We start from the raw sequence: 144,179 nt of genomic DNA on the forward strand, positions 1-144,179 counted from the left end.
GAACAACCTGATCACACAGCTGAGAAACCATCATCTGAGGCAACAACTCAGATTCAAGGACAATCAATCAGAAAATCCTCAAGACACGTGGGCCTAGAAATTCGGTAAGGCCCCGCCAGCTGGCTTGCACCCAAAAGTTACCGCTGGGCGCGGAGCCAGTTGCGCCCGTCAGATATTCAGTTTTTGCGCTCCAAGTCGGAACCGGGCGCTATTCCAGGGTGTGCCCGCCCCCGCTTGGAGCGCTGAAACTGAATATCGGCACGCTAGTTGCCGCAGCGCCACCCGCAGCGGAGTGGCAGGCTGTGGTACTGCAGGCCTTCCTCCCTCTCTTAAGGGGGAAGTGCCTGCAACAGCCGGAGCCCCGATCGCGAGTGCCGGCAAAAGAGCCCGGCACAACGGAGAAGTGCCGGGCTCCCGGAAACCAGCCGGCAATGCCGCGGGGGGGGGGGGGGAGGAGGCCGGGGAAGGAGGTGCGGGCAGGCAGCCGCCGAAAAAGCGGCCGGCCGCACCTCCACCTTAAAGCGCCCCACTAAGGCTGCATGACGGCCACGGTTGCAGAACGTTGTTTGCGGCCGCCACGGAAGAGGCGGCCGCTACTGAAGATGGGGGTCGGGCCAGTCTCGGGGCGGAACCGGGGCACTGCGCACACCGATGACGTCATCAGTGGCGGCGCAGCGCTACCGGCTACCGCCGCCATTAACGCAGCGCTGAATACCAGCGCAAACTCCTCTACTGGCGCAGAAGCCCTCTTTGGGTGGTAACTGGGTGCAGGCCCTACTGAATTTCTAGCCCATGAAGCCTCCTGAGAGACTCATTGAGCAAATTTAAGGACTATTGTTATAGAAGGAAGTAGTGTTATCTTATTCTTTCTTCAAGTTCTAGTGTATTGACATATTTCATGTGAACACACAAAGCAAGGTTAAAAAACCTTGATCATGATAATGATAATGTAAGTTCATTAAGTGCTACAGTTAAAATGCAGATTAATACAAAGAAAACATGTTGTTAGTTAAAAGTAAAATAATTTTGTTTTAAGAAAAGGAGATGTAATGATATCAGCAAATAGTGATGTTATTTGCCTGTTTGATTATGATGCCTTACCAGCATGTTTGCAGGTATTGATTACTTATGCCTGACCAGCAGAGGTCATGTGACAGAGACAAGCAGGTGAGTTTAGTTTCAGTTTCGTTCTAGATGCATCACTAGCATGATGTCTCCTGTAAATGCTGTATAAAGAGTTGAACAGACTTTAGATTAAAAGACATTCTCTTTCATAAATGTCTCGTCATTGAACCCACAAAGAAATCAATACAGGGGGCGCTAACGACTCACCGCCCGTGCGCGGCGATTCTAGCGCCGCCCGCGAAATTGAACTGACGGTTTGCGGTGGTGCTAAACACGACCGCCATGATCTCCTGCACCCGGAGATCGTGACATCATCCAAGCGTGCATCACCCCGGTCGCACCCAGGACGGGAAATTGATTCTCGCCCCTGGCCTCAGCGCCTGGCGCAAGGAACGACAGGCAGAGGGGGACAGTTTTCAGTCGGCTGGGAGCTGGGGGAAGCTATTTAATGGCGTGCACTTCCTGCTTTTTCCTTTCGACAATCAATTCTACACACGCAGGTTGAGAGAGGGAGAGAGGCGTCTGGAGGCATTTAACGCTGTCCTACTTGAAGGAGTTTTGGTCGTCAGCAAGACTTTTCAGGTTCCCATTTCTGTACCCTTTAGTACTACCACATTTAAAAGAGTTAATGGGGGCTGTACTAACACGGGGCCTCGCCCTCCAGCTTCACCGTCGGAGGAGCGGAGGTGGAGAGAGAGAGTGGAAAACATGGCCAGAGGGAGGAGGGCCAACAGGCCTCTGCACAGGACACCTTACCCTCCCAGGGTATTCCGGGAGCAATTCCCATATATCCATCTGTCCGAGGAGCAGTGTTTCCACAGGCTCCACTTCAGCAAGGAGGTGGTCACTGAGCTCTGCCACCTCCTGCAGCCAGAGCTCCAGCCTCAGCTCAGGACCAGGAGGTCTCTGTCGGTGGCAGTGAAGGAGACGGTGGCTCTCAATTTCTAAGCCAGCGGCTCCCTCCAGGCTTCCACAGGGGATATTCTGAACATCTCCCAGTTCGCTGTTCATTGCTGCACCCGGGAGGTCACAAATGCTCTATACCAAAGGAGAAGGGAGTACATCTCATTCCCCATGACCCGAGACAAACCGCGTGAATGAGCATGTGACTTCGCAAGGTTAGCGAGCTTCCCCATGGTTCAGGGCGCAAAGGCTTCCACTCTCTGAAACGCCCAGTTGGTGTGTGACCACACACAGCACATCCTCGCCGTCAATGCCCACTATCCTGGCAGCAGCCACGATGCATTCATCCTGCGCCAGACTGGTGTCCCAGACCTGTTCCAACCACCGCATCAACCTCGTGGCTGGCTCCTTGGGGACAAGGGTGATCCATTCTGCACCTGGCTGATGACACCGCTCCGTAACCCCAACACTCCTGCTGAGCTCGCCTACAATGAGAGCCATAGCACCACTAGGAACCTCATTTAACAGACGATCGGCTTGCGGAAACAAAGGTACCAGTGTCTTGACCAGTCTGGAGGAGTCCTGCAGTACTCCCCTGATCGAGTCTCGGTTTTCATTGTTGTGTGCTGCATGATTCACAACCTCGCCATTCTGAGGACCCAGACATTGACACCAGGAATTGGTGACCCACCTCTGGAGGAGGAAGAGAGCGAGGAGGAGGTGGAGGAGGAGGAGGAGGAGGAGGAGGAGGTGGTGGAGGAGGAGGAGGAGGTGGTGGTGGTGGAGGAGGAGGAGGTGGTGGTGGAGGAGGAGGAGGAGGATGAGGAGGAGGAGGAGGAGGAGGATGAGGAGGAGGATGAGGAGGAGGAGTGGAGGAGGAAGAGTAGGAGGAGGAGGAGCTGGAGGAGGGGGAGGAGGAAGTGGAGGAGGTGGAGGAGGAGCTGGAGGAGGAGGAGGAGGAGGTGGAGGGGAAGGAGGAGGTGGAGGAGGAGGTGGAGGAGGTGGAGGAGGAGGAGGAGGTGGAGGAGGAGGAGGAGGAGGTGGAGGAGGAGGTGGAGGAGGAGGAGGAGAAGGAGGAGGAGGAGGAGGAGGAGCAGCAACAATGTGGTAGGGAGCCGCTAATGTTGCTTCTGCAAGGGCCGCTCGTGAACGCCTCATAACACAGCACTTCCGATGAATGAGAGAGAAGATGGCATTTGGGATCAACAACCACCTCATTACAGCCAGCTCGCAGCCCCTATTACCGGCCAAAGTTCCAATGAGAAACATGAGGAAATTTGCAACGTTTAAATAAATATTTTTATTCTTCTGAACAACTGTCTTATTCAGCACAAACAATAACAAACAAACACAACAATTTATTAATAAAGACAACTGGTGCTTAGCACATCAAAATCATTCTTAACAAAGTGAACAATGTATTTATAACCACATCCAGCTTTGGTACAAACACTCCCCCCATTTGGTCGTCCTTTTTCAATGATCTCCCTCCCTTTCACACTTCCCCCCTCCCAACCCTTCTGCTCCTCCGTAATGTGGCCCCAGTGGCTGCAACAAGGCTGGCGGAAGGCTGCTGAACGCTGGATTCAGAGACTGGAGATAGCCTTGAAGGAAGCCCTCCACCAGCTCTGGGCCTGGAGGGCCTGGCTGCAGACTGCACCAACTCTGCATGGGCGGCAGCAGTCTGGGCTGGCTGGGTTACAGGCTGTGGCAAGTGCAATGGGGAAGTGGCAGTGTTGGGAGCAGGAATGCTTTCATCCTGAGAGAGGACAGCACCTTCCTGCTCGACCAACACATGGCCACTCCCTTGGCGCAGCACCTCAGCATCCAGGGCAATCTGCTCGAGCACAGATTGCTGGCCTGCTGTGGCACCGTGATATCCCCGGTGGATTGTGGGCAACCCAGCGATGATGGCAGCAGTCAGCGCTGGCGTGGCATCAATCTGAGTCTGCATGAGAGCAGCCTGAGACTGGATGGCACCAACCAATGACTCAATTCCAACACTAAGTCAGTGTGTTGACTCGGCCTGTGCTGTAATAGATGCTGCCACCACAGCCATTACACGTGGCATGGGGTCTGCGTCCCCACGGTCTCTCTGCAAGTCAACTATCATAGAGTCATATAGTCATAGAGTTATACAGCACAGAAAGAGGCCCTTCGGCCAATCGCGTCCGCGCCGGCCATCAATCCCTGTCTAATCTAATCCCATTTTCCAGCATTTGGTCCGTAGCCTTGTATGCTATGGCATTTCAAGTGCTCATCCAAATGCTTCTTGAATGTTGTGAGCGTTCCTGCCTCTACCACCATTTCAGGCAGTGAGTTCTAGATTCCAACCACCCTCTGGGTGAAAAGGTTCTTCCTCAAATCCCCTCTAAAACTCCTGCCCCTTACCTTGAATCTATGCCCCCTTGATATTGACCCCTCTACTAAGGGAAAATGTTCCTTTCTATCTACCCTATCTATGCCCCTCATAATTTTGTACACCTCAATCAGGTCCCCCCTCAGCCTTCTCTGCTCCAAGGAAAACAACCCCAGCCTGTCCAGTCCTTCTTCATAGGTGAAGCGCTCCAGCCCAGGTAACATCCTGGTGAATCTCCTCTGCACCCTCTCCAAAGCAATCACATCCTTCCTATAGTGTGGCGACCAGAACTGCACACAGTATTCCAGCTGTGGCCTAACCAGGCCCATCCTCTGCAATGACTCAAGGATGGGCTCGAGGCTGTGCTGGTGGCGGATTCCTCCACGCTCCTAGCCAGTGCATCCATGCTCTTGGGCACCCTTGTCATTGCACCCATGAGCTCAGTATTTATTCTCATTGCCTGAGTGTTCATCGCAACAATATCAAGGTCCTTATCCGAGTCCTGTGTACAGACTCGAGCGTACTCACCCTCCAGGGAGTTGGCCCCCGAGCCTACCTGTCCCCATGGCGTTGCTGCAGCCCTCTGGGTCCTGGAGCTTCACCCACATCAGAGCCAAATCCTCTGCACTCTGCTCCCCTCTAGTGACCGTGTGGCCCCAGTATCCGATGTGTTGCCCTCAGGCATTGAGGCTCCGGCTTGGTGTTCCTGATCCTCTCCCGCGTCGCTTCCACTGGGAGGCTGAGGGACAGGCGGTTCAGATGGTGGCTCACTGAAAGCAGGAAGGCACAAGAGTACTGCAGGTGGGACTGACCAGAACTGGACCTAGTACTCGAGGTGGGACTGATCAGAACTGGACACAGTACTCAAGGTGGGACTGACCAGAACTGGACACAGTACTCGAGGTGGGACTGACCAGAACTGGACACAGTACTCGAGGTGGGACTGAGCAGAACTGGACACAGTACTCGAGGTGGGACTGACCAGAACTGGACACAGTACTCGAGGTGGGACTGAGCAGAACTGGACACAGTACTCGAGCTGGGACTGACCAGAACTGGACACAGTACTCGAGGTGGGACTGACCAGAACTGGACACAGTGCTCGAGGTGGGACTGACCAGAACTGGACACAGTACCGAGGTGGGACTGACCAGAACTGGACACATTACTCGAAGTGGGACTGACCAGAACTGGACACAATACTCAAGGTGGGACTGACCAGAACGGGACACAGTACTCGAGATGGGACTGACCAGAACTGGACACAGTACTCGAGGTGAGACTGACCAGAACTGGACACAGTACTCGAGGTGGGACTGACCAGAACTGGACACAGTACTCAAGGTGGGACTGACCAGAACTGGACACAGTACTCGAGGTGGGACTGACCAGAAGTGGACACAGTGCTCGAGGTGGGACTGACCAGAACTGGACACAGTACTCGAGGTGTGACTGACCAGAACTGGACGCAATACTCGAGGTGGGACTGACCTGAACTGGACACAGTACTCGAGGTGGGTCTGACCAGAACTGGACACAGTACTCGAGGTATGACTTACCAGAACTGGACACAGTACTCAAGGTGGGATTGACCAGAACTGGACACAGTACTCGAGGTGGGTCTGACCAGAACTGGACACAGTACTCGAGGTATGACTTACCAGAACTGGACACAGTACTCAAGGTGGGACTGACCAGAACTGGACACTGTACTCGAGATGGGACTGACCAGAACTGGACACAGTACTCGAGGTGGGACTGACCAGAAGTGGACACAGTACTCGAGGTGGGACTGACCAGAACAGGATACAGTACTCGAGGTGGGTCTGACCAGCACTGGACACAGTACTCGAGGTGGGTCTGACCAGAACTGGACACAGTACTCGAGGTGGGACTGACCAGAACTGGACACAGTACTCGAGGTGGGACTGACCAGAACTGGACACAGTACTCGAGGTGGGACTGACCAGAAGTGGACACATTGCTCGAGGTGGGACTGACCAGAACTGGACACAGTACTCGAGGTGTGACTGACCAGAACTGGACACAATACTCGAGGTGGGACTGACCTGAACTGGACACAGTACTCGAGGTATGACTTACCAGAACTGGACACAGTACTCAAGGTGGGACTGACCAGAACTGGACACAATACTCGAGGTATGACTTACCAGAGCTGGACACAGTACTCAAGGTGGGACTGACCAGAACTGGACACAGTACTCAAGGTGGGATTGACCAAAACTGGACACAGTACTCGAGGTGGGTCTGACCAGAACTGGACACAGTACTCGAGGTGGGTCTGACCAGAACTGGACACTGTACTCGAGATGGGACTGACCAGAACTGGACACAGTACTCGAGGTGGGACTGACCAGAACTGGACACAGTACTCGAGGTGGGACTGACCAGAACAGGATACAGTACTCGAGGTGGGACTGACCAGAACTGGACACAGTACTCGAGGTCGGACTGACCAGAACTGGACACAATACTCGAGGTGTCAGATTTCACTGGTCTGATAATCCGGCGACATGAGTTCAAATTCCACCACGGCAGTTTCAGAATTTGAATCCAGTTTTTAAAAAATCAATTGATTAAATCTGGAATAAAAAGCTTGTCTCAGTCATGGTGACCATGAAGCTATCGGATTGTTGTAAAAATCCAACTGGGGCACTAATGTCCGTCAGGGAAGGAAACTTGCCGTCCTTACCCGGTCTGGCCTATATGTGACTCCATTCCCACAGCAATGTGGCTGACAACTGCCCTCTGAAATGTCCGAGCGAGCCCCTCAGTCGGCCAAAATACAAATGGCCGCCCGACACCTGCCCTTTAAGTAGCGTCACCGCCGCTGCAGAAACGCCCCCTGATCCTGTCGGACACATCGTCGGGCGTTAGGTCAGGGGGCGCAAGGGAAGTTTGCGGCCGGAGCGCGAGTGGTGATGACGTAATTGACAGCTCAATTTCGCAGGAGGTGTTAGTGGCGCCGTGCCCGGGTGCTAACGAGAGGCGCAAACCAACTAATTTTCGCCCCAAAGAGTTTTTCTACAAAAGAAGATAAAATGCAGCTTTGAAGAATCCCAAGTTCCAGGTGCAGGACGGGGTCGGGTTGTCCATCAATTTGAACTTCTTCAAAGCACTTTGTTTGAATTGGATTTCAGATCAAAACTGCTCTCGCTTTCTGCAGTTTAAATATAAGAACATAAGAAATAGGAGCAGGAGTAGGCCTTTGGCCCTCCATTCACCATGACATTTCTGCAGGTACCGATCTGCTCAACCACACCCTCACCACCACTTTTGATGCCCGAGTCCCTATTAAAAGCATTACTATCCCTCTCACCCTGGCCGTTCCCCCAGTATGGCCCTCATCACCGCTCCCTTAAGTCCAAGGGACGCAGACTTGAACGGATATGGCGGACAACTGCCTCAGGATTCACTGCCAGTTCTGGCTGGAACTCATAAAGCACTATCGGGTCCGGCTCTCGTCTGCCAAAACTGCTCACTATTCCAGGATTATTCTGGAATGCAAAGATAACGCCCAGCTTCATTTCTCTACTGCAAACTGTCTTCTTAAACCCCACTTCCTGTCTTCTCCACCCTCAACTCCAATGACAATTGTGAGGAGACCATCCAATCAGCTGCCTCTGTCACTTCCCTCCTTCCCCAAGCCCACAAGGGTTCGACCCGAAACGTCAACTCAAATTTCTCTCCACGGATGTTGCCTGACCTGCTGAGTTTTTCCAGCATTTTCTGTTGTTATTTGGGCCAAACTTCCTCTAATGTTCCCCCCCTGCCCTAGCCCTGAACTCACATCTTTCTCCAGTTTCTCTCTGATCTCCACTCTTGACCGCTCCGAGTTCATCTTGTCCATGAGACCCAGTTTCTGCCCCCTCGACGCTATTCCTCCTAAACAGCTGACCACCCAACTTCCTTTTCTGGCTCCCATGTTAGCTGACATTGTTAACAGTTCTCCCTCCTCAGGTACTGTCCCCCTCTCTTTCAAATCTGCCGTCATCACTCCTCTCCTCAAAACATCAACCCTTGACCCCTCTGTCCTTGCAAACTACCGCCCCATCTCCAACCTTCCTTTCCTCTCCAAAGTCCTTGAACGTGTTGTCACCTTCCAAATCCGTGCCCATCTTTCCCGGAACCCCATGTTTGAATCCCTCCAAACAGGTTTCCTTCCTGCCAAAGTACCGAAACGGTTCTTTCAAAGTCACAAATGACATCCCAAGAGACTGTGACAAAGGTAAACTATCCCTCCTTGTCCTTCTTGACCTGTCTGCAGCCTTTGACATGGTTGACCACTCCATCCTTCTCCAACGCCTCTCCACTGTCGTCCAGCTGGGTGGGACTGCACTCGCCTGGTTCCATTCTTATCTATCTAATCCTAGCCAGAGAATCACCTGCAATGGCTTCTCTTCCCGCTCCCACATCGTTACCTCTGGTGTCCCCAAAAATAATAAGAAACTTACCCACGGGATCCTCTTCAGCCAGGCTGCCAGCTGATTGCAATTTTTGCCTGAACTGGGATCACACTCCATCAGTTTAGTCCAAAATGACAATCACAGTCCTCGTCACGTCACAGGACCCTGATTTACATTTTAGATGGGCCTACCACCTGACTCAGAGGGCCGCTCAGGCTGCCAGTGGTAGGCCCGGGGGACATTGCCGTGGACCCAGCGATGGAGGTATCGGGGTAGTAGGTCACTGACCACTATTATTGGGGCTCTAGCACCCCATTTCCACTGACTCGGAGGCCTAAAAATTCACCATATATTTTGTCTCCATTATGAAGTCGTTTTAAAAAGTTAATTCAGACTCTTATTATCAAAAGCATTAGGAGCTTCCTCATGGAGTCAATTGACTGCAGAACTTGCTTTGTTCAAAACAAGCTCACAATTTACAAAAACACTTCATTTTATATGAGAACAAAAGAAGTCTTGTGTAAAAGGTCCTTAAACCTTGCAGCGTTTTGTACAGTTAGCAGATTGACACAGCTTCACATGAAGAGCACAGTTAATACTGACTGACATAAACATCTGTGTTTGAACTGAAACATGTCGACTTGTGTTAGAGTTTCTGAAGCGAGCTGGCTTCTATTGGTTTGGCTTGTGGTTTCTCAGGTGCAAGGTCTTCATTGGCATCATTATCTCTTGTGCAACCCGACCACTTTGTTTTGTGTTTGTCCAAAGCCAAAGTGCAGTCAGTGAGGAGTGCCGGCTTAGGCCCATTCTGACTCTGCAATTCCTTTTCCTTCTGTTCCAACTTTCTCTTCAGTTTGTGCTATTTTCCATTTTGTTCCTCTTTTGTTTCCTGCACTTTTGTTCTGCTGCTGGATTCTCAAATCCAAATGCCCCAGAATCTGGGGTTGTGCCAGCCTGTGACAGACAGGCCAAGGTGTTCCCATTTTATACGGAGAGTCAGTGTTCCGAGCCCAGGATCTGCTTGTGTGCATCTGATGTTGAAAATCAGCAGACTGGGCCTGAGACCAAGGACCCAGGACCAGGGTCAGAGTGACAGCAAATAGTGGGAAACAGTTTCCCCAGAACCACATTCTATTGATCAGTTATGGAGAAACAAAAACTTATCACATTTAATCTGAAATCATTGTTTGATATTGTATTGTGTAGAAAAAATAGTGAATTTCTACCATAAAAACAGATTGCAATTGTTCCAATGTCCCTTATTTTAGAGAGCAGTTTCTCACTCCATGATCCTGCCCCAGTTGCTGTAAGTAGGCTGTGTCCCCACTATCTGGAAGCTGTATCTTTACTGTAATCTGTCTTTACACAGCAGCATGAACTGCAAGGTTAACAATGATCCAATCTGCAGACTGAATGAGCTGTAGTCTCCCAGTGCAACACTACTGCAGAAATGGCAGAATATTAAAATGAGGAAAAGGATTTTAAACAGAGGCTGAAGCAACTAAAATATATTGATTTATATTTCATTAAAACTGTGAAGCAGGAAATAATTAGACAAAAACTAGCAACACAACACAACACGGAAATATAATGAGCAAGGTCCATAATGAATTATATTATCCTTTAGAGAACAGCCTCTGGAAAATGAAATCCCTGTCTTGGCAAAATGTGCCTGCCTTTGTCCTGTTAGTTAAGGTGTCAAGTGGCACAGAATTCTGATGTACGGAACACAAGCCTCACATTATAACAAATTGACGGGCAGGAAAAGCCCAGCTGGTCCATCAAGCCTGGCGCACACTATGATGGCCGGAGCATCAATGACTAAACAGTTCTTCCCTCCCCCACCCCTCACTCCGCCGCCATGTAATCTCCTGGGGATGATCATTTGTTTAAAGGGTCCAGGCTAAGTGGTTTCTGCCCAATGCGGTGGATCAAAGAAGGAAGGTTTTCGGGGATATAAAATTGAACATTGACAAGTCCTGCCAGTCCCACAATACTGCTCTCTGGATTCGGGATAATTGTGAAATGATAAAATAAACAAAAATGTGTTGATGACTTGGCCCAAGTTGGGAACGTTTACTCTGTGTTTTAAGGGTTGATGATAATATTGTATTGGACAGTAAAGTTCCTCCAGGGCTCAGGAATGAGATGAAATGGTAATTAATGGGATGAGTGAAATGGTGTGAGAGGCAGTGATTGAAGGGATGTGGTGGAAGCAGAGAAAGTGCCCCACCAAATGGGGTCGAGGGGCATTGCCCCAGGTGATTGAAAGATGTGTGAGGGCACCCACGAGTACATTATAGTGAAAGTCAGGAAAGTGCAGGTGAGAATCATTAATTGATAGCTTTCTCTTGGAGATGTTTGTGTCGCCACCTATACTGAACAATGAGAAAAGTGTATTCGATAGCCTGGCCGCTACCCGAGACATCGGGACCACACGGGGGAGATAAGCAAAGACCTCCAGACACCCCCCCGATCTTCTGATCAGATAATCTGGAGAGAGAGAAAACCTGGAGAGAGAGAAAACCTGTTAATCAAAGCCCAACAACAACAACTTGCATTTATAAAGCGCCTTTAACACAGTAAAACATCCCAACGTCCGAAAAGGAGACGTCTACCCTTGGGAATGATGCATGGTGGGAGATGGTTAACAACACAGCTCAGCACCCAGGGGCTAGAATAATATCAGTGAGTTTTGTCACAGCCCAGATAATTGTCCTCATCATTCTAATTGGTGCAGTGTGTTGGTTCAAACGGTTAATTAAGAGACTGTCACAGAAAACCCAGAGCTTGGAATTGTCTGCTTTGATTAAAGGATGAGGGGAGTTGGAACATCCTGAACCCTCCCTACCTGAGGAATAGGTGAGAACCATTAAAAACACCAAGAGAAGGACTTGGAGTTGGAAATTCCCAATGTACATGTGTGTGTGAGGGACTGAAAGGGTTAATTTCAAACCAGTCTGTGAGCCGCCAGCTCCAACACAGAGAGAGAGAGAGAGAGAGAAGCTCGAGTCTCTCGCATGTTGCTGGCTGCTCGCCAGCTCCAAGAGAGAGAGAGAAACCTCGGGAGATGAGGCCGAGCGAGTCTCTCGCAGGTTGCTTTCAGGGTTTGTCTCAGTTAAAGAGATTGTCCGACAGGGTCAGGGTGCCGTGTGTGTGGCCGGGGCACCGCAAATTAAAGGGCAGGTGCCGGGCGGACTTTTTATATTGGGCCACCTGCCAGCACCTGCTCCCTCTCGCCGCCTCCTGTGGGGTGCCGGCCGCGATCGGTCAGCCCGACACTCCTCTTGAGTGCCGGGCTCTATTGCCGGCACCCCGCTCCCCGGTGGTCCAGCAGGACCCCGGTGCGCTGCGCTAGGCCCCTCCCTTTAAACAGGGGAGTGAGGCCTGCAGTACCGCCTCGCCCTGTGCCGACACACATGGCGCTGCTACACGTGGTGCCGCGATACTGAATGGGAGCCCCGGCGAAGTTAGCACCACAAAGGGGGGCGACCCAATTTTTCCCCCATTATTCTTAACTTAGATCATTTAGTGAGATTGTAACCGTGACTTGTTGTCACACAATAAACAGACAAGTGGCAACCAAAAAGGTGACAGATTCGAATTCCTGTATACTTATGTTCCTAAGACCAGAATTGGACACAGTACTCGAGGTGGGACTGACCAGAACTGGACACGGTACTCGAGGTGGGACTGACCAGAACTGGACATGGTACTCGAGGTGGGGCTGACCAGAACTGGACACGGTACTCGAGGTGGGACTGACCAGAACTGGACACGGTACTCGAGGTGGGACTGACCAGAACTGGACACGGTACTCGAGGTGGGACTGACCAGAACTGGACACGGTACTCGAGGTGGGACTGACCAGAACTGGACACGGTACTCGAGGTGGGACTGACCAGAACTGGACACGGTACTCGAGGTGGGACTGACCATAACTGGACACGGTACTCGAGGTGGGACTGACCAGAACTGGACACAGTACTCGAGGTGGGACTGACCAGAACTGGACACAGTACTCGAGGTGAGACTGACCAGAACTGGACACGGTACTCGAGGTGGGACTGACCAGAACTGGACACAGTACTCGAGGTGGGACTGACCAGAACTGGACACAGTACTCGAGGTGGGACTGACCAGAACTGGACACAGTACTCGAGGTGGGACTGACCAGAACTGGACACGGTACTCGAGGTGGGACTGACCAGAACTGGACACGGTACTCGAGGTGGGACTGACCGGAACTGGACACAGTACTCGAGGTGGGACTGACCAGAACTGGACACAGTATTCGAGGTGGGACTGACCAAAACTGGACACAGTACTCGAGGTGGGACTGACCAGAACTGGACACAGTACTCGAGGTGGGACTGACCAGAACTGGACACAGTATTCGAGGTGGGACTGGCCAGAACTGGACACAGTACTCGAGGTGGGTCTGACCAGAACTGGACACAGTACTTGTTAGATCCGTGTATCTTCATGTTGTGTCCTTCAATAATCAGACAACAGACTGCAGGGAACGATCAACAGGCGTTGACTGAATGAGGGTTCAAACTGCAACTGACTGTACAGATCACTACTCAGGGTTTATATACAGGTGTGGTCACTGCCGGTACTACAGGATACAGGAGCTGTAAAAAGTAGTTCTCCCCCTTAAAGGTACATACATTACAATTCCTCCCCTTTTAGATTAACAGTACCATAACACTCATTTAACAATTAAATATCAAACCAATTACAATTAACACTTTTAACATGCAACATTAACTGAAAATAGTCTATTTATAAATTCAGTCTTTGGGGAGGCTTCCTGATTCTTTCTGGATAACGCCTTTCCCGAGTGTCTCGCTCTTGGTGCGGAGGCGATGCTAACACCCTGTCCTCAGTTGATTCATCAGCTTCCAATGCTATTGTTTCTGAGGTAGATGCGACCTGTACGTCGGGTTCCTCACCAGGTACGTATGGCTGAGACATGGGGTTGACTCGTTCCTGTGACTCTAGGATCTGGTCAGCATGGCGTCTCACAATGTTCTCCCCAACATCCACTGTGTACATTAGTGGCCCCTGCCGTGTGCATATCGTTCCTGGTTGCCATTTCTCTGTTCGGTAGTCGTGGGCCAAGACTGGTTGCCCTACATTGAAGCTCCTTGTCGGCTTCTCATTGATGTGCTGGAATTGCTTACTCTCAACGTCTCTTCGTACATTTGGTCTGAGCAAATCCAGACGAGATCTCAACCTTCGGTTAAAGAACATCATGGCCGGGGCCAGGTTGGTGACTGCATGTGTCGCATTTCTGTAGGCTAACAGGAAATTGTCCACCTTATGCTGCAGTGGAATGTCGTCATCGCACATGGCCTTTACTGCTTTTTTAAAGGTTTGTATGAACCTCTCAGCCAATCCATTTGTGGCTGGATGATACGGGGCGGATGTGTAATGCCTTACCCCATTCCTTTTCATAAATCTTCGAAACTCTTCGGACACAAACTGTGGTCCATTATCAGAGCAAATCTGCTCTGGCAAGCCGTTCCTGGCAAAAATGGTCCGTAGGACTGCAATAGTTTTCTCCGTGGTGGTGGAGGACATTTCGATCACCACAGGCCATTTCAAGTGCGCACCCACGGCTATTAAAAACATTGAGTCCATGAATGGACCAGCAAAATCAATATGCACCCGTTGCCATGGAGATGAGGGCCACTCCCATGGGTGTAGAGGGGCATGTGGTGGTGCATTTTGGACCTTCTGGCATCCTGAGCAGCTCTTTGTCAGGTCCTCGATTTGCTGATCGATCCCCGGCCACCACACATAAGCCCTAGCAAGGCTTTTCATTTTCACCCCTCCCAGATGACCTTCGTGAAGCTCATTGAGCACTCTCTCCCTTAACTTGGGTGGAATTTCCACTCGGGATCCACACATCAAGGTCCCATGGTATACTGACAGCTGTTCTCTTCTGGATGAGAATGCTGGCAACAGTGAGTCGCCATGTGCTGGCCATCCCTTCACCGTCAAATCATATACCTGAGACAGTGTCGGGTCATTTCGGGTCTCCTTCTCTATACCAGCGTTAGTTACTGGCAAGCATTCAATTATAGTCGAATGAAATATTTTGACAGGATCCACTGCTGGTGCTTCCTCCGCAGTAGGCAGTGGCAGGCGTGATAGCCCATCAGCGTTTCCATGCTGTTTCGTGCCCTTATACTCGATTTCATATTGGTGCGCCCCTAGAAAAAGGGACCATCTTTGTAGCTGTTGCGCAGTCATCACCGGAACGCCCTTCTTTGGATTAAAGATGGAGACAAGTGGTTGGTGGTCAGTCAGCAAGGTGAACTTCTGCCCATGCAGATAGTGATTGAACTTTTTCACTCCCCACACTAGGCTGAGGGCCTCCCTGTCAATCTGGGCGTAGTTACGCTCGGCTGAGGTTAGTGACCGAGATGCAAAGGCTACTGGCCTCTCTGAGCCGTCCGGGAATTTGTGCGACAGCACCGCTCCAATGCCATAGGGTGATGCATCACACACCAACCGAATTGGTAGTGCTGGGTTGAAATGAGCCAACACCTCTTCTGATGTGATCAATGCTTTGCTCTTCTGGAAAGCTCGTTTACATTCATCACTCCACTTCCATGGTACCCCCGTTTGCAGTAGGGTGTTCAGTGGGTGTAGTACGGTAGACAAATTCAGCAAGAACTTATGGTAGTAGTTCACCAGCCTGAGGAACGACCTCAGTTGTGACACATTTTCCGGTGCTGGAGCCTTGACTACTGCCTCAATCTTTTCAGGGGACTTATGTAACCCCTCTTTATCAATAACGTGGCCACAATACGAGATCTGCTTCTGGAAAAACTCGCATTTGTGGCGATTAGCTCGGAGCCCATATTCCTTCAATCTAGTGAGCACCTGCTCCAGGTTGGCGAGGTGATCACTGTCATTTTCGCCCGTGACCAGGATATCGTCCAAATAACACTGGGTCCCTGGAATCCCTTGCAGGACTTGTTCCATTGCCCTTTGCCAAATAGCCGGAGCTGATGCTACCCCAAACACCAGCCGGTTGTATTGGTAGAGACCTTTATGAGTGTTGATCGTGAGGTACTGTTTCGAGGCTTCTTCTACCTCCATTTGCAGGTACGCCTGGGCCAGATCAATCTTAGTGAAGCGTTTCCCTCCAGATAGCGAGGCGAAAATATCTTCAATCCGCGGAAGCGGATATTGTACAGTGTGAAGGACTGGGTTCACTGTCACCTTAAAGTCCCCACAGATGCGAACCTTCTTTGGTTCCTCAGGCGTATTACTCAACGACCTCTTCATTACAGGAATGATGGGTGTAGCCCACTCGCTCCAGTCCACTTTGGACAGTACTCCTGAACGTTCCAAACCTTCCAGCTCTGCTTCGATGGCTGGGCGGATCGCATAAGGTACCGGTCTGGCCTTAAAAAACTTTGGGCTTGCATTTTCCTCTATTTTGATCATCGCTGTTATGCCTTTTAGTGTTCCGAGTCCCTGCTGGAACACTTCTTGTGCGTCAGTTAGCATTTTTGACAGTCGTCCAGGTGTGACTTTGTCATCCTTTTTGGCATCTACAGTTAGTGCTTGTATGGAATGCCAATCTAGCTGTATCTTCCAGATCCATTCACGTCCTAGTAGTGGTGGTCCTCCATCTGGCAATACATATAGGTCCATTTTTGGTGTTTCCTTGCGGTTATATATAACGTTCACCCTTATTTTTCCTTTGGGGTAGACTTTTTGCCCCGTGTACGTCTTCAAGACAATCTTTGTATCTCTCAAGGGTATATGTGAGAATAGCTGCTTGTAGTCCCTTCGGTTTATGACTGTTAGGGCTGATCCTGTGTCCAATTCCATTTTCACTTGGACTCCTGCTATCTTGAGCGTGACCCAGATAGTTTGGTGATCCTCCGTTTTGATCACATTATGTAGTTTCAGACAACCCAGCTCCTTGCTTCCGGAGTCTGTATCACTCTTCTGTTCGTCTGAACTACTCTCCGTCACCTTATGTACCTTCTTGTACTTCTCCTGTGGAGATTTCTTGCTGCTGGTTTTCTTTCCCGACCTGCAGACTCTTGCTATGTGTCCTACTTTTCCACACTGTCTGCACACTTTGTCCTTGAACCAGCAATCATTATGGTCGTGTGTTGTTCTGCCGCAGCGATAGCACTTCACTGTTCCGTATGACATTTCATTTGTGCCATATTCTTGCGGTCTCCGTTGTATCTCTGCAGCGCCCCGTGCTGCTGCTTCGTGTGATACTGCAATGCTGAAAGCCTTGTCCAGCGTAAGATCCTTTTCTGATAGAAGCCGTTTCTGGGTTCCTTCACTTTGAAGCCCACACGCAAACTTGTCCCTTAAAGTATCTGGTAATCCCGTTCCAAACTGGCAGTGTTTCGATAGCTTGCGCAGTTCCGTTAAATACTCATCATTACTTTCATCTTTATGCTGGTTCCTTTTGTGAAACTTAAATCTTTCTGCTATCAGCAGCGGTGTGGGGTTTAAGTGGTCCTGTAGGATTGACACTATGTTTTCAAAATCCTTTTCTACTGGCTTCTCTGGGGTTACTAGGTTTCGTAGTAAGCCATACGTTTTTGCACCCATTGAATTCAACAATACCAGCGCTTTATTGTCATCTGGCACTTCATTCGCCTTGCAGTATACTTCTATGCGTTCGACATATGTCGTCCAATCTTCGACTTCATTGTCGAACGCTGTGATACTGCCACTCTTCGGCATTTTTGGGTGTGGTTAGACTGGCTTAAAATGGCATCTTCCGCGCTTTCCTTTCTTCCCCGCTGCGGCTTAAAATGGCGTCTCCCGCGCTTCCCTTTCTTCCCCGCTGCGGCTTAAAATGGCATCTCCTGCGCTGCTGCCAACGCCGCTCTCGGCGGTCCTCGTGGCAAATGGCGACGCCCTGTGGGTTTCGTGCGCTGCTCCTGTGCTGCTGCCAATGCCGCTCTCTGCGGTCCTCGTGGCAATGGCAGCGCCTCGCGTTTTCCTGCGCGCCTCTCTCCCCCGTTGACGCTGCTCGGCCCTTGAACACCGGCTGCGCTCTGCTCTCTCTCGTCTCTCTCCCCCATTGACGCCGCTCGGTCCTGAGCACCGGCTGCGCCCTGTGCACTCTGCCCTCTCTCTCTCCCCCGTCGACGCTGCTCGGCCTTTTTCTGTGCCGCTCAGTCGGCTCTAGCCGCCGCTGTCCGGGAAGGGTCTGCGCAGTACCTGTTGCCAGCCCGTTTCGCTGGACCACCGTGACTGGAAAGCCAAGCCTGGCTCTCGACAGCCTCCCCTGCGATGTTCAAATCTCCGCTGGATGACTGGGCGGTTGCCCGTGGTCGACGCCCATGCTTCTGGACTCGACCTCCTTCCACTGTTCTCCAGGAGCGAATCCCTGGGAGGTGATGCAGAGTTGCAGGTAGGTTCGAATCTGCTCGTCGCCAATGTTAGATCCGTGTATCTTAATGTTGTGTCCTTCAATAATCAGACAACAGACTGCAGGGAATGATCAACAGGTGTTTACTGAATGAGGGTTCAAACTGCAACTGACTGTACAGATCACTACTCAGGGTTTATATACAGGTGTGGTTACTGCCGGTACTACAGGATACAGGAGCTGTAAAAAGTAGTTCTCCCCCTTAAAGCTACATACATTACAGTGCTCGAGGTGGGTCTGACCAGAACTGGACACAGTACTCGAGGTGGGACTGACCAGAACTGGACACAGTACTCGAGGTGGGACTGACCAGAACTGGACACAGTACTCGAGGTGGGTCTGACCAGAACTGGACACAGTACTCGAGGTGGGACTGACCAGAACTGGACACAGTACTCGAGGTGGGTCTGACCAGAACTGGACACAGTACTCGAGGTGGGACTGACCAGAACTGGACACAGTGCTCGAGGTGGGACTGACCAGAACTGGACACAGTGCTCGAGGTGGGTCTGACCAGAACTGGACACAGTACTCGAGGTGGGACTGACCAGAACTGGACACAGTACTCGAGGTGGGACTGATCAGAACTGGACACAGTACTTGACATTGGACTGACCAGAACTGGACACAGTACTCGAGGTGGGTCTGACCAGAACTGGACACAGTACTCGAGGTGGGTCTGACCTGAACTGGACACAGTACTCGAGGTGGGACTGACCAGAACTGGACACAGTACTCGAGGTGGGACTGACCAGAACTGGACACAGTACTCGAGGTGGGACTGACCAGAACTGGACACAGTACTCGAGGTGGGTCTGACCTGAACTGGACACAGTACTCGAGGTGGGTCTGACCTGAACTGGACACAGTACTCGAGGTGAGTTTGACCAGAACTGGACACAGTACTCGAGGTGAGTTTGACCAGAACTGGACACAGTACTCGAGGTGGGACTGACCAGAACTGGACACAGTACTCGAGGTGGGACTGATCAGAACTGGACACAGTACTCGAGGTGAGTTTGACCAGAACTGGACACAGTACTCGAGGTGGGAATGACCAGAACTGGACACAGTACTCGAGGTGGGTTTGACCAGAACTGGACACAGTACTCGAGGTGGGACTGACCAGAACTGGACACAGTACTCGAGGTGGGACTGACCAGAACTGGACACAGTACTCGAGGTGGGTCTGACCAGAACTGGACACAGTACTCGAGCTGGGACTGACCAGAACTGGACACAGTACTCGAGGTGGGACTGACCAGAACTGGACACAGTACTCGAGGTGGGACTGACCAGAACTGGACACAGTACTCGAGGTGGGACTGACCAGAACTGGACACAGTACTCGAGGTGGGTCTGACCAGAACTGGACACAGTACTCGAGCTGGGACTGACCAGAACTGGACACAGTACTCGATGTGGGTTTGACCAGAACTGGACACAGTACTCGAGGTGGGACTGCCCAGAACTGGACACAGTACTCGAGGTGGGACTGACCAGAACTGGACACAGTACTCGAGGTGGGTTTGACCAGTGCCTGTACAGTTTGATCATGACTTCCTCTGACTGGATTCTCCTGTTCAGGATTTTTAGTCCAACATTATTTTGTCTTTGTTGTTGTAGCTCTGCGTTGGTTGGACATGATTCGTGTTGAGTTTACTGAGACTTGTAGCCTCTGCTGCTTTGCTTTTTTCATCTCTCTTTGCCCCTCTGATGAACCTTTAACTTTTTCTGTATATTTTTCTATTCCTCCCAGAGAGCTCATTCCCCTTCCTCTCTGCAGGGTTTGTAAAGGTTATTTTTCCTCTTTATATCAGTTTTAATTTGTTTGTTGAACTATTTTGTGTCTGATCTGAGCTGATTAGTTTTGGGTCTGTGTTTCCTGAGCCCAGCTTGCTGTATTCTGGCTCCATATTGTAAAATTGCAATCTTGTTTTTCTGATTTTGGTTCTGAACTGCTACTGCAGGCCTGAAAGGGTTAATCGTCAGCCAAAGTGAGTCATGAAAGTGAAACTAACATTGTCACTCCCTGCACGGACTGTTTATAAGAATTTCACTTCCTGCTCTGGCTCCTCGCTCTCTCCGGTGCTGTGTGAAAACTCTTCAGGTGCTGTAACAATGGAGCCCGGAGCTTTAGAGGCTGAATTAACCTGTGCTGTGTGTCTCCACGTGTACCAGGATCCTGTGGCATTAGCCTGTCTGCACAGTTTCTGTTTGAAATGTATTGAGGGAGTTTGGGCCCAGACAGCAGGCCCGGGAGGGGTTGAGTGTCCTCAGTGTCGTCGGAAATTCAACCCCAGGCCCAGACTGGAGAGAAACTTCACGCTGTGTAATATAGTGGAAAAATACAACCGCTCACAGCCTGCTGCTGATTCAGCCGGTGTCATGTGTGAATACTGCATCGAGAATCCAACCCCAGCTGTGAAGACGTGTCTGAGATGTGAAACATCTTTTTGCTCCCTTCATTTAAAGCCACATTTACTGAAAGAGGCCTTGAATGAACACACCCTAATCGAACCTTTGACCAATACTACAGGCAGTATGTGTCTTGAACATAAGAAATTCCTTGAATTCTACTGTAAAGATGATGCAGAGTGTGTGTGTGGATCCTGTATAACAGGGAAACATCAATCCCACAAACTGCTGAGCCTAGATCAGGCACAAACTGCAATTAAGGTGAGTGACACAATTTCCGATATTAAATACAGTGAGGGAGAGTTTTCCTGTTAATGACCAACACTAATTGGATCTGATTGCAGACAGTGTTGCTTTAGCCCAGTATATTTTGTTGCCCTGGGTTTGGGTGTTTGTTTTCTGTCAGTCAGATTTACTCCCTCCCCTTTCTCTTACAGTCTGTCTGAGAGAGCAGGGTGGGCACTGGGAGGGGTGTGAGAGTGGCCCCGGGTGACTGCCCCTCACCCACACTCAGCCCCTCCTGGGGAGGGCACTGTAGAGCTCAGTAATTCACTGTGTGGGCACCTGTGAGAACTGGCACTCCATGGCATAGGGCTGGAGAGCAGAGCATGTTGTGGCCCTGTGTAACGCTGGGGGATTCTGCCCTCTGAGCAGCAGGGAGAGGACCATCACCGGTGGGGGAGTGAGGGACACCCACAGGGGGAGACTCAGGGGCTGGGTGGAGAAACTGTTCATTACAACAAGAGGGAATTGTTGTTTGAGAAATGCTGGTGTGTCTGAGTCTGTCTCCCTTTCCCCGCGGCTGATTGCTGGAAATGGAGGAGCTGAGTCGGTGTGAAAATGCAGCACACGGTGTGTCACTGAGAAGAAGCCGGTGTGTGTGAGCTCACTCAGTTTATACAGGGCAGGAGCCTCTTTACTGAGAGACACAGAAGGCAATATTTCTGCTCAGGGCCCAGACACTGAGGCCCCGAAATTCATGGGAAGGCAGGGAGGGAGCAGGGGGCCTGTCAGTGACCGGGAAACACGGAAATTCCGGGAACACGGGGGTCCGGCCGAATTTAACAGCAGAACCTCATTAGAATTGTTTGACTCTGTTTCCCTCCCGGCAGCGGAGCCACACGGAGAGGCTGAGCGCTGCCGGGCGGGAAATCCTGCGGGACAAGGCAGGAGCCCGGGGAACGCTGGGGACAGGGAATCAAAGATCAGGGCTTGTGGGGTGGGTTCAGAGCACAGGGGGGAGAGAGATGGCGGGGAGAGAGATTGTGAGGGAGAGAATGATGGTGGAGGAGAGAGATTCACCGAGGGGCACGACGCTGCCCAACATGCCAGCGAGCAATAAGTTCAAGGGTCAACCGCGGGAATATATGCTCTTGTTTAATATCTGACAGCAGTGATTGTTTAGGTTGCAAGCATAAAATATCCATAATCGTTGTCTAAATCAGTGCTACAATCTCACTAAATGATTTAATTTATAGAATAATGGGGGAACAATTGGGTGGCGCCCCATTTGGAGCACTAACTTCGCCGGGTCATTAATTTTAGCCCCTCAAAAAAGTTATTGCCCCCGCGCCGGAAATGGAATGGTAACAGCCCTCAGCAGGAGGCGGGGCTCCTGGAAGCACTACCCCTCCCTCTGGGGGGCTCCCATTCATTATCGCGGTGCCACGTGTAACAGCGCCATGTGTGTCGGCACAGAGCGAGGCGGTACCGCAGGCCTCACTCCCCTGTTTAAAGGGAGGGGCCTAGCGCAGCGCACACCGGGGCCCTGCTGGACCACCGGGCAGCGGGGTATCGGCAAAAGAGCCCGGCACTCGAGGCGTGTCGGGCTGACCGATCGCGGCCGGCACCCCGCAGGAGGAGGCGAGAGGGGGCAGGTGCTGGCAGGTGGCCCAAAATAAAAGTCCGCCCGGCACCTGCCCTTTAATTTGCTCCGCCGCGGCCGCAAACACAGCGTAGATAGTTTACCTTTGTCACAGTCTCAGAGGATGGCATTCGTGAATTTGATCAGAACCGTTTCGGTACTGGGGGAGGAACCTGATTGGAGAGATTCAAACATGGAGTTCCGGGAATGATGGGCACGGTTTTGCGAGGCGACAGCACGTTCCAGGACTTTGGAGAGGAAAGGGAGGTTGGAGATGGGGAGGTAGTTTTGCAAGGACAGAGGGTTCAAGGGCTGATGTTTTGAGGCGAGGGGTGATGACGGCAGATTTGAAGGAGAGGGGGACAATACCTGAGGCGAGAGAACCGTTAACAATATCCGCTAACATGGGAGCCAGAAAAGGAAGGAAGGTGGGTGGTCAGCAGTTTAGTCGGGATAGAGTCGAGGGAGCAGAAAGTGGGTCTCGTGGGCAAGATGAGGTCGGCGATGTCAGGAGGGGCGATCGGAGAGAAACTGGAGAAAGATGTGAGTTCAGGGCTCGGGCAGGGGGAACCTTAGACAAAGTTTGGCCTGGTTTTCTAGGAGAAGGAAGGGAAGTGGCAGAGGCAGCTGATTGGATAGTCTCAACCTTAGGGACAAAGAAGTCCATGAGCTCCTCGCACTTGTTATTGGAGTTGAGTGTGGAGGAGACGGGAAGAGAGGTTTAAGAAGACAGTTTGCAGCAGAGAAAAGAAGCTGGGCGTTATCTTTGCATTCCAAAATAATCCTGGAATAGGAAGCAGTTTTTTTCAGACGAGAGCAGGACCCGATGGTGCTTTACGATAGCAAAATACTGCAGATGTTGGAAATCCGAAATAACAACACAAAATGCTGGAAAAACTCAGCAGGTCCTCTTTTTTTATTTGAACCAAAATTTAAAATTTAAACCAGATCAACTGTAAATAAACAAAAGTTCAACTAAACCTTAATGAATCAAATTAAAATTTGGTGTTCCAAATTGACAATGCACTCCAGCCCCCGTGGCGCCCAACGGTCGCGGAAATACTCAAGCGTACCAGCGGACACCGTGTGCTCCATCTCCAGGGCTACCCCAAGCAGGTCAGGCAACATCCGTGGAGAGAAATTTGAGTTGACGTTTCGGGTCGAACCCTTCTTCAAAACTGGAAGATTTTCTTTCCAGTTTTGAAGAAGGGTTCGACCCGAAACGTCAACTCAAATTTCTCTCCACGGATGTTGCCTGACCTGCTGAGTTTTTCCAGCATTTTCTGTTGTTATTCCCGATAGTGCTTTGTGTTCCAGCCAGATCTGGCAGTGAATCCTAAGGCAGTTGTCCGCCATATCTGTTCAAGCCTGCATCCCATGGACTTAAAGGAGCTGTGATGAGGGCCATACTGGGGGAATCACAGAATCACAGAAACCCCACAGTGCAGATAGAGGCCATTTCGGCCCATCGAGCCTGCACCGACACATATCCCACCCGATCCCCGTAACCCCACGTATTTAATGACCAGGGTGAGAGAGGTAGTAATGGTTTTAATAGGGACTCGGGCATCAAAGGGGGTGGTGAGGGTGTGATTAAACAGATCGGTAGCTGCAGAAATAACATGGTGAATGGAGGGCCAAAGGCTGGACAGTAGGGATTTTGGAAGTGCAGTTGTAAGTGAGATGGGAGAGAGTTTTTTCAAGGGGCGGACACAGAAGGAAGTAGAGTTGCGGGGGGGGAGGGGACAGGGGTGGAAGGCGGATGTGGGTGGAGAGCGATACGAGGAAGTGGTCAGAGATGGCCTTATCTGTCATTGACACGATGGGAGTAGCGAGGCCACGTGAGATGGCCATGTCAAATCATAAAATGGCCATGAATGGGTTGAAGCCGAGCCTTTGAGAGGCAAAGTCTTGGTCCAAATCGTCACCACGCTGTGACATTTGATGTCTACTGATGTCTGCAGATGAGGTCTGGAACTCTAAACACTGCTGGATCTCCACCCGCACCAACACTTTTCCAGCAGAGGTCGCTTTGTAACTCTGTGAAACCATTTTTATGTCAAGGCTACTCTCGGTAATCCTGCACCATTAACACTCGCAGTCCCGAAAAACAGAAAATCCACTGTGGCTCTTCTAGATAGTCCAAGGGGTTAATTCGTCAATTCATGATTTCCTTCTGTCGCCCTGGGGAAATATCCACTCAAATTAAGAAACTTCAAATTTAACAAAGCCCAATATCTGTCTCCATTCAGCAATGTGAAAGTTGTTGCTTGGTGAATTAAAGCAGCTGTCAGCAGAAGGGGTTAACTGCTTTGTGTGTTTATAAGGAGGCGGAGCCAGATATGGTCAGACTGGCACAGCTTGTGTAACACAGCTTTCACCTGAAGCTCAAAACATCGCCCAGAGAAAAGGAACCAAACTCCAAAAGTCTCAGTGCCGTCAAAACCTGCACAAAGATCCTGATACAATTCAATTCTGGATTAACTTTAAACACAGTCTTGTCAGGAAAGGCAGCTTTTCAGTTGGTTCATCTCATTTAAACTGCAGAAAGCAAGAGCAGTTTTGAGCTGAAATCCAATTCAAACAAAGTGCTTTGAAGAAGTTCCAATTGATGGACAACCCGACCCCGTCCTGCACCTGGAACTTGGGATTCTTCAAAGCTGCATTTTATCTTCTTTTGTAGAAAAACTCTTTGGGGGGAAAATTGGGCTGGTTTGTGCCGCTCGTTAGCGGCCGGGCATGGCGCCGAAAATGCCTCCTGCGAAATTCAGTGGGTGGTTAGCGGCGGCGGTAGCCGGTAGCGCCCCGTGAAGCTGCACCGCCGGCAATTACTTCATCGCCATGCGCAGCGCTCCGGCCGCAAACTTCCCTTTCGCCCCCTGACCTATTGCCGGACGATGTGTCCGACAGGATCAGGGGGCGTTTCTGCAGCGGTGGTGATGCTACTTAAAGGCCAGGTGTCGGGCGGCCATTTGTATTTTGGCCGACTGCCAGCACCAGCCCCCTTTCCCTTTGTTTCTCGGGGTGCCGGCCGCGATTGCTCCTCTTGAGTGCCGGGCTGTTTTCACCCACCCTGCTCCCCGGTGGTCCAGCAGGGCCCCGGTGCGCGCAGCGCTAGGCCCCTCCCCTTTAATCAGGGGGGAGGCGAACAATGACGCGGTGCTACGAGCCGCCATGCGTGGCGCTGCTATACGTAGCGCCGTGAAATTCAGTCGTGGCTCCCCAAGCAGGAGGGGGGAGTACTTTCCAGTAGCACACCACCACCTGCTGGGGGCGCTACCACTGAATTTATGAATTCAAAACAGAAGGACTCAATATCTCAAAACTAATACCCACGTGTGTGTACACACACAGAGAAAGCAATGAACAAACTGAAGACAGCCTATGCTTATAGAAAAGACATTGATTAAAATGCTTGAAATACTCCCAACATGATGGACAAGACGACAGAGGGTTAAACTGCTTTTCGCTCTGTGAAGGGAAAAGAGGGCGGAGCTGACACCACAAACAAACATCACACAGACACATTGTTAAGAGAGACTTTCAAACAAAAGGAAAGCTGCAGCTTGCTAAACATTCGTAGCATTCTTAATGTCAAGCCCTCAGCCAATGGGGACGGTAGGATAGTGATTATGTTACTGGACCAGTAATCCAGATGCCTGGACTTATAATCCCGAGATGTGGTCCAAATCCCATCGTGGCAGTTTGTGAATTTGAATTTCAATAAATAAATCGGGATTAAAAAGCTATCGGATAGTCGTAAAAATCCAACTGGTTCACCAATGTCTTTTAGGGAAGGAAATCTGCTGTCCGTACCCGGTCTGGCCTATATGTGACTCCGGACACACAGCAATGTGGTTGACACTTCACTACCCACAACAAAATGAAGCCTCTCGTTAGCGCCCGGGCGAAATTCAGGAGGTGGTTAGCAGTCATGCGCAGCGTACTACGTCCAGTTCTGGTCAGTCCAACGTCAAGTCCTTTGTCCAGCTCTGGTCAGACCCACCTCGAGTACTGTGTCCGGTCCTGTTCAGTCCCACCTCGAGTACTGTGTCCAGTTCTGGTCAGTCCCACCTCGAGTACTGTGTCCAGTTCTGGTCAGTCCCACCTCGAGTACTGTGTCCAGTTCTGGTCAGTCCCACCTCGAGTACTGTGCCCGGTCCTGTTCAGTCCCACCTCGAGAGCCGTGATTGAGTCGGCCTCCACCACCCTTTCAGGCAGTGCATTCCTGATACTAACCACTCGTTGCATAAAAAAGTTTTTTCTTTTGTCGCCTTTGGTTCTTTTGCCAATCACCTTAAATCTGTGTCCTCTGGTTCTCGACCCTCCCGCCAATGGGAACATTTTCTCTCTATCTACTCTGTCCAGATTCCTTATGATTTTGAACACCTCGATCAAATCTCCTCTCAATCTTCTCTGTTCTAAGGAGAACAAATCCAGCTTCTCCAGTCTATCCACGTAAGTGAAGTCCCTCATCCCTGGAATCATTCTTGTAAATATTTTCTGCACCCTCTCTAAGGCCTTCACATCCTTCCTAAAGTGCCGTGCCCCAGAATTGGACACAATACTTCAGTTGAGGCCGAACCAGTTTTTTTATAAAGGTTCATCATAATTTCCACGCTTTTATACTCTATACCTCTATTCATGAAGCCCAGGATCCCTTAAGCTTTTTTATCTGCTTTCTCAACCTGCCCTGCTACCTTCAATGATTTGTGCACATATACCCCATGGGCTCTCTGTTCATTCACCCCCTTTCAGTCAGCATGTTATTTCCAGACCCAAGGGGAATTGAGAGAGCTGCTCATTGCACGTGTCCCATTAGGAAACGCAGAGTGTTCTTCGTGTCTCCCATATAGGGTTTGGCAAAAGGCTCAACGTCCTTGTCTTTACTGGTGTTCACTCTGTCTGAGACCACTTGATAGCTGATGCTGTGCCATTGGCGATCCCTTTACCGATACACATACACGTCAATCGAAGCCCTTTCCCTGCTGGTCCGTGTGTGAACCGCCCCGTGTTGACCATGGCCGGGTCTCATTGCTGGTATAACTCGTGACGACACAGTGCCAGTCGCCCGAGAGGTTTCTCGATTCACCGAGGGGCACGACGCTGCCCAACACGCCAGCGAGCAATAAGGTCATGGGTCAACCACGGGAATATATCTGAAAGAGGGAATATATGCTCTTGGTTAATATCTGACATCAGTGATTGTTTAGGTTGCAAGCGTAAAATATCTATAATCATTGACTAAATCAGGGCTTCAATCTCACTAAATGATCTAATTTAAAGAATAATGGGGAACAATTGGGTCGCGCCCCCTTTGGAGCATTAACTTTGCCGGGTCGCTGCTTTTAGCCCCTCAAAAAAGTTATTGCCCTCTTGCCGGAGATTGAATGGTAACAGCCCCCAGCAGGAGGCGGGGCTCCTGGAAGCGCTACCCCTCCCTCTGGGGGGCTCCCATTCAGTATCGCGGCACCACGTGTAACAGCGCCATGTGTGTCGGCACAGAGCGAGGCGGTACTGCAGGCCTCACTCCCCTGTTTAAAGGGAGGGGCCTAGCGCAGCGCACCGGGGCCCTGCTGGACCACCGGGGAGTGGGGTGTCGGCAAAAGAGCCCGGCACTCAAGAGCAGTGTCGGGCTGACCGATCGCGGCCGGCACCCCACAGGAGGCGGCGAGAGGGAGCAGGTGCTGGCAGGCGGCCCAATATAAAAAGTCCGCCCGGCACCTGCCCTTTAATTTGCGGCGCCCCGGCCACACACACGGCTCCCTGACCCTGTCGGACAATCTCTTTAACTGAGACAAACCCTGAAAACAACCTGCGAGAGACTCGCTCGGCCTCACCTCCCGAGGTTTCTCTCGCTCTTGGAGCTGGCGAGCAGCCAGCAACATGCGAGAGACTTGAGCTTCTCTCTCTCTCTCTCTCTCTCTCTCTGTGTTGGAGCTGGCGGCTCACAGACTGGTTTGAAATTAACCCTTTCAGTCCCACACACACATGTACATTGGGAATTTCCAACTCCAAGTCCTTCTCTTGGTGTTTTTAATGGTTCTCACCTATTCCTCAGGTAGGGAGGGTTCAGGATGTTCCAACTCCCCTCATCCTTTAATCAAAGCAGACAATTCCAAGCTCTGGGTTTTCTGTGACAGTCTCTTAATTAACCGTTTGAACCAACACACTGCACCAATTAGAATGATGAGGACAATTATCTGGGCTGTGACAAAACTCACTGATATTATTCTAGCCCCTGGGTGCTGAGCTGTGTTGTTAACCATCTCCCACCATGCATCATTCCCAAGGGTAGACGTCTCCTTTTCGGACATTGGGATGTTTTACTGTGCTTTATAAATGCAAGTTGTTGTTGTTGGGCTTTGATTAACAGGTTTTCTCTCCAGATTATCTGATCAGAAGATTGGGGGGGGTGTCTGGAGGTCTTTGCTTATCTGCCCCGTGTGGTCCCAATGTCTCTGTTAGCGGCCAGGCTATCGAATACACTTTTCTCATTGTTCAGTATAGATGGCGACAGGAACATCTCCAAGAGAAAGCTATCAATTAATGATTCTCACCTGCACTTTCCTGACTTTCACTATAATGTACTCGTGGGTGCCCTCACACATCTTTCAACCACCTGGGGCAATGCCCCTAGACCCCATTTGGTGGGACACTTTCTCTGCTTCCATCACAACCCTTCAATCACTGCCTCTCACACCATTTCACTCATCCTATTAATTACCATTTCATCTCATTCCTGAGCTCTGGAGGAATTTTACTGTCCAATACAATATTATCATCAACCCATAAAACACAGAGTAAACGTTCCCAACTTGGGCCAAGTCATCAACACATTTTTGTTTATTATATCATTTCAAAATTATCCCAAATCCAGAGAGCAGCATTGTGGGACTGGCAGGACTTGTCAATGTAATCCAATCCGGCCAATAACCGCCCCATCAGTCTACTCTCAATCATCAGCAAAGTGATGGATGGTGTCATCGACAGTGCTATCAAGCGGCCCTTACTCACCAATAACCTGCTCACTGATGCCCAGTTTGGGTTCTGCCAAGACCACTCAGCTCCTGACCTCATTACAGCTTTGGTCCAAACATGGACAAAGGTGCTGAATTCCAGAGGTGAGGTGAGGTGAGAGTGACTGCCCTTGACATCAAGGCAGCATTTGACCAAGTATGGCATGAAGGAGCCCTAGTAAAACTGAAGTCAATGGGAATCGGGGAAAACTGTCCACTGGCTGGAGTCATACCTAGCACAAAGGAAGATGGTTGTGGTGATTGAAGGTCAATCATCACAGGCACAGGATATTGCTGCAGGAGTTCTTCAGGGCAGTGTCCAAGGCCCAACCACCTTCAGATGCTTCATCTATGACCTTCCCTCCAACATAAGGTCAGAAATGGGGATGTTCACTGATGACTGCACAGTGTTCAGTGCCATTCACAACTCCTCAGATAATGAAGCAGTCCATGCCCGCATGCAACAAGACCTGGACGACGTTCAGGGTTTGGCTGATGTGTGGCACGAATGTTACCTGCCACTTAAGTGCCAGGCAATGACTATCTCCAACAAGCGAGAGTCTAACCACCGCCCCTTGACATTCAATAGCATTACCATCGCCGAATCCCCCACCATCAACATCCTGGGCACACCATTGACCAGAAACTTAACTGGACCAGTCACATAAATACTGTGGCAACAAGAGCAGGTCAGAGGCTAGGTATTCTGTGGCGAGTGTCTCACCTCCTGACTTCCAAAAGACTTTCCACCATCTACAAGGCAAAAGTAAGGAATGTGATGGAATACTCTCCACTTGCCTGGATGAGTGCAGTTCCAACAACACTCTCGAAGCTCGACACCATCCAGGACAAAGCAGCTTGCTTGTTTGGCACCCCATCAACCACCTTAAACATTCACTCCCTCCACCACCGGCGTACCGTGGCTGCAGTCTGTACCATCTACAAGATGCACTGCAGCAACTCGCCAAGGCTTCTTCGGCAGCACCTCCCAAACCCGCGATCTCTTCCACCTAGAAGGTCAAGGGCAGGTTTGTTTGAGGGTTCGGGGGAAGCTCTCCTGCTCCTCCAGGCCCACACGCAGTGCTGGAAAAACACTTGCCTGCTGGATCTGGCAGCTCCCACCTCCCTTCAGCTGTGGGGATTCCCGAGCCCCGGGATAGACGGCCCGCAGCCGTTAAATCCAATCGCTGCCAAAATCTGAGGCACGGAGCCTGATTTAAATATTATAATTACCAGCCCGCCTCTCCTGAGCGGGTTACTCGGCCCAGACCCAACCCGCTGCCGTTAAACTGGAAGGAGGCACCTTCCCCGCTTCTTGTCTCCACCACCAACAGTCTCCTGAAACCCCTCTCCTCTGCCCCACCTCCCTCACCTCCAACAACAAATGCCAGAAGCTCAGGGACTTCTTTCTCAGCAAGATTGAGGCCATCGTTCAGCTCCCTCTGCCACTTCCCTCCTTTTCCCCCAGCCCACCAAACCAAACCATCCCCAAGGTTGCCCCTGCTCTAGCCCTGAACTCCCATCTCTAATTTCTCTCCTATCTCCCCTCATGCCCTTTCCGTGCTCATCTTGTCCATGAGACCCACCTTCTGCTCTCTTGAACCTCTTCCCACTAAACTACAGACCACCCAACCTCCCTTCCTGGCCCCCATGCTCACTGATAGTGTAAATGGTTCTCTCTCCTCAGGTACTCTTCCGCTCCCTTTCAAGTCTGTCATCATCGCCCCACTCCTCAAAAAAAACTCACCTTGACCCCTTGGTCCTTGCAAACTACCGCCCCATCATAACCTCCCTTTCCTCTCCAAAGTATTTGTAAGTGTTGTCGCCTCCCAAATCTGTGCCTCTCTTTCCAGCAACTCCATGTTTGAACCTCTCCAATCAGGCTTCTGCCTCTGCCACAGTATTTAAACAGCCCGACTAAAAAGTCCCAAATGACCTCCTGTGTGACGATGACCCTGGTGCACTATCCCTCCTCATCCTTCTCGACCTGTCTGCAGCCTTTGACACGGTGTCACACCACCCTCCTCCAACGCCTGTCCTCTGTTGTCCAGCTGGGTGGGACTGCCCTCACCTGGTTCCACTCTTACCTATCCAGTCATAGCCACAGAATCTCCTACAATGGCTTCTCCTCCCGCTCCCGCACTGTTACCTCTGGAGTCCCCCATGGATCTATCCTTGACCCCCTCCTATTTCTCATCTACATGCTGCCCCTCGGCGACATCATCTAAAAGTCACAACGTCAGGTTCCACATGTACACTGACGACTCCCAGCTCTACCTCACCACCACCTTTATCGACCCTTCCACTGGCTTTGATTTGTCACGCTGCTTCTCCGACATCCAGTACTGGATGAGCAGAAATTCCTCCAACTAAATATTGGCAAGATCGAAGCAATTGTCTTCGGTCCCGGCCACAAACTCTGTTCTCTAGCCATCGATTCCATTCCCCTCCCTGGCCACTGTCTCAGCCTGAGCCAGACTTATCGCAATCTCGGTGGCCGATTTGACCCTGAGCTTAGCTTCCGACCCCTGATCCTCAGCATCACGAGGACCTCCTACTTCCACCTCTGTAATATCGCCCGTCTCCGCCCCGCCTCAGCCCATCAGCTACTGACACCCTCATTCAGGTTTTTGTTACCTCCAGACTTGACTATTCCAAAGCTCTCTGACCGGCCTCCTACCTTGCACCCTCCATAAACAAAAGCTCATCTGAAACTCTGCTGCCCGTATCCTAGCTCGCACCAAGTCCCGTTCTCCCATCAGCCCTGTGCTCACTGACCTGCATTAGCTCCTGGTCCGGCAACACCCTGATTTCAAAATGTTCACCCTTGTGTTCAAATCCCTCCATGGCCTCACCCGCCCCCATCTCCGTAATCTCCTCCAGCCAATCCCACTCCGAAAACTCGATGTTCCTCCAATTCTGGCCTCTTCTACATCCCCAACTTCCTTTGCCCCACCATTGGCAGCCCCACCTTCATCAGTCTAGGCCTTGAGCTCTGGAATTTCCTCCCCAACCCTCTTCGCCTCTCCCTCTCCTCCTTTAAGACGTTCCTCGAAACCTCCCTCTTTAACCCAGCATTTTCTCACCTGTCCTAATGTCTCCTCCTTTGGCTCAGTGTCAATTTTTGTCAGATTTCGCTCCTGTGAAGCACCTTGGGATGTTTTACTGCGTTAAAATCGCGATATAAATGCAGGTTGTTAATTTAAACACTTTCCAATGAACTTTACAGGAAGAATTGGAGAGAGAAATCGAGAAGCTTCGGCGAGTCCAGCAGAATTGTTCCAGCAAAGAGCGAGACTTGGGGAGATCAGAAGCTGAAATAAAGGTAGGGAAAAGTGGAACTGGATTTCGAAAGGGTTTCTCTCCCCACTGAGTCAATGAGCACATCAGAAACAGGCCTTCCAAACCAGGTTGGTTCTGTTGGGCTGAGTCCCAACTGGGAATGGTAGCGTAGTGGTAATGTCACTGGGCTAGTAATCCAAAGACCTGGACTAATGATCCAGAGAAGTGAGTTCAAATCCTACCACGGCAGCTGGGGAATTTAAATTCTGTTAATTAAAAAACCCCATCTGGTTCACTAATGTCCTTTAGGGAAGGAAATCTGTCGTCCTTACCTGGTCTGGCCTATATGTGATTCTGAAGTTGCTGCAAGTGGAAAATGCTGCTATTGTTATTTAAAGGCTTCTGCTCACAGTCACGGCGGCCTCGCAGTCAAGTATCTTTGGGAGAGGGAATGGTGGAAGTGAAAAAGTGGAGAAAATGTGCGCAGAGGGAGGAGGAGGAGGGCAATGAGAGTTCTCAACAGGAGGCCTTACCCACCTCGGGTCTTCCCAGAGCACTCCTCTTATGTCTAAGTGAGGAGCAGTGTATTAGGAGGCTACACTTCACCAAGGAGGTCGTCACAGAACTCTGCCATCTCCTGCAGCCTGAGAGCAGGGTGAACACGGCTCTCAGTGACAGTCAAGGTCACCGTGGCCCTCAATTTCTTCGCCAGTGGATCCTTCCAGTCTGTAGCAGGAGACAGAGATAACATCTCACTGCTCACCGTCCATCTCTGAATCCGGGCGGTCACTGAGGCTCTCTACACCAGGAGAAGGAACTACGTTGTCCTCTCACTGAGCAGAGAGAAGAAGGACAAGGACGCATGTGGCTTTGCCAGGATAGGGGCTTCCCCATGGTGCAGGGCGCCATCGACTGCACCCACGTGGCTTTGCAAGCGCCGTATAACAATCCTGAAATCTTCCCTAACTGCAAAGCCTACATAGAAACATAGGAGCAGGAGTAGGCCATTCGGTCCTTCGAGCCTGCTCCGCCATTCAATATGATTATGGCTGATCCTCTATCTCAGTACCATATTCCCGCTCTCTCCCCATAATCCTTGATGCATTTTGTGTCTAGAAATCTGTCTATCTCCTTCTTAAATATATTCAGTGACTTGGCCTCCACAGCCTTCTGTGGTAGAGAATTCCACAGGTTCACCACCCTCTGAGTGAAGAAATTTCTCCTCATCTCAGTCCTAAATGTCCTACCTCCAGCCTTCTAGCCGTTCTATTGGCCAAGTCCACTTCCGTTCTTCCCCGTGAGGGCCTGTTTACTTCGTGCAATTTATTCCATTGTGGCATTTGTTGTGTTTTGAGTTTTGCTTCAATTAAGTTTGTCCCAGTGCCCGGGTGTTACCTGAATGGGGTGCTGGGGGGCTCGGTTTTACTTTGACTTTGACTTTCAGTTTCGGTTCTGCCCTGTAGACAATGTGCTGCAATGTCCAACCATTTACTTAATAAATAGTAAAAGGTACGTTCCGTCTCCTCTATTCATTACTGTTCGGTCAAGATGCAATACTGGCGACGAGGCGGCTGTTGAACTCTCTAGAAGGACGGAGATAAACATGCGAACCTACAGCCGTGATATTGGAAATTGCGACGAGCGGGCCACTCAGCTAGCAACATCAACGGCATTTTGATAGTTGGCTAGTTGCGACGTAGATGGCAGACAGAGTATTGTGCGGGCCAGGCAACTACCGTGAGTGTAGCTACCGTAACTCTGGCCGGAGGAGAAAAAGAATGTTTTTTAAAAAAAAGAAAAAAAGTCTGTGGATCTTAAAGGGACAGTGCACATTAAAACTATGACGACCTTGGGACGTATTGAAGAGTTCTCTGGGGATAAGGACAGTTCATGGGAGGAATACGCAGAAAGACTGGGGTGTTTCTTGGAGGCCAATAATATTGACAAAGAGAAGAAGTGCTCAGTGTTGCTAAGTGTATGCGGAGCTGCTACTTACTCCGTCCTGCGTTCATTGGTGGCTCCTCGTAAACCTAGTGAGGTGGATTATGCTGATTTGATTGAGAAGCTGCAGAAACATTTTCACCCAAAACCCTCAGAGATTGTGCAGCGTTTCCATTTTCACAATTGTAAACAACAACAGAACGTAATTACGCCCAGATTGACAAGGAGGCCCTAGCCATCATATTTGGGGTAAAGAAGTTCAGCCAGTACCTGTTAGGGAGACAGTTCGTCATCTACACAGACCACAAGCCACTCTTGGGGCTCCTGCATCACTCCAAGCCCATGCCCCAGATCATATCACCGCGTATGCTTCGGTGGAGTCTGATGTTGGGGGCCTACAGTTATGAACTTTGCTACAGGCCTGGGAAGATGCTGGCTAATGCTGATGCTCTGAGTCGCTTGTCTTTGAACCGGCCGATGGCTGAGACACCACCACCCCTGGAGGTGCTGCTACTGGAGGAGGTTCCGGAGGCCCCACTCCATGCCCAGTGGATTGGCAGCCTCACACAGAAAGATCCAGTCTTATCATGGGTGCTACGCTGGCTGCTGCATGGCTGGCCCTCCGAGGTCCAGGAGGAGCATTTCAAGCCCTTCGTTCAGAGGCGCCATGAAATGTCTGCACACAAGAACTGCGTGCTCTGGGGAAGCCGTGTGGTGGTTCCTGCCGCCGCAAGAGAGGAGGTGCTGAAAATACTGCATGACTCACACCCTGGGATTGTGCACATGAAGGCGCTGGCGAGAAGCTACGTCTGGTGGCCGGGGTTGGACCGAGACGTGGAGGAGGTGGTAAAGAGCTGTGAGACATGTCAGCTGACTCGCCATAGCCCATCCAAGGCACCCCTTCACCCCTGGGAGTGGACCACTCGTAAATGGTCAAGACTCCACATTGACTTTGCAGGGCCATTTCAGGGGAAGGTCTTTCTGATAGTGGTGGATTCTCATTCGAAATGGCTGGAGGTGGCTATCATGAGCTCCATGACATCCAGTGCAGTGATCAACGCGTTGCGTTTGCTGTTTGCCACACATGGGGTCCCCGACGTGCTGGTTTCGGACAATGGAGCAGCCTTCACATCAGCGGAGTTCAAGGCTTTTGCAGGCAGAAACGGGATCCGCCACGTGACCACAGCGCCCTATCACCCCTCCTCTAACGGGCAGGCAGAGAGGATGGTGCAAACCACAAAAGAGGCACTGGTGAGGATATCGGTGGGGGACTGGCAAACCAGATTGGCCAGGTTCCTGTTATCACAGCATACCACACCAAACTCAGCAACGGGGAAGAGTCCTGCCGAGATGCTGATGGGTCACCAGCTGGCGACTGCACTGGACCGGCTACACCCGGACTACAGGGATGAGATGCACACAAAGCAAGAGGAGCTGGCTAAGAAGCACCAGGGCACCGCCAGGCAGTTCGAGCCATCAGAGACTGTGTTTGCCCGTTGCTATGCAGGAGGAGACAAATGGATGCCTGCCGTGGTGGAGCAGGCCACGGGTCCCCTGTCGTACAGCGTCCGTACACCTGATGGCCAGCTACACAGACGCCACGTAGACCAGCTACAGGGTCGTACTCCAGTGAGAGTAACAGAGACGTCACAGGCTAGGCCATTGTCTCCACCACCTCTGCCAGGCAGTGACGGCCTGCTTCATGCAACAACGACCGAAGCCACATCGACAGAAGGTGTCACGGAGTCATTAGCCATGGAGGAAGGTTTTCCTGCGGCTAGCAGTGGCACCCCGACTATGCCTGTCTAGCGGCGCTCAAGTCGGGTTAGATTCTGCCCCAGACGCCTGGAGGACTAAGGGGTTTTATCTGGGGGAAAGGAGTGTTGTGTTTTGAGTTTTGCTTCAATTAAGTTTGTCCCAGTGCCCGGGTGTTACCTGAAGAGGGTGCTGGGGGGCTCGGTTTTACTTTGACTTTCACTTTCAGTTTCGGTTCTGCCATGTAGACAATGTGCTGCAATGTCCAACCATTTACTTAATAAATAGTAAAGGTACGTTCCGTCTCCTCTATTCATTACTGTTCGGTCAAGATGCAATAGCATTCAAGGCCTGTTCCACCGTCACCCTAGCGGCCCTCCCTGGTGTATCGTCCACACTCAACTTGTCATCCCACCATGAGCTCTAGACCAGGCCGGCGAGGGTTCTGCCTGGGAGATGGAAATCACCCAAGGTGAGTCTGAAACTTGAAGGCAAAACATATGATTATTTGCACAAACCAATCCTCTGCAGAAGTAGTTCTTCTCATCGCTCAGAGAACACCACTGAGTTGGAGATGCCTGAATTGCCCTAAAGGCTCTACCATCACCACCACTGCTGAGTCCTCATCTATCGGTTTCAGGGTGTTACAGGTACATATGATGTAGTGCTCTGACGCATTTGTAAGGCGTTTGGTTTCCTCGTCCTTACAAGGATTCTTTGACTCTGGGTTTTACAGGAACAAAATCGTAGGTGACACAAAGGTTTAGGTTCAACCCAAAACTGTTAGTTTATAAAAAGCAACAAAACACAGACAAAATCCTGTTGCGATTTGGCTGAAACTTACAATCACCCATCCGGCCGGTCGTTACCGTTGTGTATTGTAGGCCTGGATCGGAGATGACCTGTCCCCGTCCTCCTTTATCTGACTGCAGCTGCCTACACAGCGCAAACCCCTTGTAGAGTCAGCTGTTATATACAATCACCCATCCGGCTGGTCGTGGCCGGCGTTGATTGCAGGCTGGGAGCTGGAGATGACCGTCTTCCCTTCCTTCTTACACCTGGCAGTCGCTGTAGTCAGAGCTAGCTTCCGAGAGAGAGAGCTTCCGAGAGAGCTTCTGAATGAAAGAGAGAGCTGTGTGTGGTTCCTTCTTACAGTTCTTCCGTCCCGCCTTTTCGAGTCTGGGCCTTCCCCCAACTCTTGTATTCCAATCCACACCCAGTAATCCAAACCACAGGACACGTACAGGGCTGGGGGATGGAAGACAATTCCTTATCTTGTCTCCCCCTCCCTGTGGTACATATTTGATGTGATTTAGTCTTACTGCTGATGTGTTTTACCCAAGGTTAAAGTGTTTTTCATTGAGGCCAGGAAGTCCATTGTTCCAGCGAAATTGGCATCGTTGTCTTATCCATTGAAGATCCATCGAAACCCATTAAAACAGGAAGTCTCAATGTCCAAAGTTAAATCACCTATTCACCGTTAAATCACCTATCGAGACGCTCATTGTCCAAAGTAAATGTCTTTTCCAAAGTTAAATTGAAACTCACAGGTGTGTCTGTGCTTCTAGACCCAACTGCACCTCGCCCCTACCACTGGGCCAAACAGGCTTCCAGCATTTTGCTATTGTACTGGGTTTTTTTGAAATCTACATTCCTCCCTTTAATGTCTCTTTTTAAACTAGAGACATTACTCTCGACGAATTCTACTCCTTCTTTGCCTTTGGGTGCATTGCCGGTCTCAACCAAACCTTTACATTTCACTTTTATTACATACATACATACATTTCGGTTCAAACACTCTGAACCTCCCGTTTCACTCTTTTAAGTTTCCCCCTTCTTGTCTTCCTTTTTAATTTACATGACAAGATTAATAGATACAACATAATACACAATTGTACAATTACCAACACATGCGATGCGATTCGAATCCAAGGAGGGATCTCAATGTTGAGTCCCACATCCCACTACGGAGGGGTAATCATCTCTTCGATTTCCTCCCTTTCTTTCTCATTCTTTTGCTGTAACACGTAATAATGGTTTAGGGACAACTAATAGCTTAACCAAATGTTCGGGTAACGGCAGGATATCGTAGCCAAAACGTGATATGTATTCTTGGAGGTTTGGTGAAGTACCGTTAACTGTGATACCGATGTGTTTGTGGTCTGAGATGGGGATTATCCTTTAAATTACTGCACCCCTCGTTTAACAACCAGGCCCCGTACATGACACACACATCATTTTGGGCAGCCCGATCCGACGCATTTCGGCCCTCCTTTATTAATACATTGATGGTCTGAACATGAGTATCCAGCTTAGCTACCATTTCCTTTAGATAAATCATCATCACCTGGTCTTCCTGCAATTCCTGACCCTCAATGTCATTACCCGCCCCCCCAGTATTTTCCTCAGCTGGTCCCTTAGGGTATTTACTTGTAATTGCAACTGCACGTTGTCCATACTGTTGACCAGTGACATCCCTGCATTAAACACCGTGGCCACATCATTAATCAGTCCCCTTTTTCGTCTTCCCCCCCAGCCCCGTGTGGCTGTTATTTACCGGTATGTATGCTCCCACCTGACTTTTGTCCCCATAATTCCTCTAGTAGAATTGTCTGAACATTCCTTTTAACAACTTTTCAAACAACTTTTGGCGGGCACCACCGGGGCAACAGTAACTCCATTAAATTAAGAATAACCGACGCTACTTCATAATATACGGTATGATACATCGGCCCAGAAATTCGGGTCGGGGCTTCCCGCGTGTGCAAGCCCCCGACCTGCACTTACCTACCGCGCTGGCCGTTGAGCTGTGGGCCCGCATGGGATTCCGATCCTGGGCCTCCTCCAACTGCTGGCGCACAGTGCTTGCGTATCCCAGGGGCGCAGTTAGTTCGATGCATCCCCTGGGATCACGTGGGCCATGGAGAGCCAATGGTAGCAGGGAATGCTTCATTCATAAGTTTGACAGGAAGACCTGCCAAACCTATAAATACTGTAAGCCCCAAAACATCACTAAATCTTCAAATAAATTTTTTAAAAATCACATTTTTTAAATAAACTATGAATTACATGAAATAACTATTTTAAACAATACAGTAATTTAAATTTTGAAAAAATTAATTACATTTTCTAACGGGGCTAAAAATAAACTTACCTTTCTTCAAAGTATTTAAAAATAATAAACCTGTGGGAAAAAATGTTTTAATTTTAATTAATTCACCACTTACTTTGTAAAAAGCAGGCCTTGCGACTGCTTTTTACATGTCTAACTTCTGGAAACTTACCCTCCCAGGAAAACCTGCAAAAAAAATGTAGGTTAGATGCGCACGCGCTGCCTCTCCTGCGCACGCGTTCGACTTCTGAACCCCTTCTTTCAGGGGAACGGAAGTGCCGGTTTCCCACGCATGTGCAGTGCATGCATGAAACCGGCACTTTCATTGGGCTTACGGGCGATTACCCCGTGCGTACTCACCCGTGGAGACCCGAATTTCTGGGCCATTATTTTTCCTGTTGGGATCAACACCAGCCCATTTTTAGGCCCGGGTGCTGTTACGGGACATTTGACCTCTGTACCCTGAGTCTTTGGGGCTTTCGGTAGAGGCTTCTTTTTGCTCGCGACCAGTTCGGTCGCATTGACTGCTTTTGGAGGATCCGGGGTCACGCAAGAGTCAAAACTCTGAGTCCAATTCACTCCTGACCCGGAGTCCTGCCACTGCCATTTGAAAGTAATGGCAACCCCCCCTTTGCAGTTGTGCCCCGACCCGACCATGAACACATAAACTCCTTGCTCCTTCTTCCACCTTTTATCCCAACACAATTTTACCCCTTCCTTAGTTCCCATGGTCCGTCTGTTTGAATTATTATCCAACTTTTCCCATTCCGTGGATGCATTACTTTTACCTTTGTCTGTTTTCCGCAACCACCACCACCATCCCATGGGGGTGCTCCCTTACATTCCAGACAAACCCGTCTACCCTCTTTCACCCGTACCCTCTGAAATGAAGAGTAGATTGACTTTCTAAAGCTAGGCTTTATTAACCTTAAAAAAACCAGCAGCACATCTTCAACACCCAGTCTCAACCAAAGCTGTAGAGAACTGAATTTAAGATGGCCACCACAGATCACATGACATCAACTACCAATGAGTTTACAGCATATATCTCAAGGCAGGAAAACAGGCAACCAATTACAATGCTTCTTATAAAACAAGAATAATCACCACATTCACCCCTCCTTTTAAAACATACTTCAACCTAGGTAGCCTTTACAATTTACAATTTAGTTATTTATGACTAAAACAATACATGTATAATATTTCAACAATTTTAAAATATTACTATCAAATTATTTTAAAAGTCCATTTTCAATCGGTCGACCGGATATCTTGTTCGTGTCGACCTTCTTAACCTTGGTGAAATTCCTTGCTCTCCCACGCCAGGAGACACAGAAATATCTTCTGCAGGGAGGCTATCAATATCCCGATTATCAACGGTTTCCGGATTGGAAATCCCATTAGAAGGTAAACTGGGAGGGTCATGAACATCCATCGAGGGCTGACTAATAGAATTGTAATTGTCTGCAATAGGATTGGAAATATTCGTAGTATCTGTGACGACATCAACATTATCTGAATTATGACTATTGTTAATGTCCTCAGAAGAGGGCTGGCCACCACAAGGAGCCAAGTCTTTAACTGAAACAATACTTTCTTTCCCATCTTGGAATCGAATGTGAGCATATTGGGAATTTGCCTCCAACAGCTCCACCTCCTCCACTAAAGGATCATACTTTGACAGTCTAACATGGCGTCGGAGCAGCACAGGTCCCTGCATAGTAAGCCATGAAGGTACCGAATATCCCGTAGTGGATCTCCGCGGATAGTTGAAGAGCCTTTCATGGGGGGTCACATTAGTAGCCGTTGAAAGCAATGATCTAATGGAATGCAGGGCATCAGGCAATACCATTTCCCACTGTGTATTCTTAAGGTTCCGGGATGTCAAAGCCAACATAACTGCCTTCCAGATCACCCCATTGTATCGTTCGCACTGTCCATTACCCTGGGGATTATATGGGGTAGTTCTGCTAGTAGAAATTCCCCGACTCTGGAGGTATTCCTTCAACTGGGAAGACATAAAAGAACTTCCCTGATCCGAATGGATATACGCAGGCATCCCAAAGATGACAAAAAGTCGAGTCAGACATTTGATAACTAGCAGCTGATACATCTGCACAAGGAAAAGCAAAAGGGAACCTTGAAAACTCATCCACAACAGTAAATATATATCGATTCTGAGTCGTTGAAGGAAGAGGCCCCTTAAAATCAATGCTCAGACGTTCAAAGGGAGAAGTAGCCTTTATAAGATGAGCTCGTTGAGGCTTAAAGAAATTTGGTTTACACCGAGCACAGACAGAGCATGATGAAGTCATCCGCTTGACGTCTTCAACTGAAAAGGGCAAATTCTTACTGCGTACGAAGTGTATCATCCTCGTAACACCAGGATGGCACAAAGCATTATGAAGATTAATAAGCGTATCTCCGTGAATCACAGAACAATAAGCCCTCGACAGCGCATCAGCGGCAACATTATCCTTCCCCGGACGATAAACTATATCAAAATGGTAGCATGCCAACTCAATCCTCCACCTCATTATTTTATCATTCTTAATCTTTCCAAAATGTTTGACATCAAACATGAAGGACACAGATTTTTGGTCAGTTACCAACGTAAAATGTCGCCCCGATAAATAATGTCTCCATTTACGCAGTGCTTCTACTATTGCGTACGCCTCTTTCTCTATTGATGAGTGTCTTTTCTCACTATTGTTCAAAATACATGAGAAAAAGGCCACAGGTCTTCCATTTTGGTTCAGAGTAGCCCCAATTGCAAAATTGGAAGCGTCCGTCTCAATCACAAAGGGAACCTGCTCATCAATAGAATGCACAACTGCTCCAAGGATATCCTTTTTAAGATTATCAAAACACATCCTGGCCTCCCATGATAGAGGATATGTCGTAACCCGAATAAGGGGCCGGATCTTCTGCGAGAAGTTTGCAATCCAATTAGAATAATAAGAAAACAGTCCAACAACTCGTTGCAAAGCCTTAGAATTAGTAGGACAAGGTAAATCAATCAGTGGTCGCAGGCGTTCTGGATCTGGTTTAATCTTGTTTCCCGAGATAATATACCCCAGTAAATTTACCTCGGTGGTTGAAAAGATACACTTCTCTTTATTGAAAGTTAAGCCAACTTTTTCCGCAGCTTGAAGGAATCTTTCTAAATTAAAATCATGCTCCACCCTTGATTTGCCACACACCGTGATGTCATCTAAATATGAAAAGGTGTCAGAGAGAGAGTTACCACTTATAAAAGCATCCATTGCCCGTTGAAAACAGGCGACACCGTTAGTAACACCAAATGGTACTCGACAAAACTGATACAGCTTTCCGCCAGCCTCAAAGGCCGTATATGGTTGGTCCCTCTTAACGATAGGAATCTGATGATAAGCACTCTTTAGGTCAATAGTGCTAAAAACCTTATATTGAGATACTTTACTGATAAGCTCATCAATCTTAGGCAAGGGGTACGCATCTAATTGAGTATACCTGTTAATAGTTTGAGAGTAGTCTATCACCATTCGTTTCTTATGTCTCTCATTAGTGGTGACAACTACCTGTGCCCGCCAGGGCGAAAAACTAGGTTCAATGATTCCTTCCGATAAAAGACGTTGAACTTCAGAATGAATAAATTCTTTATCCTGACTGCTATACCTTCTTGACTTGGTAGCAATTGGCTTACAATCCGGCATCAAATTGGAAAAAAGTGATAATGGAGAAATAGATAAAGAAGTTAATCCACAAATAGACAACGGTGGCTTAGTTCCTCCAAAAGAAAGACTGAGAGACTCGTGTAATTGAAGCACATCATGACCAATCAAAATATCCGCACAAAGATTAGGCAGAACAGATAGGCGTATATCAGTATACGTATTACCTAGAAGAATTAATTTCACAAGGCAACAACCAGCTACTTGTGAGGTGAGTGTCGTCTGAGCCATACACACCTGATAGGTAACAGGCGAAATTTTCAAATGCTTCTCCTTCACAAACTGAAGACTTCTAAAGCTCTCAGTACTGCCCGTATCTATAAGGGCCTTCGCTTCTAACCCATTAACTTGGGCCATAACTATAGCTTTATTTAGACCATGGGCAAAGGCAGCAGAAACTGATGCAATAAATGCCCTATCTAAAGGCTGAATGGTCGCAGATGAGGCAACCGATTTATAAACACGTGCATAATGACCTCTCTTGCCGCATTTACTACACACAGCCTCCCGAGCAGGACACTTCAGACGGGGATGCCGGGCGTTCCCGCAAAAATAACACTTCTGAATCCTAGAGGCAACAGCTGCCGAAGTAGAAACTGTTTCGGAATCTGGTAAACCACTCCTATTAAGTCCACATAATTCCTTTTCATCCGGAACTGCCGAAACCACGGTCGCATGCCGATTAAAAAGAGCATAAGAATCCGAGCTTCTCTGAGCCAAATCCAATGTAGAGGCTTGCTCAAAAGCACTCTTGAGATCCAAAGTCTTATTTTCTAATAACCGCTGACGAATTGATCTAGACAGTAATCCATTAATAAATGCATCCCGTACCGACTCTTCCTTATATTCTTCTGCCGACACGGCCTTATAATTACAGTTAGCACCAAGGCGCCGGAGTGCTTGTAAATAAGCATCCAAAGATTCTCCCGCCTGCTGCCTACGGGCAGATAGAAGGTGACGTGCAAATACCTCATTTTTGGGTTTAACAAAAAATTATTCCAATGTAGCAATAGCCAATTAATAAGTTTCACAGTCCAAAATATACTTGTACACATCCGGAGCAATGTAGTTGATTAGTATATCCAACTTTAGAGATTGCTGATCCAACACACCCAAAAGGTTTTTAAATGTACGATACCAATGTTTCCATTTATCATCCACTCCTGCAGAATTAGGGTCAGCATTAAATCGTTCCGGTTGAAGATATCATTCCATTATAGCAAAAGGTTAATAACTTGAAATGAAGAGTAGATTGCCTTTCTAAAGCTAGGCTTTATTAACCTTAAAAAACCAGCAGCACATCTTCAACACCCAGTCTCAACCAAAGCTGTAGAGAACTGAATTTAAGATGGCCACCACAGATCACATGACATCAACTACCAATGAGTTTACAGCATATATCTCAAGGCAGGAAAACAGGCAACCAATTACAATGCTTCTTATAAAATAAGAATAATCACCACACCCTCTTAGTCCCGATGTTTACCTTTGGGCAGGACACTGACACTTCCCAAATCTTGTCTCCAGTTCACCTTGAATACTTGGCCGAGTTCGACCTTAGCCAACCCGGCCAATTCCCAATGTGGGAGTATGTAACTGTACCATTATCACCCCGTGTTGCCCCCGCTGAGTTACGGTGGGGCCAGTTCCTCCCATACACCTGTATGTAAAGAATGTCTCGGTGTCTCCCCGATCTCCCCACCCTGCTTTAAGCAGGATCATCCACACGCTCAGCCGCAGCGTCCACCTCATCTCGCGTCCTTGATTCGATTCGTTTCTATAAAAACAAAACAAAAGAATAACACTGCTCTGTGAGGGGTCTCCCCTTCACAGGTCACACTTAACTGATACACATATTTACACTTTGGTTCAATCACTGCTTTTGTTTTTTCTTGTCCTGATGTTTGGGATTCTTGAGGCCCGGGGGTGGAGTAGGAGGAGGTGTCCAGAGCACCCTGGGTCTCGGCACCCGACTACTTCGTCTCACCGCTCCACCCTCTGAGTCATCCTCACCATCCCACAGCACGGGAGAAAGGCTCACATTGATCAAACTCATTACGGTTCCTTGGGCCTTGGCCCGTTTTGTGCTTCTCTCTCCGGAGTCGTACAGCTTGCACTGGTTAATGTGAAACCATTTTACTCGCCTCGGCAGCTGGATCGCATCGACCATTGGACTTGCCTTATCCACGATGTTATAGGGTCCTTTAAATAATGGCTCGAATGCCCCTATTCTGGCATAATTCCTGACCATTACCTGGTCCCCTACCTTCCACTCGTGGTTCCAACAGCATTTTATTCTGTTGGTGCTGCCTTCCCATATTGTTAGCTGCCTCCCAATGCAGCCCCCTTAGAGTATGGTACAGATCTCTAACAAACCTGTCCCGTGTGACCTGCTGAACCTGTGTTTGGGTCAGGACCAGGACCAACACATGAGTCGGGGTTCTCAGCGACCCCCCTGTCATTAACTCATGCGGAGAGTGTCCCGTACTTTTAGAGACTGGCTCTGATGCTCATTAGGACCAGGGGTGGGACCTCATCCCATCTCTTCGGGACCTCTCCTATCTCTTTCCTAAGCCTCTCTTTTAAGGTCCGGTCCATCCTCTCTACTATACCCGATGATTGGGGGTTATGCATCACATGCCATTTTCCCTGTATTCCCAGCAGCTTCAGGGTGTCCTGCATTACTAGTCCGGTGAAATGACTTCCCTGATCTCACTCTACTATCAGGGGCAGTCCCCACCAGGAAAAAACTTCCTTCACTAGAATCTTCGCCGTGTTTAACACTGTCGCTGCCCTACAAGGAAAAGCTTCCACCCATTTCGAGAAAGTATCCACTAATACCAGACAATATTTATTGCCCGTACTTGTGGTGGGCAGTGGCCCAATGAAATCTACCTGTATAGACTGCCATGGTCCCTCTACCCTCCTTGTGTGTCCCAACGGAACCTTCCTTCGGTGGGGGTCCGGATTATTCACCGCGCACACTAAACAGTTCTCGCAATAATCCCTTACATCTTCCCTGAGCTGGGGCCACCATCCCACAGCCTCCACTTTATTCCAAGTCGTTTCTGGCCCTGTATGTCCGGCCCCCGGACCCCCATGAGCTAGCTGCAAAAATTCTTCCCTGTACTGCACGGGCACGACCCACCTATTGCCCTTGACTAACATCCCCTGTTTCACTGCTACGTCTGCTGCTCCAAAGGTCCCTCTACAGGCTTCCCACATTCCTTATCCTGAATTACCGTTTTAAGGACTGCATCTTGCAGCTGAGCCTGTTTCAAATCGGGTGGCAATTGTACCTCCTTGGGTCTCTCTTTTCCCTTTTACAGCCATGATCTGTCCAGATCGGTACGGGTCCCAAGGTATCCCTTCCCCTACCCCCATTTTGGCAGGTACATCAGTCTTCTGATTCCCTTCCCATATTGTTACGTTGGCTCCTAATTCTATTGTTAATTCTATCGTTAAGGGTTTCGATACCGCCCTAGCCTGTTCATTACCTGTGAAACCTGCTCGTGTAAATGGGACCCCGCTCGACCATGGGGAAGTGGTCGGATTCGGTGAGTGGACCACCGTGCTAGAGGCGCCTGTATCTACCAAATACCTTCCCCTAACGGACTCCACTTTCACATCTACACATGGTCTGCCCCACTCATTGTAGATGAGCGGACACAGGTACTCGGGCTGGGCGCGGCCCCGTCACAGTGAGGGTGCAGACGCGCTGGGTCCTCTGTCACCCACAGCAGCATCCAGTTTCCCTTTATCCTTGCCCAGAACCTGCTGTAATGCGGCCACTAAGATTTTTATTGGGTCGTCTTCTACCTTCCCTCGGTTTGTCTCTACCTTGGGACCCTCGTGCCCTGGTTTCCCCCCTTTCGGGAGCTTACACTCCTTACTCCAGTGTCCCAACTTCCCACAGTTACAACACGCCTGGGATCGACCCGCATTACTTCCCTCCTGTCTCCATTCCCTTTTACTCCTCACATTCCCTTTCACTTCGTGCACCTTCCCCCTGTGTTTCTCCTCTTCCTCCCTTGTCCTGACTTGAAAGCTCGAGTCAGCTTCCTCAGCACACCCATCTCCGTATTGTGGAGGCCCTCTGGGTCAAACCATGACTCAGCCTTTGCGCTGATTCACGGCAAACTGTTGGACACTACGGTCCTCAGCCAATGATTCCTGGGAGCCCCTCTTAATTCTGCGCGCACTAGATCTCCTCCAGTGGCCCTCACGTAAGTCGGCCACAATCTATCTGCAAAAGTATCTGGTAACTCGCCTGCCTGCTGCCTCGTCTGCTCCACCTGCAAGAACGGACTACCTTGGCTGAGCCCCAGTGCTACCAAGATCTCATCTTTTAAGCCGTGCATGGTTCCTCCCCCTAACTTGGTGGCTGCCGACAAACTCTGATATAGCTTCCCTTCTAGAGAGAACAGCATCAACTTCCTCATCTCCTGCTTGTTGCAGTTATTAATGCCCCTACCTGCTCTACATTGGCGAAATGAACGGAGGCGTCTCCTCCCTGCTTTAATTTAGCCACACTCGTCAGCATTCCCTGTAGCTGAAGCGGTGTAAATGGGAGCACATAATCGTTCTGCAATGGCACTGGGCCACCGCCCACTGGTGGCGGACCGAACTTCTGCTGTCGTAGGGGACACATTGGTCTCGGTGGTCCCGGTGCTTCGGGAGCCGGCCGATGCTCGCTGTACGGGGGCCCATCATCTGATTCTTTACTCTCCATATCCCAGTCTTCCACAACCTCTCCAAGCGACATGAGATGAACCATCCCTCTGGCCCCGGATAGTTTTAAGGTCAACTTACAGATCTTTTCATTACAAGGCCTGTGATCTGCCCCCTCATAACCCGGAGTTTGGGCTACTCTATTCGCTACCCTGATACCTTTCAATCGTTCCTCCGCCTCTTCGCCTCGTTCTAGATTCCTTTCACTTTGTTCGCAGTGAGTCTGACACAGCCTCTTACCCTCTGACACCTGACACTGTAAGTATTCAAAATTGTTCTGCACCCTCTCCTCCTTAACCTTTCTCTCCTGCCTTTCTTCACTTAAATCTTTCGTCAGTCGCTCTATGACGGCGTCCTTATCGCTTGCCTTGGTTTCTAGTTCCCTTTTCTCATCTTCCAGCTGTTTCACCTTTTCCCTGAGAATTGAGGTTTGCTTCTGTGGACACAGTAGCCAAATCACCTTCTCTCTCGTTCTTTTATGGTTAACACTAACCGTCCACTCTGCCGCTTTCTCCTGCGGATCCTCAGAATGTAACATTTCTCGTGCCCATGGCTAAGAAATGTCTAACTTGCTACATATATACGAGGCTACCTTAGCCCCCATAGACTTCCTACGGCTACATCTAACCGCCCACTCTGCTGCTTTCTCCTGCGGAGAGTACATCATTTCATTTGCCCCTGGCTCAGAAATGTTTACTCTGGCTACCTTAGCTACCCTGAGACCACCTTAGCCTCTCTGAGACCACCTTAGCCTCGCTGAGATCACCTTAGCCTCCCTGAGATCACCTTAGCCTCCCTGAAACCACCTTAGCCTCCCTGCGACCACCTTAGCCTCCGAGACCACCTTAGCCTCCCTGCGACCACCTTAGCCTCCCTGAGACCACCTTAGCCTCTCTGAGACCACCTTAGCCTCCCTGAGACCACCTTAGCCTCCCTGAGACCACCTTAGCCTCTCTGAGACCACCTTAGCCTCCCTGAGACCACCTTAGCCTCCCTGCGACCACCTTAGCCTCCCTGCGACCACCTTAGCCTCCGAGACCACCTTAGCCTCCCTGAGACCACCTTAGCCTCCCTGAGACCACCTTAGCCTCCCTGAGACCACCTTAGCCTCCCTGAGACTACTTTAGCATCCCTGAGACTACCTTAGCCTCCCAAGGGTTTGTTGCCCTTACTTTGTGCCTTATTTTGCTCCACACCTCAAGAGTCCTTGCCACAGTCGCCAAGATATGGAAGGTGTTTGGTTTCCTCGTCCTTACAAGGGTACCATGACTCTGGGTTTTACAGGAACAAAATCGTAGATGACACAAAGGATTAGGTTCAACCCAAAACTGTCAGTTTATTGAAACCAACAAAACACAGACAAAAACCTGTTCAGATTCGGCTGAAACTTACAATCACCCATCCGGACAGTCGTTCCCATTGTGGACTGTGGGCCTGGATCGGAGATGACATGTCCCCGTCCTCCTTTATCTGGCTGCAGCTGCCGACACAGCACAAACCCCTTGTAGAGTCAACTGATATTTAAAATCACCCGTCCGGCTAGTCGTGTCCGACGTCGATTGCAGGCTGGGAGCTGGAGATGACCGTCTTCCCTTCCTTCTTACACTTGGCAGTCGCTGTAGTCAGAGCTAGCTTCCGAGAGAGAGAGCTTCCGAGAGAGATTCTGAGCGAAAGAGAGAGAGAGAGAGCTGTGTGTGGTTCCTTCTTACAGTTCTTCCGTCCCGCCTTTTCGAGTCTGGGCCTTCCCCCGTCTGGGCCTTCCCCCAACAATCCACACCCAGTAATCCAAACCACAGGACACGTACAGGGCTGGGGGATGGAAGACAACTTATCTTTTCTCCCCCTCCCTGTGGTACATATTTGATGTGATTTAGTCTTACTGCTGATGTGTTTTGCCCAAGGTTAAAATATTTTTCATTGAGGCCAGGAAGTCCATTATTCTGGCAAAATTGGCATTGTTGTCTTATCCATTGAAGATCCATCGAAACCCATTAAAACACGAAGTCTCAATGTCCAAAGCTAAATCATCTATTCACCGTTAAATCACCTATCGAGATGCTCATTGTCCAAAGTAAATGTCTTTTCCAAAGTTAAATTGAAACTCACAGGTGTGTCTGTGCTTCTAGGTCCAACTGCACCTCGCCCCTACCACTGGGCCAAACAGGCTTCCAGCATTTTGCTATTGCACTGGGTTTGTTGAAATCTACACAGTACAACACTCATCCGTGGTCATAAGGAGGTTGCCATTCTTGCCAGGTGCTACGTATCCGCGGGTACCCACCCGGTACGCCGATTCACTTCTGACCACTCCCAGAGACTCTACTTTACATCCCCATTTATATGTCCCATTCTTGTGCCCCTGCGGCATCAGCATTAGAAATCTAAATGCATCTGCAGGCCCCCCTGCCTGCTGGTCGGGTTACCAGGAGTTCCTGTCTATCTTCCTCCCAGTTAATCAGATTAAGACGGCTGGCTTCCTTCTGCACCTGCCGGGGCACCGTCCCAATCCTGATGTCTTCAATGTCTGATTCAACACTGTCAATCAAGTCCCAAGCCAGCATATCACATGCTCGCCCCTTGGACTGTAAATCACTCGCCTTCATTACGGCTTTCCCTAGGACCTCTATACCTCTCTGTAACCAGGTTCCCTGCACTTCTACTGCCGTAAGCGCATACTCCATTCCCTGAGCTGTGAACCGCAGACCCTTGGCGCTTTCCTGCGCCACCCAGGAGGCATAGCTACCCAGGCCCGTGATTTGCCATGAATTTAGGACCAAGTTGGCACTTCCAAACAAGCCCCCCACGTCCCCTAATATTTTCCGTCTCTGCCGCCCCTTGGGGGCCTCTACTTCAGGGGCTATGTGGCCCTTATAATCACTAAGTAATCGCTGCAATTTATGCTTAGCCCAAGTAATTGATGCTGGGTGATCACCACCATTGGCCTCTAACGCTGGCACTATACTGCTCAGGTTATAGATTACTTCTAAAGTGACAATAGTTACATCATGTAACAGTGCCTTCGGACCCCCAACCCTGATCATGCCATCCATTGGAGATGGCACCGTGGTGGGACATCGCGACGGCTTTTGATATCCACATGTTGTTAAATCAATGCATCTTATATCAGTACATTGCAACCGCTTAAGAACATCGCTACACAATTCTTGGCAATATTGTCCCACAAGTCCTGGTTCCCAAATGAATGGGGGAAATTTAGTCCACCTTGCTATAATGTTGACGGTACTGATGACCACACCCCTCATTTTTCCGCGCTGTCCTTTGTGCAGCGAGCAGGAGTATAACCAACGTCACAGTCCGGCGTCATCATATATGCCGGTGACTGTTATATCTCCATCAGTATTCACGCTAATTTGTAGTTGTGTATAATTGTCACTTCTGGGTCCGATAACAGGGATCCAGACTGAGTTGAAGGAGTCTGCTTACGTGGTGCCGTAGGACCAACCGCCCGGCGCGCCGGACACTGAACTTTCCCTTTGTGATGGGCAGGGAGGCGGTTCCAATCGGACTGGTTGACCGGGGGCGGACAGTTCACGGTTGCTGCCACAGATAGTGTCCCAGTATCCTTGTCCCATTTTACATTTGGGATTTATTTTCCATACCTTGGTCGTATGGGTACGTGCGGTGACCCGGTCCGTGATCCATATATTGGGTTTCTTTATCCATTCCCCTTTCCCCCCCTGTGGCAGTTGCATGTATTGTTCTGGATGTAATCAAGTACTTTTATCGATGTGCACGGTGGGCGCCTCCCACGCTACTGTAATTGTCAGGAGGGTGATCGCCAACACGGCCGTCCACCAGGCCGCCATTATGAGTATTCCGGAACTCGGAGGGTGGTAAGGTATGTGGAACCTCTGCTTTACCACCAGTAACTGACATGCCGTCTTCATGATCCTACCAGTAAAGTGGGTCCCCTGGTCTGTATCTATTTGTAGGAGGACCCGCCCACCGGGGTATCACCTCCTTTGCCAAAATTCTTGCGGCCGTAACGGCGGTGCAATCTCGTGTTGGGAAGGCCTTTACCCAGCGAGTGAAGTGATCCATTATCACCAGGCAGTAGGTCTTTCCCCTACTCTTTGGAAGGGGACCGGTGAAATCGATTTGTAGGTTTTCCCATGGTCCCTTCGGTCTCGGGTGATTTCCCATAAGAACCTTTATCCCCTTTCCTGGGTTATACTGCGCACAGATCAGGCACCTCTGGCAGTGCTTTGCCACGTCCCTGATGTATATCCCCATGATAGATTTCTAGTAAATTCTGCCTGATACACTCGGGGGCTACCACCTGGTCTGCCCCTTCTAACTTCCATACCCCAGTCACATCCTCCTTTGCCCCATGACTCTCCCATACCCCAGTCGCATCTTCCTTTTTCCCATGACTCTCCCATACCTCAGTCACATCTTCCTTTGCCCCATGATTCTCCCATACCCCAGTCTCATCTTCCTTTGCCCCGTGACTCTCCCATACACCAGTAACATCGTCCTTTGCCCTGTGACTCTCCCATACCCCAGTCACATCTTCCTTTGCCCTGTGACTCTCCCATACCACAGTCACATCTCCCTTTGCCCCGTGACTCTCCAAAACCCCTCTCTCTTCCTTTAACGTATCTTCGGGCAGTTGCACCATATTTATTTCCTCTGGTCCGATGGCGCAAGCTACCACCGGGGCCGGAGAAGGGGGCATATTTCCTGTGGCCCCTTTAGCCGCCATATCAGCTCATTCGTATCCTTTCTGTATCCAATCGCCCCCATTCTGATGTGCTTTTACCTTGACTACTGCTCCCTCCAGTGGGAGCCCTGCAGCCTCCACCAATGCCTTTACTAGCACTTCATGTTTAATGTGACCACCCTGAGGATGTTATAAATCCCCTTCAAGCCCATGAGGGCATATAATCATGGACTACGCTGAATGAGTCCCGACTAATGGTGTAAATATTCACTCGTTACCCTTTACAAGCCTGTAATGCTTCGATAAGAGCTACCAGTTCCGCTACCTGGGCGGAGTCCCCTCCTTCCAGAGCCCCTTGTCGGACCACCCGACCATCCTTCCTCACGACTGCCCATCCCGTATGGGGTGGACCACTTCTAAATTCCCCAGAACCATCGACAAGCATTACTTCACATTCCCCTTCAAGTGGGCTATCTTTTACCCCACAACTTTCCTCATCCTCGACCGCTAGTTCACACTGATGTTCTTCTCCTTCCGTTAATATGCCGCCCACAGGGTTTAATCCACCGTCTTTAACAATCTGTACGGACTTATCCTTTGGGATAAGTACGGCTTCCCACGCTGCTCTTCGGCTATCTGATACTGCTCTTAACCATCCAGTATTAAGTAGGATATTGTTTATGTGGTTTGTGGGTTTCCCTCTTGATCATGAAGGGTGTCATATCGACCCTCCCACAATCCTGTTTGTGTCTAGCCCTTACCTCTGGAAATTGGGAACACACAAGCCCAAAGACGCCCTCAGCCGTCCAATCCAAATTCCATGTATCTCTTCACTTAAACTTCAATTTCAATTCCTCTAACAGGTACCAGTGTGTTTAACTCTATTCTGATTGTTTCATTCATTATATAGTTTCTCGGTGGAGTATGTGTCAACATAGAAACATAGAAGATAGGAGCAGGAGTAGGCCATTCGGCCCTTCGAGCCTGCTCCGCCATTCAACGTGATCATGGCTGATCATCCAATTCAGTACCCTGTCCCTGCCTTTTCCCCATATCCCTTGATCCCTTTAGCCTCAAGAAATATATCCAACTCTTTCTTGAATATATTTAATGAACTGGCCTCCACCGCCCTCTGTGGCGGAGAATTCCACAGGTTCACCACTCTCTGGGTGAAGATATTCCTCCTCATTTCAGTCCTAAATGGCTTACCCCTTATCCTTAGACTATGACCCCTGGTTCTGGACTCCCCGGCCATCAGAAACATCCTTCCTGCATCTAGTCTGTCCAGACCTGACAGAATTTTATAGGTTTCGATGAGATCCCCTCTCAACCTTCTAAACTCCAGTGAGTATAAGCCCAATCGACACAATCTCTCCTCATACGTCATTCCTGCCATCCCAGGTATCAGCCTGGTGAATCTTCGCTGCACTCCCTCCATGGCAAGAACGTCCTTCCTCGGGTAAGGTGACCAAAACTGCACACAATAGCCAAGGTGCGGTCTCACCAAGGCCCTCTACAACTGTAGCAAGACATCCTTGTTCCTGTACTCGAACCCTCTTGCTACGAAGGCCAACATACCATTTGCCTTCTTAACCGCCTGCTGCACCTGCATGCTTACCTTCAGCGACTGGTGCACAAGGACCCCCAGGTCTCTTTGCACTTCCCCTTCTCCCAATCTATTGCCATTCAAATAATAATCTACCTTCCTGTTTTTGCCACCAAAGTGGATAACCTCACATTTATCCACATTATAGTGCATTTGCCATGTTTCTGCCCAATCACCCAACCTGTCCAAATCGTACTGGAGTTTCCCGACATCCCCCTCGCAGCTTACCCTCCCGCCCAGCTTTGTGTCGTCTGCAAATTTGGAGATATTACATCCAATTCCCTCGTCCAGATCATTAATATATATTGTGAACAGCTGGGGTCCTAGGACCGATCCTTGCGGTACCCCACTAGTCACTGCCTGCCACTCGGAAAACGACCCGTTTATTCCAACTCTTTGCTTTCTGTCTGCCAACCAGTTCTCTATCCAAGTCAATACCTTGCCCCCAATCCCATGTGCCTTAATTTTGCACGCTAATCTCTTGTGTGGGACCTTATCGAAAGCCTTCTGAAAGTCCAAATACACCACATCCACTGGTTCTCCCTTATCTATTTTACCAGTTACATCCTCAAAAAATTCCAGTAGATTAGTCAAGCATGATTTACCTTTTGTAAATCCATGTTGACTTTGTCCGATCCTGTCACTGCTTTCCAAGTGCTCTGCTAGTACATCTTTTATAATAGACTCTAGCATTTTCCCCACTACCGATGTCAGGCTTACCGGTCTATAATTCCCTGCTTTTTCTCTACCACCTTTTTTGAATAGTGGGGTAACATTAGCTACCCTCCAATCCATGGGTACTGTTCCAGAGTCTATCGAGTTCTGGAAGATGATCAGTAATGCATCTACTATCTCTAGGGCCACTTCCTTAAGTACCCTGGGATGTAGACCATCAGGCCCTGGGGATTTATCGGCCTTCAGTCCCATCAATTTTCCTAACACCATTTTCCTACAAATACTGATTTCTTTCAGTTCCTCGCTTTCTTCCGACCCTATGTTCTCCGGCATCTTTGGGAGGTTATTTCTGTCCTCCTTTGTGAAGACAGAACCAAAGTATGCATTTAGTTGGTATGCCATTTCCTTGTTTCCCATTATAAATTCCCCTGATTCTGACTGTAACGGACCTACGCTTGTCTTCGCCAATCTTTTTCTCTTCACATATTTATAAAAGCTTTTACAGTCAGTTTTTATGTTCCCTGCTAGCTTACTCTCATATTCTATTTTCCCTTTCTTAATTAATCCCTTTGTCCTCCTTTGTTGAATCCTAAACTGCTCCCAATCCTCAGGATTATTGCTTTTTCTAGCCAATTTATATGTTCTCTCCTTGGATCTTATGCTATCCCTAATTTCCCTTGTTAGCCACGGTTGAGTCACCTTTTTTGTTTTATTTTTACGCCAAACTGGGATGAACAAATTCTGTAGCTCATCCATTTGGTCTTTGAATGTTTGCCATTGCCTATCCACCGTCAATGCAGGGACACAAATGTCTCCGAGAGAAAGCTGTCAGTTTACTACTCTTTACACTTTTCTGCCTTTCAATAGAAAGCTAGGAACATTCTCATTTGGTCGTGTAATTTTCCTGCTTCTATCTTACACCCTCAATCACTTCCTCTCTCCATTTTACACATCCCATTAATTACCATTCATATCTCATTCATCAGCCCTGGAGGAACTTTACTGTCCAGTACAATATTTAAGATAGAAAGCATAGATCACATGTTCTCACTTGGTCCAATTTATTAACACTTTTTATTGATCATTAATTTAGAGGATCTTTTATTTTCCCAAAAGTAACCCAATATATAGTGCCTGGGTCCATTTTGTCATTTCAAAATTATCCCAAAGTCCAAAAAGCAGTACTGTTGAACTGACCGGTTTTGTCAATGTTAAATTTCATTTCTATCAATTTATCTTATCAACTCTGTGGTGTATGTGCCTTTAAGAGCAATTATGGTGTATGTGCCTTTAAGAGCCCCAGGTGTGCGTAATGCCGGTAATTGCCACTTGGGCTATATAAGCCTGTGTATTGTGTATATCCTTTAGAAACCCCCCCCAGACTTGCTTAGTAAATACCTATGAACCAACTCCTGTCTTCAGTGTCTTTATCTACACACGGACACTACAGTGGCGACGAAGTGGAAACGGACTTACCTGCAATTCGGCAGCACCTCAAGGACATCGATTCCTCCAGCGTCCAGAAGACTCAAGGAAGTAAGAGAAACTGTGGTTTCACCAGCTGGCCAAGCTGGTGACAGGTACTGCGCTAATCCTTCCTGGGCATCAGGCTGGAGCTCCAGCGGCGGGCTCTACAGCGGAGACAGGCAGCGAAATCGGAGGCAAGCAATAACGGACTGGGAGGGTGCACTCGAGAGACGGCCGGCGCGGCAAGCAGGTCAGCGTTTAGACCTCTGTCGGGAACGAGTCTCCAACAATGAATAAACGGAAACCACAGTAAAACAGCGTTGTTATCGGTAGCAGCGGCGGGAAAGCGCGGGAAGTGCCATATCTTTGCTACAGAGAAAAAAAAAGCGCGGGAAGCGCCATATCTTTTCTGAAATGCCTAAATCTGGTAATATTGAGGCTTTTGATGGCGAAATAGAAGATTGGACCACATACGTGGAAAGAGTAGAGGTTTATTGCACTGCAAATTGAATAACAGATGAAAAAAAAGCTTCAGTACTTCTGAACTTAATGGGCGCAAAGACATACGGGCTGTTACAAAATTTAATCACTCCAGCCAAACCAAAGGACAAGACTTTTAAAGAAATTGTTGATACCCTGCAGGAGCATTTAAACCCAACACCGCTGCTGATAGCGGAATGATTCAAGTTCTTCAAGAGAAATCAACACAAGAATGAAAGTAACGCTGATTACCTAACCGAATTAAGAAAGCTATCAAAGTACTGCCAATTCGGAGCAGGACTATCGGATTATCTTCGAGACAAATTTGTTTGCGGTCTCTTAAGTGAAGGAACACAAAAAAGACTGCTTTCTGAAAAAGATTTAACATTGGACAAAGCTTTCAGTATGGCTGTATCATACGAAGCAGCAGCAAAATAAGCTGCAGAGATACAACAAGAGACACAGGACTTCGGCACCCATAAAATGACACAGGAGTTCGGAAGATGTTATCGCTGCGGCAGATCCACCCATAACCAGAGGGACTGCTGGTTCAAGGGCAAAGCATGCAGGCAATGTGGTAAGATTGGACACATTGCACGGGTATGCCAATCTGGACAAAATAAATCCACTGACAGAAAACAAAAAATCAATAAAGAAAAGTACAGGAAGGTACAAATGATGACGGACAATAGCTCCGAAGACCAGAATAGCGATAGCGACTCCGGGAACAAGAGACTAAGCTGTCTCAAATTACATAATGTACTTGCCAAAGAGGATTACCAAACCATTTGGATTACCCTCACAATAGCAGGGTCCCCAGTTAAAATGGAGCTAGATACAGGATCAGCTCTAACCGTAATAAATCGACGAGATTACGAGAGGCTATTTTCGCATATACCTCTAAAAGACACATCCATTATCTTAAAAACATATACGGGGCAGAAAGTCTACCCCAAAGGAAAAATAAGGGTGCCTGTAGTATACAATGGCAAAGAAATACAAAAGTTGTATTTATACATTCTACAAGATGGTGGTCCACCGTTGTTGGGACGTGAATGGATAAGGAAGATACGTTTAGACTGGCACTCCATTCAGGCACTGACGGTGACCAGTAAGGAAAAAAACAATGATGACATCATACCTGAACGATTAAAAGACATCTTGGCCAATGCCAAAGAAGTGTTTCAAGAGAAACTAGGAACCTTGAAAGGCATCACCGCCTCAATAAAAGTGGAAGATACAGCAATTCCAAAATGTTTTAAGGCAAGACCGGTGCCATACGCAATACGTCCGGCAGTCGAGGCAGAGCTGAAGAATTTGGAAAAGGCAGGCGTATTATCCAAAATAGATTGGAGCGAATGGGCAACACCCATCGTTCCAGTCATGAAAAAAACATTGAAAAATAACTCTGAGGAACAGAAAAAAATTTGCATCTGTGGGGACTTTAAGGTGACTGTAAACCCGGTCCTTCACACGGTACAGTATCCTCTTCCGAGGATAGAAGATATTTTCGCCTCACTATCTGGAGGGAAACGTTTCACAAAAATTGACTTGGCACAGGCATATCTACAGATGGAGGTTGAGGAGAGCTCTTAAAAAGTATCTCACAATAAACACACACAAAGGCCTGTACCAGTACAATCGACTGGTTTTTGGAATAGCATCAGCTCCAGCTATCTGGCAAAGAGCTATGGAGCAAGTCCTGCAAGGGATTCCGGGGACTCAATGCTACCTAGACGACATCCTTATAACAGGAGAAAACGACAACGAGCACCTTGCCAATTTGGAGCAGGTGCTCACTAGGCTGAAAGAACGGGGCCTACGAGCAAATCGCCCCAAGTGCGAATTTTTCCAAAATCAGATATCATATTGTGGCCACATAATTAATAAGGAAGGGTTGCATAAGTCACCTGAAAAAATTGAAGCAGTTATAAAAGCCCCAGCACCTGAAAATGTTTCACAATTAAGGTCATTCCTGGGATTAATAAATTACTATCATAAATTTTTACCGAACTTATCAACTATTCTACACCCTCTTAATGATCTTCTACAGACAGGAGTGATTTGGAAATGGAACGAAGACTGTAAACGTGCCTTCCATAAATGTAAAGACTTAATCACATCCGAGAAAATTTTGGCTCATTACAACCCATCACCACCAATCAGACTGGCGTGCGATGCATCCCCTTACGGCATAGGAGTGGTATTGTCCCATAGATTCCCTGATGGCTCGGAACGGCCGATAGCTTTTGCGTCACGCTCATTGAACTCAGCTGAGCGTAACTATGCCCAGATAGACAGGGAAGCACTCAGCCTGGTATGGGGAGTGAAGAAATTCAACCATTACTTACACGGACAAAAATTTACCTTGCTGACTGACCATCAACCTCTCATCTCCATATTCAACCCTAAAAAAGGTGTCCCCATTATGACGGCACAAAGACTACAGAGGTGGTCCCTTTTTCTAGGGGCACACCAATACAACATTGAATACAAAGGGTCAAAACAGCATGGGAATGCTGACGGTTTATCACGCCTACCGTTGCCAACGATAGAAGAGGCACCTACAGTAGACCCAGTAGAGATATTCCACTCTACCATAGTGGAATGTCTACCGGTGACAAATTCTGCCATTGAAAGGGAGACAAGAAATGACCCTACTCTCTCACGGGTCTACGATTTAACAGTGAAGGGATGGCCAGCACATGGCGAACCACTGTTGCCAGCATTCTCGCAAAGAAGAGAACAGCTGTCAGTGTGCCGAGGAACCTTGATGTGTGGATCCAGAATGGTGATTCCACCCAAACTCCAGGATAAAGTGCTAAAGTAGCTTCATGAGGGGCATCTGGGTGGAGTGAAAATGAAGAACCTAGCTAGGGCGTTTGTATGGTGGCCAGGTATCGATGGAGACATCGAAGACATGACCAAGAGCTGCCTAGGATGCCAGAAGGTCCAAAATGCTCCGCCACAGGCCCCTCTACATCCATGGGAGTGGCCCTCATCTCCCTGGCAAAGGGTGCACATTGACTTTGCTGGTCCATTTATGGACTCAATGTTCTTAATCGCAGTTGTAGTGGCGCTTCTTAGTTTCCAAACAGGCAGGCCACTGAGCTGTGGGGCCTTTAACAACGAGTAGACACGTGTCGAAATAAAACGTTCCCAAACGTAGCTTTGTCTTTTAAATGGTTTACTATAACACTTAACAAACAGAATTACAAAGCAAACACGTATAAACGAACACGGTCAAAAACTGTACTGCTCCAAACCTCACAGCTTCTGCCTCTTTCACCACATGCAGTTTAAAACTGTAAGATGGCTGCACCCATGTGTGGCTTAGGGACTGTTCCATTGTGGCAAGAATGAAGGGGGTGTCGGACTATACCACTGGAGCAAGAAAATAGGGGGTTTCTTAATACAATAAGTCGTTCAGGTAAATTAACTGTATTATGCCATTTAGCCACTATTTTAAAGTATTTTCTTAAGCTTTTATGGCTCTTACATTCCGGCCCCTAATTGACTAGGCACATGAAGCATATCAATTACTCAAACATTCTTAAGAGTCATAAACTAATGAGTTCAACATATTTACAATACAAGTGTCCACTTTTTTCTTTCGTTCAGGAGCTTTTCACGCTGCTTCTTGTAGCAGGCAGAGCTTTGTGATCGGTCTCTCCAGGGTACTGGTCTTGGTTTGCAAACAGACGCGACGAACGACGCCTCTGGAGTCTGGCATGGTCTTAATTATTTTTCCCATCAACCAAGAATTTCTAGGGGCTGAATCATCCACAATTAGGACAATGTCTCCGACGATGAAGTTCCCCTTTATTTTGGACCATTTTTGACGCTCCTGTAGCAGAGGTAAGTATTCTCTTGTCCATCTGGTCCAGAAGAGGTCTGACATATACTGAACTTGCCTCCACTTCCGACGGGCATACAGATCTTCCTTTTTGAAGACTCCCGGGGGCATGGCTGGCTGTGTTTTCAACAACAACAGGTGGTTCGGAGTCAGGGCTTCGAGGTCATTGGGATCATCTGATGTCTTAGTTATCGGTCGGTCATTAATGATGGCTTCGACCTCGCACAGAACGGTTTGGAGTCCCTCGTCGTCCAGCGCTTGCTGCTTCAGTACAGAACTGAGTAGTTTTCTTACGGTGCGTATCTGTCTTTCCCAGACACCTCCGTGGTGGGATGCAGCCGGAGGATTGAAGATCCACTTAATTCCTGTTTGCATCATGGCTTCCTGTATTTTAAGCTGATTCCAACCTTCAATAGCTTCCCGTAGTTCTCTCTCCGCTCCGACGAAATTAGTGCCATTATCAGAACGCATAATGGACACCTGTCCTCTTCTACAGACAAAGCGCCGCAAGGCGTTAATACAGGAATCAGTGTCAAGCGTGTGTGCCACCTCAATATGAACTGCTCTGATGGTCAAACAAGTGAAAAGCACACCATATCTCTTGACAAGGCTCCGTCCTCGCTTTACCTCGAAAGGCCCGAAATAGTCCACCCCTACGTTTGTAAATGGGGGCTTGTCTGGTAACAAACGGTCTTCAGGCAGGTCTGCCATTTTCTGCTCCCCAGCTCTAGCGTGTAACCGTCTGCAAACAATACATTCAGAGAGTATTTTTCTTATTACGGAATTAGCTCCTGGAATCCAGTATCTTTGTCTTAGCTTCGCAAGCACGTGATTCCTCCCACTGTGTCCAATACTCTGGTGTATATGCTGAAGAATGAGAGTAGCAACCCGGAGGTCCTTAGAAAGGATAGCAGGATGCTTGGCCTCCTCTGGCATAGCAGATTTGTTTAGTCTCCCTCCCACCCTCAGCACTCCATCTTGCAGTGTAGGGTCCAGCTTGTAGATATGACTACCTTTCTTGATTGGAGTATTTTGCTGTAGAGCTTCGGTTTCTTCTGGGTATCTTTGTCTTTGACTGAAGCAAACTATCTCCTTCTCAGCCTTGGCCAAATCCTCCATGGTCAATGAATTCTTGCTCAATGTGGTCTCGTGCTGATGCATATACTGCTGTAGAAGCATTCTCTGCTTATCAGGGTTACTTTCGGACTGACTGATCGTGGCTCGGTACTCTTTTCTCTTACCGCTCAGGTGTAGCAGCAACTCTTTCAACCTTAGAAACCATGCAACTGCTTTCCTCAACTGGTGCCATCCTGAGAAATGGTTAACAAGCTTGTTCACTGTGTCAAAGTTCTCTTTCGTAGTTATGAAATTTACTGTGACTGATCTCTTGACTTCGACGTCGTCTTCAGTAATCTGACTTGGCATATCTGGTCTTTCTGGCCATGATCTCTCTGTTTCCAGCAGATAACTTGGGCCTTGTATCCAAGTTTCACTCCTCATGAGGTTTTCAGCCTTCAATCCCCGTGAGGCTTGATCTGCTGGGTTTAATGAGGTGTTTACATACCTCCATTGAGATGGTTGTGTAGCTTCTCTAATGGATGAGATTCTGTTTGCTACGAAGGTCTTGAAGCGTATCTTCTCATTCTCTATATACTTCAGCACCGTCGTGCTATCCGTCCAGAAGACAGATTCTTCTAATGGGAGCTGTAACTCTTTACGCATCACCTGGTCAACTTTAACTGCAACAACCGCTGCCGTCAATTCCAGTCTCGGGATGGTGACCTGCTTCAGCGGAGCCACCCTGGATTTTCCCATGGGGAAGGCACAATGTTTCTGGCCCTGTTGATTTGTCAGCAAGAGGTAGGTAGCCGTGCCATAGCCGTCCTCACTGGCGTCCGAGAAATGATGTAGTTGAGCCGTCTTTGTAACTCCAAAACTCGCGGGCTTGATGCATCTACTGACGTTGAAGCTAGAAAGTTGTTGCAAATCTGTCAGCCATCTGTGCCATCTCTGAGCTTGACCTTCTGGGATATCTTCATCCCATCCTCTCTTGTCTCTACACAGCTCTCGTAGCATCAGCTTCACCGGCAGAATGAGTGGTGCCAGGAATCCGAGAGGGTCGTAGATGGAACTGACCACGGAGAGAATCCCTCGTCTTGTGGATGGTCTTTCGTTCACCATTATCCTGAAGTTGAACGTGTCTGACTCGATGCACCATTGTACACCAAGAGCTCTCTCGATAGGAAGGACATCGTGGCTCAGGTCCAGATCTTTGACTTCAGTGGCTCTTTCCTTTTCTGGGATAGAAGCTAGAACTGCTCTGCTGTTGCTTATCCACTTAGTCAGATGGAATCCTCCATTCGAACACAGAGTTCTAAGGTCTCTTGACAGTGCGATGGCATCGTCTTCTGTTGACACGGACTTCAGACAGTCATCGACATAAAAGTTTCTGAAGATTGTCTCCACAGCCTCGGATGGTGCTTTGCCCTTGCCATCTTCTGCAGTTTTTCTGAGAGCGTAGCTTGCACAGCTGGGAGATGATGTGGCTCCAAACAGGTGTACGGCCATTCTACATTCCACCATCGCTTCACTAACGTCGCCATCTGGCCACCAAAGGAAACGCAGAAGATCAGCATCTTCGTCAGGGATTCTGACTTGGTAGAACATTGATTCTATGTCTGCCATCATGGCAACGAGCTCTTGTCTAAACCTAGTCAAGACGCCAATGAGGGTATTAGTAAGATCAGGACCTTGAAGCAGCTGGTCATTCAATGAAGTTCCTCTGAATGAGGCGGCGCAGTCAAACGCTACACGGATCTTTTTCTTCTTTGGGTGATACACCCCGTGATGAGGAATGTACCAGACCCTTCCATCGTCTCTGTTCAACTGTTCTTCGGGCACTTTTACAGCATAGCCTTTCGCTATGATGTTTCTCATGAAGTCTTTGTAGTCTTCGTGAAAGTCGGGGTTCTTGTTCAGCTTTCTCTTTAGACTGGTGGCGCGTTGCTCTGCTATGCAGCGATTGTTCGGCATCTTCGCGGTCTGTCTTCTCAGTGGCAAACCAATGTGATAGTGGCCATCAATGAACTGTGTAGACCTTGTCATCAAACCCATGAACTGATGGTCTTCTTGTGACATCTCTGTCTTTTCCTCACAGCTGCGTTCTGAGAAGTCTACGTTGAACTGCTGTATCAACAGCTCTTCAATGCTTGCGATAGAGATGTGATTAACTGTGACGTTTTGTCGTTCCTCCTTGTTCGACTTGTGGCCATCATCTCTCCTTACCGGTCCATTGATTACCCATCCAAGGGCTGTCCTGACGGCGTAGGGTCCGTCATCCTTGCTGTTTATCACCTGCCATGGCTCCATAGTTTTGTAGGCATTGGTTCCAATTAATAGGCCAATTTCTGCTTCAATGTATGGGAGACGCACCTTTTCTAGGTAGGGCCATCTATCCACATCCTTCTGCAGGGCTAGGTTCCCTATTCTAACAGGAATCTCCCTCTGTGTGAAAACATTAGGCAGGTCTATGAAGTCCTTCTCTTCAAGTCCACACACTTCTAGGTCTGACAGGATATAACTTTGCATTGACTTCTCGTGACCCATGGTGCGTAATAGGATTTCTGTTCTTCTGCCTCTAACGTTCAGCTGTCGCATGAGTGATTCTGTGCAGAACGTTGCTGAACTACCTGGATCCATGAAGGCGTAAGTCTCCACAACCTTCTCACTCCTCTTAGACTTGATCCTTACTGGTACGATGGCAAGAATACAGTCACTGTCACCGGCCCCAGTGAGTCCACAAGTCTCTGGTTCTAGCGACACCAGAGCACTTGAAACAACCTTCTCGTCGGTATTGTTTTCTTCACTCTTCTTAGAGACTTGTTCTTCTTTATGGATATGCAGCAGACTGGGATGTTTCCGAGTGCACTCTCTGCATGTTGTTCTTTGCTTACAGTTTCTACTCAGGTGCCCCTGAGAGAGACATCCAAAACATAGGCCGTTGTACTTCAGGAATTCGATTCTGTCCTTATGTGGCTGTGCTTTGATGTCGCTGCAGAAATCCAATGTATGATTCTTCTGGCAGAATAAGCATGGCTTCTGAAAGGCATTAGCAGGCGTCACTGTGCTGCTCTTTTTGGGAGATGAGTTCTGGGGCCTTTCTTCCTCGGCCTGAGTGATGATAGTTGCAAAGCTGCTTCCCCTGGAACCACCTTTCCTGAGAGTCTTTGATTCAGCAGGCTTGGCTTTCACTCTTCCATCGGTGGTCGGGCTGACATCCTGGATGTTTCCAAACAATGGGTCCCTAGCAATTTTAGCCTGTTTGTCTATGAAATTCACTAAGTCTGCAAACCTGGCTCTACTTTTCCGTCTCTCCATTATCTCAAAGGCTGTTCTTCTCCATTGTTCTCTCATCCTGTAAGGAAGCTTAGAGATGACGATTCTCATAGTCGTAGGATTGTCCATCTCTTCCATGAATTCAACATCCTCCATGGTGTTGCGACATCCTATGAGGAAGAGAACATATGCGTTCAATGCCTCTCCGTCTTCCGATCTGATCTGTGGCCACTTGGTAGCCTTTTCGATATATGCAGTGGCTATCTTCAGCTCGTTACCATAGTGCTCCTGCAGCAACTTCCTGGCTTCTATGTATCCCCGGTCCGGTCTCATGTGTTCACAGCTTCTGACCAGGTCTTGTGGTTTACCACTGGTGTACTGTCCCAGGTAGTACAACTTATCACTGCTGCTCTCTGTCTTGGAGTCAATGGCTTGTTCAAAGGATCTGATGAAGGGCTTATACTTGAGTGGGTCGCCTTGGAACACTGGTATGTCTCTTTGAGGGAGTCAAAACAGATTCTGTTGTTTTACAAGCATCTCTGTAATTTCGTTCTGACATTGCATCACTCGGTATAGGCTTCTCCCTGTGTCTTCAGGCCTCTGGTGGTCATCAGCAGGGTCTAGTCTAGACCGTCTGACGTCTGGGGTAGCATCACGTGCTCCTGTTAGTGGAGAGGCCACTCTTCCACGCTGTAATGCCGGGGAATTGCTTTCGGGCTCTGTTGTAACTCTTGAAGGTGCCCTGGATCCAACTCTATGTGGCAACGTTGACTGGCAGTGGCTCCCGCCGTCCCGTGAGCCTTCATAATCTTCGTACGCACTCAACCTGGCATCTGAGACCTCGATAGCTGTTTTCATCTCCAGCCGTTCTTTCTTTGCCTGCACCTGGGCCCGCTGGGCCTGCAGTTGAGCCTGCAGTTGGGCCTCTTGGACCTGCAGTTGGGCCTCTTCCCGTTCAAGAGCTTGCTTCTCATCTAAAGATGCTGCGCGTGCCATCAACGCCGCCCGTTCAGCCTCCGCTCTCATGCGTCGCGCCGAGCTTGTGGTAGAAGCGACTGACCTGCGTCCAGAAACAGAGCTACCTTCTTTTCGATTTTTGCTCGGTCTGGCGGAAGTCTCTGAAATGCTATCGTCTGGTCCGACTTCATCGTCAACCTTATCTTTCTCTGCTGTATCCGCATCATGACGAATTTTTAACATCCACTGCTCCGTGGCCTTGATATAGTCCTTAATGCTGGTTGATTTAAGATCAAACCAGTCGTGCTGATCAGTGTTTCCCTCTTCTTCAGACAGAAGTGCTAATACATCTTCATTGAGTATATTAAATTCTTCATGCAGCTTGGAGAAATCGTAATACATCATGTCTTCAGCTTTCTTAATATTAGCATTATCTTCCATGAGACGATCAATTATCTTCATTTTTCCAGTTATCTGAACTAATTTAGCCTTCCTTGCACCTATGCTTCTATGTAACTTCTCTTCCCTTGCCTTTGGGGTGAGCTTTATTTCCCTCTTTTGGCCAGCAATCCTTCTGGCTGGGGGAAGCTCCTGGCTCCGTAAGGCCTCAGCCATTTTACCCGCAGCTCTTATTTAGCTTCTCAACAGAATGAACAAAGCAAGTAACAGTCACTGTACCTTCGCTTTCTTAAATTGTCGTCTGGCTCCGTGACCATTCATGTATACGTTCGCCGACGATTCCGTCCCTTCCTTCTTAGGGAGCTAGTTTTTGACTAATGTCGTGGCGCTTCTTAGTTTCCAAACAGGCAGGCCACTGAGCTGTGGGGCCTTTAACAACGAGTAGACGCGTGTCGAAATAAAACGTTCCCAAACGTAGCTTTGTCTTTTAAATGGTTTACTATAACACTTAACAAACAGAATTACAAAGCAAACACGTATAAACGAACATGGTCAAAAACTGTACTGCTCCAAACCTCACAGCTTCTGCCTCTTTCACCACGTGCAGTTTAAAACTGTAAGATGGCTGCACCCATGTGTGGCTTAGGGACTGTTCCATTGTGGCAAGATTGAAGGGGGTGTCGGACTATACCACTGGAGCAAGAAAATAGGGGGTTTCTTAATACAATAAGTCGTTCAGGTAAATTAACTGTATTATGCCATTTAGCCACTATTTTAAAGTATTTTCTTAAGCTTTTATGGCTCTTACAGCAGTTGATGCACACTCCAAGTGGCCGGAGGTAATAAAGATGTCCTCCACCACCACGGAAAAAACTATCACAGTATTAAGGACCATATTTGCCAGGAATGGGCTGCCGGAGCAGATATGTTCTGATAATGGACCGCAATTTGTGTCCGAAGAATTCAGAAAGTTCTTAAAGAACAATGGGGTAAAGCACTACACGTCCGCCCCATACCATCCCGCCACCAATGGATTGGCTGAAAGGTTTGTCCAGACCTTCAAGAAGGCCATCAAGGCCATGGGTAATGAAGACATAAAACTTCAGCACAAGGTGGATAACTTCTTATTTGCATATAGGAATGCAACGCATATGGTTACTAACCAAACTCCCGCCATGATGTTCTACAATAGAAACCTAAGATGCCGGCTGGATTTGGTCAAGCCCAACATCCGAAGGGACGTGGAGAACCGGCAGTTTCAGGGCATGAATGAAAGGCCAACTAGGGCCTTCCAGATAGGCCAACCGGTTTTGGCCCGGGACTACCGTACCGAGAAATGGCAGCCTGGAACTATCTGCACACGATTAGGACCACTGATGTATACCGTGGACATCGGAGACAGCATAATAAGGCGCCATGCTGACCAAATCATCAAGTCATCCGAAAAGGGACAACCTACACCACCACTCTATACATCTAACGATGAAGTAGAGATACCCATATCCACCTCCGATCCGGTGATACTGGAGCCCGATGAACCTGACACTGGCCTTCAAGCCGAATCAGCCTTGCCAGAAGAACCTACTACACCACCAGAAACTACTACACCCCCGAGGCGTTATCCGGACCGAGTCAGGAAGCCTCCTGAGAGACTAACTTATAATTAATTAATACAGCAATGTATATTATTTTGCATATAACATGTAATTAATAATTACTTAAAATATGATGTACTAGTTAGCTAGAAGGGGAGGAATTGTGGTGTATGTGCCTTTAAGAGCCCCAGGTGTGCGTAATGCTGGTAATTGCCACTTGGGCTATATAAGCCTGTGTATTGTGTATATCCTTTAGAACCCCCCCCAGACTTGCTTAGTAAATACCTATGAACCAACTCCTGTCTTCAGTGTCTTTATCTACACACGGACACTACAGACACCAATTTCAGAAACCAGTGATTCCCAGGCTAGGTGGTTTACACAGAGTTTTATCATTAGAGACAGAAGTGCTACAATTAGTTTACAAGGTGACTTCCATATAACAAAAGAAAGCAGAGAATCCATTGTGGCTCTGCTTCAGAACCCAAGGTGTTAATTTATCAAATCATAATTTTCCTTCATTCACTGTGGGGAAATATTAACTTAAAATTAAGAAACTTAAATTTAATAATGTCCAATATCTTTAAATTTCATTCAGCAACACTAAAGTTGCTGCTTGGTGAACTTAAACAGCTGTCAGTGGAAAGGGTTAACTCCTTTGCAGGTTTTTTTTTAAGAAGGCTCACGGCAACTCTGGTTAAACTCTGTTTTCTCTCCCAGTAGACACCCTCCACTGCTTGTCTATCTTTAACGGGTGATCGAGTTGTGATCTAAACAAACTGTCCCGTCCCCGGAGAGTGCCGTGTGCTCAGGGTAACAGCTGTGTGGAAGGGACGTTTGTAATGAGAGTTGGTTTGGGTTTCAGACACGAATCAATGAGCTGAAAGGAAAGCTATCGAAGAGCTTCTCTGAATGGAGGAGACAGCTGGAAGAAGATGAAGAATACGCACTGAAACTGATCGATGAGGAGGGGCTCCGAGCTCTCTCACAGATTAGAAGCTGTTCTGAAGCATTAAACAAGAGGATGGAACAGATTTCATTAATAGATGGAGAAACCCAGAGTCTGGTACAGAGGGACCCTCTCTCCTTTATTCAGGTACATCTTCAATATAAACAGGGCCATGGCTGGGGAATGGGGCGTTTGTGTGAGGCTGGTGTGAGGGCTGAATTGTTTGAAGATTGTTGGTGGGACCCAGCATTGGTGCTGCCCCCTCCGCCCTGCCCTCGGAGTGTTGGTGCCCCTCAGCCCTGCCCTCGGAGTGTTGGTGCCCCTCAGCCCTGCCCTTGGAGTGTTGGTGCCCCTCAGCCCTGCCCTCGGAGTGTTGGTGCCCCTCAGCCCTGCCCTCGGAGTGTTGGTGCTGCCCCAGGATGGAGTACAGTGAAATGTGGGATTATTCCCCATTCCTGTGACTGGCCCCACCTACTGTCCCACACTGAACTCTTTACTCTCAATCCCAAATTCACGGTTTGGGTCCATTGGGTGTTGGTTTGTTCATTGACTGATTTGATCTCCTCTCTTTATTCACAGAACTCGAAGCAGCTCCTTTCCAGGTAAGTTCCTCTCAGTCATACAGCAGCTGCTGCTGATAGGGAACCTTCAGCTGTATCTGGGAGAAGAGTGAAAGTAGAATCACGGCTTGGAAACCTTCCCAGATAAGGAGCTTTCAAATGGTGGGAATATTGAGTGATGTGTAACTGGGGTTTGAGGGGTTATTGGCTCAGGCAGCCTGTGGGAAATGGGAGATTCTACATGTCCACTGAGGACTCCCAGCTCTACCTCACCACCACCTCTCTCCACCCCTCCACTGCATCTGTCTGGTTACGCTGCCTGTCTGAGATCCAGTCTCCGATGAGCCAAAATGTCCTCCAATGAAACATTGGGAAGATTGAAGCCATTGTCTTTTAGTCCCCGCCACAACCTCCGTTCCCTGGCCACCAATTCCACCCCCCCTCCCTGCTCACTGTCTGAGGCTGAACCAGACTGTTTGTAACCTCAGTGTCCTGTGTGACCCTGAGCTGACTATTCCAATGTTCTCCTGGCCGGCCTCCCATCTTCCAAACTCCATAAACTTCAGCTCATCCAAAACTCTTCCTGTATCCTAACTCGCACCAAGTCCTGTTCACCCATCACCCCTGTGCTCGCTGACCTACATTGACCACTGGTTCAGCAACACCTTGAATTTAAAATTCTCATCCTTGTGTTACAAATCCCTCCATGGCTTCGCCCCTCCCTATCTCTGTAACCTCCTCCAGCCCTACAGCCCTTCGAGATCTCTGCGTTCCTCCAATTCTGGCATCTTGTACATCCCCGATTTCCTTCGCCCCACCATTGGCCGCCGCCCCTTCAGCTGCCTGGTCCCCAAGCTCTGGAATTCCCTCCCTAAACCTCTCCGCCTCTCTACCTCTCTCTTCTCCTTTAAGATGCTCCTTAAAACCTACCCCTTCGACCAAGCTCCTGTAAAGTGCCTTGGGATGTTTTACTACATTAAAGGCACGATATGAAAGCACGTTGTTGTTGTTGAGTGACATGAGCTGTTCCATCGGTGTGTCGAGCTTCTCAGGAACCTGTTAGACAGGAAGTGAGAGAGTGTTAAAGCTGCAGTGACCTGTATCTAACCGAGGCTTCCTAAAGGCTCCATGTGTGTCAGTGACAGCTTTATTCCATTGGGTCAGTAAGTGCTGTGTGATTGGCTTGTTCTGTCAACCAGCCCATGGAGAATGAGGAGAGGGGCGGGTCCTAGTGTCAGTGACAGTAAAATGTGTTGTGATTGGCTCATTCTATCCACTAACAGAGAAATGAGTGGGTGCTGAGATTTCCCAGGAATGTCAGTGTCACTGGACACTATGACCCTGATATTAACGGGGAGGTGGGGAGGGTGCGGGGGAGGCTGTTAACGTGGGAATGCCGGGGACATGGAGGCCCTATTGATTGATGGCCTGGCCGGCGGACAGGAGCAAAACAAGCGGCAGGAGGCTGCAGCCGGGGGCCCGTGGGGGCATTCCCCGTCACTCAGAGAGGGAAGCAGAAGCTCCGGGGCCCACTGCGGGGGGGAAGGGAGGGGGAGGGTGGGAGAGGAGAGGCTCTGGGGGCCCATTGGGAGAGGGAAGGGAGGGGGGGGGAGAGGAGATGGACCGAGGGCCCACTGGGAGGGGGGCGCGGGGGGCTGGGGACGAAGACTGAAAGATTTGGGCTGGGGCAGGCCCAATGCTTCCTTGTGAGGCCTGGGGGTCTCCTGCTCCTCCGGGCCCACAAGGAGTGCTAAAATGATCCGATCTTTCGCACTTACCTTGGCCAGTCGGCTTCTCCCGTCTCGAATCTGCTGTGGGGCAGCCGACAGCGCCGGCCTCCCCCTGACCCACACTCACATTTCACTCACCATCCTGATTATGTCATCAGGCCGTGACTTTCGAATGTTAATGAGGCCCCGCCTGCCTTTCGCAGGAGCCTCGTCGATGGCCTGATTTGTGTTTGTTTAAATTGAAATAGCTGGGAACGGGGTCGGGTTACTCGATCCGGATGTTTTAACCCCAGATCCTCTCCCGCCCGTCGGGGTGTGAGGGGATTAAAATCGAGACGTCTGTGAGGGAAACCCACCGATCCCAGGTCCCTGGGAGGCTGTTCCTTCTCTTCTCCTCACTTCACGTGATTGTAGTGAGTGTGTTCCTGCAGCGAGGGGGAGCACGGACTGGAGACCCTCGGGATAATAATTATTATTAATAATGGAAAGATGAGGCTCCAGGACAGAGACACTGGACTGAACACAGACAGCTTTGAAAATCACAAACTGAGCTGAAGTGGCAGCAAAGCAGGATCCCACTGCACGTGTGGAGATCAGTGTGAATGCAGGGAGACTGACAATCCCGGGATTCTGCCATTTTCAGGATGGGTTGCTGCAGGGTGTCAGTACGAGCATTAGAAGGGCTGCAGGTTGTTGCACTGATCACTCGTTCCCCTTTGGGTTTCTGATCGAAATGTCCCCACTGATAAAAACATTCTCTCCTCTTTCATTCTAGAGTGACTGAGACTCAGAGAATCACAGACCCAGATGTTCCAGCGCTCACCCTCAACCTGTCCAATATATCTCAACTTATCCAGAAGAGGCTGAATGGATGGGAAAAGTACCACTCCGACATATTGGGAATCATCAGTAAGAACATGCAGCTTTTCTCCAATATAAGGGACTGGGAGCAGGTTGGGTTAGTTGTGTTCAGACAGTGAATATCCTGAACTTTAATATCAGCTCCCTGTGTCTGTGGATCAGGAGCCTGAGATTAATCCTCAGCCCCCAGTAACACCTGCTTTAAACATTCCTCAATGTAATGGGCCAGAGCTTCACCCCCCATGGGCCAGGTAGGGGCGGGTTATACTCTGCCAAGCATACCCAAAATAGTGAGGAACCAAGAGACTGATAAGAGTGAGGAGCTTAAAGTCATTAATATCAGTGAACAAAAAGTACTTGAGAAACTAATGGGACTAAAATCCGACAAATCCCCTGGACCTGATGGCCGACATCCTAGGGTTCTAAAAGAGGTGGCTGCAGAGATAGTGGATGCATTGGTTGTGATCGTCCAAAATTCCCTAGATTCTAGAACGGTCCCAGCAGATTGGAAGGTAGCAAATGTAACCCCGCTATTCAAGAAAGGAGGGAGAGAGAAAACGGGGAAATACAGGCCAGTTAGTCTGACATCAGTCATCGGGAAAATGCTGGTATCTATTATTAAGGAAGTGATAATGGGGCACTTAGAAAGTCATAGTATGATTAGGCAGAGTCAACATGGTTTTATGAAAGGGAAATCATGGTTAACAAATGTATTAGTGTTTTATGAGGATGCAACTAGCTGGGTAGATAAAGGGGAACCAGTGGATGTAGTATATTTGGATTTCCAAAAGACATTCGATAAGTTGCCACATAGAAGTTTACTACACAAGATAAGGGCTCATGGGGTTGGGGGCAATTTATTAGGATGGATAGACGATTGGTTAAAGGACAGAAAACAGAGAGTAGGGATAAACGGGTCATTTTCCAGTTGGCATGTTATAACTAGTGGGGTGCCACAAGGATCATTGCTTGGGCCTCAGCTATTTACAATCTATTTTAACGACTTGGATGAAGGGACCGAGTGCAATGTATCCAAGTTTGCTGATGATACAAAGCTAGGTGGGAAAGTAAGCTGTGATGAGGACACAAAGTGCCTGCAAAGGGATAGAGACAGGTTAAATGAGTGGGCAATAAGGTGGCAGATGGAGTATAATGTGAGGAAATGTGAGGTTATTCACTTTGGTAGGAAGAATAGAAAAACAGAATATTTTTTAACAGGTGAGAAACAATTAAATGTTGGTGATCAGAGAGATTTAGGTGTCCTCGTACAGGGAAAACAGAAAGTTAGCATGCAGATACAGCAAGCAATTAGGAAGGCAAATGGCATGTTGGCCTTTATTACAAGTGGGTTGAAGTACAAGAGTCAGGAAGTCTTCCTACAATTGTATGGGGCTTTGGTGAGACCACACCGGGAGTACTGTGCACAGTTTTGTTGTCCTTATCTGAGAAAGGACATACATGTCTTAGAGGAGGTGCAACGAATGTTCACTCGATTGATCCCTGGGATGAGAGGAGGGATTGAGTAGATTGGGCCTATTCTCTCTGGAGTTTAGAGGAATCAAAGGGGATCTCATTGAAACATATAGGAGAGGTTGTTTCCCCTGGCTGGAGAGTCTAGAACTAGGGGGCATAATCTCAGGATTTAAGTCTGAGATGAGGGGGAATTTCGACACTCAGTGTTGTGAATCTTTGGAATTCTCGACCCCAAATGGCTGTGGATGCTGAGTCGTTGAGTATATTCAAGGCTGAGATCGATAGATTTTTGGACTCCAGGGAAATCGAGGGGTATGGGGACCGGGCGGGAAAGTAGAGTTGAGATCGAAGTTCAGCAATGATCTTATTGAATGGCGGAGCAGGCTCGACGGTCCGTAGGGACTAGTCCTGCTCCAAATTCTTATGTTCTTATGTTTAATCAGAGTGTCTCTTAAAGGGGCACCGTTCATCACAGGGCCGTCAGTATTATTAAAGAGTAAAGTAAAAAAAAGGAAGTCTTGCATTTATATAGCGCCTTTCACAACCTCAGGAGGTCCCAAAGTGCTTTACAGCCAATGAAGTTCTATTTTTGAGGTGTAGTCACAGTTGTAATGTCAGAATAGCTAAGTATGGAATATATAACCCCCCCATCGAGTAATATGAAGGAGTCGGGACCTCGCTGTGTCACAATTCCCAATCACCGTCTGCTTTGTTCACAGTGCCAGCTTCCACCGAATACAGGGGCCCATCGAACGTAACTCCTCCCCCACACAGCTCCTCTGGGGCAGCCCCTGTCCCACAGAGCGCCATCAAACAGTCGACTGGGATCAGGGGGAGAGAGGGAGTATCCCAATGTGTGTTTAGAATCTGAAACGGGGATCACACTTGACAGTTTTAAATTTCTATTTAACCCTTTGTCTTTCTGTGTTGTTTCGTCAGTCAGGGTTCAGTGTGAGGGATTTGAGGGTCAAGTTCCTGCACCTGTTCCCTCCTCACAGAGTCTCAGAACCTGGGGCCGAGGGGGTGTTGGTGAATTCAGAGTGAACAGGGAGCAACAGTTTAATGTACAGAAGGGTCCTCAGATTCATCTCAATTCACAACTGAATCCTCACTGCTGTGTGTAAAATGGTGGAGGCTTTAATAAAGCTGAAATCAGGATGAACAGTAACAGGAGGGAGAGAGCCCCGGGCACACTCCTGTATTCAGGATGAACAGTAACAGGAGGGAGAGAGCCCAGGGCACACTCCTGTATAGAGGATGGGACAGTAACAGGAGGGAGAGAGCCCAGAGCACACTCCTGTATTCAGGATGGGACAGTAACAGGAGGGAGAGAGCCCCGGGCACACTCCTGTATTCAGGATGGGACAGTAACAGGAGGGAGCCCAGAGCACACCCCTGTATTCAGGATGAACAGTAACAGGAGGGAGAGAGCCCAGGACAACACACCTGTGTTCAGGATAAGACACTAACAGGAGGGAGAGAGCCCAGGGCACACTCCTGTATAGAGGATGGGACAGTAACAGGAGGGAGAGAGCCCAGGGCACACTCCTGTATTCAGGATGAACAGTAACAGGAGGGAGAGAGCCCCGGGCACACTCCTGTATTCAGGATGAACAGTAACAGGAGGGAGAGAGCCCCGGGCACACTCCTGTATTCAGGATGGGACAGTAACAGGAGGGAGAGAGCCCAGAGCACACCCCTGTAGTCAGGATGAACAGTAACAGGAGGGAGAGAGCCCCGGGCACACTCCTGTATTCAGGATGAACAGTAACAGGAGGGAGAGAGCCCCGGGCACACTCCTGTATTCAGGATGAACAGTAACAGGAGGGAGAGAGCCCAGAGCACACTCCTATATTCAGGATGGGACAGTAACAGGAGGGAGAGAGCCCAGAGCACACTCCTATATTCAGGATGGGACAGTAACAGGAGGGAGAGAGCCCAGGGCACACTCCTGTATTCTGGATGAACAGTAACAGGAGGGAAGAGAGCCCAGGAACATTCCTGTAGTCAGGATAAACAGTAACAGGAGGGAGTGAGCCCCAGGCACACTCCTGTGAGCTGTGCGTTCCCAGTACAGCCAGTGCTGAGATTGTGGGGCTGTGGGATGTGTTGTGTGCCGGTGAATCTCCTCCATTGTGTCTGGGAGAACGTGTGCACAGTGCCAGGGGCTTGTGTGATTAAACTGACTGCTACTGTGTGTCTCACTGCAGTGTTTGGCCTGAGTGTACAGCACTGGGGCCCACACACTGCTAGTGAACAGGGATTCTGATTGAAGGCCATTGATTTAACATGGGAAGAATCCAGTCTAACCGGTAATATGGGGCTGACACTGTCTGGGAAATACTGACACTCCTACCCAGCAGCTGTCAATCATTGATCTGAGTGGAATAACCCTGTCTGACCAATCTCTTCTCTCCTCTCTAGGGCAAAGCTCACCGATGAGCCTGGATCCAAAGACAGCAAACTGGAACTTGGTTCTGTCTGATGATCTGAGATCAGTGACACGGACTGAACAGAAACAGCCCTACCCACCTCACCCAGAGAGGTTTAAAGACCGGCCCCAAGTCCTCTGCTCCCAGAGCTTCTCCTCAGGATCCCATTCCTGGGATGTGGAGACTGATGGGAATCGCTGGATAATCGGGATTGTGTGTGGGAGCGTCGAGAGGGCGGGGGTAAACTCTGTCATTGGGAACAGCAGTAAATCCTGGGGTTTATATTATGGTTCTGGTTATCTCAGGGCCCGGCACAATTCCCAGGTCACTGACCTCGGACGGTTAGGGTCTGGGAGCAGGATCCGAGTTCAGTTGGACTGCGAGGCTGGGACTGTGTCATTTCACCAGGTCACTGACTCACTGACACATTTACACACATTTCAAACCACATTCACTGAACCCGTGTTTCCAGCATTTTATTGTTGGAACAAATCCCTGAAACTGTTAAATTAATCCCGATATCGGAGACTCGGCGACATCCTTCCGGCTCCGGGAATCGGGTAATGTCACTTCCGGTTTGGGGTGGGGCTTCTGAAACAGACCTGTGATGTCACTTCCTGGCTGGGGTCACTGATGATGTCATTTCCTGGCTGGGGTCAATGATGATGTCACTGGTCTGCAGCCTGGTGATGCTGTGGGCGGGGCTCTGTATCAGGCCCCTCCCCTGGTGATGCTGTGGGTGGGGCTCTTTCTCAGGCCCCTCCCTTAGTGATGTTGTGGGCGGGGCTCTCTCAGACCCCTCCCACTGGTAAATTAAGCCCCATAACTGAGACTCGGTGACATCACTTCTGGCTCTGGGAATCTGGTGATGTCACTTCCGGTTTTGGGCGGGTCCTCATAAACGGGTTTGTGATGTTTCTTCCTGGCTGGGGTCAATGATGCTGTCACTTCCTGTTTTGGCACATTGAAGATGTCACTTCTGGGCTGGGGGCACTGATGATGTCACTTCCTTGTCTGCCCCCTGATGATGCTGTGGGCGGGGCTCTCAGCCGCCCCCCGAGTGATGCTGTGGGCGGGGCTCTCAGGCCCCCCCCCCTGGTGATGCTGTGGGCAGGGCCCGATTGTGGTGAGCACAATTCAGATTCCATGAATGATTTAAAGGGAGTTGTTTGATCTCTCACACTCACTGAGGGAGGACTGATGGATCTTGGAATTCTAAATCCCAGTTATTAATTTCCTGTTAAAGGAGCTGAGTTTGTTTAACAGTATGTCAACCAAGGAATTGTTAAGCTGCCTGTTGAGGGGTATGCTGGGAAGGTTGGCCACATTGGGAAAGTTTTATTCAGCAGACTGTCCAGAAGGTTAAAGGTCAGAGCCGCGTGGCCTTGATGGGCTGTGAGAAACTGCTGTAAACATCAGATGCTGTCGTATCAACTTGTTTTAAACCGTGGGAAAGAGAGAGTGGAAAAGTACCAACTGTGTGATTTTGCCAGCAAGAAGGGTATAAACCAGCCATTTTAGTAAGATGGAAGGAGACAGTCCATGAGACAGACCAGAAGATCACCTCACAGGATGCCGATGGAGAATTAACCTCTCAGTCTCCCGAAGCAGAAGAATTGACCATTCTGAGTTGAGTTCTACTACTGACTTAAAGCTTGTATGAATCTCTATCTGTAAAACTACTTGTATTTTAACGTTAATAAAACCAATTAGTTAGAAATGTTTAAAGCCTTGTTGATCTTACCACTGATTAAACAGTAAAGAGTCATAGAGTCATACAGCATAGAATGAGGCCCTTCGGCCCATCGTGTCCACGCCGGCCATCAAGCCCTGTCTATTCTAAACCAATTTTCCAGCACTTGGTCCGTAGCCTTGTATGCTGTGGCGTTTCATGTGCTCATCTAAATGCTTCTTGAATGTTTTGAGGGTTCCTGCCTCTACCACCCTTTCAGGCAGTGAGTTCCAGATTCCAACCACCCTCTGGGTGAAAAAGTTTTTCCTCAAATCCCCTATAAACCTGCTGCCCCTTACTGTGAAACTCTGCCCCCTGGTTATTGACCCCTCTACTAAGGGGAAAAGTTCCTTTCTATCTACCCTATCTATGCCCCATATAATTTTGTACACCTCAATCAGGACCCCCCTCAGCCTTCTCTGCTCAAAGGAAAACAATCCCAGCCTGTCCAGTCTCTCTTCATAGCTGAAGCGCTCCAGCCCAGGTAACATCCTGGTGAATCTCCTCTGCACCCTCTCCAATGCAATCACATCCCTCCTATCGTGTGGCGACCAGAACTGCACACAGTATTCCAGCTGTGGCCTAACTAGCGTTTTGTACAGCTCCATCATAACCTCTCTGTTCTTATATTCTATGCCTCGGCTAATGAAGGCAAGTATCCCATATGCCTTTTTAACCACCTTATCTACCTGTCCTGCTGCCTTCAGGGATCTATGTACATGCACACCAAGGTCCCTCTGATCCTCTGTCCTTCCTAGGATCCTACCATTCATCGTGTATTCCCTTGCCTTGTTAGTCCTCCCAAAATGCATCACCTCACACTTTTCTGGGTTAAATTCCAATTGCCACTGTTCTGCCCATCTGACCAACTCATCTGTAACATCCTGTAGCCTGAGGCTTCCCTCCTCGTTATTTACCACTCCACCAATTTTGTGTCATCTGCGAACTTACTGATCATACCTCCTACATTCGTATCTAAATGATTAATGTACACGACAAACAGCAAAGGACCCAACACCGATCTCTGCGGTAAACCACTGGACACAGGCTTCCAGCCACCAAAACAACCTTCGACCATCACTCTCTGCTTCCTGCCACTAAGCCAATTTTGGATCCAATGTGCCAAATTGCCCTGGATCCCATGGGCTCTTACCTTCTTGACCAGTCTCCCATGTGGGACTTTGTCAAAAGCCTTACTGAAGTCCATGTAGACTACATCAACTGCACTACCCTCATCCATGCACCGAGTCACCCCCTCAAAAAATTCAATCAAATTGGTTAGACTTGATCTCCCGCTGACAAGGCCATGCTGACTATCCTTGATTAATCCTTGCCTCTCCAAGTGGAGACACATTCTGTCCCTCAGAATTTCTTCCAATAATTCCCGACCACTGATGATAGGCTCACTGGCCTGTAATTCCCTGGTTTATCCCTACTACACTTCTTGAATGATGGTACTACGTTAGCTGTCCTCTGGTACCTCCCCTGTGGCCAGAGAGGTTCTGAAAATTTGTGTCAGAGCCCCTGCAATCTCCTCCCTTGCCTCACACAGCAGCTTGGGATACATCTCGTCAGGGGCTGGGGATTTATCCACTATTAAGCCCACTATAACTGCTAGTACATCCTCCCTCTCAATACTAATTTGTTCAAGTATATCACAATCCCCTAACCTGATTTCTATACCTACATCGTCCTTCTCCATAGTGACCACAGATGCAAAATATTCATTTAAAACTTCACCTACATCTTCCGACTCTACACACAGATTGCCACTTTGATCCCTAATGGGCCCTACTCTTTCCCTGGTTATCCTCTTGCTCTTAACATACTTATAAAATATCTTGGGATTTTCCCTTATTTTGCCCACCAGTGTTTTTTCATGCCCCTCTTCGCTCTCCTAATTTATTTTTTAAGTACCCCCCTGGACGTTCTATACTCCTCTAGGGCTTCCACCCTTTTTAGTCCTTTGTATCTGCAAAAAGCCTCCCTTTTTTTCCTAATCCATTCTTGTATATCCCTTGACATCTAGGTTCCCTGGGTTTGTTGGACCCACCCTTGACCTTTGCGAGAACATGTTTGCGTTGTACTCTCTCTATTTCCTTTCTGAAAGACTCCCACTGCTCTGGTGTGGATTTTCTTACAAGTAGCTGATCCCAGTCCACTTTGGCCAGATCCTGCCTTATCATATTAAAATGGCCTTCCCCTTATTTAGAACCTTTATTTCCGGTCCTTCTTTGTCCTTTTCCATGACTACCTTAAATCTCACCGAATTAAGATCACTGTCACCAAAATGCTCTCCTACTGACTCTTCTACCACTTGCCCGGCTACATTCCCTAGAATTAGGTCCAGTACTGCCCCCTCTCTTGTAGGACTTTCTACATGCTGGCTCAAAAAGCTCTCCTGGATGCACTTTAAGAATTCTGCACCCTCTAAGCCTTTCACACTCTGATTATCCCAGTTAATATTGGGGAAGTTGAAATCCCCTACTATTATTACCCTATTATTTCTGCACTTCTTTGAGATTTGCCTACATATCTGCTCCTCCATCTACCCCTGACTGTTTGGCGGCCTATAGTACACTCCCAGCAATGTGCTTGCCCCCTTTTTGTTTTTAAGTTCTACCCATATGTCCTCATTAGAGGAACCTGCTAAGATACCATCCCTCCTTACAGCTGTAATTGACTCCTTGATTAATATTGCGACAACCCCTCCTCTTTTACACCCCACTCTGTCTCGCCTGAAGATTCTATACCTCGGAATATTGAGCTGCCAGTCCTGCCCCTCCCTCAACCATGTCCCTGTGATAGCAACAATATCATACTCCCATGTGTTCATCAACACCTTCAATTCATCTGCCTTACTCGCAAGACTACTTGCATTAAAATAAATGCCATCCAGCCTTGCCATACTCCCTTGTGCCATTACATATTTGCTCTGCCTTCCAGGCTGACTTGTTTTTTCCTCTATATTTGGCTGTGCATCACCCACTACTATAGCTCCACTCCGTATCCCATCCCCTTGCCAAGTTAGTTTAACACCCCCCAAAAGTACGAGCAAACCTCCCCGCAAGGATGTTGGTACCATTCTGGTTCAGGTGCTACCTGTCCGACTTGCACAGGTCCCACCTTTCCCAGAAGGAGACCCAGTGATTCAGGAAACTAAAGCCCTCCCTCCTGCACCAACGCTTTAGCTATGCATTCATCTGCTCTATCCTCCTATTCCTATACTCAATAGCACGTGGCACCGAGAGTAATCCAGAGTTTACAACCTTTGAGGTCCTTTTTAATCTGCTACCTAGCTCCCTAAATTCTTGTTGCAGGACCTCATCCCTCTTTCTACCCATGTCGTTGGTACCAATGTGAACCATGACCTCTGACTGTTCGCCCTCCCCCTTCAGAATGCCCTGCAGCCATTCAGGGACATCCTTGACCCTGGCACCAGGGAGGCAATATACCATCCTGGAGTTATGTCTGCGGCCATAGAAAACGTCTATCTGTTCCCCTTATGATAGAATCCCCTATCACTATAGCTCTCCCACTCTTTTTCCTCCCCTCCTGTGCAGCTGAGCCACTCCTAGTGCCACAGACTTGGCTCTTGCTGCATTCCCCTGAGAAACCATCTCCCCCAGCAGTATCCAAAATGGAAAATCTACCACAAAAGGGAGATGGATCCAGGGGACTCCTGCACTACCTTCCTAGTTCTTTTACTCTGTCTGGCGGTCACCCCTTCCCTTTCTGCTTGTGCACTCTTTACCTGCAGTGTGACCACCTCATTAAACATGCTATCCATGAAGATCTCAGCTTTGCGGATGCTCCACAGTGACTCTAACCACAGCTCCAGCTCTGAAACGCGGATTTCGAGTAGCTGCAGCTGGAGACACTTCCTGTATGTGTTCGCCCTGGACACCAAAAGTGTCCCTGACTTCTCACACAGCACAGGAGGAGCACTCCACGCAGCCGAGCTGCCCTGCCATGTCCTACCCTTAATTTACTCCCTTTAAATTAAATAATATTAATTACACGAGGGACGTCACTTCCCTTTAAACATTACTTGCTCTAAACTAGAGACATTACTTTGCATTTAACGACTGGGCTGTAGAAATACTCACCAGGTCCTACTTACCAATCAGCTCCTTCCTTGGTTGTGACATCACTTTAGCGGTTTCGCAGTTGTTGTTGTTTGACTGGTCCCGCTCTCGGACTCTTTCATTGGTGTAGAGTAAGAACCAATTCCTACAGGGTGAAAAGTTAGGAAAAACAAAGGCGAAGCAAGGGAGCTCCTCCTTCCACTCCTCACCTAACTCCCTGACTCACCCAACTTGCAGCACTCTGTTCAAACCGCACACAGTGCAAAATCACACTTCAAAGCCTGCTTTTATAGGCCTTGAAGCCAAGGAGCTTGCTGGGCCCTGCCCTGCTTCAGGAGAACCAGTTTAATCTAATTCCCCTAATTAACTGCCTTCAGCTCCTCTGAATTGTAGGCCTTGTATATCCCTTTATAACCCTGCTTAAAGCTGGGAAACTTAGATTTTAAACAGTAAAAGTAAAACAAACAAAAGTTTGATTTTAGCAAACAATTAAGACTCCCTGACTCACCCAACTAGCAGCACTCTGTTTATCTGCACTCAGTACTCAGAGAGTAAATTTAAAAATCCGACAGTCACTCTGTCCCTATTAACAGTTTGTAATAACCTCCCCACAACAGACGTTCGACTAATAGTTCTCCTGCAATAAAGAGGGAAGTGTGTCAGTGAGAGTCTTGTGAGGTGTTTGGAGAATGTGGCTACCATGGTGGAAAAGCTGACTGTGTGTGTGTGTGTGAGATGTGAGTTGTGGGTAAGTGAAGTTTGTAATCGTGCTGAGTGTGTGAGGATGAGGAGAAGGATGTTGATTGAAGTGTGGTGCAGTGATTGTAGCACCGTGCAGGGTAGTGAGGAAATCTACATATTATAAGGGGTTAATTTCAGGTGCTTGCTGGGTAAAAGTTTTTCAGACTTGACACCGGTCAAGAGTCGATGTGTAACTAGAGCTATTGTACGTACTTAAATTACAGCCAAGAACAGATGTCTGCCCACCTAATGAGAATGTAGAAGTGAAACAATGGGTTCCTTTGAAGTAACCAGTGACCTGACAACTTGTGACCGTAAGCAAACCTAGCCTCCCAATACATGATTAAGATTAAAGAGGACCTCCGGTTACACAATTCATGCCCTGTTATAGATTAACGGTTGACTTATGTGTCCAGGATCCTTCTGTCAATATGTCATAAGACCTGATGATTAATCTAAAATGTATCCTGATAGAGGAACAAAGGAATGTCAATCAAACTTGTTTGTTACACTGTATAAATATGGAACGCTTACGCTGTATCATTGGAATAGTAGCCTCACCCCTTGAGTAGAGGTGCTGATTCCCCTTGCAAGCGAAATAAAAGGCCTGTCCGTCTGACGAATCCAAGAGTGTATTGAGTCATTACCCAGAGCTAAGAAGTAAGGCACTTCAACAATTTGGAGGTTCCACCGAGATGGCTTGCTGTACCAATTGGTGAGTTAACAGACGCCGAGTACGTTGCTCGGTTAGGAAAATCCCATCGGCCGAAGGTGGTGTTTTGCCACATTTTTGTGACTTTCCCTGCCAGAAGCATAGCTGCGCATAGTCTGTTTATTCCATTGGACAGTACTGCCATCGGGTAATTGACTCACAAGGTTCGGAGGTTAAACTGCCGTTGTGAGTGCTTCCCTTTCAGAAACGGAACAGGGGATCAGCCATGAGGCGCTGACGCCCCGCGAACAGGATCGGGCAGAAAAGGACTGTAGGAAGCGCTGAAATAAAGGTACCAGAGAGAGAAGGTTAAGTCAGGAATTTGATTAACTAAGGAGCTAGCGATTTACTGGAAATTGAACTAGCAGGGTTCCAGCTTACTGAGAGAGAAGGCTAAGTCAGGAATTTGATTTAACTAAGGAGCTAGCGATTTATTGGAAATTGAACTAGCAAGGTTCCAGCTTGAAGTTAGTTGGGACAAATTGAAGGCCCTTTTTGCTAAAGATTTGGCTAAAGGGAGTAGGGTAGAAGGAGAGAAGAGTGGGTGAAGTTAGTTGGGACAAATTGAAGGCCCTTTTTGCTAAAAATTTGGCTAAAGGGAGTAGGGTAGAGGGAAGAAGAGTGGGCGATTGTCTGAAACAGTGTCAATGTTTAATGTTTATGAGAGTGAGTATTAACTACTTGTTATTATCAATCAACTTTGTCCAGTAAGGCTGCATAGGTTGGGGATTTAGTAACACTTTGGTTGTTGTTTAACAAGTGTATTGTTTATTGTTTATTGTCATATGTATTAATGTTTAGTTATGTTTGATCTGTAGAGGCGTCCCACGCAGATCATAGAATGTTACGGAATTGTTGTATGTTTTAACTAAAATATTTAAGCTGAAAAAAAAACTGCAGAAGGGGTTGGAAAAGACCCAAGCCGGGGAAGTGAGTCCCGCGGCGGAATGTATTGTTGAGAAAATAGTGATGTCTTTTACATGATCCACTAAGCTATTGTGGATTCAGTATTTTCCCCAGTTAGAAATACCTTCCACGAGGGTTGAGAACCCTCGAGTTTTATACGCATGTATAGTTTATTAATCTGATCTGTAGGGGCGTACAACGCAGATCACGGATTGTCACAGGAGTTTAGATTGTTTTAAGTGAACCATTTAAGCTGCTAAAATGGGTGCTAGCACCAGTAAGCCACCCAAGAAAGGCACGCCAGCAGCCTTTATGTTAAAGAACTGTGGTAAATCATCCATTGATCACCTACCAAATTGGTCCAAATGGACTGTAAATAAGACTAGACCCTTTCCCTCAGATGGTTCATTTAACATAGAAAGAATTACTTGCCTCGAGGAATGTTTAACGGACAAGAGAGAAATAGAGAACAGCCAGATAAAAAGAATGCCTCTATGTTTGTTGAGTCAGAAGAAAAAAAAAATTTACCCCGAAGAAATACCTTTCTCCTCTATTATGGTAGGATAACAAGGTAACTATAGAAGGATGAATAGAGGGGAATATAGAGGAAGACGTGGTAGAGTAAGAGGGTATGGACGATCTGGTAATTGTTACAATTGCGGACAACCCGGACATTGGGCAAACCAATGCCCTGCGAAAAATCGTCAGAACCAAACCTCCAATAGTGGACCTCCGTTAGAGAATAAAGGTCCTAATTTCACTGTCTATAACCCTTTTTCGGACCAGTCAGGAGGTTACCCTACAGGGACAGGGATTTAGGAGAAATAGAGATCAGAATTACTGACTGACACCAGCAGCCCCAGGCGCCACAGACCACCAAATGCCCGTTGTTTCATTTTAGTAGATACAGGAGCAACCTTTTCGGTGTTAGGGAAAGGATATTCTGAAGGAATGCCTATTAATGGGAAAAAGACCCCGATAGCTGGATTGGCTGGAATACTACAACGCTTGAATCAATCGACTCCCCTCACAGTAAAAGTAGAAGAATTTGAGGAAGAACACTCCTTTCTGTTATCAGGAGATGTCTCTATGAATTTATGTGGCAGTCTGTAAATATCTATACTGACTCTCGATATGCTTTTGGAGTAGCTCATGATTATGGACAGATTTGGAAGATTCGCGGTTATTTAACGTCATCAGGAACCCAAATTTAAAAAATGCACGAGGTTCAAAACCTTTTATTAGCCATCCAGAGACCTAAGCAGATTGCCATTATTAAGTGCCAAGCGCACACGGGGCATTTGGACGAGGTTGCGCTTGGAAACGCTGCTGCAGATAGCGCTGCTAAGTCAGTAGCTATATCAAGTACTGAACGACAAGTTTCAGCCTTCCCTGTTAGGGAAAAGCCAGAGATACCGCAGCCCCCGTCCTTAGATGATGTGCTGACCCATCAAGATAGGGCCAGTTCTGATGAAGTAAAGGAATGGGTTGTTAATCATTGTTTTAAAAACACTGACGGCTTATGGGTTCATCATGACGGCCGCATGGTGGCACCCAAATCATTACTATCACCAATTGCCCGATGTGTTCATAAATTCACCCATGCGGGCAAAGGGGGGATGGCAGACTATATCCTTAAGACCTGGTATGCACCAGGAATCTCAAAATTGGCAAAACAAATTTGTGAAAATTGTATTATCTGCCAGACCATGAATGCAGGAAAAAAAATAAAGAAGGTACAGCCCGCATCCCATCCAAACCCCATGGGTCCTTTTGTACACTTGCAAATGGATTTTATTGAACTACCTGTGTGTATGAGCTTTAAATATGTATTAGTTATTGTTGATATGTTTTCAAGATGGATTGAAGCGTTTCCTTGTAGAAAGAGTGACGCCACTACTGTTGCTAAATGTTTATTGAAGGACATTGTGCCTCGCTTTGGGATATCAGCAAAACTGTCAAGTGACAATGTGTCCCATTTTACGGGAACAGTGATTAAGGAACTATGCAAAGCCTTACAGATTAACCAGCACCTCCATTGCAGTTATCATCCACAGTCGGCTGGACTAGTGGAAAGATATAACGGGATGCTGAAAAACAAGCTTGCAAAACTGTGTAAAGAAACTGGACTTAAATGGGTTGATTTGTTACCCATAGCTTTAATGACAATACGGTCTGCTACCAACAGAACTACAGGATTGTCGCCTCACGAGATCGTCATGGGAAGACCACAAAGATTGCCCTTTTTGGCACCTTTAACAGCTAAACAAATGGACATTCATAAAATGGAGGAAGATATGTTGAGTTATTGCATTGCACTAACCAAATGCATTCCTAGTTTCCATCAACAGGTGAAGGAAGCCCAGGTCGACCCCGCTGAAGGAAAGTGCCATACTTTCGAGCCAGGAGATAACGTCTACATAAAAATCTTCAAGCGAAAGAATGGCCTTCAACCCAGATTTGAGGGACCCTTCCAAGTACTCCTGACCACAAACACCGCTGTAAAAGTAAAGGAGCGACCAACATGGATACATGCGTCCCATTGTAAGAAGGCATCAGTTGAAGACGATACACTGCCAAGATGAACTGGATTTGGACTCTAATAAGACTGTTCCCTTTGTTAACGATAATTGAAGCTGCCATATTGATTTACCCAGATCCCCTGAAGGGCAAACCATGCATAGAAGAATGTGTACTTTTAAACAGTGATTTCTTTTATATTATATGCTATAACGAGACTATGAAGGTTCAGCTTCAGGATCACACTATGCAGGTACCCCCGTATCAACCCCTGAGTCTTAGGATTAGGCAGAATAAGATAGTAGAAGAAGATAGTGGACAGAAGCTTGATAAACTATGGGTTACATGCCCCGATACTGTGTCACCAAGTGAAAGAATTGCGAATGAAGGAGTTATCTGTAGTGGTAATCCAAAGGGAGGACTGGCCCTGATGGCCAGGCCAATGTTTTGTAACAATCCAGTTACACAGCCCTTTATTTCAACATTAGCCACTCAGAAAAGAAAACTTAATAAGACAGATAAGAAACAGGGAAGAAGAGGAAGAAGGCTGTTAAACAAGCATGGCTATACATGAGTTATTTGTATGCCAAAAGACAGAACCTTACTAAATGCTGGATATGCAGCCACATCCCTGTGCACGCAGAGGGTGGAATACCTCTAAGGCCCATTCCCTTCAAAATAGAAGAGATGGTAGGGTGGTTATTACAGTCTAATACCACCTGGAATAAGGAGGCAGCCAGTACATTTCAGACCCAAAATAGTTTAAACCCAGATCAATTGGAAAATGAATGGAAAGATGCAGGATACAACCTTATAAAATTTGAAGGGTGGTTTCGGATACAACCTTATAAAATTTGAAGGGTGGTTTCATCCCCAATATGATAATCAAAGGAATCCAGAGAGTCTATTAGTGACGTCAATGGGAACCGTAAATAAAACAAAAGGAGAAGTCTGTCTGGTAAACGACAATGGAGAAGGATTGATGGTTGGATGGAGTGAGTGCAAATGTAACTACACTTTGACTAAAACTACTACTAAACCACCGGGTGCAGTCGAATGGCCCTATTGGGGACAGTGGAACCTGTCCACAGTACAAAATTTGACTAGTAAAAAAATCTGGAAAGGAGAACAAGGAATAGGAATGATGCACCAGATATGGAACAAATTTGAAGCCTATAATAACACCTATTTCATCTGTGGGCATAGAGCATACCCTTGGTTACCACAAAATTGGACTGGGTCATGTTATTTGGGATATGTAGTGCCCTATATACATCATATTTCATCTTTGGATAGCCACCCTGGGACACGAGCAAAACGAGCCATTACAGAAACTGAAAGGTTCTTTGCTATAGCATTTCCCTGGTATGGAACAGGGAAGTTAGCAAGAGAATCTATAAACATGGCAGCAGTGTTGGAACAAATAGCCAATGATACTGCTGATGCTCTTAGCGATGTAAATGCAGAAATGGTGGCTTTGCGCACTGTTGCCTTACAAAACCGCATGGCTCTGGACTATTTGTTGGCAAAAGAAGGGGGCACATGTGCAATCATAAAAAGCGAATGTTGCACCTATATCCCAGATAGCTCAGAGAATATCACCAACCTGGTAAACCACATAAAGGAGGCTGTAGAGAAACTACATCAACCTGAACCGTGGTCCATGTGGGATTGGATTTCAGGATGGGGAGGAGCACTAGGAAAGCAAATTTTGGAAGCCTTGATCGCAATTGTGATGATAATAATTTTAATTAGTTTATTGATTGGTTGTTTAAAATTATTGTGTACAAAAGTCCTTTCCTTGTTAACGTCAACTCCTCCAGTACCAATGATGTCTGAATATGAGGATATTAAGGGTGAGACCTTTGATGTAGAATTTCTTAAACTTAGCGAAATAGATTGTCCTTAGAAAGGACAAAAGGGGGGAATGAGGAAATCTACATATTATAAGGGGTTAATTTCAGGTGCTTGCTGGGTAAAAGTTTTTCAGACTTGACACCGGTCAAGAGTCGATGTGTAACTAGAGCTATTGCACGTACTTAGATTACAGCCAAGAACAGATGTCTGCCCATCTAATGAGAATGTAGAAGTGAAACAATGGGTTCCTTTGAAGTAACCAGTGACCTGACAACTTGCGACCGTAAGCAAACCTAGCCTCCCAATACATGATTAAGATTAAAGAGGACCTCCGGTTACACGATTCATGCCCTGTTATAGATTAACGGTTGACTTATGTGTCCAGGATCCTTCTGTTAGTATGTCATAAGACCTGATGATTAATCTAAAATGTATCCTGATAGAGGAACAAAGGAACGTCAATCAAACTTGTTTGTTACACTGTATAAATATGGAACGCTTACGCTGTATCATTGGAATAGTAGCCTCACCCCTTGAGTAGAGGTGCTGATTCCCCTTGCAAGTGAAATAAAAGGCCTGTCCGTCTGACGAATCCAAGAGTGTATTGAGTCATTACCCAGAGCTAAGAAGTAAGGCACTTCAACAGTAGTGGGGGAGGGGAGTGTAGTGAGTGCTGTGAGTGTTGTCATTCATGGTCTGTGAGTGGTGCAGTTGTGATGAGAAAGTACTTCAGTGCTCTTACCTTGATGATTCTAGTCAAATCATTGAACTCCTTCCACGTCCTGGGAACAATAATCCTAGCATTGATTTTGTGAGCAATCTCCTCCCACTGCCTCTGCCTCAGGTACCAGAGGGGCTTCCTGCCCCCAGGGGTTAAAGGATGTCCCTTCTCCTCCCACTGCCTCATCAGCTGCCTGGATGGCACCCTGCCAGTTGTGGGGAGGTGGGGGGGCGGGGAGGATGGCCCTCTTCATGTTCACTGCCTGCACCAAGGCCTCCAGTGCAGCATCAGAGAACCTTGGGGCCCTCTCTCTCCCTGCTTCAGCCATTTCTTTCTCAGGTACTTGTAGAACAGGAATTGCAGCCACAGTGCACCTCCCATTTAAGAGGTGCTGGCTGCCTTTAAGTAGTGTTTTGAACTCCCAATACTAGGCCCCACCTTCAGGCCTGCAGCCAATGAACAGCACGGGCAGATTTTACCTGCTGTCTGCACGGGTGTGAACCACAGTGGGTAGCTGCTCTGCCTCACCCCCCGAGCATGTTTCCCCACACTATTCAATTTGTAGATCTTTACTCAGTGCCACCCCAGTCTGGATAGACAGGGCTCATGGGTAGGGCAAGGCACGCTGAGGTGAAAGGTTATTACTGGCAGTAATGTGTGAGGGAGCGGAGCTGTAAATTGATGAATAATCTGCCCTTTACAATCTGTCGCTGAGTTTGCTGATTTGTTGCTGCCCGTTCACTGTGAGAGGAACAGAACAGGGGACCATTGATATCCACGGGAACAGTGCCCAGGGTGGGGCTGAATTTATACTTTAATATGGCCCCCAATCAGTAACCGGCCCTGTCTGGCCCTGAATGGGGTTCCTACTAACCTGTGGCTCTGCCCCTTTCCCTGGATTGTGCTGCTCTGGGCCTTGGACCAGTTCCCACTACAGTCTCCCTATGGGAATGGTAGCATACTGATAATGTCACTGGGCTAGTAATCCAGAGGCCTGGATTAATGATCCAGAAATGTGAGTTCAAATCCCACCACAGCAGCTGGGAATTTAAATTCAGTTAATTAAAAAAATCTGGAATAAAAAGCTAGTATCAGCAATAGAACTATCGGATTGTTATAAAAACCCACGTGGTTCACTAATGTCCGTTAAAGAAGGAAATCTGCCGTCCTTACCTGGTCTGGCCTATATGTGACTCCAGACTCATAGCAATGTGGTTGACTCTTAAATGGCCTAACAAGCCACTCAGTTGTAACAAACTGCTACGAAACACAATAATAAGAATGAAACTGTACAGACCACCCGGCACCAACACAGCAAAGGCAAAGTCGACCCTGCAAAGTCCTCCTCACCAACATCGGGGACTTGTGCAAAAATTGGGAGAGCTGCTGCACAGACAGCCTGACATAGTCATCCTCACAGTATCATACTTTCAGCCAATGTCCCAACATCCTCCATCACAGGAGGTCAGACCCACCAGGAGCGGTGGCACAGCGGTATACTGTAGTGTATGTACTTTGCAGAAGGAACTATATTCTGCAGCCCATGTATACTGCAGTTCCAGTAGTGACCACCCCTGTATATAAGCCTGTGTAGTAACATTTGCATAGTAGTTCCAGGTTGCCTCCATTCAGTAAAGACCTGTTATAACCAACTCCTGCAGTCCGTGTTTCAATTATACACGGACATAATACTGGCGACGAGCAGATACGAACTTACCTACAGTCTGCACCACCTCATGGGGATCCATCCCTGAAGCGAAGTTATCAGAGGTCGAGGCCAGAAGGAAGAAAGAAACAGAAGAAACGAGCGTCGACCGTGGGCATCCGCCTCTGAGTCAGCGGAGTTGAAGATTTGCAGGAGAGGCTGTCGAGAGCGGGGCTTGGTTATCCTGTCGATGGTGCTTCAGCTAATCGGGCTGGTGGCAGGTAGTACACTGATCCTTCCTGGGCTGCGGCGGTCTAGAGCTCGAGCGGGTGGCTTTGCAACGGGGCCGAGCAGTGTTGTCGGGAAGAGGAGAGAGAGAGAGGGTGGAGCACACAGGGCGCGGCCAGTGCTACGAAGCCGGGAAGCGTACAGACCTGAGAAGAGGGAGGCAAGTGTCCCGCAGGGTAGTTCCGACGATGGGGAAATAATAAAAATTAAACGCGCAGAAAGCCGCGAGGAGCTGCAGTTTGCCACGGGAACCGCGGAGAGCGGCATTAGCAGCAGCGCGGGGGGAAGTGCGCGAAGACCATAGGGCGTCGCCATCAACGCATAAAACGCCAGCAACAGCGGAGAAGACAGAAAGCGCAGGAGGCGCCATCTAAATCCAGCGGGGAAGAAGGCAAAGCACGGGAGGCACCATTTTGTTAAATCGGGGAAGAAGGCAAAGCGCGGGAGGCACCATCTTAGATTTCCAAGATGCCGAAGACTGGCAATATCACTGCCTTCGATAATGCAATAGAAGACTGGACCACGTATGTGGAAAGAGTCGAGGTATATTGCGAGGCAAACGAAGTAGCCGATGAGAAAAAGGCATCGGTACTGCAAAACTTAATGGGCGCAAGAACGTACGGCCTATTGCAGGACCTGATTACTCCAGCCAAATCGAAGGCAAAGAGTTTTAACGAAATTGTTGATATCCTACAGGAACACCTAAATCCTACACCGCTGCTGATAGCAGAATGATTTAAATTCCACAGGAGAAATCAGCATAAAGATGAGAGCAATGCTGATTACCTTACAGAACTACGCAAGCTATCAAAGCACTGCCAGTTCGGAGCAGGACTGGCAGATACCTTACGGGACAAATTTGTCTGTGGACTCCTGAGTGAAGGAACCCAGAAGAGGTTACTCTCAGAGAAAGTGCTGACGCTGGATAAGGCCTTCAGCATGGCAGTATCGTACGAAGCAGCAGCAAGGGGAGCTGCGGAAATACAGCAAAAGCCACAGGAATACGACACCCACGAAATGAAACGGGGATTTGCAAAATGTTATCGATGCGGCAGAACAACCTATGACCAGAAGGACTGCTGGTCCAAGGACAAAATATGCAGGCAATGCGGAAAGATGGGACACATTGCACGAGTTTGCAGGTCTGGGAAGAAGACCAACAACAACAAAAAGGCTACGAAGGAACCGTACAGGAAAGTACAAAAGATGACGGACAGTAGTTCCAAAAACCAGATGAGCGATAGTGAATCCGGGAACAAGAGACTAAGCTGTCTCAAACTTCACAACGTAATTGCAAAAGAGGATCACCGAACCACTTGGGTCACCCTCACGATAGCAGGGTCCCAAGTCAAAATGGAATTGGATACAGGATCAGCTGTAACCGTCATGAATCGGCAAGACTACGAGCGGCTATTCTCACACATACCCTTGAGAGAGACATCCATTGTCTTGAAAACGTATACGGGGCAAAAAGTGAACCCCAGAGGAAAAATAAGGGTGCCTGTCGAATACAATGGCAAGGAAATACAGAAATTGTATCTGTACATACTGCAAGATGGTGGACCACCGTTATTGGGACGTGAATGGATCAGAAAGATAAGTTTAGACTGGCACTCCATTCAGGCACTGATGGTGGCTGGTAAAAAGGATGACGACGTCACTCCTGGACGATTGTCAACAATCTTAGCTAACACCAAAGAGGTATTTCAACAAGAACTGGGAACTCTTAAAGGCGTAACCGCCTCAATAAAAATAGAAGAGAATGCAATTCCCAAGTTTTTCAAAGCAAGACCGGTACCATATGCAATTCGCCCAGCCGTCGAGGCAGAGCTGGAGAATCTGGAGAATGCAGGCGTGTTATCTAAGGTAGACTGGAGCGAGTGGGCGACACCCATCGTTCCTGTCATGAAGAAAACGTTAAACAATAAGTCTGAGGAGCCAAGGAAGGTTCGCATCTGTGGGGACTTCAAGGTGACGGTGAACCCAGTCCTTCACACAGTACAACATCCTCTTCCAAGGATAGAAGATATCTTCGCCTCACTATCTGGAGGGAAACGTTTTACAAAAATTGACCTAGCACAAGCATATTTGCAGATGGAGGTTGAAGAATCCTCTCGGAAGTATCTCACGATAAACACTCACAAAGGTCTTTACCAGTATAATCGACTGGTATTCGGAGTAGCATCAGCTCCGGCGATATGGCAAAGAGCGATGGAACAAGTCCTGCAAGGAATTCTGGAGACTCAGTGTTACTTGGACGACATCCTAGTGACAGGTGAAGATGACAGTGAACACCTTGCCAACCTAGAGCAGGTGCTCACTAGACTACGTGAACATGGGCTACGGGCCTATCGCCCCAAGTGCGAGTTTTTTAAGAAACAGATATCGTATTGTGGCCACGTGATTGATGAAGAGGGGTTACATAAGTCCCCAGACAAAATTGAAGCGGTAGTTAAGGCTCCAGCACCTGAAAATGTGTCGCAACTGAGGTCATTCCTCGGATTGGTGAATTACTACCATAAGTTTTTGCCGAATTTGTCCACAATTCCGCACCCACTGAACGCCCTGCTGCAAACGGGAATAGCATGGAAATGGAGCGATGAATGTAAGCGGGCCTTTCAGAAGAGTAAGGACCTAATCACTTCAAGAGAAGTATTGGCTCACTACAACCCATCACTACCGATAAGACTGGCGTGTGATGCGTCTCCCTACGGCATTGGGGCGGCACTGTCACATAAATTCCTTGATGGTTCAGAGAGGCCGATAGCTTTTGCGTCACGCTTGTTAACTTCAGCCGAGCGTAACTACGCCCAGATTGACAGAGAGGCCCTCAGCCTGGTGTGGGGGGTGAAGAAGTTCAATCACTACCTGCACGGTCAGAAATTTACTCTACTTACTGATCATCAACCTCTTCTCTCCATTTTCAACCCTCAGAAGGGCGTACCGATAATGACAGCACAACGGCTACAGAGGTGGTCCCTTTTCCTAGGGGCACACCAATATGACATTGAGTACAAAGGAACTAAACAGCATGGGAATGCTGATGGATTGTCGCGCCTACCGTTGCCGACGGTGGAAGAAGAACTTGCAGTGGATCCAGTGGAGATATTCCACTCGACCATAGTCGAATGTCTCCCTGTGACGAATGCAAACATAGAAAAGGAAACACGAAATGACCCGACACTCTCCTGGGTCTATGATTTAACGGTGAAGGGATGGCCAGCACATGGCGAACCACTGCTGCCAGCATTCTCACCGAGAAGAGAACAGCTGTCAGTGTGCAGAGGAACCTTGATGTGTGGATCCAGAGTAGTAATTCCACCCAAATTGAAGGATAGAGTGCTCAATGAGCTTCATGAGGGTCATCTGGGAGGGGTAAAAATGAAGAACTTAGCCAGAGCGTTTGTGTGGTGGCCGGGAATGGATAGAGAAATTGAAGAGATGACCAAGAGCTGTACAGGATGCCAGAAGGTCCAAAACGCCCCACCACAAGCCCCTCCACATCCATGGGAGTGGCCCTCATCTCCATGGCAAAGGGTGCACATTGATTTTGCTGGTCCATTTATGGACTCGATGTTTTTAATTGCGGTGGATGCACATTCAAAGTGGCCAGAGGTAATAAAAATGTCCTCATCCACCACAGAAAAAACTATCACAGTCTTACGAACCATATTCACCAGGAATGGGCTGCCTGAACAGATTTGCTCCGACAATGGACCACAGTTTGTGTCTGAAGAGTTCCGGAGGTTCTTAAAGAACAATGGTGTTAAGCATTACACATCCGCCCCATATCATCCAGCCACTAATGGATTGGCCGAGAGGTTCGTTCAAACATTCAAGAAGGCTATCAAGGCAATGTGTAATGAAGATATACCCCTACAGCACAAGGTGGATAACTTCTTGTTTGCCTACCGGAATGCGACACATGCGGTTACCAACCAAACTCCAGCCATGATGTTCTTCAATTGTAGACTACGATGCCGCTTGGATTTGGTTAAGCCAAACATCAGAAGAGATGTAGAGAACAGGCAGTTTCAGAATATGAATGAAAGGCCGACCAGGAGTTTTAAGATAGGTCAACCAGTTTTGGCCCGGGACTACCGCACTGAGAAATGGCAGCCAGGAACGATCTGTACACGGCAAGGACCTCTAATGTATACCGTGGACGTTGGAGAGAGCATTGTAAGACGCCATGCTGACCAGATTCTAGAGTCACTGGGAAACGTCAACTCCACACCACGATCTGATACACCTGGCAATGAAACCGAAGTACCAATGGCATCTACCTCTGAATCGGTGATATTGGAAGCAGACGAACCAAACAACGACATTGATCCCGACTCAACTTTGCCAGAAGAAACTGATACCCCAAAGAGGCGTTATCCAGACAGAATCAGGAAGCCTCCTCAAAGACTGAACTTATAATTGCTTAACTTCAACTAATGTATCTAGCAACTGTAATTGTAAATATGTTATTTCATTGTTAATCGAATGTTATGTACTGTTTAGCTAAAAGGGGAGGAATTGTAGTGTATGTACTTTGCAGAAGGAACTATATTCTGCAGCCCCTGTATACTGCAGTACCAATAGTGACCACCCCTGTATATAAGCCTGTGTAGTAACATTTGCACAGTAGTTCCAGGTTGCCTCCATTCAGTAAAGACCTGTTATAACCAACTCCTGCAGTCCGTGTCTCAATTATACACGGATATAATATATACAGTCCTCAACATTGACTCCGGACCCCATGAAGTCTCATGGCTTCAGGCCAAGCATGGGCAAGAAAACCTCCTGTTGATTACCATCTACTGCCCTCCCTCAGCTGATGAATCTATACTCCTCCATGTTGAACACCACTTGGAAGAAGCACTGAGCGTAGCAAGGGCACAGAATGTACTCTGGGTGGGGGACTTCAGTGTCCAAGAGTGGCTTGGTAGCACCACTGCTGACCGAGTCTGAGCCTGCGACAGGTGGTGTGAAAATTATAACAAGGGAAAAACCTACTTGACCTCATCCTCACCAATCTACCTGGTGCAGGTTCATCTGTACAGGATAGTACTGGTAACAGTGACCACCGCACAGTCATTGCGAAGACTAAGTCCCATCTTCACACTGACGACAACCTCCACCATGCTAAATGATAGATTCAGAACAGATCTAGCAGCTCGAAACTGGGCATCCATGAGGTGCTGTGGGCTATCAGCAGAAGCAAAATGGTATTCCACCACAATCTGTAACCTCATGGCCTGGCATATCCCTCACTCTAACATTACCATCAAGCCAGGGGACCAACCCTGGCTCAACGAGGAGTGTAGAAAAGCATGCCAGGAGCAGCACCGGCATACCTAAAATTGAGGTGCCAACCTGCGGAGGCTGCAACATAGGACTACATGCAGGATAAAGAGCGGAAGCAGGGCTATAGACAGGGCTAAGCATTCCCACAATCAACGGATCAGATCAAAGCTCTGCAGTCCTGCCACATCCAGTCGTGAATGGTGGTGGACCATTAAGCAGCTAACGGGAGGAGGAGGCTCCATGAATATCCACATCCTCAATGATGGTGGAGCCCAGCACATGAGTGTAAAAAGACAAGGCTGAAGCGTTTGCAACCATCTTCAGCCAGAAGTGCCGAGTGGATGATCCATATCGGCCTATTCCTGAGGTCCCTACTATCACAGAAGACAGTCTTCAGCCAATTCGATTCACTCCACGTGACATCAAGAAATGGCTGAGTGCACTGGATACAGCAAAGTCTATGGACCCCAACAACATCCCTGCTATCGTGCTGCAGACTTGCGCTCCAGAATTAGCCGCGACTCTAGCCAAGCTGTTCCAGTACAATTATAACACTGGCGTCTATCCGACAATGTGGAAAACTGCCCAGGTATGTCCTGACCACAAAAACAACAACAACAACAACTTGTATTTATATAGCGCCTTTAACGTAGTAGAACGTCCCAAGGCGCTGCACAGAGGTATTTTAAGACAAAAAAATTTGACACCGACCTACATAAGGATAAATTAGGGCAGGTGACCAAAAGCTTGGTCAAAGAGGTAGGTTTAAAGGAGTGTCTTAAAGGAGGAAAGAGGGGTAGCGAGGTGGACAGGTTTAGGCAAGGAATTCTAGAGCTTAGGGCCTAGACAACAGAAGGCACGGCCACCAAAGGTTGAGCGATTATAATCAGGGATGCTCAAAAGGCCAGAATTAGAGGAGCGCAGATTTCTCGGGGGTTGTGGGGCTGAAGGAGATTACAGAGATAGGAAGCGACGAGGCAATGGAGGGATTTGAAAACAAGGATGGGAATTTTGAAATCGAGGCGCTGCTTAACCGGGAGCCAATGTAGGTCAGCGAGCACAGGGTTGATGGGCGAACGGGACTTGGTGCGAGTTAGGACATGGGCAGCCGAGTTTTGGATGTCCTTAAGTTTATGTAGATTGGAATGTGGGAGGCCAGCCAGGAGTGCGTTGGAATAGTCAAGTCTTGAGGTAACAAAGGCATGGATGAGGGTTTCAGCAGCGGATAAGCTGAGGCAAGGATGGAGACGGGCAATGTTACGGAGGTGGAAATAAGCGTTCTTTGTTATGCTGTAAATATGTGGTCAGAAGCTCATTTCAGGGTCAAATGTGACACCAAGGTTGCGAACAGTGTGGTTCAGCCTCAGACAGACGTTAGGGATGGAGTCAGTGGCTAGGAAACGGAGTTTGTGGTGGGGACCGAAAACAATGGCTTTGTTTTTCCCAATATTTAATTGGAGAAAATTTTTGCTCATCTAGAATTGTATGTCGGACAAGCAGTCTGACAATTTAGACACTGTGGAGGGGTCGAGGGAAGTGTTAGTGAGGTAGCGCTGGGTGTCGTCAGCGTACATGTGGAAACTGACGCTGTGTTTTCTGATGATGTTGCCAAGGGGCAACATGTAGATGAGAAATAGGAGGGGCCAAGGATAGATCCTTGGGGGACACCAGAGGTAACGATGTGGGAGCGGGAAGAGAATCCGTTGGGGATGAACAATAAATACTGGCCTTGCCTGCGACGCCCACAGCCCATAAACAAATTTTAAAAAAATGTTCCCAACTCCTGTTTACATTCTCCGCTGGTAAATTCTTGGCTGGCTTCACATGCAGAAACCGATTCATTTGAAATATGCTCTTGGATTCATGAATAATCAGTGGGACTAGTCTCTTGGTCTTTGGAGACAGGCCCAGAGAGAGCAGAGTTATTCAGTGATAACCTCTGCCCTGTCCACACCAAACCCAATCACAAGGAACAAGACAGCAGCTTGGTAAAGGAAGTGGACCACTCCATCCGTACACGGCCCACCCCCATTCCTCATTTATGGCAACAACACTCCAACACCTCGATACAGGACTGGAGCTTCCTCACAGTTGCTGATGACATCACCGGTTGGGTATCCTCCACGAGGTGGGAAATAGCATCAGGAAAGCCCTAGACACGGCTGGATGATGTGAAGGAATGGGCAGCCAATGGGGCCTCCTGCTGAACCCCAGAATATTACAGTGCGTGCTTTACCCCAAAAGAAGCAAGTGAGAGGAAGAGGATGTGAGGCTGGGCTGCTGTCAAAAACCAATCAAGACCTGCTGGCAGCAGAGGACCCTCAGCCAAACTTTCCAGGCGGATGTGGCTGGGACACGCCACATGGACGACATCACCGCCAAGGGACCAGCTGATTGTGAGCCTTCTGTAGACGGGAGCTCGGAGTCAGTTACAGGACTTTGCTCAGACTGTAGAAAACCTTAGAGTTAAATGCACTGGGGCCTATCAGAGGGATTGGAATTAAATAAGTTGGGACATAAGATTTCGATTTCTAAAATTCAGGGTGGACATCACAATGAAGTTGGAATAACTGAAAGTTAGTGGGAAATAATGGCCCAGAAATTCGGGTCCCAATGCGTGAGTACGCACAGGGTACTCACGCGTAGGCCCAACGAAAGTGCCAGTTTCCTGCATGCACTGCGCATGCGCGGGAAACCGGCACTTCCGTCCCCTGAAAGAAGGGGTTCAAAAGTCGAACGCATGCGCAGGAGAGGCAGCGCGTGCGCATTGAACTTACATTTTTTTTACAGGTTTTTCCGGGAAGTTAAGTCTCCAGCAGTTAGACATGCAAAAAGCAGTCGCAAGGTCTGCTTTTAACAAGGTAAGTGGTGAATTAATTAAAATTAAAACATTTTTTCCACAGGTTTTGCAAAGTCCGCGCCTCAATAATACACGGACTTTGGGAGAACAGTTTAACAGGTACTTTACTGAACAAGAGGCAGCTTGAAACTGAAACTACAGAAGCCTGCTAAGGCCTTTTATACAGGGGTGGTCACTGCCGGTACTGCAGTCTAAGACCAGTTATTCCCTTAAAGGGACATACACAACAATTCCTCCCCTTTTAGATAAACAGTACATAACATTCATTTAACAACTAAATAATAACTAATTACAATTACAATTTTCTCAGTAATATATACATCCACTGGAATAGTCATTTATAAGTTCAGTCTTTGAGGAGGCTTCCTGATCCGGACTGGATAGCGCCTTTCTCGAGTATCCTGTTCTGGCGGTGGAGTCAATTCTGGCTCATTGTCATTGGTTGGTTCGTCAGCTTCCAATAACCCTGCTTCTGAGGTAGATGCAATCTGTACTTCGGGTTCATTACCAGGTGCACATGCTTGTGGTACAGGTTTGACTTGTTCCTGTGACTCTAGAATCTAGTCAGCATGGCGTCTCATGATGCTCTCTCCAACGCCCACTGTGTACATTAGTGGTCCCTGCTGTGTGCATATCGTGCCTGGCTGCCATTTTTCTGTTCAGTAGTCGCGGGCCAAGACTGGTTGCCCTATCTTGAAGCTCCTGGTTGGCTTCTCATTTATGTGCTGGAACTGCTTATCCTCAACATCTCGTCTTATATTTGGTTTGAGCAAATCCAAGCGACATCTTAGTCTCCGGTTGAAAAACAGTACGGCTGGAGTTTGGTTGGTTACTGCATGCGTCGCATTCCGGTAAGCAAACAGGAAGTTATCCACCTGGGTCCAATGCAGGTAAAGGTTCAATGATCTCCTGCATTCTGTGTATAAATGCTCACTTACCTTAATTCTGCTGTGCCTGTCATCACATCCACATCACTCTGCATTGCTAATCCTACTCCTGCACAGCCTGACTCAACCTAACATCCCTTGCACCATCCCCCATCCCTTTCTCCCTATGCACAGATTCACTTCCCCATCTTACAATGCACCCCTCACACCCACCCTCAAGTTTATGCACTGATAACAACTAACAACTCAAAAGGAGGGAACTTCGTTATGGGAACCCACTCCTTCACAGTCTCCCTCTAAGCATCTATCCTATCCATTCTTTACACTCATTCCATCACTCTCACTGAAACTCCACTTCTTTCCTCATTGCAGGAAAAGAGAGCCCACAATAAGAGGGAGAGCGAGAGAACAGGAGGAGGACCACCATCTTTATCACAGCTGACCAAAGCTGAGGAGGCCGCTCTGGAAATTGTGGGATCAGTGGAACAGCTCGAAGTGGGGAATGGAGAGATGGGCTCAGTTGAACAACCTGGTGTCAGAATGCTTCTCCATCCATCTTATTTGGCTTTCACCAGTGACACATATGATATCTGATGTCATTAGAAATGGAATGCTCATGATGATGCACAATGGGATGTGTCTGCAAAAAAAACAAAATCCAGAGGACAACTGCCAAAGGTGCCTAAGCAGGCGCAGCACAGAAGTGAGCAGGCTGTCTCTACCTCTGCTGAAAACACAGGGGTAGCACAACGTAGAAGCACGCGTAAGAGAAAGTTGACACATAAATGATCACAAGGGTACTCACTTGGGTGTTCTGATAAAATTCAATGTTAAGTTTCTTTTCTTTTATTATGTTGGAATAAATTAATCTTGTATGAACATTTGACATCGTTGCCATTTGTGTGATCCCAATTAAAAGTGGCAAAATGATGGATGAGGGCGCCTTTTATGTCCAGCAATGCAGGCGACAGTGCATATAGAGTTAACAATAGACACTTACAGCCTCAAGACAGTATCCCAAATTGTGAAATCAGCTACCTCTGACATTTGAAATTGAGCAGACTTGAGAGAGCAGCTTTTATTCTGCATTTACAGCTGTGGCGTTTCCAGCTCGTTGGTCTTCCCGACACACTGACCTGGCGTGTTGTCCGAACGTCGTGAAACCCCAATCAAATGTTGGCAAATTGCAAAAGGCTCTCTAAATAGCAGTTAACAAGCACCTAACAAGGAGTTAAATGCCTTAAATCCATTACCTGCTGCTTGGTGCCGGGTCTTTGGTGAAATCACAGACCAGACACTCTTGAAACTCACACGGAGGCGGGTTCGCGGCGGGTTTCTGACCCGCCGTCAATCATTGCGAGTTTAACACCTGACTCGCCTCTGAACCCGCCCCCTGAGCACCGGCAAAATCGTGGCCTAAATGTATATGATATGATGTAATGCTAACGTTAAAAAGGGGACATCTACCTTTTGAAATCGTGAATGGTGGGTGACAGTTTAAAACATAGTTCAGCACTTGTGGACTAGAATTATCCTGTATAAACAGCTGACCTCATTATAGGAGCATGCATTAGAAGAAGAAATAAAAAGTGGCGGATATGTTGGACATCGTGAAAGTTAAAAGTTGAACAGTTAAACTACTTTATATCTTAAAGCATCAGGTTTTCCTGGAAGTGTCATAAAAGGAATGCATTGTCAGGCTTTCCAAGGTATAAACAGGATGACATTGAAGTGTCTGGGAGAAGGCAGTGCTTGTTTCTGAAATGTAAAGTGCTTGTGTAAGGGAAGAAGTGTCAGTGATGACATCACCCATGAATGGTTAATGTTTAGTTTTAGGACAATAAACATGGGCAGTAGGTGTCCATTAGATGCAGATAACAATTGGTCAAAGATGTGAGAAAATATTACGTCAGGAAGTCTCGTTTAAGGGAAATGGTTCTGAGGTAAACAATTGCAAACTGTTTCCATCGATAATCTGTTTCCAGAGGATTTGGGAAATAGATTCGTCATTTTGACATTTTCCTTTGATGTAGTCAAGATATATTATTATGGTGTATAAAGGAGCACAGTGTCAACAGTCTGTCAGAATGGGCTGGAAAGATAGAGAAAGCGGTAAAGTCACTCTCTGTATTCAGTTAAGACTGATCACCTTTACTGTGTATCAATAAAGTCTGTTCAGTTTACTCCACTACGAAGTCTCGTGCTTACTGGGAAAGTGTTGTTGTGAACCAGAGGAGAAAGGAGGTTGCTGAACAAAAGGCTTCGGAGACTGGGGCAGAGGAACCTGCACAAGGCAGCGAGAAACCCGTCACTGGAACTGCAACCGTGAAAACCAAAACCCTTCTCTCTGCTGTTGTCTGATTTTACATTTTAAACATGTTTTAATCTGTTATAAATCCTCAGGTTTTCTTTTTCAGATTCTAACATTTCTCAGAATCACTAAAACTTGCAGCTGGAATTTTCCTGGTTCCTGCTCCATGTTGACTCTGCTGGGAAGGACCGATCTTGGTGCAAGATCCCTCTTCTGAACCTCGAAACAGCGCCTGGAAATCTGAGCCTACAAAGCATTGCTTGGAAAAAGGACATTTTGTCGTTCATAACCAACCTATAAACATACATATTTATTGACTGCACATAACATAGTTACATAGGCTGGAAATTTCCCTGGGGTCAGCGGGCGGGATTGGTGGCGGGTCAGGTGGGAAATTTGAAATTTTTGACAGTGCGTCGGGACCCCACTGTCAACTCGCTGCAACGTGCCTTTCCCACAGGTGCGTGTATGATCTCCGATCCAACCCAGCCTGCAGAGGTGGGCAACACAATTAAACCAATTATTGGGTTGTTGACAGAAACTTAATAATGCTTTTAACCTTACCGTTTAACTTTAATTGCTCACCCACAGGGTCCCCACTGCTCGGGGACCAAGTCTGTGAACCTGAGGCGGGAGTTGAATTGCCATTGCTCCAGCTGATTACTTGACAGCTTCAAATGTACAGTAAAAGCTCCCACCTGACAGATCATTACTTTCCTCAGCCACAAGCTGTTTCTCAGTCCATTTCCAGCACAGATTCTGCAGGCTTTCCACTTTCCACTCTCCATTCACTCTTACCTCATTGGAAGAACTCGCTCACCATTGACAGAATGCTTCTGTAATCTTCACTTCACCTGCCATCTATTCCATCAACATGGGTGCCCTTTATACTGAATCATAGAAACATAGAAGATAGGAGCAGGAGAAGGCCATTCGGCCCCTCGAGCCTGCTCCGCCATTCAATGCGATCATGGCTGATCATCCAAATTCAGTACCCGGTCCCTGCTTTCTCCCCATACCCCTTGATCCCTTTAGCCTTAAGAAATATATGAAACTCCTTCTTGAATATATTTAATGTATTGGCCTCTACTGCCTTCTGTGGTAGAGAATTCCACAGGTTCACCACTCTCTGGGTGAAGAAATTCCTCCTCATTTCTGTCCTAAATGGCCTACCCTTTATCCTTAGACTGTGATCCCTGGTTCTGGACTCCCCAACTATCAGGAACATCCTTCCTGCATCTAGTCTGTCCAGTCCTGTCAGAATTTTATAAGTTTCAATGAGATCCCCTCTCATTCTTCTAAACTCCAGCGAGTACAAGCCCAATCAACCCAATCTCTCCTCATACATCATTCCTGCCATCCCAGGTATCAGCCTGGTGAATCTTCGCTGAACTCCTTCCATGGCAAGAACATCCTTCCTCAGATAAGGTGACCAAAACTGCACACAATACTCAAGATGTGGTCTCACCAAGGCCCTGTACAACTGCAGCAAGACATCCTTGTTCTTGTACTCAAACCCTCTCGCTACGAAGGCCAAAATGCCATTTGCCTTCTTAACCGCCTGCTGCACCTGCATGCTTACCTTCAGCGACTGGTGCACAAGGACACCCAGGTCTCGTTGCACTTCCCCTTCTCCCAATCTATTGCCATTCAGATAATAATCTGCCTTTCTGTTTTTGCCACCAAAGTGGATAACCTTACATTTATCCACGTTATATTGCATCTGCCATGCTTTTGCCCAAACACCCAACCTGTCCAAATCATCCTGGAGTTTCTCGGCATCTTTCTCACAGCGCACACGCCCACCCAGCTTTGTGTCGTCTGCAAATTTGGAGATATTACATCTAGTTCCCTTTTCTAGATCATTAATATATATTGTGAATAGCTGGGGCCCCAAGGACCTATCCCTGCGGTACCCCACTAGTCACTGCTTGCCACTCGGAAAAAGATCCATTTATTCCAACACTTTGCTTTCTGTCTGCCAACCAGTTCCCTATCCAAGTCAATACCTTGCCCCCAATCCCATGTGCCTTAACTTTACACGCTAATCTCTTATGCGGGACCTTATCAAAAGCCTTCTGAAAGTCCAAATACACCACATCCACTGGTTCTCCCTTATCTATTTTACAAGTTACATCCTCAAAAAATTCCAGTAGATTAGTCAAGCACGATTTACCTTTTGTAAATCCATGTTGACTTTGTCCGATCCTGTCACTGTTTTCCAAGTGCTCTGCTATTACATCTTTTATAATGGACTCTAGCATTTTCCCCACTACCGATGTCAGGCTATAATTCCCCATTTTCTCTCTACCACCTTTTTTGAATAGTGGGGTAACATTATCTACCCTCCAATCCATGGGTACTGTTCCAGATTCCATCGAATGCTGGAAGATGATCAGCAATGCATCAACTATTTCTCGGGCCACTTCCTTGAGTACACTAGGATGTAGATTGTCAGGCCCTGGGGATTTATCGGCCTGTCTCATCTTGGCCCTCAGAATCTGACCACGATCAGCCCCAACACCAGCAGCACCAGGCACACCAGCAGCACCAACAAACCAACCTTTTCCGCAATCACCTGATGCTACACAGGACAGAGAGCATTAGCACCCGAGCACATTGCTGCCCGAGAGGCCAGGAATGCCTCACCATGGCCAGATTTGCTTCACTTGACGCTGTACACCCTGGCTGCCACATGATGCACCAGGTTGGCACCACCATACACCAACATGGAAAAGCATCCCGACAATGCCCAAGCCATTCTTTCCACACGCACCACCATTGCGGGAGGACTGTTATGTCTCATCATTCAGTGAAACTCCCTAAGCCTCTTCCAAAGGTGCACACAAATCTGTCCAAGATCGGAATGTGCTGAAAATAAAGATTTCAATGTTTGACAGCACATTAACAGAAACCTTAAATGAACATTGCATAAAACACCCAAGTGGCTACCCTTGTGTGTTGTTAGTTCATATGATTACACTAGGATGAGGGTGAGTGTGAGGGGTGGCTGGTGAGATGGGGATGTGATAGTGTAGATAGAGAGAGATGGGTGGAGGTGCAAGGTAAGTTGGTGTGAGTAAGGATGTGCAGGAGTAAGGTAGGGAAGACAGAGTGATGGGGATGTGATGAGAGGCACAGCAGGGTGAGGTTGAGTCTGGCTTTGTACTAAGGTTTTGTGATCTAATGAGATCATTGAAAGGTTTGCGCCACTGCACCCAGGTCCTCCTGACCACATCCCGGCTTGTGCCCTCCTGTGCAATGTGGAACCAGGCTGTTTTATTCTCCTGGGGAGGTCTCTTCCGCCCATTGGAAGGGAAGAGGAGCTCCCTGCGTGCTCTGACTCCCTCCATAAGTTTATGGAGGGGTTCATGGGAGATCCTGGGTGCAGCCCTGTGCCTCTGTGCAGAGATTGTCAGTGTTTGCAGCCTTTCAATGATGTAGAACATTGACAGCACTAATGTCAAAAGAAAGTTAGCCCTGGTCCCTCTAAGGAAACCGGCTTCTCTCTGGTGATCGGGATGCCAATGTAGTCCCTTCTTCTGGTGTACAGAGCTTCTGAGACCCCCCGGATGCAGCGATGGATGGTGAGTTGTGAGATGTTAGATAATGGCCTAGAAATCCACTGGCCTTAGCGCCGCTTTTGAGGCGCTAGAGGGCCTAGCGCCGAAGTTATGGCCAGTTTAGAAATTGACAGGGGCCCTAAATTGGCGTTAGGCCGGTAGCGCTGCGCCGGCACCGATGACGTCATCGGTGTGCGCAGCGTCCCGGTTGCCATGGTAACCCGCCCGAACTCGGAAATTGAGTTGCGGCCGCCTCGCCCGTGGCAGCCGCAAGCAACGTTCTGGCAGAGGTGCCTTACAGAAGTTTGCGCCGGCGCATTAAAGCGCCTGGCCGCAGCTCCCTCCCCGGACTTCCCCCCCGCCCCCCCCCCCCGGAACAGAAGCAAGCCCGGCACTTGTCCGAGGTGCCGGGCTCATTTTTAAAAAGATTATCGCAGGCCGTGGCTGGGTGCAGGCAGCTCCTCCTTAACGGAAGGAGGAGGCCTGCACTTCCCGAGCCTGCCGCACCGCAGCAGGCGCCGCAGCGCCGGAATAGCGCCGCAATGCGGCGCGTGGCGCCAGTTTTGAGGCGCTGAGACCCCTCAGTAGCGCCGGCAGCCGTTTGGGCGCGGCGCTACTGAATTTTTGGCGCGCGCAGGGGGACTTAGCGCCGGCACTAACTTCCGGCGCTAAAGCCCTCGCTGCGCCAAAACCGAATTTCTAGGCCAATGTCTCCTGCTGCAGACTGGAAGAATCCGCTAGTGAAGAAATTGAGAGCCACGGTGACCTTGACTACCACTGGGGGAGCTGTGGCTGCCCTGGTCTGAGGCTGGAGGTCCAGCTGCATAATGTGTCAGAGTTCTGTGACCACCTGCTTGGTGAAGTGGAGCCTCCTAATACACTGCTCCTCACTTAACTGAAGGTAGGAGAAGGGCTGTCGGAAGACCGTTGGTGGGTAAGGCTTCCTGTTGAGAGACCTGATGGCCCTCCCCCTCCCTCTGGCCACATCTTCCTTTCTTCCTCGCTGGCTCCGCTCTCCCTGTCGTAGATCCTGGAGGGCGAGGTTGACTGTCAGTACAACTGTCAGGGGTTTTAGATCGCAGAGGTTTCTCTCTCTAGAGGCCTCTCTCTCTTGCACAGTAAAACCTTGAGTGGTTCGACCCACTCGCCCCTTAGATTCTATACTCTGGACTTTGGGGCAGGAACTACAATGTAGAGAAAACACTTGTAGACCAAGTTTGATGAAACAAAATTAAACTTTATTGCATAAGGAAAAATATCAAATCAAATGCAAGCAGATAAGAGAGTACATGGGAGGGAAAAACACAAACAAATCATAACGACACCATACTAACTAAGGCAAATACAGGCATCTTATACTCTACAAAATTCATCATGAAATAAGGAAACACACGGAACATCGAGGGACAACAACTCATGTTAATTGTACCCTTAAATCCACTCCCTTATTAAACCTATCTAGATCTGATTGTGAAGGGCCAGAAACATGCTCACCAGTCCAACTAGGAAGTACCAGGTTTTGAAATCAAGTCTGTCTTTTGATCCCTTCAGGCGTCCTGTCTCCTCGTGGTTTGTGGAGCCCCAGCGAGCTGCGCCACACCTCTCTCCTGAGGTGGGGGTCGGGGGCGGCTGGACACCGGCTGGCCTTTCCGAAGGTTTCTTCTATCTATTCTTGTCTCTTCTCCCGGGCCGGAGTGCTTGGAAGGCTCATTCTGTAGTTTTATTTTGTCTCTTCTCCCAAGTTGGCTCGATGGCCTCTCGTTTCGGCAACGGCCCGGGGATGGTCGATGATCTCCCAATGGTTTTCCCCGGGGTGGGACGCTGGCTTCGAACGACCTTCTTGATGTTGGCTTAATTCTTCTTCCTCCTCCGATGGTGGAGAGGAGTTCGTTGATCTTCTCCCAAACCAACTTCTCTTTGCCCAGCTCAAAAGCTGGACCGGCTGCCAACGCCCCGAGGCCGAATAGCAACTCGACAAGCTGCAACTCCTTCTCAACTGCCAAGAAGCTCACCGCTGCTGAAGCTGCAACAACTGTCCAAGCTTGCCTCAACTGCCGAAAAGTCTTCCAATTATACCTTTCTTCCAGAAGCTTCCACTTCCCGCCCAAAATCAGGTTAGTCTTTGTTTACCTTTTGGCAGGCTGGGAGCACAGCGGGGCAGTTATTATATTTTAAAATATTTGAGATGGCCGGTAAAGGCCCATCTCTGGTCTGGAATGACCTTCATTGTTTTTAATGTCCTGCTGATCTTGTTATTGTGTCCTTGGTGCTGTTCTCATGAATATGAGATTGTCCCCTTTTGTCTGGGTCAACATTTAGATGGCCTCTGTCTCCAGACCGATCTTGACTGGATCTGCATCCAATCCATATGCATATGTGGGTGTCTGGTTTCGTTCTCTCAGAAACGGCTTCCAGAACTTGCTGTGGGTTGAATCCACAAAGCTGTCTGAGGATTCGCAGGAACCATTTTAAAGTGTCCCAATAAGCTGGTCACATGGTATGGTGGCCATTTTGTATGCCCCTTTTTCTGGGCTTCTTTTAAAACAGTCTTTAAAATCATGGCCTCTTCTGCCATTTGGCCCTTATTAATACAAAGTCCAATTTTGCGAATCCTACACAACCCTCGGGACTTTTAGCAAGTGTTGTAGTTTGAAGCATGTCAAAAATAATGAGGGAGTTTTGTACTTGCTAGAATACTCCCTGATACCAACTAACCTTGAAATAACTAAAGAAAACTCTTGCAGTTGCAGGAAGTAGCACACAGCCACTCAAACTGCCAAACCCTGTTGGGTGCGAGTGATTGGTGAGGATCCCTTTAAATCTTGTGTCTGGAGCCGGCTCCCTGCTGCTGCTCGCCAACTCTACCTGTACGGTGCATTCTCTAGCCACTAAATGCACCCCCAAAACTAAATTGGGACATTGGGTGTCAAGTGAGCGTTGCACACTCACTGACATCATGATCTGGGTGATTGTGATGTCACCGGTGATCGAGTTTAGCAGCAGCACAACCAGCAACACCAAAGTGACATGCGCCGCTGGAACCCCCATCAGCTGGCGGTAGAGTGCCGACCGGCATTTTAGCGCCAGCTCGTGCCGCTAACGTGTGGTGCTAAACACACAAATTTCTCCCCCTAGTCTTATAACAATTAGGCTGAGTTCCAATAAATTTATTAGTTTGGTCCAAATTGTTATTGATGAAACCTGTCTCTCCCTTTACTAGTTGTCTCTTCCCGATCCCCATGTTTGATACCCTCTCTGGTTGCCCAGAGTGCCAGATGTTTCATACACTCTCTGGTAGCCCAGTGCCAGATGTTTGATACCCTCTCTGGTTGCTCAGAGTGCCAGATGTTTGATACCCTCTCTGGCTGCCCAGAGTGCCAGATGTTTGATACCCTTGCTGCTTGCCCAGAGTGCCAGATGTTTGATACCCTTGTTGCTTGCCCAGAGTGCCAGATGTTTGATATCCTCTCTGCTTGCCTAGAGTCCCAGATGTTTAATACCCTCTCTGCTTGTCCAGTGCAAGCTGTTTGATACCCTCTCTAGTTGTCCAGAGTGCCAGATGTTTGATACCCTCTCTGCTTGCCCAGAGTGCCAGATGTTTGATACCCTCTCTGGTTGTCCAGAGTGCCAGATGTTTGATACCCTGTCTGCTTGCCCAGAGTGCCAGATGTTTGATAACTTCTCTGCTTGCCCAGTGCCAGATGTTTGATACCCTCTCTGCTTGCCCAGAGTGCCAGATGTTTGATACCCTGTCTGCTTGCCCAGAGTGCCAGATGTTTGATACCCTCTCTGGTTGCCCAGAGTGCCAGATATTTGATACCCTCTCTGGTTGCCCAGAGTGCCATATGTTTGATACCCTTGCTGCTTGCCCAGTGCCAGATGTTTGATACACTCGCTGCTTGCCCAGTGTCCCAGATGTTTGATACACTCGCTGCTTGCCCAGTGCCAGCTTACAGAGCAACACACAATTTCCTGCTGCTTATCGAGCGTGGACCACCCGACTCATTATGGCGCTGGATTGTCGGGTTATCTGGAGCTGACTGGGGAGGATCCCATCCTCTTGTGCCAAGACCTTCTCTCCAATCCCACAAATGAACCACACTGACTGGTCCATCATTAACTGCTCTGGTGTATTGTGGAGCTGCCTGTATTGTATTACTGAAGATTAAGCTTGGTCCCTGTCTCCCATCACCAGATCTTACAGCCAGATCAATCCCAAAGAGACTCCGTTCAATAGAGGAATAAAATGAGCCTGTTTTATATTACCCACATTTCCAAAATCCAAAGAAACAGATAACCATTCTCAGAATGGTCCAGGAGTGACTGCCAACTGAGCAAATGTCTCCGGGTGCCGTCCTGTCACTGAGAAGGTGCTGGTTCTGTGTTAAACTGGGATGTAAGCACGGAAGGAAAGCAGTTTGTTGGATATGTTTCTGTGAAACTGCACATTCATCCCCGATACAGGAAATGTAAACCCAACTTCCTGAGAGGTTGAAGGGGGGGCGGGGGGCGGGGGCGGTGGGTGAGCTCCACCTAAAGCCTCTCCAGGATGGACACTACTGAGACTATTCTCTGCTGGGCCGTCTGGATTCGATATAGTGATGACCTCCCTGTGAACTAACAACAACAAATCCAGTGCTCTCCTGACCCGCTCTCCTATCTTCCACCCGCCATACACTTGAGCTCATCCCAAACTCTGCTGCCCATATTTCTAACTCGTACCAAGACCCATTCACCCATCTTCTTCTTCTTAGGCAGTCCCTCGGAACTGAGGATGATTTGCTTCCACACTAAAAATGAGTTCTCAGGTGACTGATGAGTCCAATGCGGGACCTACAGTCTCTGTCACAGGTGGGGCAGACGGTGGTTGAAGGGGCGGGTGGGTGGGGTGCTTGGGTTGACGTGCGCTCCTTGCGCTGCTTGCGCTTGGCTTCCACTTGCTCCCGGCGAAGAGACTCACGGTGTTTGGCGCCTTCCTGGATGCTTCTCCTCCACTTTGTACGGTCTTGGGCCAGGGATTCCCAGGTGTCGGTGGGGATGTTGCACTTTTTCAAAGATGATTTGAGGGTGTCCTTGAAGCGTTTCCTCTGCCCACCTGGGGCTCTCTTGCCGTGTCGGTGCTCCGAGTAGAGCGCTTGTTTTGGGAGTCTCATATCAGGCATGCGGATGATGTGACCCGTCCACCGGAGCTGATCGAGCGTGGTCAAAGCTTTAATGCTGGTGATGTTGGCCTGAGCGAGAACACTGACGCTTGTCTGCCTATCCTGCCAATGGATTTGCAGGATCTTGCGGAGGCAGTGTTGGTGGTACCTCTCCAGTGCTTTGAGGTGCCTGCTGTACATGGTCCATGTCTCTGAGGCATAGAGGAGGGCGGGTATTATTACTGCTCTGTAGACCATGAGCTTGTTGCTGGGTTTGAGGTCCTGGTCTTCAAACACTCTCTTCCTCAGGTGACTGAAGGCTGCACTGGCACACTGAAGGCAGTGTTGGACTTCGTCATCGACGTCTGCCCTTGTTGACAGTAGGCTCTCGAGGTATGGAAAGTGTTCCACATTGTCCAAGGCCTTGTCATGGATTTTGATAATCGGAGGCAGTACTGTGTGTTGGGGGCAGGTTGGTAGAGGGCCTTTGTCTTACGGATGTTTAGTGTAAGGCCCAGGCTCTCGTATGCTTCGGTGAAGGTATTAACGATGCTTTGGAGTTCGACCTCCGAGTGATCGCAGACGCAAGCATCATCTGCATATTGTAATTCGATGACAGAGGAAGGATGAACTTGGATCTGTACTGGAGGTGACGGAGGTTGAACAGTTTCCGTTTGTTCTATAAATTAGCTCCACTCCAGCGGGGAGCTTACTGAGGGCGAGATGGAGCATTGCCGCAAGGAAGATCGAGTTGGTGCGATGACACAGCCTTGCTTCACGCCGATCCGTACATGAATTGGTTCTGTGTTGGATCCGTTGGTCAGGATCATAGCTTGCATGTCGTCATGAAGCAGGCAAAGGATGGTGACAAACTTTTGATGGCAGCCGAATTTGAGGAGGACACTCCATAATCCCTCATGTTTGACAGTGTCAAAGGCCTTTGTGAGGTCAAAGAAGGCCATGTACAGTGGTTGGTGCTGTTCCCTGCATTTCTCTTGTAGTTGACACCCCTGTTCTCATTGGCCTACACTTGCTTCCGGTCCGGAAATGCCTTGATTTCAATATTTTCATCCTCGTGTTCAAATCCCTCCATGGCCTCGCCCCTCGCTCTCTCTCTAATCTCCTCCAGCCCTATAACCTTCCGAGAACTCTACGTTCCTCCAACTCTGGCCTCTTGTCCATCCCCCATTTCCTTCGCTCCACCATTGGCGGCCATGCCTTCAGCCGTCTGGGCCCTAAACTATGGAATTCCCTCCCGAAACCTCGGCCTCTCCACCTCTCTCTGCTCCTTTAACATGCTGCTTAAAACCCACCTCTTTGACCAAGCGTTTGGTCACCTGTCCAAATGTCTCCTTCTTTGGCCCTGTCTCAGTTTCTGTTTGATTCCTGTTCCTGTGAAGCTCCTCGGGATGTGTTACTGAGTTAAAGGCACTGTATAAATGCAAGTTGTTGTAGTAGTGTCTGGCCTGCTGCTGCGGTTTCAGATTTCTGCTCCTCTGCTGGGAATAGTTCACTCTCTGCTGAGTTAGCTGCGATCTGCTGGTTTCTGCTGGTCCCCATCCTGCTCTGGATTCCGTTCCACTGCTGCCGAATGCCCTTTGCTCGGTGGCTTTCTGCCTTTCCTTCTCGGGGATTTATTGCCTTCCTTTCAGTTCACTCGTCCCTTCGTGCTTTATCTTGGAGCTCCCTCCTGTGGCCATCAATGCTAAAGTCCTACAGTGCTGCACTGCACAGTTTCTGGCAGTGTCGGCCTAGTTAATGCCTGACTATCCAGTGGGGAATATAGTCATTCATTGGCTGGAAAGGACTTTGGGACGTCCGGAGGTTGGGAAAGGCACTATATAAAGGCAAGTTATTTCTTTCACTATACACAGGGAATAAAATGGATGCTGCCACACAGGCTGAATTGTGGTCATTCCCAGACCTGAATCCTGTTCACCCATCACCACTGAGACATTAGGACAGGTGACCAAACGCTTGGTCAAAGAGGTGGGTTTTAACCACCATTTCAAAATTAACTCTGGCTGGTTGAGTTTCTCAGGCCTCGGGTAACCCACCAACTAAAGTGAGGCGAGGCCTGCTGGATCCAGGAGGTAAGTGTAAAGGCAATAGTCCCAGCCTCACCCACTCGCCGCGATTGGAGCCCCCCCCCCGATTCCTCCGGGGTTTTACCCCCCACGAGGCCTCTGACTTCCCCCACCATCCCGAGAGCTCTGAGACTATTTCCCCCCCACCACGTTTCCTCCGATCACCCCCCGTGACCTCCAATTTCCCCCCCGCCCCAGCCCAGGCCTCTGATCACCTTCCCAGACTCCCCCCTCCAGCCTCCAGCCCCGATGCTGTTCCGACCCTACCCCCGCCCCCGCCTTCTCCGCATTTCCCTTCAAAATGTAGCTTCACTTGTAAATAAGGGCCTTGTCAGCCATGACCTTATTGTGGACAATCAGATTGACATCATGTCATTGACGGAGACATGGTTGAGGGGCTTTACTTTCCAACATATTCCACGCCCAAACCACTGTGGTGGTGGTGTAGCCCTTATATCTCAATCACACCTTGGTCTGTCTCCCTACTCCTCCAGCAACTTCTCCTCCTTTGAGCATCTCGCCTTGTTCCAGCCTCCCGTCTCTCTTTTAAAATCCTTATTCTGTACCGCCCACCCAAATACCACACCAATTCTCTCAATGAGATATCTTCTCTGCTTTCCTCCCTCTGCCTCTGCACCGAGTGACTTCTCATCCTCGGTGATTTCAACTTCCATCTCAACTCATCTTGCTCCCTCTCCTCTGAGTTCACTGCCCTCCTTTCCTCTCTTAATCTCTCCCTTCATGTCAACCCCCCCACCCATATACACGGCCACCCCCTCGATCTTATCATCTCACGTGGCCTCGCAATCCTCACCGTAACCATCACCGATAAGGCAATCTCCGACCGTTTCCTTATCACTCTCTACCCATATTCCCCCTCCCCCTCCTAAACCCACTTCTTTTCATATCCGCCCCTGGAAAAAACTCTCCCTCAAGTTCTAATCCCCAACTACCGAGCCTTTGGCCTACTATTCTCCAAGACATCTTTACAGCTCCTGACTTACTAATCACACCCTCTCCGCCACCTTTGATGCCCTTGTCCCCACTAAAATCATTACACTCTCTCACCCGAGTCGTTCCCCGGTATACCCCTCATCTCCACTGCCTCAAGTCCAAGGGACGCAGACTTGAATGTCATTGGCCGACAACTGGTCTAATCCTCCACCACCAGCTTTGTCTCGATCATATAAAGTGCTGCCGGGTCCTGCTCTCCACCACTAAAACCATCCACTGTTCTAACTTGTAAGGCTCGCAAAATTATACAGATTCCCCCAAAGTAAGAAATATTGGACTGTTTGAAATAATATTGGGCCAAAGGGGACCTAAAATTAAAACCCCAGGAAGATTTGGCTAGTTTAAAAGGCATGTTCAGGCCTGTGGAAAAGCTGCAACAAAAGGAATGGGTGGGACAGACAGTTTGAGTATTGGAAAAGGGGCCAGATTGTCTGAGAATGTTCTGGGCCACCCCAGTCATTCTACATAAAGACAATAAGCCCACGGAAAAGACTGTTCCCGCCGAAACTTACAGGGCCACCAAGAACATGAATAATACTCCTCCAATGACATTCAAGTCTGCGTCCCTTGGACTTGAGGCAGTGGAGATGAGGGGTATACCGGGGAACGACTCGGGTGAGAGAGTGTAATGATTTTAGTGGGGACAAGGGCATCAAAGGTGGCAGAGAGGGTGTGATTAGTAAGTCAGCAGCTGTAAAGATGTCTTGGAGAATAGTAGGCCAAAGGCTCGGTAGTTGGGAATTAGAACTTGAGGGAGAGTTTTTTCCAGGGGCGGATACGAAAAGAAGTGGGTTTAGGAGGGGGAGGGGTAATATGGGTAGAGAGTGATAAGGAAATGGTCGGAGATTGCCTTATCGGTGATGGTTACAGAGGGGATAGCGAGGCCACGTGAGATGATAAGATCGAGGGGGTGGCCGTGTATATGGGTGGGGGAGTTGACATGAAGAGAGATATTAAGAGAGGAAAGGACGGCAGTGAACTCAGAGGAGAGGGAGCAAGGTGAGTTCAGATGGAGGTTGAAATCACCGAGGATGAGAAGTCGCTCGGTGCAGAGGCAGAGGGAGGAAAGCAGAGAAGATATCTCATTGAGAGAATTGGTGTGGTATTTGGGTGGGCGGTGCAGAATAAGGATTTTAAAAGAGAGATGGGGGGCTGGAACAAGGCGAGATGCTCAAAGGAGGAGAAGTTGCTGGAGGAGTACGGGTAGCACGGTGGCATAGTTGCCTCACAGCACCAGGGACCCGGGTTCGAATCCGGCCTCGGGTGACTGTCTGTGTGGAGTTTGCACATTCTCCCCGTGTTTGCGTGGGTTTCCTCCAGGTGCTCCGGTTTCCTCCCACAGTCCAAAGATGTGCGGTTTAGGTTGATTGGCTATGATAAATTGACCCTTAGTGTTAGGGGGATTAAATACGTGGGGTTACGGGGATAGGGTGGGATATGTGTTGGTGTAGGGGTTACGGGGATCGGGTGGGATATGTGTCGGTGCAGGCTCGATGGGCCGAAATGGCCTCTATCTGCACTGTGGGGTTTCTGTGATTCTGTGAATACAATACATGCCAACAACCAACAAAAGAGAACCTGGCCCCAGCAGGAAAAAGACAATCAAACAACAGTTTAAAACCGCTCAGAAAGATTTCCAAAACACTTTGCACATTTTAAACTGATTTCAAAACAATCCCGAAACCAGTTAAAAGCCAATTAAAAATAGATGGGACCATCCTCAAAACACGATGAGAATTTTAAACATATTGGCCCAGAAATTCGGGTCCCGACGCGTGAGTACGGATGGAGTACTCACGCGTGGACCCGATGGAAGTGCCGGTTTCTTGCATGCACTACGCATGCGTGGGATCGAACGCGTGCGCGCAGCAGTCTGCGTGTGCGCGTTGAGCTTCCTCTTTTTTGACAGGTTTGCCCGTGCGTGAAGGCCTCTACATTTTACACATTAAAAAACCAGACGTAAGGACTTCATTTTAAAAGTTAAGTGGTCAATTAATTAAAATTAGAACATTTTTTCCACAGGATTATTATTTTTAAATACTTTACAGTAAGGTAAGTGTATTTTTAGCCCCGATTTTTTATAAAATTATTTTTTTCAAAATTTTAATTATTGTTTAAAATAGTTATTTAATGTTATTTATAGTTGATTTAAATAGTGTGATTTTTCCCCAATTTTATTTTAAGGTTAAGTACTGTTTTGGGCGCCCAGAGTTTTCATGAGTTTGACGGTTCTTTCTGTCAAAATCATGAATGGGCTTTTCCCTCCTCCGATTGGTTGCCCAGTGCTCACGTGATCCCAGCCGACGCATCGCACTAACTACGCCGCTGGATCACGCAAGCACAGCGCGCCGGGAGCTGGACCGGGCCACAGACAGGAAATCCACGCAGGCCCAGGCCTCAACTGCCGGCGCGCTAGGTAAGTGTAGGTCGGGGGCTTGCACCGCGGGAAGCCCCCGACACGAATTTCTGGGCCATTATAATTAACAAGCCTGCCAAAATTAACAAAGGACCAGAGGAGGTTTGGCAGTCAGATAAGCCAGGCCTCAAAACAGTATAATTGAGGCCTGCCTGTTCAGTGAAACGGATCATCGTTGCGTTCGAGAGACAGTACAGTTCACACAGTTGAGGCCACAGCTCCAGAAGGTTCAAGTTCAGTACAGGAGAGAGAAAGTACAGTTCAGAAAAAGATATCATCATCACTGTACATAGTCGAAGGATTGGAGACTTGAGGAAAGAAGAACGAAACGGAAGGAAAAGGAAATCGCGGCAGCCAAAGGCCTCAAGAAACCAATAACTACAAATATTACCACCAACTAGGTAATATTGGGCCACCGCGACCAACAAGAAACCAACCACCAAGAAGTCGAATATTCACAAACTTGTCTCCACTCTACAAGCTGTTCTGACTTACCCCTGGGGAAGATTTGACACAAAAGACTCTAAAAAACTATACCTAACCAAAGAAAATTGGGTACTCACCCGATAAATCCAATTACGCATCCAACCGCATCAGCGGACAGGCGAAGACTGAAAACCCAACGCAGGTGCAGTCTTCCACCACGTCCGGGGTATGGCAGACCCCAACCACCATAACTAAAGAGAACTCCGGAATCGCGAACCTCTACAATCTGTCAAGGAAGTCGTTTGGTGAGCATTTCCTGGTCCTCTGGAATTCAGCCTAGCTAGTAAGGTGGGATTGGTAGGGGTGAAATATTTTGTCTATTGTCATTCTCCCTCGTATATTCTGAAGTGTTCCCTCTTTTAGAGTGATAAGATTTATTGTGTTGTGTATATTTTCTTGTCTCAAATAAAATCCAAATTCTTTTCACCAACTCAGTTGTCTGCGGCAATTTCATTACAACCCCCAAATAAGTCCAGGGAGTGGGAGCGATTCGAACCGCTCATAAGTCAGAGGTGAAGCTGACCCACACACCACCCCTTACAAACATCATCCAGGATGGCAAAAATAACACCAGGCTTCTCTTCCCCAGCACTAACCATCTTCTCAAACCATCCTCTCTGCCTCCTCCTCCCTCACCTCCAACAATAAATGTGAGGAGCTCATGGACTTCTTTGTTAAAAAGAACGACAACATCCGTTCAACTGCTTCTGCTTTCAATTCCCCCTTCCCCTAGCCCACCGGACTTTACTTCCTCTCTGTTTTCCCCTGCCCTAACCCTAAATTTGCATATTTCTCTAATTTCTCTCCTATCTCCCCTCTTGCTCTTTCAAAGCTCACCTTGTCAATGAGACCGACCTCCTGCTCTCTCGACCCTATTCCGACTAAATTGCTGACTAACCAAATTGCCTTCCTGGCTCCCATGTTGGCAGATATTGTTAACGGTTCTCTCTCCTCCGGTATTGTCCCCCTTTCTTTCAAATCTGCCGTCATCACCCGTCTCCTCAAAAAACCAACCCTTGACGCCTCCGTTCTTCTATTTTATATTCGTTTATGGGATGTGGGTGTCACTGGCAAGACCAGCATTTATTGCCAATCCCTAGTTGGCCCTGAGAAGGTGTTGGTGAGCCACCTCCTTGAACCGCTGCAGTCCGTGTGGTGAAGGTACACCCACAGTGCTGTTAGGTAGGGAGATCCAGGATTTTGACCCAGTGACGATGAAGGATCGGCGATATACTTTTAATCAGGATGATGTGTGACTTGGAGGGGAACTTGGAGGTGGTGGTGTTCCCATACGCCTGCTGCCCTTGTCCTTCTATGTGGAAGAGGTCGCGGGTTTGGGAGGTGCTGCAAACTATCGCCCCATCTCCAACCTCCATTTCATCTCCAAAGTTCATGAACATGTTGTCGCCTCCCAAATCCGTGAACATCTTTCCCAGAACTCCTTGTTTGAATCCCTCCAATCAGGTTTCCGCCCCTGCCACAGTGCTGAAACTGCTCTTACCAAGGTCACACATCGCATCCTAATTAACTCCGACAAAAGTAATCTCTCCATTCTCGTTCTTCTGGACCTGTCTGCAGCTTTGACACAGAATTCTGCTCCAAGGCCTCTCCACCATCGTCCAGCTGGATGGGACTGCACTCGCCTGGTTTCATTCCTATCTTTCCAGCCGTAACCATCGAATCACCTGCAATGGCTTCTCTTCCCGACCCCACACTGTCACCTCTGGTGTCCCCCAAGGATCTATCCTTGGCCCCCTCCTAGTTCACATCTACATGCTACCCCTCGGTGACATCATCCGGCAACTCAACGTGAGTTTTCACATGTACGCTGATGATACCCAGCTCTACCTCTCCTGCACCTCTCTCAAACCCTCCACTGTCTCTATACTATCGGACTGCTTATCCGACATCCAGCACTGGATGAGTAGAAATTTCCTCCAATTTAATATCGGGAAGACCGAAGCCATTGTCCTTGATTCACGCCACGAACTCCATTTCCTTTCCACTGATTCGATCTCTCTCCCCGGCAACTGTCTAAGGCTGACCAAGTCTGTTCACCACCTTGGAGACATATTTGATCATGAATTGAGCTTCCTACCTCATATCCGTTCTATCACTGAGACTGCCCATTTCACCTGAGCCAGTAGCGCCCCGCTCCACTGCGCTGGTGATGATGATGTCATCACCGTGCACAGCACCCCGTTTTTGCTCTCCCTGAATCTGCGCTGAGCGATGACAGCGACCGATTCAGGGGGCGGGAACGGAGTGGCAGGAGGCTCGCGTGCGGTAACTAAAGGGGAGGTGGCGAGCGGGGAAATAAAGATTGTCTGTCTCACTTGTAGTGGCCCGTTGCCTCTTTGAAAGCGGGGTCCGTGCCACGATCTGGCAGCCCGGCGCTCCTCGTGTGCTGGGCTGCTGGCACGGCTCCCCGCTCCCCGGGTGTCCAGGTAGGGCCCCGCAGAGTTGTGGGCTTGGGCCCTCCCCTTTAATGAGGGGAAGAGCCCTTCCATGCGACAGCGCTACGTGGCCCAGTGCGTAGCAGAATGCACCGCCCTGATATTCAGGGTTAGCTCTCTAAGAAGGAGGTGGAGTGCTTGAATTAGCGCCCCACCTCCCTCTTGGGGTGCTAAAACTGAATTTACTGATCGCCAGCGCTATTTTTTGCCGGGCGCTAAATTTAACGCTCAGGTGATGTTAGCGACCCAAAATGGTCGCCTGCGAATTTCCCTCCACTATGTGGTGCAACACAGAGCTTTCTGCTTTTACTCACAGATAATCACGAGTATTGCTGTCGTTATATAGTCGATTTGTTGTTTCGATGTTTATTTGTCTCCACCCTAACACGGGCTCTTTCTCTCCTGTAATTGGAAGTTCTCACACTCACAGATGTCCGTCCTATGCAGACTTTTCTTCCAACAACTTTATTTGAAAAAGGCGCTTGTCATTATTTCCTGCTTTTGTGAAGTCAGGAATTTCATTGTGACGTCTTGTGGCTCGAGCTGTCACATGACCTGCCAGGGGATGACCTCACTGGTGAGGGTGACCTCACAATTGATTGACTCGTACATTTATGGGTTGATTGTTAAACTGCTTTAAAAATTATTTTTCAGTAAGTTAGTGGAAAATAATCCAGATTTAAGGATGGATTCTATGAACTTGTGTTCCTGACAGGTTGCGCTGGCCCTCCATGTCCCAGATTCCCAATATGAGCTCCAAATGGGTGAAGCTCAGCAATGGGAGTCTGAGCTGGTAATATCTTCCCTTATACAGCATCATTACAGGGGTTCAGCTCCAATCATTAATCCTGGGCTACACAGATTGCAGTCGGGTCTGTCAGTTATACCAGGGCCTCATTTCTTTCTCGCAGTGACTATTGACAATGCGGCCAGCCTGCCTCATCGGTGAAAATTATTACATTAAAAACCATGGAATTCTTATTAATGGCCCAGAAATTCGGGTGCAGTCACTGTTTTTGTCGGCCAACACAGTCGCCAATTTACACGCAGCAAGTTCCTAGAAACAGCGAATAAGATGAATGATTTGCTTTGGGTGAGGGATGAATGTTGGCCAGGATACCAGGAGAACTTGCCTTCTTCAAATAGAGCCCTGGGATTTTTTACACCAACCTGAGAGGGCAGACGGGGCCTCGGTTTAACGTTGAATCTGAAAGGCGGCACCTCCGACAGTGCAGAGCTCCCTCAGTACTGCACTGGAGTGTCAGCCTACATCACGGGCTCAAGTGGGACTTGAACCCACAATCTTCTCACTCAGAGACGTGAGTGCGACCAACTGAGCAACGGCTGACACGACCAGCTCCTCCTCTGATTGTGGGGCTTGTAAACCTCGAACGCAGGCCCCAAGTTTATTTCAGGCTTCTTGAATGGTTGTTATTGCTGTTTGACCAACAGCCTGTTTGGAGAAGATGGGAGGGGCCCCGGTGTTCGTGGACAGGAGATTCCAGCCAGACCTACAAACTAATTATGGGAGAATGTCTGGGCAGACAGAATTCTCCAGGAAGACAATGGGTCCAGGGAGATGACTCATACAGTCACAAGCACCTAGATGAGATAGCCCCGAAAGGCGGGAACTGGACAAAAGAGGTCCATTGTAAATCAATGGGAAGCCACTTAACCCAGGATCAGGTGAGAAGTGCGGCCCATCACCTGCCATTAACACCAGCACCTAGATGGGATAGCCCCAAAAGGGGAGAAACCAGACAAAGAAAGGTGATTAAAAAGACATCACTGCAACTACACAGAGCTGAGAGGATATAGAGAGGGCAGCTTTGGCCATTCGCTCCCTCTCGCTTGCTCTAAACCACCACGAGCGACAAGAGCCTCGCCTTGCTCTTCGACTGTAGGAATGAACCTCGAAACTGGGACTTGGATACGGCATCGGCGATACGGGACCAGGAGACACGCTCTACACAGGGGAGCAGCGAGTCAGAAAACGGACAATGGGGGTGAGCATTGTCCAAGCCCACACATCCTTAAGACCACCGGTACTGTGTGAGGGGGTGTTGTGTGTCCCACCCAATCCAGAGGGGTTTAGTGGGGAGGTTCTGTGTGTATTATATAGTGTATGTTCCGGGGTTTGTGGGACAAGTCCGTGTTATACTCTGTATTGCAACACAGTGTGATTTTAGGCGTCTTATCACAAGACAGGGGCCTGTTCGACGGGCCAAGTTGTATTGTTGTACTGTTTGTTTTACGCCACCAGGCATTTTACGTACTGGAGGCGGGTGTGTGTGTTAACCTTATTAAACACCGTACGGTTGAGTCCAAAAAGCTTGTCCATGTTACCAATCCTGTTCACCGTAATTCCTGTCTTATAGAACTAAGTAGGAGAGGTGATTCGAACCACCAAAGCAAACCACCTACAACACCTCCAACATTCTGGTTCCCTCTTTGTCCTCTGAAGTTCCCCTGCACCATGTGGACTTTCCCCTTTCTGTCCCTACTTTGCTCAGATTTCCTCTCCATCCCTGCAAAAACCCAGGCCTCGGTGTGCCAGTCAGTGGTGGGGTCACATCCATCACCATTCGCCTTGTACAACTCACTACAACCTCCCATAATCGCCCCCAGCCACCTTCACAGCCCAGCCCCCGCCACAGTGATGGGAACTGGTCCCTGGGCTCCGATGGTCAACACAGGCTGAACCTGATTCCACAGCCGCGCCTGGGGCCAAAGCCTGGGGCGGCTCCTCTTTCTCCTGCTTCCAATCCATCATTGCTGGCAGAGCAGCCTGCCCTCCACTACCTCCTGTCCCTCCTGCTTTCCAGACCGCGGCTGCAGTATCCGCCCATTCCTGCCTGCCTCCCCGTCTCCCTCCAGACACACATCTGAATAGCTCGGGGCTCCAGGCACAGAGTGTCATTGGTACCTTCTCTCGCTCCTCACTCCTTCAGTTCCACACTCTGATCTCTCGCTGCTATTGAAGTTCCTGGCACCTCCCTTACAGCCTCCTAAACACTCTCCTACATTCCAAGATATTCACACACAGTCGACCCAGGTTCCCAGGCCATGACCCAGAACATCAGATAACCTCAGTAGATGAAATGTCTCCTGACGTAGGTGTACAAGGACAGTCACACAAACTGCCCACAAGAACAACTTTCAATCTAAAAGGCCCATTCTACTGAAAAGCCTTCGGAAAGTACTTTTCTCACACTTGGCTTTCTATTTGACCCTGAGAGGAGCTTCTGACCCCATATCTGCTCCATCACCAAGACCGCCTACTTCCCCCTCGGTAACATGGCCCGTCTCCGACCCTGTCTCAGCTCCTCTGCTGCTGAAACCCTCATCCATGCCTTTGTTACCTCGAGACTTGACGATTCCAAAGCTCTCCCGGCCGACCTCCCACCTTCCACCCTCTGTAAACTTGAGCTCCTCCAAAACTCTGCTGCCCGAATCTTAACTGGCACCAAGTCCCGTTCACCCACCACCCCTGTTCTCACTGACCTACATTGGCTCCAATGTTCCCTTTAAGCTGTGCGGCCGCGCAGCTCTCTGAAGATCCCACACTTGCCGTCTTGCTGGTTTTAAATGGAAAACCCACATCTGTGCGGTATTTTGAATGGAGCGTGCAGCCCGTTAAAGGGGCCACGCAGCCCCCCAAAAAATTACAGGGTCACTGATTGGTCCCCAGTCCGACAAAACCTCAATTTTAAAATTCTCATCCTTGTGTTCAAGTCCCTCCATTTCCTCACCCCTCCCTATCTCTGGAACCTCCTCCAGACCTAAAACCCTTTGAAATCTCTGCGTTCCTCCAACTCTGGCCTCTTGTACATCCCCGATTAACATCGCCCCACCATTGGCGGCCGTGCCTTCAGCAGCCTCGGCCCTAAGCTCCAGAATACCCGAAACCTCTCCGCTTCTCCACCACTCTCTCCTCCTTTTAAAACACTCCTTAAACCGACCTCTCCAAGCTTTTGGTCACCTGTCCTAATGTCTCTTTATGTCGCTCGATGTCATATTTTGTCTGATAACGCTCCTGTGAATCCTGGGATGTTTTTCTGTGTTAAAGGCGCTATATAAATGCAAGTTGTTGTTATCGATCTCAGCCTGTCTAGGTATTTTGCCTCAGTCCCTATAGAGTTTTAACCCCCGGGGGACAGGTTAAAAACAAACAGCCTGAGACCCGGCCATGAACAGAGCAGAAACAGTCCATTGACACGGCTCCACAGTCGGGCGATTCTGGAGAAGATGTAAAATGTATCTAGTTGGGGGGCTGAAGTAATTTGCTGTTTTGTGGTTTGTGCACAGTATTTGGGTTTTAAAATTAATCTCGCTGTCACAATGCCCGAACACAGATTTCACCCTTTATTTTACCAAGAAGACACAAAACCCGGACCGGAGATATCTGTGCCCAGTGTTTGGAATGGAGTGCAGAACACAACAAATCAATCCTTCGTTCCTCAAAACACGAGGCTCTTTGTCAGTTTGATTCTCTCGTGTTTTCCTTTTTTATTAGGTATTCAGGAAAGAAAAGAGAAAGCGAGAGGTGAGCTGATCGAGCTGTGGCACTATTCTGAAGAAGAGCAGGGGTGTTATCCTCAGTGTCCTGGCCAATATTTGTCCCTCAATCAACATCACTAGAATAGATTATCTGGTCATTATCACATTGCTGTTCGTTATTAGATTGCTGTGCGCAAATTGGCTGCTGCGTTTTGTACATTACAACAGTGACTACACTTCAAAAGTACTTCATTGCCTGTGAAGCACTTTGGGAGGTCCTGAGGGTGTGAAAGGCTCAGTCTAAATACAAGTTCTTTCTTTCTTCCTCCCAGGAACAGGTAGTGACTCAGCCTGGACACCAGGCGGCACTGCTCCAGGGCCCTGGCTCAGGGCAGGAATTCACCTCATTACATCCTTCTTGCTTTCTCTTTCAGTCAGTTTAAGGGAATCATTTTCCTTCCACAGTTCAGCACGATTCCATCAAAGAGATAATTTCAGGAGCTTCACTGACAAAACCAAATGGAGCTAAACATGAGCGTGGGTCAGAGAGAGTGTTGTAACATTGTGGCCCTGATTCTCCAGCCAGTGCTTGCCTACAGCCTAAAGCAAGAAAGAACTTGTATTTATATAGGCGGCTGTGACAGGAGGGGGAGGATTGTTCAGATGGCCGTTCATCCCAAAGATTTTCCATTCATTTTAAGCTCAGAAATGCCTACACGGAAACCCAGAAGACCAGGAAAAGCTGAGTAGCAACTTCAAACCAGCTGGCAGAGCCTCAAAAGGCTGAGAACTCAGGAACGCCCCTAATTACAAGCCCCTGACATGTGAAAACAGGGAGTTATGTGGGCTGTGTAACTCAAGCTGTCGGTATAACCAAAGAAAGAACTGGCATTTCTATCATACCTTTCATGGCCACAGTGTTGAATCCGTGATTCTTAAAGTATGATGTTTTCCAATAACCAGACGGAGGCTGTAAATTAACCATCAACAGGTGTTTACTGGAGGAGGGTAGTCTAAAGATTAACAGTACAGAGGCATGCTCAAGGCTTATATACAGGTGTGGTCACTGCAGGTACCACAGTATACAGGAGCTGTAAAAGTAGTTCTCTCTTAAAGGTACATAAACTGCAATTCCTCCCCTTTTAGATTAACAGTACCCATAGCATTCAAATAACAGTTAACACTTTAACATGCACATTAAACTGAAATAGTCCATTTATAGATTCAGTCTTTGGGGTGGCTTCCTGATCCTTTCTGGATAGCGCCTTTCCTGAGGTTCTTGTTCTTGGTGCGGAGGCGATTCTGGCCCCCTTTTGTCGGTTAGTTCATCAGGTTCCGCTGCTACTGTTTCTGAGGTAGATGCTACCGGTATGTCGGGTTCATCCCCAGGTACGCGAGACATGGGGTTGACTCGTTCCTGTGACGCTAGGATCTGGTCGACGTGGCGTCTCACAATGTTCTCCCCGACATCCACTGTGTACATTAATGGCCCCTGCTGTGTGCATATCGTTCCGGGTTGCCATTTCTCTGTTCGGTAGTCGCGGGCCAAGACTGGTTGTCCTATCACAGAATCACAGAAACCCCACAGTGCAGATAGAGGCCATTTTGGCCCATCGAGCCTGCACCGACACATATCCCACCCGATCCCCGTAACCCCTACATCAACACATATCCCACCCTATCCCCGTAACCCCACGTACTTAATCCCCCTAACACTAAGGGTCAATTTATCATAGCCAATCAACCTAACCCGCACATCTTTGGACTGTGGGAGGAAACCGGAGCACCCGGAGGAAACCCACGCAAACACGGGGAGAATGTGCAAACTCCACACAGACAGTCACCCGAGGCCGGATTCGAACCCGGGTCCCTGGCGCTGTGAGGCAACAGTGCTAACCACGATGCCACCGTGCTGCCCTACATTGAAGCTCCTTGTCGGCTTTTCATTGATGTGCAGGAATTGCTTATCCTCAACATTTCTTCGCACATTTGGTCTGAGCAAATCCAGACGAGATCTCAACCTTCGGTTAAAGAACATCATGGCTGGGGTCTGGTTGGTAACTGCATGTGTCGCATTTCTGTAGGCTAACAGGATATTGTCCACCTTATTCTGTAGTGGAATTTCATCATCGCACATGGCCCTTATCGCCTTTTTAAAGGTTTGTACGAACCTCTCAGCCAATCCATTTGTGGCTGGATGATACGGGGCGGATGTGTAATGCCTTATCCCATTCCTTCTCATAAATTTCCGAAACTCTTCGGACACAAACTGTGGTCCGTTATCAGAGCAAATCTGCTCTGGCAAGCCGTTCCTGGCAAATATGGTCCGTAGGACTGCAATCATTTTCTCTGTAGTGGTTGAGGACATTTTGATCACCTCAGGCCATTTCGAGTGTGCATCCACTGCTATTAAGAACATTGAGTCCATGAATGGACCAGCAAAATCAATATGCACCCATTGCCATGGAGAGGAGGGCCACTCCCATGGGTGTAGAGGGGCATGTGGTGGTGCATTTTGGACCTTCTGGCATCCTGAGCAGCTCTTTGTTAGGTCCTCGATTTGTTGATCGATCCCCGGCCACCACACATAAGCCGTAGCAAGTCTTTTCATTTTCACCCCTCCCAGATGGCCTTCATGAAGCTCATTGAGCACACTCTCCCTTAACTTGGGTGGAATTACCACTCGGGATCCACACATCACCGCTCCCTGGCATACTGACAGCTGTTCTCTTCTGGATGAGAATGCTGGCAACAGTGAGTCACCATGTGTTGGCCATCCCTTTACCGTCAAATCATATACCCGAGACAGTGTCGGATCATTGCGGGTCTCCTTCTCTATATCCGCGTTAGTTACTGGCAATCATTCAATTATCGACGAATAAAATATTTCGATAGGGTCCACTGCTGGTGCTTCCTCCACAGTAGGCAGTGGCAGGCGTGATAGCCCATCAGTGTTTCCATGCTGTTTCGTGCCCTTATACTCTATTTCATATTGGTTCGCCCCTAGAAAAAGGGACCATCTTTGTAGCCGTTGTGCAGTCATCACCGGAACGCCCTTCTTTGGATTAAAGATGGAGACAAGTGGTTGGTGGTCAGTCAGCATGGTGAACTTCTGTCCATGCAGATAGTGGTTGAATTTTTTACTCCCCATACTAGGCTGAGGGCCTCCCTGTCGATCTGGGCGCAGTTGCGCTCGGCTGAGGTTAGTGACCGAGACGCAAAGGCTACTGGCCTCTCCAACCCGTCGGGGAATTTGTGCGAAGCACCGCTCCAATACCATAGGGTGATGCATCACATGCCAACCGCATTGGTAGTGCTGGGTTGAACTGGGCCAACACCTCTTTTGATGTGATCAATTCTTTGCACTTCTGGAAAGCTCGTTTACATTCGTCATTCCACTTCCATGGTACCCCCGTTTGTAGTAGGGTGTTCAGTGGACGTAATACTGTAGACAAATTTGGTAAGAACTTATGGTAGTAGTTCACCAGCCCGTGGAACGACCTCAGTTGTGACACATTTTCCAGTGCTGGAGCCTTGACTACTGCCTCAATCTTTTCAGGGGACTTATGTAACCCCTCTTCATAAATAACGTGGCCACAATACGAGATCTGCTTCTGGAAAAACTTGCACTTGTGGCGATTAGCTCGTAGCGCATATTCCTTTAATCTAGTGAGCACCTTCTCCAGGTTGGCGAGGTGATCACTGTCATTTTCGCCCGTGATCAGGATGTCGTCCTAATAACACTGGGTCCCTGGAATCTCTTGCAGGACTTGATCCATTGCCCTTTGCCAAATAGACAGAGCCGATGCTACCCCGAACACCAGCCGGTTGTATTGGTAGAGACCTTTATGAGTGTTGATCGTGAGGTACTGTTTCGAGGCTTCTTCTACCTCCATTTGCAGGTACGCCTGGGCCAGATCAATTTTGGTGAAGCGTTTACCTCCAGATAGCGAGGCGAAAATATCCTCAATCCGTGGAATTGGATATTGTACCGTGTGAAGGATTGGGTTCACTGTCACCTTAAAATCCCCACAGATGTGGACCTTCTTTGGTTCCCCAGGCGTATTACTCAACGACCTCTTCATTACAGGAATGATGGGTGTAGCCCACTCGCTCCAGTCTAGTTTGGACAGTACTCCTGAACGTTCCAACCCTTCCAGCTCTGCTTCGATGGCTGGTTGGATTGCATAAGGCACCGGTCTGGCCTTAAAAAACTTTGGGCTTGCATTTTCCTCTATATTAATCATCGCTGTTATGCCTTTTAGTGTTCCGAGTCCCTCCTGGAACACTTCTTGTGCGTCAGTTAGCATTTTTGACAGTCGTCCAGGTGTGACGTCGTCATCCTTTTTGGCCTCAGCCTTCAGTGCCTGTATGGAATGCCAATCTAATTGTATCTTCCAGATCCATTCACGTCCTAGTAGTGATGGTCCTCCATCTGGCAATACATATAGGTCCATTTTGGGTATTTCCTGGCCTTTGTATATCACGTTCACCCTTATTTTTCCTTTGGGGTAGACTTTTTGCCCCGTGTACGTCTTCAAGACAATCTCTGTAGCTTTCAAGGGTATATGTGAAAATAGCCGCTTGTAGTCCCTTTGGTTTATGACTGTTAGGGCTGATTCTGTGTGTTAGATCCGTGAGTCTGCGAGTATGATGTTTTTCAATAACCACACGGATGCTGTAACTTAACAATAAACAGATATTTACTGGAGGAGGGTAGTCTCAAGACTGGGGGTACAGAGGCATGCGCAAGGCTTATATACAGGTGTGGTCACTGCCGGTACTACAGTATACAGGAGCTGTAAAATTCATAATTCATAATCATAATCCATAATCAACTTTATTGTCATCGTTAGTGCACAAGTGCAGTACAACGAAATGTAGGCTTGCGGCTTAAAGGTATATACACTACAATTCTGTCTTAAAGGTACATACACTACAACTCCTCCCCTTTTAGATTAGTAGTACCCCTTAATATTCAAATAACAATTAACACTTTAACATGTACATTAAACAACAGTAATCCATTTATGGATTCAGTCTTTGGGGCGGCTTCCTGACCCTTTCAGGATAGCGCCTTTCCTGAGGTTCTTGTTCTTGCTGCAGAGGCGATTCTGGCCCCTTTTCATCGGGTAGTTCATCGGTTTCCACTGCTACTGGTTCTGAGGTAGGTGCTACCGGTATGTTGGGTTCATCCCCAGGTACGCGAGACATGGGGTTGACTCGTTCCTGTGACGCTAGGATCTGGTCGACGTGGCATCTCACAATGTTCTCCCCGACATCCACGGTGTACATTAATGGCCCCTGCCTTGTGCATATCGTTCCGGGTTGCCATTTCTCTGTTCGATAGTCACGGGCCATGACTGGTTGTCCTACATTGAAGCTCCTTGTCGGCTTCTCATTGATGTGCTGGAATTGTTTGTCCTCAACATTTCTTCGCACATTTGGTCTGAGCAAGTCCAGACGAGATCTCAACCTTCGGTTAAAGAACATCATGGCCGGGGTCTGGTTGGTAACTGCATGTGTCGCGTTTCGGTAGGCTAATAAGAAATTGTCCACCTTATGCTGTAGTGGAATTTCATCGTCGCACATGGCCTTTATCGCCTTCTTAAACGTTTGTACGAACCTCTCAGCCAATCCATTTGTGGCTGGATGATACGGGGCGGACGTGTAATGCCTTACCCCATTCCTTCTCATAAATTTTCGGAACTCTTCGGACACAAACTGTGGTCCATTATCAGAGCAAATCTGCTCTGGCAAGCCGTTTCTGGCAAATATGGTCCGTAGGACTGCAATCGTTTTCTCTGTAGTGGTTGAGGACATTTTTATCACCTCAGGCCACTTCGAATGAGCATCCACTGCTATTAAGAACATTGCGTCCATGAATGGACCAGCAAAATCAATATGCACCCATTGCCATGGAGAGGAGGGCCACTCCCATGGGTGTAGAGGGGCATGTGGTGGTGCATTTTGGACCTTCTGGCATCCTGAGCAGCTCTTGGTTAGGTCTTCGATTTGTTGATCGATTCCCGGCCACCACACATAAGCCCTAGCAAGGCTTTTCATTTTCACTCCCCCCAGATGACCTTCACGTAGCTCATTTAGCACTCTCTCCCTTAACTTGGGTGGAATCACCACTCTGGATCCACACATCACTGTCCCCTGGCATACTGACAGCTGTTCTCTTCTGGATGAGAATGCTGGTAACAGTGAGTCGCCATGTGTTGGCCATCCCCTCACCGTCAAATCATATACCCGAGACAGCTTCGGATCATTGCGGGTTTCCTTTTCTATATCCGCGTTCGTTACTGGCAATCGTTCAATTATTGACGAATAAAATATCTCGATAGGGTCCACTGCTGGTGCTTCCTCCACAGTAGGCAGTGGCAGGCACGATAGTCCATCAGCATTCCCATGCTGTTTCGTGCCTTTATATTCTATTTCATATTGATTTGCCCCTAGAAACAGGGACCATCTTTGTAACCGTTGTGCAGTCATCACTGGCACGCCCTTCTTAGGATTAAAGATGGAGATGAGTGGTTGGTGGTCAGTCAGCAAGGTGACCTTCTGCCCATGCATATAGTGGTTGAATTTTTTTACTCCCCATACTAGGCTGAGAGCCTCCCTGTCAATCTGGGCGTAGTTGCGCTCGGCTGAGGTTAGTGACCGAGACGCAAAGGCTACTGGCCTCTCCAACCCGTCTGGGAATTTGTGCGACAGCACAGCTCCAATACCATAGGGTGATGCATCACATGCCAAACGAATTGGTAGTGCTGGGTTGAAATGGGCCAACACCTCTTTTGATGTGATCAATTCTTTACACTTCTGGAAAGCTCGTCTACGTTCGTCATTCCACTTCCATGGTACCCCTGTTTGCAGTAGGCTGTTCAGTGGGTGTAGTACCATGGACAAATTTGGTAAGAACTTGTGGTAGTTGTTTACCAGCCCGAGGAACGACCTCAGTTGTGACACATTTTCCGGTGCTGGAGCCTTGACTACTGCCTCAATCTTTTCAGGGGACTTATGTAACCCCTCTTCATCGATGACGTGGCCACAATACGAGATCTGTTTCTGGAAAAACTCGCACTTGTGGCGATTAGCTCGTAGCCCATACTCCTTTAATCTGGTGAGCACCTTCTCCAAGTTGGCGAGGTGATCACTGTCATTTTCGCCCGTGACCAGGATGTCGTCCAAATAACACTGGGTCCCTGGAATCCCTTGCAGGACTTGATCCATTGCCCTTTGCCAGATAGCCGGAGCCGAGGCTACCCCGAACACCAGCCGGTTGTATTGATAGAGACTTTTATGAGTGTTAATCATAAGGTATTGTTTCGAAGCTTCTTCTACCTCCATTTGCAAGTACGCCTGGGCTAGATCAATTTTGGTGAAGCGTTTATCTCCAGATAGCGAGGCAAAAATATCCTCAATTCGTGGAAGCGGATATTGTACCGTGTGAAGGACTGGGTTCACTGTCACCTTAAAATCCCCACAGATGCGGACCTTCTTTGGTTCCCCAGGTGTATTACTCAACGACCTCTTCATCACAGGAACGATGGGTGTAGCCCATTCGCTCCAGTCCACTTTGGACAGTACTCCTGAATGTTCCAACCCTTCCAGCTCTGCTTCGACAGCTGGTCTGATCGCATAAGGCACTGGTCTGGCCTTAAGAAACGTTGGGCTTGCATTTTCCTCTGTTTTAATCATTGCTGTTATGCCTCTTAGTGTTCCGAGTCCCTCCTGGAACACTTCTTTTGCGTCAGTTAGCATTTTTGACAGTCATCCAGGTGTGACGTCATCATCCTTTTTGGCCTCAACCTTCAGTGCCTGTATGGAATGCCAATCTAATTGTATCTTCCGGATCCACTCACTTCCTAGCAGTGGGGGTCCTCCATCTGGCAATACATATATATCCATTTTAGGTATTTCCTGGCCTTTATATATCACTTTCACCCTTATTTTTCCTTTGGGGTAGACTTTTTGCCCCGTGTACGTCTTCAAGACAATCTCTGTAGCTTTCAAGGGTATATGTGAAAATAACCGCTTGTAGTCCCTTCGGTTTATGAATGTTAGGGCTGATCCTGTGTCCAATTCCATTTTCATTTGGACTCCATGTATCTTGAGTGTAACCCAGATAGTCTGGTGATCCTCCATTTTGGTTACCTTATGTAGTTTCAGACAACCCAGCTCCTTGCTTCCGGAGTCTGTGTCACTTTTCTGTTCGTCTGAACCACTGTCCATCACCTGGTGTACCTTTTTGTACTTCTCCTGTGAAGATTGCTTACTGTTGGTTTTCTTCCCAGACCTGCAGACTCTTGCTATTTGACCTGCTTTTCCACACTGTCTGCACACTTGGTCCTTGAACCAACAATCCTTCTGGTCATGTGTTGTTCTGCCGCAGCGATAGCACTTCCCTGTTCCATAGGACATTTCATTGGTGCCATATTCTTGCGGTCTCCGCTGTCCGGGAAGGGTCTGCGCTGGACCTGTCGTCAGTCTCTTGCTGATCGTCGTGGCTGGGGAACCAAGCTTGGCTCTCCACAGCCTCCCCTGCGATGTTCACTCTCTGCCGGACGACTGGGCGGTTGCTCGTGGTCGACGCCCGTGTTCCTGGCCTCGACTTTCTTACACCGCCCTCCCGGAGCGAATCCTCGAAGGGAAATGCAGAGTTGCAGGTAGATTCGAATCAACACTCGTCGCCACTGTTAGATCCGTGAGTCTGCGAGTATGATGTTTTTCAATAACCACATGGATGCTGTAACTTAACAATAAACACGTATTTACTGGAGAAGGGTAGTCTCAAGACTGGGGGTACAGAGGCATGCGCAAGGCTTATATACAGGTGTGGTCACTGCCGGTACTACAGTATACAGGAGCTGTAAAAGTAGTTCTGTCTTAAAGGTACATACACTACACTGTGTCCAATTCCATTTTCACTTGGACTCCGTCTATCTTGAGCGTGACCCAGATAGTCTGGTGATCCTCCATTTTGGTTACCTTATGTAGTTTCAGACAACCCAGCTCCTTGCTTCCGGAGTCTGTATCACTTTTCTGTTCGTCTGAACTACTGTCCATCACCTTATGTACCTTTTTGTACAAGGTATTGGTGAGACCGCACCTGGAATACTGCATACCGTTTTGGTGTCCATACTTAAGAAAAGACATACTTGCTCTCGAGTCAGTACAAAGAAGGTTCACTCGGTTAATCCCAGGGATGAGGGGGTGGTCATATGAGGAGAGGTTGAGTAGATTGGGACTCTACTCATTGGAGTTCAGAAGAATGAGAGGCGATCTTATTGAAACATATAAGATTGAGAAGGGGCTTGATCAGGTGGATGCGGTGAGGATGTTCCCAATGATGGGTGAAACTAGAACTAGGGGGCATAATCTTAAAATAAGGGGCTGCTCATTCAAAACTGAGATGAGGAGAAACTTCTTCACTCAGAGGGTGGTAGGTTTGTGGAATTTGCTGCCCCAGAAAGCTGTGGAAGCTACATCATTAAATACATTTAAAACAGAAATAGATAGTTTCCTAGAAGTAAAGGGAATTAAGGGTTACGGGGAGCGGGCAGGAAATTGGACATGAGTCTAGGTTCGGAATGGTCATGGCCCTGTGGGTAGTGGAGTGGGCCCAGGGGCCGTGTAGCCTTGTTCTGCTCCTACTGTGTTCTAATTCTGTGTTAGATTTCAGGAGATGGTTTTATTCCTGTTCCTGGCTGGGGTGGAGATCGCCTTTACAGAAGGTAAGTACTGTAGAAAATATAGGGACAGAGTGATCTCCTGGAAGAATTTCGATCGCCTAGATGGGTCGGAGAGGAATTTCCCAGATTTTTTTCTCCCAAATTGGCCATTGGGTCTTTATCTGGTTTTTCGCCTCTCCCGGGAGATCACATGGGTTCGGGTGGATGCAGAGTGATAGAAGATTTGAGGTTAGGATCAGATCAGCCATGATCTTATTGAATGGTGGAGCAGGCTCGAGGGGCCGATTGGCCTACTCCTGCTCCTATTTCTTATGTTCTTATGTTCTTATGTCCTGTGGAGCTTGCTTGCTGCTGGTTATCTTCCCTGACCTGCAGACTCTTGCTATGTGTCCTGCTTTTCCACACTGTCTGCACACTTGGTCCTTGAATCAACAATCCTTCTGGTTGTGTGTTGTTCTGCCGCAGCGATAACACTTCCCTGCTCCATACGACATTTCATTGGTGCCATATTCTTGCGCTCTCCGTTGTATCTCTGCAGTGCCCCGTGCGGCTGCTTCGTGTGATACTGCCATGCTGAAAGCCTTGTCCAGCGTAAGATCCTTTTCTGAAGAAGCCGTTTCTGGGTTCCTTCACTTTGAAGCCCACACACAAACTTGTCCCTTAACGTATCTGCTAGTCCCAATCCAAACTGGCAGTGTTTCGATAGCTTGCGCAGTTCCGTTAAGTACTCAGCATTACTTTCGTCTTTATGCTGGTTCCTTTTGTGGAACTTAAATCTTTCTGCTATCAGCAGCGGTGTAGGATTTCCACTATGCTTTCGAAATTCTTATCCACTGGCTTCTCTGGGGTTATTAGGTTTCGCAGTAAGCCATAAGTTTTTGCACCCATGGAATTCAACAAAACCAGTGCTTTCCTAGCATCTGGCACTTCATTCGCCTTGCAGTGCACCTCAATGCGTTCCACGTATGTCACCCAATCTTCAACTTCATTGTCGAACGCAGTGATACTGCCACTCTTCGGCATCCCTGGGTGTGATTAAACTGTCTAAAATGGCATCTCCCGCGCTCTCCCTTCTTCTCCGCTGGCACAAAATGGCGTCTCCCATGCTTTCCTTTCTTCCCGCACTCGCCATTCTTCGCCGCTGCGGCTTCTAAAATGGCATCTCCCGCACTCTCCCTTCTTCTCCGCGGCTCAATGGCGTCTCCCGCGCTTCCTTTCTTTCCCCCGCGGACGCTGTTCAGCCCTTGAGCCCTGGCTGTGCTCTGCGCGTTCTCCTGTGCACCTCTCTCGTTGCCGCCGCTCGGTCCTGAACCCGGCTGCTGCTTTACCCTCTCTCTCTTTTTGTTTTCCGTCAACGCCGCTCGGTTTTCAACCCCCGGCTGCGCCCTGTGCGCTTCACCCTCTCTCTTACCCCGTCGATGCTGCTCGGCCTTTTCTGTGCCGCCGGTCGGCTCCAGCCGCCGCTGTCCGGGAAGGGCCTGCACTGTACCTGTTGCCAGTCTGTTGCTGGATCGTCGTGGCTGGAGAACCAAGCCCAGCTCTCAACAGCCTCCCCTGCGATGTTCACTCTCTGCCGGATGACTGGGCGGTTGCTCGTGGTCGACGCCCGTGCTTCTGGCCTCGACTTTCTTCCACCGTCCTCCCGGAGCGTATCCTTGAAAGGAAATGCAGAGTTGCAGGTAGATTCGAATCGACCTTGTCGCCACTGTTGAATCCGTGATTCTTAAAGTATGATGTTTTCCAATAACCAGACGGAGGCTGTAAATTAACAATCAACAGGTGTTTACTGGAGGAGGGTAGTCTAAAGACTAACAGTACAGAGGCATGCTCAAGGCTTATATACAGGTGTGGTCACTGCCGGTACTACAATATACAGGAGCTGTAAAAGTAGTTCTCTCTTAAAGGTACATAAACTACACACAGGACGTCCCAAAGTGCCTCACAGTCGATGAAATACTTTTTGAAGTGTAGTCACTGTTGTAATGTAGAAAACACGGCAGGCAATTTGTGCACAGCAAGCTCCCACTAACAGCAATGTGATAATGACCAGATGATCTGTTTTAGTTACGTCAGTTGAGTGATAAATTTTTTCTAGGACAGCTGGGTGAACTTGGGTTCGACTAGGCCTGTATTCACTAGAGTTTAGAAGAATGAGAGGGGATTTCATTGAAACGTATAAAGTTCTGACAGGGCTAGACAGATTGGATGCAGGAAGGATGTTTCCCCTGGCTGGGGGGTCTAGAACGAGGGGTCACAGTCTCAGGATACAGGGTAGGACATTTAGGACTGAGATGAGAAATTTCTTCACTCAGAGGGTGGTGAACCTGTGGACTTCTCTACCACAGAAGGCTGTGGAGGACAAGTCACTGAATATATTTAAGAAGGAGATAGATAGATTTCTAGACACAAAAGTCATTAAAGGATATGGGGAGAGAGCAGGAATATGGAGTTGAGATAGAGGATCAGCCATGATTGTATCGTTTTCTTTTTGGGTTCAATAAGGACTCATTTCTGAAAGAGAATGTTGTTTATTCTAAAGTCTTGTTCAAGACTTTCTACAGCTTTTTACAGAACACACTATGCTGTGATGCAGCTAGAATCAAACTGAAAGTAAAACTGCCAGCCTGCTTGTCTGGTCACATGACCTCTGCTGCTAAGGCACAAGCAATCAAAAACACAGACAAATATGCTGTAAGGCATAAGTAATCAAACACAGACAAATATCATCACTATTTGCTGATATCCTTACATCTCCCTTTCTTAAAACAAAAGTATTTTACTTTTAACTAACAACATTTAATGAACTTACATCATCATTATCATGATCAAGGTTTTTTACCCTTGCTTTGTGTGTTCACATGAAATATGTCAATACACTAGAACTTGAAGAAAGAATAAGATAACATTACTTCCTTCTTTAACAATAGTCCTTAAATTTGCTCAATGAGTCTCTCAGGAGGCTTCATGTGTCTTGAGGATTTTCTGATTAATTGTCCTTGAATCTGAGTTGTTGCCTCAGATGATTGGTTCTCAGCTGTGTGATCTGGTTGTTCTTTGAACTTCCTCACTTTCTCCCCCTCTTTTGTTTTCAGGAGTTTCTCCGGGATGGGTAGGTTTGACCTTAGCCGACGTCCCATCAGGAGTTGGGCTGGTGACATACCACACTCGAGCGGCATTGTGCGGTATACAAGCATGCTCTGGTCGAAGTCAGTTCCACTGTCTTTTGCCTTGTACTTCAGTCTTATCACTGTGTTTGCGGGCTCTCCTGGGTCAACAGCTCTGGACAACGTGTCTGCTGTATACATCAGCTTACCCGGTGTGTACGCAACATTCAGTTCATCATAGACTGTCTCTCTTTCGCTTTCCACAACGAGGACTCTCTTTACCAGGTTCAGTCTCTCACAGGCTTTTAAACCTAGTATGGCTTGCACATCCTTAGGCACCACGATTAATGCTAGCGTGTGCTCTCTGTCCTTGTGTGTTACTTTGACAATGCATTTTCCTTTCACTGGTATATCAGTACCTGAGTATCCGGTCACTTTCACTTGTATTCTATGTAACTTTGGTCTGGGTCTAATTCTCTTAAAATCGGTCTCTGATATCACATTAACTTGTGCTCCAGTATCCAATTTAAATGGAATGTGTATGTCATTCACTTTTAGTGTCAACATCCAGTCTCTTTCTTTTTCGTTTGCTGGCCACGTCTCCTTTTTCACATTGGCGCTCTCTTTGTTAAACAGTTTGTATCCGTTCTTTCTCACTGCATCCACGTTGCAGCTACTGTCACTGAACAGCTCCTTTGCCTGCAACTTCACAGTCTCTGTAGCCCTACACAGTGCTATGGCTTTTCCCAGGTCTAGATCTTGCTCTCGTAGCAGTCTTTCCCTTAGACCATTATCTGGAATTCCACACACCAGCCTGTCTTTTATCAGCGAGTCTGTGAGTCCCCCAAATTCACATGATTTGCTTCGGTTTCTCAGTTCAGTTACATACTGATCAATAGTCTCGCCGATTTTCTGTACACATGTGAAAAATTTGTGCCTCTCAAACGTAACGTTGCGTTTAGGTATGCAGTAGGCCTCAAACTGTTCCATTATTTTATCTAGCTTCATTTTGTCTCCATCAACAGCAAATGTGAAGTTATTATACACCTCCAGCGCTTCATCACCCACGACATGCAAGAACAGTGACGATTTCTGTTTATTACTTTTCTTGTCAGCTCCGATTGCCGCTAAATACAACTCTAAATGTTGTTTGAACCTTATCCAATTTTCAGCCACATTACCTGTTAATTGAAGAATCGCCGGTGGGTGTAAACCTCCCATGTTTTCACTTCGTTAGCTATTCTCTAATGGTAAGCAACGATGTTCTCTTTTGGCTTGCTAATCTGTGGAGAGCTGATTTCGCTTACTTGCCACAACTGCTGTCACTGTCCCATCAAGTTGCTAACTTCAGATTTTTTCTCTTTCAGCCACTTCTGACACCATGTATCGTTTTCTTTTTGGGTTCAATAAGGACTCATTTCTGAAAGAGAATGTTGTTTATTCTAAAGTCTTGTTCAAGACTTTCTACAGCTTTTTACAGAACACACTATGCTGTGATGCAGCTAGAATCAAACTGAAAGTAAAACTGCCAGCCTGCTTGTCTGGTCACATGACCTCTGCTGCTAAGGCACAAGCAATCAAAAACACAGACAAATATGCTGTAAGGCATAAGTAATCAAACACAGACAAATATCATCACTATTTACTGATATCCTTACAATGATCATATTGAATGGCGGAGCAGGCTCGAAGGGCCGACTGGCCTGCTCCTGCTCCTAGTTTTCTATGTTTCTAACTCCCCTGCTCTTCTTCGAATAGCGCCGTGGGATCTGTTACATCCACCTGAGAGGCAAATGGGACCTCAGTTTAACGTCTCATCCGAAAGACGAGAGAGAGAGTGGGAGAAAGATAGAGAGAGAGTGAGAGAGAGTGAGAAAGAGGGAGAGAGAGTGAGAAAGAGAGAGAGAGAGTGAGAGATTGAGAAAGAGAGAGGGAGAGAGTGAGAATGAGAAAGAGAGAGTGAGTGAGAGATTGAGAGAAACAGGCTGGGGCTCAGTTGTGAAGCTCTCCACAGTCCAATATCCTGTCAGTCCTCGAGCCTTTCTGATCTCCCAAAACCCAGTGCACCTGCTCAGAGTGCGAGCGGAAACCCGCTGGGGCTCCAGATTTCTCAATCACTCACTGTCAGGATGTTGTCTGATTTCAGGATTTTATGGAAGTCGCTAAGTGGAGTTCAGATACAGACCAGCGGTGATCGGATTGAATAACGGACCAGGCTCGAGGGCTGAAGGGCCGACTCCTGCTCCTATTGTAAGATTAAGGGGGAAAAATTTGGTTGGTTAGCGCGCCCGTTAGTGCCTCTGGGGGGCGCTAATGACTCACCGTCCGTGCGCGGCGATTCTAGCGCTGCCCGTGAAATTGAACTGATGGTTTGCGGTGGTGCTAAACACAACCGCCATGATCTCCTGTGCCCGGAGATCATGACATCATCCAAGCGCGCATCGCCACGGTCGCACCCGGGACGGGAAATTGATTCTCGCCCCCGGCCTCAGCGCCTGGCGCGAGGAACGACAGGTAGAGGGGGACGGTTTTCAGTCGGCTGGGAGCTGGGGGAGCTATTTAATGGCGTGCACTTCCTGCTTTTCCCTTTTGACAATCAATTCTACACACGCAGGTTGAGAGAGGGAGAGAGGCGTCTGGAGACATTTAACGCTGTCCTACTTGAAGGCGTTTTGGTCATCAGCAAGACTTTTCAGGTTCCCATTTCTGTACCCTTTAGTACTACCACATTTAAAAGAGTTAATGGGGGCTGTACTAACACGGGGCCTCGCCCTCCAGGTTCACCATCGGAGGAGCGGAGGTGGGGAGAGAGAGTGGAAAACGTGGCCAGAGGGAGGAGGTCCAACAGGCCTCTGCACAGGAGACCTTACCCTCCCAGGGTATTCCGGGAGCAATTCCCATATATCCATCTGTCCGAGGAGTTGTGTTTCCACAGGGTCCACTTCAGCAAGGAGGTGGTCACTGAGCTCTGCCACCTCCTGCAGCCAGAGGTCCAGCCTCAGCTCAGGACCAGGACGTCTCTGTCGGTGGCAGTGAAGGTGATGGTGGCTCTCAATTTCTAAGCCAGCGCCTCCCTCCAAGCTTCCACAGGGGATATTCCAAACATCTTCCAGTTCGCTGTTCATTGCTGCATCCGGGAGGTCACAAATGCTCTATTCCAAAGGAGAAAGGAGTACATCTCATTCCCCATGACCCGAGACAAACAGCATGAACGCGCATGTGACTTCGCAAGGTTAGCGGGCTTCCCCATGGTTCAGGGCGCAAAGGCTTCCACTCTCTGAAATGTCCAGTTGGTGTGTGACCACAGACAGCGCATCCTCGCCGTCAATGCCCGCTATCCCTGCAGCAGCCACGATTTATTCATCCTGCGCCAGACTGTTGTCCCAGACCTGTTCCAACAACCGCATCAACCTCGTGGCTGGCTCCTCAGGGACAAGGGTTATCCACTCTGCGCCTGGCTGATGACACCGCTCCATAACTCCAACACTCCTGCTGAGCTCACCTACAATGAGAGCCATAGCGCCACTAGGAACCTCATTGAACAGACGATCGGCGTGCTGAAGCAACGGTTACGGTGTCTTGACCACTCTGGAGGAGTCCTGCTGTACTCCCCTGATCGAGTCTCGGTTTTCATTGTTGTGTGCTGCATGACTCACAACCTCGCCATTTTGAGGACTCAGCCATTGCCACCAGGAATTGGTGACCCACCTCAGGAGGAGGAGGAGGGAGATGAGGAGGAGGAGGAGGAGGTGGAGGGGGAGGAGGGTGAGGAGGAGGAGTAGGAGGTGGAGGAGGAGGGTGAGGAGGAGGAGGGTGAGGAGGAGGAGGTGGAGGAGGAGGAGAAGGTGGAGGAGGAGGAGGAACAACAACAACGTGGGAGGGAGCCACTCAATGTTGCTTCTGCAAGGGCCGCTCGTGAACGCCTCATAACACAGCACTTCCGATGAATGAGAGAGTGTTGTGTCTGTGTGTTAATGGAGACACGGAATGCAGGAGTTGGTTTACAGGTGTTTACTGGACAAAGTCTGGAGGTGAACTAACAGATACAAGACACTATACAGGCTTATATAGCCCGAGTGGCCACTACCGGCATTACAGTACACAGGGGCTCTTAAAGTCACATACACCACAATTCCTCCCCTTTTAGACAACCAGTACATAACATTTTAAGTAATTGTTATTAACATGTGTACAAGAACAATAATCTAAACATTTGCTGCAGTTAATCAATTATAAGTCAGTCTCTCTGGAGGCTTCCTGACTCAGTCCGGATAACGCCTCGGTGGTGTAGTAGTTTTCGGTGGTGTAGTAGTTTTCGGTGGTGTAGTAGGTTCTTTTGGTAAGGTCGATTCGGCTTGAATGCCAGTGTCGGGTTCATCTGGTTCCAGTATCACCGGATCGGAGGTAGATACTATGGGTATCTCTACTTCATCATTAGACGTATAGAGTGGTGGTGTAGGTTGTCCCTTTTCGGATGACTCTATGATCTGGTCAGCATGGCGCCTTATTATGCTTTCTCCAATGTCCACGGTATACATCAGTGGTCCTAGTCGTGTGCAAATAGTTCCAGGCTGCCATTTCTCGGTACGGTAGTCCCAGGCCAAACCTTGTTGACCTATCTGGAAGGCTCTAGTTGGCCTTTCATTCATGCCTTGAAATTGCCGGTTCTCTACGTCCCTTCTGATGTTTGGCTTGATCAAATCCAGCTGGCATCTTAGTCTTCTATTGAAAAACATCATGGCGGGAGTTTGGTTTGTAACCATATGTGCTGCATTCCTGTAGGCAAACAAGAAGTTATCTACCTTATGCTGTAGATTGATGCCTTCATTACCCATAGCCTTTATGGCCTTCTTGAAGGCCTGGACAAACCTTTCAGCCAATCCATTGGTGGCGGGATGGTATAGGGCGGATGTATAGTGCTTAACCCCATTGATTTTTAAGAACTTTCTGAATTCTTCAGACACAAATTGTGGTCCATTATCAGAACAGATCTGTTCAGGCAGCCCATTCCTGGCAAATATGGTCCTTAATACTGTGATGGTTTTTTCCGTGGTGGTGGAGGACACCTTTATTACCTCCGGCCACTTGGAGTGTGCGTCAACCGCGATTAAGAACATTGAGTCCATAAATGGACCAGCAAAGTCGATGTGTACCCTTTGCCATGGAGATGAGGGCCACTCCCATGGATGTAGAGGGGCTTGTGGTGGGGCGTTTTGGACCTTCTGGCATCCTAGACAGCCCTTGGTCATTTCTTCGATGTCTCCATCGATACCTGGCCACCACACAAATGCTCTGGCTAGGTTCTTCATTTTCACTCCACCCAGATGCCCCTCGTGAAGCTCCTTTAGCACTTTATCCTGGAGTTTGGGTGGAATCACCACTCTGGATCCACACATCAAGGTTCCTTGGCACACTGACAGCTGTTCCCTTCTTTGCGAGAATGCTGGCAACAGTGGTTCGCCATGTGCTGGCCATCCCTTTACCGTTAAATCATAGACTCGTGAGAGAGTCGGGTCATTTCTCGTTTCCTTTTCAATGGCAGAATTTGTTACTGGTAGACAATCTACTATGGTAGAGTGGAACATTTCCACTGGGTCCACTGTAGGTGCTTCTTCTACCGCTGGCAACGGTAGACGCGATAACCTGTCAGCATTTCCATGCTGTTTTGATCCTTTGTATTCTATGTCATATCGGTATGCCCCTAGGAAAAGGGACCACCTCTGTAGCCTTTGTGCTGTCATAATGGGAACGCCCTTTTTAGGGTTGAATATGGAGATGAGGGTTTGATGGTCAGTCAACAAGGTAAATTTTTGTCCGTGTAGGTAATGGTTGAATTTCTTCACTCCCCATTCCAGGCTGAGTGCTTCCCTGTCGATCTGGGCATAGTTACGCTCAGCTGAGTTCAATGAGCGTGACGCAAAAGCTATCGGCCGCTCCAAGCCATCAGGGAATCTATGCGATAATACCGCTCCTACGCCGTAAGGGGATGCATCGCACGCCAGTCTGATTGGCAGTGATGGGTTGTAATGAACCAAAACTTCCTTGGACGTGATCAAGCCTTTACATTTATGGATGGCACGTTTACAGTCCTTGGTCCATTCCCAAATTACTCCCATTTGTAGCAGTGCGTTAAGAGGGTGCAGAACAGTTGACAAGTTCAGTAAAAATTTATGATAGTAATTTATCAATCCCAGGAATGACCTTAATTGTGAGACATTTTCAGGTGCTGGGGCTTTTATGACCGCTTCATTTTTTTCAGGGGACTTATGCAAACCTTCTTCGCTAATTATGTGGCCACAATATGATATTTGTTTCTGGAAAAATTCACAATTGCGGCGGTTTGCTCGTAGGCCCCGTTCTCTCACCCTAGTGAGCACCTGCTCCAAATTGGCAAGGTGCTCATTGTCATTTTCTCCTGTTACAAGGATGTCGTCTAGGTAGCATTGAGTCCCAGGAATCCCTTGCAGGACTTGTTCCATAGCTCTTTGCCAGATAGCTGGAGCTGATGCTACTCCGAAAACCAGTTGATTGTACTGGTACAGGCCTTTGTGTGTGTTTATTGTGAGATACTTTTTAGAGGCCTCCTCAACCTCCATCTGTAGATATGCCTGTGCCAAGTCAATTTTTGTGAAACGTTTCCCTCCGGATAGTGAGGCGAAAATATCTTCTATCCTCGGAAGAGGATACTGTACCGTGTGGAGGACCGGGTTTACAGTCACCTTGAAGTCCCCACAGATGCGAATTTTTCTCTGTTCTTCAGATTTATCATTATTCAAAGTTTTCTTCATGACCGGGACGATGGGTGTTGCCCACTCGCTCCAATCTATCTTGGACAACATGACTGTCCTTTCCAAATTATTCAGCTCTGCCTCGACTGCTGGACGAATTGCGTATGGCACTGGCGTTGCCTTAAAAAACTTGGGAATTGCCGCATCTTCCACCTTTATTGAGGCGGTGACGCCTTTCAAGGTTCCTAGTTCCTGTTGGAACACTTCTTTGGCATTGGC

General features: G+C 48.3%; 1 protein-coding gene and 1 long non-coding RNA gene across 4 annotated transcripts; one reads left to right on the forward strand and one right to left on the reverse strand.

Annotated features, from left to right (window-relative positions):
- Nucleotides 1-20,294: 20,294 nt before the first annotated feature.
- LOC147114230 (E3 ubiquitin/ISG15 ligase TRIM25-like) lies at nt 20,295-77,864 on the forward strand. 3 transcript variants are annotated; one of them, XM_085995904.1, is made up of 7 exons: nt 20,295-20,929; nt 32,781-32,876; nt 69,005-69,235; nt 69,668-69,690; nt 72,154-72,287; nt 74,432-74,566; nt 76,137-77,864. In XM_085995904.1, exons 1-7 carry the CDS (start codon nt 20,372-20,374, stop codon nt 76,655-76,657), a joined length of 1,698 nt encoding a protein of 565 aa, XP_085852030.1. In that variant the 5' UTR covers nt 20,295-20,371; the 3' UTR covers nt 76,658-77,864. The 3 variants fall into 3 exon arrangements, with proteins under 3 accessions (XP_085852030.1, XP_085852032.1, XP_085852031.1); XM_085995906.1 differs by lacking the exon at nt 74,432-74,566 and having other exon boundaries at nt 20,297-20,929; nt 72,154-72,297; nt 76,137-76,333; XM_085995905.1 differs by lacking the exon at nt 74,432-74,566 and having other exon boundaries at nt 20,299-20,929.
- LOC147114231 (uncharacterized) lies at nt 69,202-72,154 on the reverse strand. The gene is made up of 2 exons (XR_015079389.1): nt 71,427-72,154; nt 69,202-70,704 (listed from the first exon to the last, which is right to left on the reverse strand). It is a non-coding gene; the product is annotated as an uncharacterized LOC147114231 (long non-coding RNA).
- Nucleotides 77,865-144,179: the final 66,315 nt, after the last annotated feature.

Source organism: Somniosus microcephalus, chromosome 8, assembly GCF_052327205.1.
Source record: "Somniosus microcephalus isolate GS21.2 chromosome 8, FLI_Smic_1.0, whole genome shotgun sequence".
NCBI lineage: Eukaryota > Metazoa > Chordata > Chondrichthyes > Squaliformes > Somniosidae > Somniosus > Somniosus microcephalus.

Bases quoted from the DNA above. Each gene is read 5' to 3' on its own strand.
- LOC147114230 (XM_085995904.1), top strand. From the start codon at position 20,372: ATGGAGCCCGGAGCTTTAGAGGCTGAATTAACCTGTGCTGTGTGTCTC. The intron at 32,877-69,004 runs GTAGGGAAAAGT...TTTGGGTTTCAG, and splicing joins GATCAGAAGCTGAAATAAAG to ACACGAATCAATGAGCTGAA. The intron at 74,567-76,136 runs GTGTGTTTAGAA...TCTCCTCTCTAG, and splicing joins GAGAGAGGGAGTATCCCAAT to GGCAAAGCTCACCGATGAGC.